This window comes from Cetorhinus maximus, chromosome X, assembly GCF_964194155.1.
Source record: "Cetorhinus maximus chromosome X, sCetMax3.hap1.1, whole genome shotgun sequence".
NCBI lineage: Eukaryota > Metazoa > Chordata > Chondrichthyes > Lamniformes > Cetorhinidae > Cetorhinus > Cetorhinus maximus.
The window spans coordinates 9963343-10107521 of NC_135917.1; the positions used below are offsets into that span (position 1 = coordinate 9963343).

The 144179-nt window shown below is 45.3% G+C and overlaps 1 protein-coding gene and 1 non-coding gene across 8 annotated transcripts; both read right to left on the reverse strand.

Annotated features, from left to right (window-relative positions):
• Window positions 1-34313: 34313 nt before the first annotated feature.
• LOC144672734 (nuclear receptor subfamily 4 group A member 1-like) lies at window positions 34314-100546 on the reverse strand. 7 transcript variants are annotated; one of them, XM_078534686.1, is made up of 8 exons: window positions 100361-100546; window positions 94409-94485; window positions 66730-67544; window positions 56433-56562; window positions 46549-46712; window positions 45234-45436; window positions 43242-43420; window positions 34314-38433 (listed from the first exon to the last, which is right to left on the reverse strand). In XM_078534686.1, the coding sequence occupies exons 1-8, from the start codon at window positions 100522-100524 to the stop codon at window positions 38177-38179; spliced, it is 1989 nt and encodes a 662-aa protein (XP_078390812.1). In that variant the 5' UTR covers window positions 100525-100546; the 3' UTR covers window positions 34314-38176. The 7 variants fall into 7 exon arrangements, with proteins under 7 accessions (XP_078390812.1, XP_078390813.1, XP_078390815.1 ...); XM_078534687.1 differs by having other exon boundaries at window positions 94405-94485; window positions 100361-100477; XM_078534689.1 differs by lacking the exons at window positions 94409-94485; window positions 100361-100546 and adding exons at window positions 83749-84337; window positions 86672-86912.
• A 12150-nt stretch (window positions 100547-112696) lies between these two features.
• Window positions 112697-112767, reverse strand: trnag-gcc (transfer RNA glycine (anticodon GCC)). Its single transcript has one exon. It is a non-coding gene; the product is annotated as a tRNA-Gly (tRNA).
• Between the last annotated feature and the right edge of the window lie 31412 nt (window positions 112768-144179).

A 144179-nucleotide genomic window follows, 5' to 3' on the forward strand; every position in this document is an offset into this window, starting at 1 on the left:
TAAACAGATTAACACTACTTAAAATAGAATCTGATGGAGTTGCATTAAAAGCCTGGTGGCTCCAGTGCTACACAGAATTCATACCCTCCTTTTCACTCCATGCTTAGTGTAGCCCCACAGCTCAAACTGTTGCACAGGTGACTGCCAACTAGAAGGTTATACTTAAAGCAGAGAAATATACAAGGCTATGGTGGAGTAGTTGTGGACCGCTTTGGCAAAGGACATGCAAAACGTAATGTGCTAAATGGCCTCCTTCTGTACTGTAAGCTTCACTAGTTCAAATCCAGCTGCTTTACTTCCTCTCCCTTGGTCAGCTGTTGATTGGTTTCCTGCATTAGAACAGGAACAACACTTCAAAAGTACTGAATTGGCTGTAAAGTGCTTTGGGGCATTTTGTGGTTGTAAAAGGTGCAAGAATACAAATCTTTCTTTCTCACTCTCTACTTTTTCCTTCTTTCATTCCTTGAATTCATTTTTTTTTATCAGTTCTTATCTCCACCAACCCCACCAACCCCCCACCCCACCCCTCCAGTAGGTGAACCTTGGTATAATAGTTGGTCGCCTTACCTTGCAGAATGAGGGGTGATTAGTATAAACTAGGATTTTCCCAGGTGGAGTATATGCTCAGTGTTAATGGACCATGGTGTGCACTGGTTGAGACTGCAAGTAATTCCATACCCCGGTCAGCCCACCTTCAAAGCAAGAGAAGGTCAGATGAACACAGAGGCTTTAATATTAATATCAGCATTTGGGCATTTAGTCCAAAAACTAATTGTGAATTTTTTCAGACTATTAATGTATCCTGAACCTCACTGTCTTTCCCATCATTTTTTGGCAGTTGAAAACCACAAATCTTTTTCTCCATATGGTGGTGCAACAGAGAGTGGGTGGGGCTTCAGGGTCCCAGTGATCAGGAGAGAAAATTATTGGCTCATTAATTTTAAACTACCTCATGACTAACGTACACAAAATAAAGCTTTCAGTGTCATTGTGGCAGGGCATTTACAAATCTGATGGGTTTTAAAGAAAGCCTTGCATTCCACCACAGGACGTTCACACCACAGTGCCTTTCACCAACACAGGACGTTCCAAACTGCTTTACAGCCAATGAAGTACGTTTTGAAGTGTAGTCACAGTTGTAATGTAAGAAACATGACAGCCAATTTATCCACAGCAAGTTCCCACAGACAGCAATGTAATCATCTGTTTTGAGTGATGTTGGTTTTAGGATAAATATTGGCCAGGACACTGGGGGGAACTCCCTGGAGGTTTCATCACATGAGCTACTGCCTCTGACTGCCCCACCCAGCCAAACGGCTGTTTTTCCCCAATGCCAGCATTCTTAGAATTAAAAAACAAAAGTGTTCAAAGGAAATTTTTAAGATATTGGGCAGAATCATCCCAGATTTACACAAAGTGCACTAGCGGGCAGGAAAAGGGACTTTTTACCCGCCGGCCACAATAGCGGCTTTTCGCGCCGTATTGTCCCATTCCTATTCCTCATTAATTATGCATTCATCTCGGATCGCTGACGGGCGGGCTCGGATCTACCCACCATGCCATGACCTCAGCGTTTCCTCGCTCTGGACGCCATATTTAAAGTGCACCAGAGCGCAGCCTACTTCATGTCTTCACACTAGGACTGCTCCAGGTGACAGATGGCCCCGAAAGCAAAGAAAATGGCAGCCCCCAGATTTAGTGACGCCTCTCTGGGGCGCCTGCTGGACACAGTGGAAGGTCATCGTGATGTTCTCTTCACCCGCCCTGGCTGCAGGAGGTCCACCAGAGTCACCAATCCAGCTTGGGAGGTGGTAGCATTGGCGGTCAGTGCCATCGGAGCACAGAGGAGGTCAGCCATCCAGCGCAGAAAGAGGGTGAGTGATCTCATCCATCTCGCCAGGGTAAGTCAACCACCTCATCACTCTCAACTCACGCACTCATAAACCCATCACACATCCACAGGGATCTCACACTTCAAGAGACACCACTAACTCTCACACACACCCTCACATCCCCATCAGGCTCATATCCTCTGGAGCTCATGTCCTCATCCCGTCCACGGTTCCGCTCGCCACACAAACATTCCACGCACCCTTATCACCTGCTGTGGCACACATCCTGCTCACACTCTCTCCATCTGTTTTCATGCAGGAGAAGCTGGTTCACAACAGCAGGGAGAGGTCCCAGACCAGGGGGTGGAGTGGCCCACATTAGGCCCCTCACTCACTTTGAGGAGTGAGCCATCGCGCTGACTGGTGAGGGTGTGGACCGTGCCTGCGGTGACAGTGAGGTCGGGGTGAACACCCACATGAGGATCCTGCACCACATCATCCCTCTCTCAATGTAACTGTGAGTGCTCACTCTCCTGCTTTAGACTCTGCTGCCGTGCACTAATTATCTCTACTTTGGTTCACAGGGAGCCCTGCCAAGTGACCAACACCCTCAGCCAGCCAGTCCCTCAGCTCCATCCACATCCTCACCTCCAGCCAAGAGGACTCCTCCTCCATTGAAGAGCTGGAAATAAGCAGCCTGGAAGACCCGTCACAGCGCTTACCCAGACCCTCCACCAGCGCAAAGACACACATCTCGGTGGGACCTAAACCTAGAGCAGGCTCGGGTTCACAGTCTGGTGGTCACTGCACGGAAACGTGTCCGCAGCAGGAGGAGGTAAGATCAGCCGAGCTCCCTGGCGCTTAGAGGACTGCTGGGGAAGAAGCATCTGTGAGGCCTGAGTCAGATGACGAGCCTCTAGATTTGGCCTTCCAACTCATCCTGTAGAGTCAGCAGAAGGTGGGGGAACAGCACACAGAACTGTTGGAAGCCCTCAGCAGAGTGGCACGCGAGTCAGATGAGTGCATCCACCTGCTCTCTGTAGTGGTGCCCACATGTGTGCGCATGGAGGTCTCCATGGGAAAGATAGTGGACACCATGGAGACCCTGGTCCAGCAGAACGCGGAGGTGTGTGCAGACCTGCACTCCATCGCAGTAGCCATGGGTGAGTTCCTGCAGTGGCAATGCGAGGGAGAGGTGGGGCATCTTGATGTCCCTCCAGGTGCTCTTTCCCCTCAAGGTGCCAGGCTGGGACCCCCACGTACCCGAAGGGAGAAGGAGCGGCAGCTGGACACCCCTGGATCATTCACTCAGGAATCTCAGAGGCTGTCCTCTCCCTCCGAGTCCCCTTTGCCTGTGACCCCACCCCAACCTTGTCCTCTGTCACTACAGAGGGAGCAGCTGGCCCACAGGAGGACAGCCAAAGCAAGTCAGGGCCCTCAAGGCCTCGGCTCTCCAGAGGACCCACGCCGAAGTCATCAGAGGCAACAGGGCCAACCATTGCACAGGCTGTCTCCACCCCTGCTGCGGATGTCAGGGCAGCACCTAGAAGAAGTGGTAGGCCTAGAAAAGTTAAGAATTTCTGATCACAAGTGGTTACTCGGGTGAACACATTTTGTCACTTTATAATCTGAAAATATATTCACTTTCACGGAATAATGTGTAATGGTGTCTTTCAGCTTCATTGACAGGCTCTGCGAGTCCTCCCCCTGCATGCTCCCCCACCACCTCCTCGCCCACTAGCAGTTCAGCTGCACGCAGCTGGACCGCCAGTGAGTATGGAGGGAGAAGTGTGTGTGTGGCAGGGCCTTTCGGAGTCTCGTGTAAGCCTCTCCCACACACGTGGAGCCTTCCTCCATCACACTCATCTCACTGTCCCGAGCATTTTCAATGCTGCCTGCTGGGATTCCCTTTCAGTGTCCATCTGAGCTGCCCTACATCTCTGCCCACCCACTGACCACACTCCCATGCAGCACCTGTTCCCGTCCAACACGAGGCTCCGCCCACTTTCGATTTGAGAAAAATGGTCGTTGTCACATTTCTGCTCAGCTCCCCCATCCTTTCCCCTCCTCCAGTCGCCCATGTCCTTTCCCCCATCACTTTCAACCACGCCCCTCCCCCCCCTCCGGCATCACCTTCCAACTCCCCACTGTCACCTACCAGCCAGAACCCTTGTCATTCCGGGATGTCCAGGTGAACGGACACATTCCCTACCTCTCTGAGAATCCCACCCCCATTGACATCCCCAACCTCCTCCTTCCCAACCCCAGGGTCTGTGTCTGCCTCCAAGTGCCCACCAGCCACCCTCACTGTCCCTTCTACCACTACCATCGTGCCCTCAGCCTCCCACCCTTCTGGTTCACTCTGCCCCCTCTCACACTCACCATTCCCTCCTATCACGCACACACTCAGTTCGCTCCCCAAGAGGCAGGTTCACCTGGATATCCCCTTACTCCCTCCTCCACCTTTACTCCTTCCGCCCTCCAAACTCTTTCCTCCCTCCGGACTCCTTCCTCCTCACCCCAGTCTCCTCCCCACCTCTGAACTCCTTCTTACCCCCAGACTCCTTCCTCCCCCTGAACTCCTTCGCCCCTCCGAACTCCTTCCCTTACACCTTCCTCCTCCCTTACAACTACCTCCCTAGTTGCCGCATTCTCCCCCATTACACCCTACTCTCCCGTACTTCATCCTCCTCCCTCCCAACCTCACTCCCCTGATACCTTCATTCCCCCCTCCCAACCTCACCCCCCAACAACTGAGTTCCTCCTCCCAACCTCACCCCCCCAACACCTTTGTTCTCCCCACCTCCAACCTCAATGCCTCCCTCCCCCAGTACACCTTCCCCTTCCAGTTAAACCTAGACCTTCCTCTCCCTCCCCTATCATCTTTAGCAGCTGATGGCCAAGACCATGATAGTCCGAAGCAGGCCCGAGACATCGGCAGGGACCTCCCACCTCCCATGAGCTGCTTTGTGGCGGAGCCCATGTCCATAAGCATCCACCCAGCATGCGATACACGTGTTCCTCCAGGGTCTGGTAGCTGTAGGGCTCCAGCATCTTCTGCTCCTCGGGTGTCCCCCCCACCATGGCTTTTCTGTCTGACTTTTCTCACAGGATGTGTAGTGGATTCACCTTTGAATCTGAAGACTCCAATTAGACAACCTTGAAGACTTCAAGGCAAGCAACCCTAAATGTCAGTCACAGGAATCAGTACTGGCAATCTCTGTAAAGGAATCCTTGTGAAACAGTATGAAAGGAAATCAAAGAGGCACTTTAACCAGTGTGATCAAAGGTTGTTACTGTCTTATTCCTGATAGTGTGGGTGGAGTTGAAATGAGCTTATCATCATATTAGTGACAGGCAGTTTATGTTAACTGGCTTAATGCCACTGCTAAAATAGCAGGTGGTAGGGTGTCACACAAATTCATATGGATCGCTCATAAGTTTTTACTGTTTTAAACCTTGTGCCAAGTGTCTCCATTTACCCTTACCACTGAAAGGAAACCCAATTGCAGTAAAATGTCCAACTTTCACATTGAAGTGACTGCAAGGTGGTAATGTCTCATTCAGTAATAGTTTAGGTGAGCTCCATTTGAGCAAGAAGTCACTTGGAGTCTGCAGTACGTCTTTTAGGACTGCATAGCATCTGATTAGACTGGTGTTACTGAGCACTGCCGTCCAAATGATTTACAACGCAGAGAGACCATTAAAGACAAATGTATTACACTGTCATCATCTCAATTTTATTGCTGTAACATTATCAGATTCCAGCCCAGCAAACTTTGTGGATAGAACATACAGTTCTTGCATAAGACAGATGCTGATAGAGCAACTTGTAATGAAATATAGACCAGCATTAAAGGAATCATGTGGCTACTATGATTCCTCAGTGCATTATGTATTGCCAATGGTAATGGTCTGGGGCAAATGCACATTTTAAGGGTTGATAAAGTTGTTGAGGAATTTATAAAACTGTTTTCAGGGGCAAACGTTCTGCACCATTATGTACAGGGTGAATAATGTTCTCATGTATTGATAGTTCATTGGGAAGATCAGCGAAGTCCATGTATAAATGTGTAACATATTTGTATTACATTCCTGTCTACTCTACATTTAGGCAAGTATTACCCAGTTTAAAATATTCCAGGTTAACAACTAAAAATGGCATTTTGTATCATTTCATGAACCCAAGTTATACTGATTGAACTGCATCCGATCAGAAACTGTTGCTCTGCGTATTCGCTTGCTGCCTGTTGAATAAAGCTGGTGTCATCTTACCAACTGTTTTCTTGGTCTGCCTTCGAGACAGTTGGAGAGGTGCACATGCAAAAGGCACAAATAGCCAGTCCAGATCACAAGGAGGTTCCTATACACCCTAGGGCAGTGGTGGGCAACCTGCAGCCCATGGGCAGCATGCGGCCCATCTGGGTCTGAGTGCAGCCTGCGAGACATTTTGACAACCGTTACCCACGTGCAGGGTGATGCTGCTATGGTTCAATCAGCACACCTGCGAATTGTGGGTATGCGTGCGCAGTTAGAAAAATTACCCTATCCCGGGAGACCGTCGTGGTTACGACACTGGTGGATGTGGGACGTTGTACTTCTTGATGTTACTTTTGGCAGTAACCCAGAGTCAGAAGATGAAAACTGGATTTTGGATGTAGCTTTTCTTGCCGACATCACTGGTCACCTGAACGCATTGAATGAGTCATTGAGGGGGAAAAAAATCACCTCGCGCCCACACTAGTTGCTACTGTCAGAAAATTCATACCACACCTGCAGTTAATCCACAATGCAGAGTCCACTCAGTTACCTTCATGTGACTACACTTACTTCCCAAATTAGAAAAAAATGCAGGAAAAACACTCTGATCAAGGAAATAAATATGATCCATCAGTTCACATACAAGCATTGTCTACACTGGCAGAGTTTTGAGAGCAGTTATTCTTCTCTGAGTGATCTGAAGCCCGAGCTCTAATTGCTCTCAAATCCATTTGAATCTGATTGTAGCAAATATGGCATAGTATGTCAAAGGCTTGGAGTTGATAATAGGAAGTTTGAGGAGGAATTAATTCATGTTCGTGCCCTGGATGAACACAAAATTAACCAGCTAAAGAGGAAAGGTATACAAGAACTTTGGTTGAATATCCCCGGTTCAGTTCTCCGGCATTGCATTGCAAAGCTGATATCAATCTTTGGATCAACATACAGATGCGAGCAGACTTTTTCTGCTATCGGACACATCAAATGCAAGAAGCATGACAGATTAACGGATGGAAACCTCAGTACTGAATTGTGAAGCATCTGCACATCCCCGAGTCCTAATCTAAGAAAGCCTGTGGAGGACAGATCCAAGCAGATGTCGCACGGAGTGTAAGTAAGGTAAGCGTAAATATTTCTTTTGTTTTTACCATTTGAAGTTGATGACAGTTCTATTAATATGAATAATTAAGCATTTTCTATAACTTGTTATGAAATATTCGATGTGTATTAAATCTATTTAATCTTATTCTTGGAGTCAAGGTTAGTGCACATGCCCGACTTCAATCTTGCGGCCAACTCAGATGAAACAGGGCCATTTTTGTGGCCCACTCACTAGCCTCGGTTGCCCATAACTGTCCTAGTGTTATGCTATTGTAGAGCTAGATATTTGCCAGCTGTGGCTTAGTTGCATGTGCTTCTTAGTCATAAGATCCACTTGAAAACTTGAGCACAAAAATCAAGGCTAATGCTCCAGTGCAGAGGGAGTGCTGGAACTGTCAGAGGTGCTGTCTTTTGGATGAGGTGTTAAATCTAGGCTTTGTCTGCCCTCTCAGGTGGATGTATAAGATCCTATGGCACTACTTTGAAGAAGGAGTTCCCCCTGGTGTCCTGGCCAATATTTATCCCTCAATCAACATCACAAAAACAGATAATCTGGTCATTGTCACATTACTGTTTGTGGGAGCTTGCTGTGCGCAAATTGGCTGTTGTGTTTCCTACATTTCACAGTGACTACACTACTGTAATACTTCATTGGCTGTAAAGTGCTTTGAGATGTCTGGTGGTCGTATAAAATTCTATATAAATGCAAGTCTTTCTTTCTTATTTGCTAGTATGGGCATGCTTTTAAACACAAGACGTCCTACAGGAGTAAGTCCACCACTGCATTGGAAGTAATATCTAAGGTGAGACCAGAAAGCATCAAGTCCAAAATCGTGGTCTGAGAAGTGTCACACCTCGGGGTGTCACACATCTATAGAACCAAAAATGTGATTGGCTTAAATAATCACTTGTGACGTTACCGATCAAATATCTGATTGACTAAGTATGAGTGAATCAGAAGGAGCAAAACATACCAATGAGGAATGAGTAACCAGCAACAAACCAAGCAATCAAATCCTTTTTCTGGCAAAGTTACCATTCATGTACAGGCAAGTACACTAGAAAGGATCAATAGAATTCCTCACATTATTCTTCAGGTATTTTCAGTGGCAAAATGCTTTTTTTGCTACGGTTGGTGCGTAAACCTATCAAAAATATTTTTGGCATTACAAGGACATCAAAAATTATACCATTCTGATAAAAGCTCACTGAATTCAACTTTAAAATTTAATTCAAGAAATAAATGCTTTCTAGAAGTTCCTGTCACCAGGCCCCATGTCTGCCTGAGTGAGCTTGGAAAATCCCATGCCAATTTGTGCCAAGTTGAGAGAAAGTCTGCTATGGGTGAACACCCGTTTAACCGCCAAAAATCATTAAGCTTGCGTAAGTATAAGAATTGCATCCCAATCTGTATTGGACTCAAACCCTGGTCCAGAGGTGAAATGTCGGTGTGCCAATCCAAGGTGCCCCTCTGTTCACCTCTTCAAATAATTTACTTTTTGTTGAATTATTGAGGTTTATTGGTTGAAGGTACATTGCAAATACAAGATACATTACCAATACACGCTATATTATGAATAGAAACTGGAGATAGACAGCATTTACAGATACGTACAGTGAGGATTTTGCACAGGTTGGACGCTGTGGCCGGGATTTTCCGTGGCCAGGATCTTTCGTGCCCGCTGGTGTCGGGTGTGTTCGGTGGCATGAGCAGACAATATGGCGAGAAGGCTAAAAATGTTTGCGATCGTCTGCTCAGCCCGTTGATGGCAGGCCGCGTTTCCTGCCATCAGACATCGGGAACCTCATTGTAATATATCTGCATATCGTTATAAGGCCAGCCCGCCGGGCTCATCCCGCCCCTGCTGGATCGTCGGCGGGAAAACACAGCCATGTCTTCTTTGCTGCAGTCCTGGGCTGGAAGCACTGAGCGTGGCTGCACTTTAAATGTGGTGCCTGGCGTGACGAAGCGGCAAGGTGATGGTGTGGCAGGCAAATTGGAAATCCTGCTCGCCATGGAAAAGGCGTGTATCCCGAGAATGCATAATTAATGCGGCGAGTTTGGGACGATAATTCATGAAAAGCCACTATTGCGGCCAGTGGGTAAAATGTCGTTTTCCCGCCCACTCCTGCACTTAGTGCAAATCTGGGACGATTCCGCCCTGTGTTTTGCTCGGAGTAAGATTATTTCTTTGCAGTAAACTTTAGTTAGGTGGAAGAACTGGGTTAGAAAGCTCGTTGGGCTCTAGCTGTAGGTGAAGTTTGGTTGAAACTTGGCCTTTAGGGGTGTTTAGGTGGGCAATTAGTTCCTCCTAACCTGCTCTTAAAGTATTTTTATATGCCACTCTCATTTTAGTCATCTTTGACACATATCCAACTTTCATCATTTTTGAACCGTTGATTCATCCCCTCCTTAACTTTGTTTCTCTTTTTGCTTTAAAAGCCAAGTTGTCTGTCACTGTTTCATCAAGTGCTAAATAATGACTGACTTTTATAAAACAGTCATTACTATATGAATACTGACTGACATGAGCTGGGCTGACAATGTTCCTTTAGATGATCAGTGGAAGCATGAATAATTGAGCATTTTTGTGCTCAATGCACATCATGATCTTTGCATCTAAGTGTTGTGTGTGCATCAGAGGCTTTAGCTGGAGTGAAATGAAATATGGACTGTAGAAGCCTATAAGTTTGGCTTTTCACAATTCTCTCCAGTCCTCCTCTGAAAGTGTAGAGCCTTGCTGAAGTACAGATCCATGGGCGTTGATCATCGTCTGGTACCTCATCAAAATGTCCACGCTTCGTGTGCAAACCTGGAAAGTGATCGTCAGTAAACTATTCAACCATAGTGGGACTCACATCTGAGTCCAAAGTGTGTGTGTGTGTTCGTGTGTGCGTGCATGTGCAATCAGGAATGTGTTCCATATCTGTTTTACTCACCCTCTCAATCCTAGGGGCCCTCAGACCGCTTCCAGGACATCTACTGCTACCTAGCCTGGAAGCAGGGACTGGGGGCCTTATATCTTTCCCCGCCTGATAATCATGGATGGTCTCATTGCCACTTTCATTGCTATTTGTAAGCACTAGATAATGGATGCCGGCAGAGATATCTATACTCCTCCAAATCTGGCCTCTTGCCCGTCGCCGATTGTCATCCCTCCAAAAATGGTGGCCGTGCCTTTAGCTGCCTGGGCCCTAAGCTCTGGAATTCCCTTCCTAAACTTCTCCACTTCTCTTCATTTGAGACCCGTCTTAAAACCTACCTCCTGATCTAATATCTCCTTATGTCACTCAGTGTCAAATTTTGCTTCATAACATTCCTGGGGAGCACCTGGGGATGTTTTTAGTATGTCAAAGGCTCCATATAAATGCAACGCGTTGTTGTACTCATGAGGGGGATTCAGCACTCAAGGGGTCACTGTCGCTCGATGGTTCAATGAATACCACTGCTTGCCTACACCTATTTATAGGCAGTAATTGTTTACTCAATGCAGCAAATCCATCTGACCTGCTTAATCATAAAGCATGAAGCCAAGTATCCATGCAGCTGTTTCCTAAGCACTGACAATCACATATACAGTGGGCACCTGACAGGCAATGAATGATTGGGAGAAGATGGCATCTGTGTACTGCATCAGGTCTTTCATCGACCAAGATATCAATAACCAGCAGCCTTAACCTTTGGTACAAATAGACAACACCTTAGCTTACGGAAGAGGTTGTGGAGGAGGTTAGTATGCTACCTTTCCATATGTGGAGCATGTATTTGAATCCATTTGGACCCATTGGATAATAAGTGTCTTCTGTTTCTCGGCTTGGTATGAAATGAGTTTACACCATGGAGCTATCCAGTATGCTTGACAGCAATTGCCAATCTCCAACAGAAAAGCAAGGAAGATAACTGATGTGGCAAGATCCTTAAGGGAGGGACAGCTGCCACTCCTATCTGGGCTGGCATACATGCGACTCCAGTGAGACCTCGATTATAAAGAAATGAAAGAATAAACTTGCATTTATATAGTGCCTTTTATGACCTCAAGCTGTCTCAAAGTGCTTTACAGCTAATGATGTACTTTTGCAGCGTGCACACTGTTGTAATGTAGGAAAATGGGGCAGCAAATGTGCTCACAGCAAGCTCCCACAAACAGCAATTTGATAATGACCAATTAAGAGTTTCTCTTGAGTCATGTTAGTTGAGGGACCTAGACCAGGAAAATCCCTCTCTCTTCTTCAAAATGCTGCCAGAGGTTCTGTTTTGTCCACCTGACAGGGCAGACAAAGCCTTGGTTTAACATCTACATCCAAAAGACAGCACATCAGAAAAGTGTGGCACTCAGCAGCAGCCTAGATTACGTGCTCAAGACTCTGGAGGAGGATTTTAGCACACAAGCTTGTGACTCAGAGGTATAAGCGCTACCTGCTGAGCCAAGATGCACACATCTTACTTATGAAGAAGGCTCACCACCACCTTCCCAGAACAACTAGAGAGTGGGCAATGAATGCAGCTTTAACACCATCACCCACATCCCGAGAGCAAATAAAAAATGGAGAACTTCAGAATGGTGGGTGCCTCCTCTGAGGTTCAGGCAGAAAGGGGCATGGGTAGTAGTGTGGTTCCGTTACTGGTAATACTAGTAATCCAGTAACAATCTGTAGACACAAGTTCAAATCCTTCAATGGCAGGTGGGAAATTCAAATTCAGTTCATTAAAATAAATCTGGAATCAAAAAGCTAGCATGAAATTACTGGATTCTTGTTTAAAGACTCCTCTGCTTCACAAATACCCCTTTAGGGAAGAAAATCTGCTGTCCTTACCTGGTCTGGTTGACATGTGACTCCAGACCCACAGCAATGTGGTTGACTCTTTACTGTCCTCTGAAATGGCCTAGCAAGCCCCTCAGTTTCATTGAAAGAGACAGCTCACCACCATCTTCTCAAGGGCTGTTCTTCTTCTTCCTGCCATTTCTTCGCCAATGAAGATTTTTTGAAAGGTTGCATTTTTCCTTCTCATCAGTTGCAGGCCTGCTGTTGGCTAGTCAAGCCTATCCATGACTGGCAGATTCTCCCACAGCGGGTGCAGGACAAGGTGTAGTCGCTGCTGTGGGCAATTGGATCATTCCTTCTCCTTTCCCTTTTCATGCTGGCTCTTTGCTCAGTCTCAAATGTGGCTGTAGCACTCCCGATGTGGCATCTCCAGGCATAGGGATGGGCAATAAATGCTGGCCTAGTCAGTGATGCCCACATCCCTTCATTGAATAAAGGAAGAAAACAGGTTCAGGTTTCAATGTTGCACCTGATCTCGGAATTCCTAGTGACATATTTCACCTTTGTCGAACAGAAAATCCATTTGTCCCTCCCCTCTGAAAGAAAAAGGTCATCCGTAGTTAAGTGTGCTTGCTGCTGCTATGAGGCTGCGCAGGTTTTCCTATAAATATGCAATTGGCAAGTGGGACACTTAGGTACCATAGAGATCCAGCAACTTGTGAAACTGTTAATCTTCCCGCCACCACCGCACAGCTGTCGCACACACAAGCCAATACACGAATAGCCAGTTTCAGGCTATTGGCCTAGAAATGACTCTCGGTGCAGTTAGCACATTCACTCTATGGTTTGAACACTGGGCCAACACCTCTGTTAATAGTGGACGGATGGAATGCTATGCAAACACATTGAACATCTGTTCACTAATACAAGCCCCATCATCCTTACCTAGCTACTGGGCTCACCACAAGGATCTTACCTGGGACTTTAACTGCACATGGCATGAAGGGAAGGGGACCTCTTTGATACAGTGATTTGCCTATAGCCGAGAAGCTGTCATAATACACCTGTCGGCATCCTCATCCTCTGCTAAGTGGGGCTGAAGTTCAGTGTCCTGCGAGGGGGCAACACATATCCCCATCTTACCTGCCCAATTAGAGCTGCACCTGTTATTTGTTGGTTTGTGTCTTTAAATAGCACTGACATTGTGACCAGGCTCAATCATGGCCAAAATTATTGTAGCATGGGCACACTATCAAGCGCTTAACATATGCTTAAATATAGCTATCATTTTCTAAGATTATATTTCACTGGCTTCTTTCCACACCAAGTCATATCAATTCTGCTTAATACAAAACTCTGGACTCCACATTAACTCACAAGTCTTTCAATAAATGCCCTTGCAATGACTAGTCTGCAATAATTTCCTCCTTTTTAGGATTTTGCCTCCACGCTGGGTCCAATATTGCACTCTCCAGTGTCCTCAGAAGGAAAAAACAGTTTGGACCAATACTCATATTTCCCAGTTTTACTGGTGTCCCATTTTAAGGTTTACAAGACCAGTTCGGACCAGTACTCTTATTTCCCAGTTTTACTGGTGTCCCATTTTAAGGTATACAAGACCAGTTCAGACCAGTATTCTTATTTCCCAGTTTTTACTGGTGTTCCATTTTAAGGTTTACAAGACCAGTGCAGACCAGTATTCTTATTTCCCAGTTTTTACTGGTGTTCCATTTTAAGATATACAAGACCAGTTCAGACCAGTATTCTTATTTCCCAGTTTTACTGGTGTTCCATTTTAATGTATACAAGACCAGTTTGGACCAGTATTCTTATTTCCCAGTTTTACTGGTGTTCCATTTTAAGGTTTACAAGACCAGTTCAGACCAGTATTCTTATTTCCCAGTTTTACTGGTGTCCCATTTTAAGGTATACAAGACCAGTTCGGACCAGTATTCTTATTTCCCAGTTTTACTGGTGTTCCATTTTAAGGTTTACAAGACCAGTTTGGACCAGTATTCTTATTTCCCAGTTTTTACTGGTGTTCCATTTTAATGTATACAAGACCAGTTCAGACCAGTACTCTTATTTCCCAGTTTTTACTGGTGTTCCATTTTAAGGCTTACAAGACCAGTTCAGACCAGTATTCTTATTTCCCAGTTTTACTGGTGTCCCATTTTAAGATATACAAGACCAGTTCAGACCAGTATTTATTTCCCAGTTTTACTGGTGTTCCATTTTAATGTATACAAGACCAGTTCAAACCAGTAGTCTTATTTCCCAGTTTTACTGGTGTTCCATTTTAAGGTATACAAGACCAGTTCGGACCAGTATTCTTATTTCCCAGTTTTACTGGTGTTCCATTTTAACGTATACAAGACCAGTTCGGACCAGTATTCTTATTTCCCAGTTTTTACTATTTTTTGTTCCCGGGGCTCCCTTCATTATGCGATGCTGAGGCTGGAGGCCTACCGAGAGCACAATGGCACAACATGCAATCATATCACCTGAGGTGCTTACCAGCGCACCAGTTGTTACGAGGCTACTTAAATCTGACGCAAATTAGGGCAGATCCCATAATGTGAACAGAGCACCTGAAGAAACAAACACTGCAAGGATTTGGGGGAAAGGGTGTGGAGACACTTTCCCTTAGTTGTCCTTAAAGATATGCTGGGCCTGCAATTTCCTGTAAATTTGCAGCTAAAATACAGCGAGGTCATGCTGATTTCTATTACAAAAGATTGAGGAAGCTTGACTTGAGTTTCCTCAGTGTTTTGGGGCAGTCTTGTTGCCCAGGCCTTCTGCCGCTCATTAACATAGCTCCACCCCACTGTGAAAGGGTGGACAATGTGGATTTTCTGGCATTTGCGCCAATTCATTCAGGATTTTAGGCAAAATAAGAACAGAAAGTGCTGGAAAAAGTCAGCAGGTCTGGCAGCATTTGTGGAGAGAGAAACAGAGTTAACGGCCAGTATCATTCCATGAGGCCTGTCAGTTAAAATGACCCCGGCATCATTGTGCTTCAGGCTGGTGGGAATCGTGCTGAAACTGAAACTAGTCTCCTGTTGGCAGTTAAAATTGGCTCCAGAGGAGGTGTGAATAGTTACAACAGAATGGTGTATGGGGAGGGAATCAAGGGAAATCTGGCAAAAATAGCCTTTGGCTTGGGATTGTGGCAGTGAATAAGATAGGTCATCTTTGCTTCTTCTCTGGAAAGCACAACTTTCTGGAAACCTCTGAGTCAACTCCGCGAAACTTTGCCCCTACTTTGTACAATAGCCTTGTCACGAGAATCTAACCATCGCCCCTTGATGTTCAAAGGCATTATCATCACTGAATCCCCCACTATCAACATCCTGGGGGTTACCATTGACCAGAAATTGAACTGGACCAGCCATATAAATACCGTGGCTACAAGAGCAGGTCAGAGGCTAGGAATCCTGTGACGAGTAACTCCCTTCCTGACTCCCCAAAGTCTGTCCACCATCTACGAGGCACAAGTGAGGAGTGTGATGGAATACTCTCCACTTGTCTAGATGAGTGCAGCTCCAACAACACTCAAGAAGCTTGACACCACCCAGGAAAAAGCAACCCACTTGATTGTTTTTGGATGTGGTGCCATTCACTCCCTCCACCATCGACGCACACTAGCAGCAGTGTGTACCATCTACAAGATGCACTGCAGGAATTCACCAAGCCTCCTTAGACAGCACCTTCCAAACCCACGACCATTACCATTTAGAAGGCCAAGGGCAGCAGGTACATGGGAACACCACCATCTGAAAGTTCCCCTCCAAGCCACACACCATCCTGATTTGGAAATATATCGCTGTTCCTTCACTGTCGCTGGATCAAAATCCTGGAACTCCCTCCCTAACAGCACTGTGGGTGTACCTACACCACATGGACTGCAGCAGTTCAAGAAGGCAGCTCATCATCACTTCTCAAGGGGTAATTAGGGATGGGCAATAAATACTGGCCCAGCCAGCGAAGCCCACATCCCCTGAATTTTAAAAAGCGCTGTGACAGGCTGCCCAATCTGAATGTGCCATGTACAATCTAATACCAGACCAGGAGCAATTGTTTTCAAATCAGATCCCTATTACTGGCCCATTGCAATAGTTGGCTGGCACATCAACAACAAATCCCCACCTTCACCCCCCACATAAGTTGCACTTGTGCCACCCTAGCCAATAAGAAAGCTGCCAAAGACCTGGTAGCATAACCAAAACCCCTCAGAGAACTGATACACTAAGGGAGCACAGCAGTGCACCACTTGTTCGCTGCCACCCACTTGAATCAGTCCCCAGAGGGGTCAAAAACCTCAGCCACTCAGTAAAGCTCACACACTCACTGCACCAGTACACTGGGCACCATAAATGCTGCACATGTCAACTTGCTGTAATCAAAGGAAAATTGCATTAAAAATAAAACCTTATCAATTACAAGCATTTAATTATAGCTGTCAGCTGTGGCTCAGTGGCTAGTGTTTTCACCTCTGAGTCAGGAGGTCCCAGATATAGCCACGGCCCATCATCCCTGCTGGGCATTCCAAAATGTGCTGTATGCCCATGCATCATTTATATCCCTTCTCGACCAGATCACTGCTATCAGATGTGTCATCACCAACAGTTATGATCTGGCAGAGATGAGACTTGTGAAAAGGACTACGGCAGGTGATTGGAAAGCAGGAGAGAGCGGACTGCAAGTCCGAACTTTCAAATTGGTTCAAACCTCCAGCCCCTCCCCCTGACCTCCACCCCCCTCTCCCTAAACTCCACTTGCTCTCAAGTTTTTTGTCTGGCTATGTAACTTGATCAGAATTGAACAGCATTTATAAAACCCATTGCTCAGAACTGATTGTTTCATTCTGCAGGTGACCTCAAGGCTTTAGATGAATCTATCAACAATCATTTTGGAATCGTAACGGGTTGGCAGTAATTATTCAAGGACTATTTACAAAAAACAGGCCATCTTCCAACACACTTGAGGAAGATCCCAACTTCTTATAGTCAGTGCTTTCCAAACTTTTTCCCGGTGTGACTCCATCTTAATGCCTCAGACTTTGTGTGAAAATTTGCGGGGTTACGAGAGTTGTAGAGTAGTGGGGGGGCCGAGTGAAAGGCTTCAGTTGTTCAGTGCAGGGGGGGTGGATGAAAAGACAGGGTTTCCCCAAAAAAAGTCTTGAGTTGAATACAATTGAATGCAATTGCTTCAACTGTGACTTTCAAGGCCACTTCACCCCTATTTCCCGCCATGATTTAAAAAGTTTCTCCCCACCACAAAAGCAAACTCAGCTGAGTCCATTCAATGCGGCAGCAACACAGTTAGATAGGAAAAGTGGTACTGAATATATGTGGATAGCAGAAGTTGCGTTTTCAAGGCAGGATAGCCCTGGACTCAGGTCCTTGGGTACAGTTCCACTCTATTTTTCATTTTGCTGTCGGGGTCATTGTCATATTTTCTGTGCGCAAGAAATATCGGAGTGATTTCCCAATGCAAATTAACCCCAATTCAGCCAAAGCTTGTCTCAATTTGGACCTATCAACAGGGCACACCTTTCACCTGCAGATTTCCACGTCTTTGTACACCATCATTAGTGGTTGGGGAAAAAAACTGAGGAGTAGAAGAAGTTTTTTTTGTCTGTAATGAAGTAATATTTTCTTTGGTCATGGCCTGGCAAACAATTCATTCACCTACCTGAGATCCAAGGTGTGTTTTTTCCAAAGATCTTTCAGGCCTTAATTGAACTTATGCTGTAAGGTAGCATATTGAAAACATTCTCTATTTGGGTGGGATAGTAGTAATGTCACTGTACTGATAATCCAGAGATCTGAGGTAATGCTCTGGGGATGTGGATTCAAATCCCACCATGGTAGTAGGCAGAATTTAAATTCTATTAATAAGTCTGTAATTTAAAGCTTATGAAACCATTGTCGATTGCTGTTAAAAACCCATCTGGATCGCTAATGTCCTTTAGGGAAGGAAATTTGCCATCCCTACCTGGTCTGGCCTACATGTGACTCCAGACCCACAGTCACGTGGTTGACTCTTAACTGACCTCAGCTCAAGGGCAAATACGGATGGGCAACAAATAAGAATAAAAAAGAATACAAAATAAATTTTAGCAGATGTATTAACTCAGTGAACTTCTTCGTTGAAATAGGAGAAATTTTAGACAAATACCATGGGGGTATTTCAGGGCATTTGCTTTTGGTTTTAGAATTTTCCTGAGTTGATTCTGTCGCACACACCCACCAGTTATATTTGCAGACATTGGTAGGTTGAAGGGGTGATTCCACAATCCAACATCCCCAACGGAGAGTGCCGCATTCCGCAAGGAACATGTCTCAGGAGGTTGGCAGATCATGGACTCCAGATGTGACTTGCTGAGGTGCTTTCTCGGGGAGCTGGAAGTACCCAAATGACAAACTGGCCTTTGCGTTTGTTGGCGCTGCCCTGCACACTCTGGTGCCAGTGAACACTGGAGTGGTTCTACTCACTTTGATTGCAATTACTCTAGAAACCATCTGACAGGGAAGCATGGAATTTATGTAGTGCGCTATCATTTAAGCCCATATTTCTGAGTGGGGCCTCCTGCATTTAATACATATGGATGCAAGCTGATGTCTTAAATTCCTTGCCAGGGATCTCTATTCAACAGAGACATCAAAAAACCAAGTTATACAGAATTATGTTAAATTAAGTTAAAACTTTTATTCCCTTTTTAAGTAATTTTGTAGCCATTGGTATATTGCCTGGTTTTGCTTCTCCTGAGTAATTACGATGATTTGTCTTAATATTTCTCCCCAATGCTTTCTCCATTATCTGGCATCCTGGGCTCTTGTTTTGAGTTATGTCAGCTGTGGCTCAGGTGGTAGCACTTTTATTTCTAAGTTATCATGTTTTTGGTTCAAGTCCCACTCCAGGGCTTGAGCACAAAAAATCCAGACTGACAATCTAGTGCACTACTGAGGGTGTGCTGTACTGTTGGAGGTGCTGCCTTCTGGGTGAGATGTTAAACTGAGGCTACATCTGTCCATGCAGGCGGATGTGAAAGATCCTATGACACTATTTCAAACAAGAACATGGGAGTTCTCCCTGGCGTCCTGGTCAATATTTAGCCCTCAACCAAGTTCAGAAAAACAGATTATCTGGTCATGATAGCATTGCTGTTTGTGGGAGCTTGCTGTGTGCAAATTGGCTGCTATGCTTTCTATATTACAACAGTGACTACACTTCAAAAGTACTTCATTGGCTTTGAAAGGGCTTTGCAGCGATCATGAAAAGTGCTATATATATGTAAGTCTGCTTTTTCTTTCTATTTCCTAACCTGGAGATCAGATCAGTGCACAGAGTGGAGACATTTTTGTCTTTTAGGTTCTGGAGCTATAGCTTGGAGAATAGCTGATGGAAGCATATAAACAACACTAGATTTGTCTGGGATTAGTACTTGAGTTGGAGGCAACGAAATGGGGTTCTGAAGGTGAATTTTGGCAGCTAGCTTAAGGGACTTCACCTATCCTGGCAATACCTCGCTCATGCCAGCTTTTGCATCAATTTCTAGCAAGGCTTCCTCAGCGATCGCAATGCACCAAACTGGACCTCAGGGATATCTTCAAGTCATGGATTATTTCCATGCCGCTAGCACTACTTAAAGTCGTGACTTTAAATCCCACCATAACAAATTGTGAAGCTGAATTCAGTAAATTTGGTCACTTGTGTACGAGCAGCAGTAAAATGAACCAAGCTGTAAAAATCCAACTGGTTCACTGGTGTCCTTCACAGAGGGGAGTCTGCCACCCTTACCTGGCCGGGACTACTCGTGACCCATTGACCTTTGAGGTGGCCTGACAAATCACTCACTTGGAAGCAATCACAGGCAAGTTAAGCAAAAAATTGGCTGCACCTAGTGCTAGTGCCTTGGCATTACATCAGGGCAAAACATAGGCAATATCAGCCTGACACTGTTGTAATCACTGGATTATAACTATCAGCCAAAATCTCACACCTCTCTATTGTTATGCCTGTCACACAATTTGGGAATGCCCACCGTGAGCATGGTGAGATACAGTTGGATGGGGTTGGCTCCGAGGCATCCTCAACTGAGGGCCCCATGAAATCTTTTGGTTTCAGGTCAAGCAAAGTTTTGGAAACCTGCTGATCACCAGTTACTGCTTCTACCTTCTGAAGTTTGTGAGATTAAGTCCCAGTGCAGAAAATTGAGGATGAAATCTAGGCCAATACTTCCAGCGTAGTACTGAGGGGGTGCTGCACTGTTGTCTTTTAGATAAGATGGTAAATTTCTGTCCTCTCAGGTGGATGTAAAAGATTTCATGACATTAGTTCAAAGAAGAGCAGGGGTGTTCTTGACATGGAGCGAGTTCCTCACATCAATATGACACAATCTGAACCAACTCAGAGGGTTTAAAAGGCCACATGATGAGCTGGTTCCAAGAGGCTTGATTCTATGACTTTTCCTGTGATCATAAAGCACGTGCTTTGGTTGTGAAGTCAAGCTTGCAGCATTGCACATTGCCACCACTGGAGGTCGCCAGGGTTTGTTCTTCATATAGGTCATCTGTGTCACCTGATCGTCTCCAAAAATTATGAGGTGACAATCTTTCATATTTTTACAATAAAAATTTCCACAGGGGCTGCACTTTCATTCACAGTGCCCATGGTGGCTAGAACTCTCTTCTAAAACTTCACTGGCCTGCTAACTCCCTCCCTCCTTTCAAAAGCTTAGAAAATCCTTTTCTTGGACTGTGCCTTTAAACCCTTCCCCCTTGGATTGTGCCTTTAAACCCTTCCCTTGGACTGTGCCTTTAAACCTTTCCCTCGGACTGTGCCTTTAAACCCTTCCCTCGGACTGTGCCTTTAAACCCTTCCCTCGGACTGTGCCTTTAAACCCTTCCCTCGGACTGTGCCTTTAAACCCTTCCCTCGGACTGTGCCTTTAAACCCTTCCCTCGGACTGTGCCTTTAAACCCTTCCCTCGGAGCTGAAGTTATCCACAACACACCAGTACATAGCTTTGGATTCTTGGCACAGAATGTTGTTTGTGATTAACCACTAAAATGTTAAGTGGAGTCGAACCATCAAGACCCCTTTTCAAAAGTTCATTTTAACCCCTTGCAGCCCTTTCAGTTTCCAGACCCATTTTCCTTGCGCTTTTCGATGAATTTTCCTCCCCACCCCAACTCCTTCAATATAGCCTCCTCTTCTCCCACAGACGCTGGCTCTTGCTGGGGTTCAGTCTTTCCGGGACCAGCTCTCCTCCAGTATTTTAGTCAAATGGCCTTGCCTCACGTGCCAGCCTCAACGGTGAGTGGGCTATTGTCTCCTCACCAAAAGACTATGCGTTTTTCTAACATGAGTCACTAGTTAGTGGCCAGGGCGACACCTCATTACAAACCCACTGTGAGTTAGATATTCTCTTATTTGTTAACACAATGCCAGTAAAGTTCAACATTGCTCCAGATAGCTTTTTCTGACTTCAAATCAGCAGTATTAAAAATGATTCAATCGGGTAGATAAAGGGAAGCTGTTTCCTCTGATAGGACATAGGATTGTCAACCCTCCTGGAATGGCCAGGAGACGACCGGAATCGGCATCAATCTCCCAGTGGCCAAAGAAAGCATTCCGGGAGATTTTAAAACGATATTTTAAATAAATCAGTTGTGTAATTTGTTATCAGCAACCAAGAAGGGGAAAGAAACTCCAACTCCCATCGTCATGAGGTGTTGCCACGTGGTGACATCACATCCTGCGCAGTGCTGAACAATCAAATTCAAACCTTAAACCAAAAAAAAACCAGGAGGACTCTGGCTGGGACTGGAGTGGGCTGTGATGGGATTGGTGGGTTTTAAATTTCATTGAGGGATCGGGAATGAGCGGCGAGCGTTACTCGGGCTGTGAGCGGCGAGCGTTACTCGGGCTGTGAGCGGCGAGCGTTACTCGGGCTGTGAGCGGCGAGCGTTACTCGGGCTGTGAGCGGCGAGCGTTACTCGGGCTGTGAGCGGCGAGCGTTACTCGGGCTGTGAGCGGCGAGCGTTACTCGGGCTGTGAGCGGCGAGCGTTACTCGGGCTGTGAGCGGCGAGCGTTACTCGGGCTGTGAGCGGCGAGCGTTACTCGGGCTGTGAGCGGCGAGCGTTACTCGGGCTGTGAGCGGCGAGCGTTACTCGGGCTGTGAGCGGCGAGCGTTACTCGGGCTGTGAGCGGCGAGCGTTACTCGGGCTGTGAGCGGCGAGCGTTACTCGGGCTGTGAGCGGCGAGCGTTACTCGGGCTGTGAGCGGCGAGCGTTACTCGGGCTGTGAGCGGCGAGCGTTACTCGGGCTGTGAGCGGCGAGCGTTACTCGGGCTGTGAGCGGCGAGCGTTACTCCGGCCGTGACGGGCTGTGAGCGGCGAGCGTTACTCCGGCCGTGACGGGCGTGAGCGGCGAGCGTTACTCCGGCCGTGACGGGCGTGAGCGGCGAGCGTTACTCCGGCCGTGACGGGCGTGAGCGGCGAGCGTTGCTCCGGCCGTGACGGGCGTGAGCGGCGAGCGTTGCTCCGGTGTGACAGGAATGAGCGGCGAGCGTTACTCCGACTGTGACGGGCGTGAGCGGCGAGAGTTACTCCGGTGTGACAGGAATGAGCGGCGAACGTTACTCCGGCTGCGACGGGCGTGAGTGGCGAGCGTTGCTCCGGTGTGACAGGAATGAGCGGCGAGCGTTACTCCGGTGTGACAGGAATGAGCGGCGAGCGTTACTCCGACTGTGACGGGCGTGAGCGGCGAGAGTTACTCTGGTGTGACAGGAATGAGCGGCGAACGTTGCTCCGGCTGCGACGGGCGCGAGCGGCGCTCCGGCTGCGAGCGGCGCTCCGGCTGCGAGCGGCGCTCCGGCTGCGACGGGCGCGAGCGGCGCTCCGGCTGCGACGGGCGCGAGCGGCGCTCCGGCTGCGACGGGCGCGAGCGGCGCTCCGGCTGCGACGGGCGCGAGCGGCGCTCCGGCTGCGACGGGCGCGAGCGGCGCTCCGGCTGTGACGGGCGCGAGCAGCGAGCGTTGCTCCGGCTGTGATGGGCATGAGCAGGGGTTTGGATCATCTCATTTCATTAGAAACAGAGACAGAGAGAGAGAAATTAATTTTATCCTCAGTTTTAGCAGCTTTTAATATCCCTGTTTGCAAGATTTGCACCATGATTTCATCGAACCCCTTAAGAGCGAGTAGAGCGTTCTTTTCCCTCTAAATTTTAATCATCATTCACCCTTGCTGCAAATTCATACCCTCTGTCGAATTAAAGTTGGGTTGTTTTCCCCTCTTGTGCTTCCTTTGAACCCGTTCATGCCACACCTCTGGCTATCCGTGATGTCTCTTCTACCAACATCTCGTGGGGTATGTCCAGCCAGAGTTGGCAACCCTCATAGGGCATTAACTTAAAATTAGAGCTAGGTGGAAATCTGGAACTCTCTCCCCCTTTAAAAACTATGGACACTGGGGGATAATCAGAGCTTTGGAGAACAAGGTGGATCGATTTTTATGAGTTAAGGTTATCAAGGGATATGGAGCTAAGGCAGGTAGATAGAGTTGGGCTACCGATCAGATTGAAGGGTTGAACAGGTTTGAGGGGCTGACTGGCCTCCTCTTGTTCCTGTGTTACGACCTGAGGAGGAAATCAGAAACAGCTTTCAGTAATTTGGCTGAGGTACGTGATGGTTAACTAAATCGAAAGTTTGCTGCCAGAAATAGTATGCATGATGCCCTTGCGTAATTCTTTATGGTAAATGGAGAGAAGGAAAAGAAGAACCTGAAAAACCAGCTTCGCTGCAGAGGCTCACTCTGTCCCCACCAATGTCTTCTCGGGCGAGAGAGGCAGGGAGATCCAGTGTTCCAGCAGCAGCTGAATGGGCCAATGTCATACCTCAGAATCTTTACCGTGCAGAAGGAGGCCATTTGGCCCATCAATCTGCACTAGCTCTCTGAAAGAGCATTCCACCTAGTCTCACTCCCCTGCCTTATCCCTGTAACCTTGCACATTCAGGTAGCAACTCAATTCCCTTTTGAATACCTCAATTGAACCTGCCTCCACCACCCTCTCAGGAAGTTCATTCCAGACTCCAGCCACCCTCTGAGTGAAAAAAAAATCCTCACATCACATTTACTCCTTTTGCCAATTATTTTGAATCTGTGCCCTCTAGTTCTTGATGCTCTCTTGAGTGGGAACAGTTTCTCACTATTTACTCTGTCTATACCCCTCAGGATCTTTACCTCTCTCAAGTCTCCTCTCAGCCATCTTTTCAGTAGCAACGTGGCTCATTGGAATCCCTGGGGCTTGCGCTTTTTCAGGGAGATTTACAGACCCTTTGGTCGAGGTGTTACTGTCTGTCATCTAACAAAAGAAGTAAAGAAGGGCTTGCATTCATGTAGCACCTTCCACAACCTCAGGACATCCCAATGTATTTTACCGCTGATGAAGTCTACTTTTTGGAGTGTAATCATGATTACAATGTAGGAAAGGTGGCAGCCAATTTATGCACAGAAAGCTCCCACGGACAGGAATACAACAGTGGTCAAATAATCTGCTTCAGTGATGTCGGTTGTAGGCTAAATATTGGCCAGGACACTGGGGAGAACTCCCCTGCTCTTCTTCAAAATAGTGCCATGGGGTCTTTTAAATCTAACTGAGGGCAGACAGGGCCTTGGTTTAACATCTCACCCGAAAGACGGTACCTCTGGCAGTGCCTCCCTCAGTACTGCACTCAAGATGGATGCCGTTTTTGTGACCCTGAGGGGAGGAGGGCCATGAAGGGTATGATCCAAACCTCATAGAAGGAAGTCTTGGCAGTGACTGCCACGTCCAGTAGGCTCCAACACTCAAGGCTGGATGAAGTTTAGTGACCGCTCCAGAGCAGCCAAGGTAACAGGAGACAGTCACGCTATGGAGGTAATTTAGACTGTACAGTGGGGGTAGTAGCGAATCCGCAGCCTGTATTACATCCCCCAATTCTTATTTCTATTGAAAGTCAAAAGGCCATACCTTGTGACAATGTACTGGAGTGACCATCTTTTCCCAGTTGCACCCATCTTGCTACATCAAACGCTCTCCTTCACAACTCCTTCCTTCTGCAAATATTCCGTTACTCATAGCAGAACATTGGGGGGAGGTGATGGGGGGCGCGTGCGCTGAGGAGCAGTCACGAGAAGTATTTCATTACCAACACCTGTTCTCACTCCGACCCTCAGCAGGGCGGGAAATTCCCGCCACTTTTAGCTGCCTCGCCAGCTTTTCTCCCGCTTCCCGGCCAGTCCCCCTCCCCCCTCCACACGACGGCAAACCATCAAGTCACCTCACAACCTCCTGCTGCTGATCGGGAAATAAGAGGTTCAGGTGCGGAGACACAACGCTCTCTAAATTGTAGTAAGGTTGTCAGATTTGTTACCTCACGAGATGCTTTTTATTTTGTTGACTTTGCGTGGAATGGTTTTGGGAGAAGACGAATGTGGTTTGGAGCGGCAGAACCCTCTCCGGGGTTGGTCGCTGTGGAGGAGAACGGCAATGCCAGCAAGCGACGGAGTTGAATTGGCTCTCAAATTGCGACAGAACGACTCATTTGGATGGTGAGACAAAAGCAGAAAGAAAATGCTGGAAAATCTCAGTAGGTCTGGCAGCATCTGTGGAGAGAGAAACAGAGTTAATGTTTCGAGTCCCTATGACTGTTCTTCAGAGCTGAAGAGAAGTAGAAATGTGATGAAATTTATACTGTTTAAGGGGGGGGTGAAGCTGGATAGAAGGCCAGCGATAGGTGGGGACAAAGGAGGGATTGACAAAGATGTCATGAACTAAAGGACAAAGGGAGTGTTAATGGTAGTGGTTAGTGCTAAAGGAGGTGCTGATAGTGGCATAAAGGTAAGAAAGCAGAATGTGATAATAGCACACAGACTCGAAACATTAACTCTGTTTCTCTCTTCACAGATGCTGCCAGACCTGCTGAGCTTTTCCAGCATTTTCTGTTTTTGTTTCAGATTTCCAGCATCCGCAGTATTTTGCTTTTATCATTCGGATGGTGCCCTCGGATCTTGGTTGGCTGACAGCTATCTGGCAGGCAGTTGAACTTGGGTTCCTGCTGTGAAGGAGGTGCAGCCTTCTCGAGCATGGCAGAGGGATCGTTGTGAAGTGGCCCTAACTGGGTCTGCAGACAGGGAGGCCTTGCTCAGCCTGGCATCTGTGCCAATGCATAGGAATCATGGTGGTGGGGATGGGGGAGAAGGGGCCCAAGGGGACCTCAGTGGTCCTGAAGGCCATGTGTGAACATTAAACTTAAAAACACTTGAAGAAACTGCAAGCTTAAAAAAGATAATGTAAGATTTTGCAGGCTTCAGAGATCCTAGGGGTTTGATTTTCAGATGTATCATCTAGGTATAAAGTGGGCTGCATACAGTGATGCCACTATTGCCAGCCAGAATGGAGATGATTGGGCAATTGCCCTTCCATCCTGTCTGGAGTGCCCCCCCCCCCCCCAACCCCTCCCCAGCTGTTAAAATTGGGATTGATTTTACCTATATGATTGGTATTATGTGACTATTCACCAACCCCCCTGCATTTTGCTGAAGAAATCACCCTGCTTTTACGGGCAGACATAATTACTCTGCTTCATGCATGAGTTCTGTTTTCTGTAGTTCGTGGAGACCCTGTTTAAATAGACGTTGTAGACTGTTTGCTGCTGTGCGCCGTTTAAATAGACTCCATTTGCTGCTTACCTAAATATTCGGATTTGGGTAACATCATCACTTTTGGTCATTTTCAGCCAATGACCCTAGTTTTATGATTTGGGGCTGAATTAACGAGAGATTTTTATGTAGACCAACCAGACCAGAGGGAACATTTTTTTTTGAGGAATAAATGCTAGCTCGTTCAACTCACTGTCAGCAGTTTCCCACTGACCACAGATGATGTGTGCCACCAAACGTGATATTGCCAGTTAAAGCAATGCAGAAGAGGCAAGGCACTGTGCAAAATTGTCCACTTTTTGATTATGCATTGCATCTTGGCAACAGTGAGGCTTATTTGAAGTGAGTCCAAACTCTGCCAGAACACTATAAAGCCACCTTCTGAAGCACAGCAGTTACTGTGATCGCAGAAGTGCCCTTAGGAGATGCATGAATCATTTTGGCAGCGGCAACTGGAAAACAGAAGTAGATCGAGTACCCACCCTGATAGGATTCACTGGGCAATGGCCATTAATATGGTTCTTTGTGAAGATCAGCCCTGAATATGAAAAGGGATTCACAGATGAATTCTAAACTGCTCTATATTCGGAACGACAGAATAACCTTGAAAGCCTATCCATAATTGCTACTTCGTCTGTTTTGATAATTGCGAGGATGAGAGTGACCATTAACCATCTTGCTGCCAGATTCTCCGAGGCATTCAGTGGAGATTTTTACAGACATCGATCAGTCAGCAATGCCCCCCCACATACCCCAAGTTATAGGAAACTTATGGCAGACAGCACATCAGTATGTAGGGGTTTCTCTAAGCAAGCCGCAACCACTCTTAAGTGTTTCATCAGTACTGCACTAGGAGTGTCAACCCAGATGTTTGTGCTCCAACAACTTTTATTTATGTAGCACCTTTGACATAATGAAACGTCCCAAGGTGCTTCACAGGAGCATTGTAAAACAAAGTATGACCCCGAGCCACATAAGGAGATAATAGATCAGGTGACCAAAAGTTTGGTCAAAGAGGCCGATTTTAAGGAGTGTCTTACAGGAGGAAAGTGAGGCGGAGAGGTGTAGGGAGGGAATTCCAGAGCTTGAGGCCAGGCAGCTGAAGGCACAACCACCAATGGTGGAGCGATTATGATTGGGGATACTCAAGAGGCCAGAATTAAAGGAGCACAGAGATCTCAGAGGGTTGTGGGGCTGGAGGAGATTACAGAGATAGGGAGGGGCGAGGACATGGAGGGATTTGAAAACAAGGATGAGAATTTTAAAATCAAGACGTTGCTTGGCCGGGAGCCAATGTAGGTCAGTGAGCACAGGGGTGATAGGGGAACGGGACTTGGTGTGAGTTAGGACACGGGCAGCAGAGGTTTCGATGACCTCAAGTTTACAGGGGGTAGAATGTGGGAGAGCGGCCAGGAGTGTGTTGGAATAGTTGAGTCTAGAGGTAACAAAGGGAAAAGTGAGGGTTTCAGCAGCAGATAATCTGAGACAGGGGTGAAGTTGGGAGATGTCATGGAAGTGAAAAAAAGGTGGTCTTAGTGACGGCATGAGTGTGAGGTCAGAAACTCCTCTGGGGATCAAATGTGACACCAAAGCCAGGGTTTTCTAGTCCTGTCCTCGGCAAATGGACCTTTTTCTGGGCCGCAACAGTGGTGGGACCGGAAAATCCCGGCCCAAGGTTGCGAATGGACTGGCTTAATCTCAGTCCTGGGCTGGAACTTGAACGCACAACCTTCTGACTCAGAAAAAATGTCGGGAGCAAAATTGCAACCAAGGACTCCCACCAGTGCTTGGGGTACTGCACCCCTGTGAAATCTTCCCTGACTCAGTTCAATCAGGCAGTGTAACGGGATTAATTGTTTCCTTCTGTTTCACAAAAACATTTTCCTTGCTAGATTTGAGAGTGGTAACCTGGTGCAGTTTTATCGGTGCCACTGAAAATGGGCTTCTCAGCAAAAATAAGCATTTAATAATAGTGTCTAGCCCTCTTCCTGTGAGCAACCTGATTTAAAAATCACTGAAAATGATTTCAAAGAAATGGCGCCAAAGCATTTTCACTGGTGTACACTGGGGTTGGTTTCTTTGTAAATTCAACGTTTTCAATCTGAATTGTAGAAAGACAGATTTGTAAATCACCCACTAGATCTCCGGGCTTCATAGACAATGAATTACTTCACAGTTCAATTGCTATGGTTATGTAGGCAATTTGGGCAGTCATTTTGTACAGAGCAAGATCCCATATACAACAACATGCTGAATGGCCATTCTTTTTGTGATGTTGGTCGAGGCACCGATGTTGGTAGGGCCTCAGTTTAACATCTCACGCATAAGACAGCGCCTCCGACAGTGCAGCTCTTCCTTAGTAGTGCAGTGGAATGTCAAGCCAGATTGTGTAGGGACTAGGCTTGAGTCAAGCACTTTCTGGCTCAGAGGTGAGAGGGTTACCAACTGAACAAAAGGAACGATGTATAACTTTGCTGTCTTCACAACAAAATTAGACAGAACAAAATTAGACAGTGGCAGCTAATGAATTGACATTTGAATTGATTCTTTAGCTAGGGAGTTCCATGGTGCCATTGTTTTATTTTTCTGCTTATTTAATAGAGTGTACGGGATGTTATTTGTGTTGCATTTGTGTTGTGCTGCCAGATTTGTCCAGATTCGCACACTTATCTGACATCTGTTTTCCTCTGGTTCGTGATATGGAAACACTTAAATCACTTCACATACACAACTGGCCTCCTACCATGCGTGCCTTGCTGTACGAGTAATGGTAATATTGGCACAGTCTGTCGACCCCAGCTTCCCACACAGCCACTCATGCATGCCCAGGAATCAGGAAAATGAGCTCCAAGCAAGGATCAGTTTCTTCAGAAAATTGGCCGGATGTTCCACTCCCAATTCTCCCCACACACACACCCCCCCCCCCCCCCCCCGGCCTGCCCCTGCCCCCGGCCTACATTGGTACAAGTTGTCATCTCCGAGTTAAGGGCACTCAATGACAAGGAGAACCACCATGAGCATCATACTAATGAGCCCCCTCCACTTCTCAGCGAAAATCTCATTCCCTGTTAGCACCAGTGCACAGCAACAAATTACGATTAATTAACACCAACTGGGCTGCCTGTCTCAGAGGGAAGATAAATGGTGCATGCGATCAATTTACTGTGATGATGTAGTGAGGAGCTTGATCCTTTCACTCATTCTCTTTTGGAAAGCAATATAATTTGGGGATGAGTTACACTCTAATAACAGCGAGTGCATTAAACTCCCTGTTAGGTTCCCAGCAAATTCTGGGCCATTAAGCAAATTAAAAAGGGATAACATTTATGACATTTATCATGTGCTTGTAAGCTAAATCCAAGCATATTAAGAAAAAATACAAATAACGCTTTTAGGTCGTCTCAGCCTTTATGTTGACAAAGTCCATGAGCTCCTCGCACTTGTTGGGGATGAAAGTGGAGGGGGCAGGGGATAAGAATTTAAACGGCTGGATTTTATGTGCCCCCCTCCCATGCGTGTTTTCAGTGGGGAGGGCATGTAAAATAGGGTGGGTGCCCACCTCACCACCTTCCTGCCCACCCCCCATAACACGGTAGGTGGGCGGGTGCTGAAATTGGCAGCCCACCCACCATATTTAAAGAAATAACCAAGGGTCAATTGAGCTTGTTAACAGGCCATAATATGGCTGGCGTAGGCAGTCAGGCTAATGTGGGTTAAAAAGTTTTTTAAAGGGCAGGAAGGATGGGGGGTACTATCTTTGGGGGGGTTCCCTTTGCACATCAAGAGGGCAGCCCCCTTAAGATTGTACCCACCCCCCTTTATTCCTACCCGCCTGCTCTCCACCCCCTATCCATCCGCCCCCTTCCGTCAGCTGGCCAAACCCTCCCCACCCAGCAACCCGGACTTGGCTCGCTCCGGGATTCGTCGGGCTTTCTTCTTGGGGCTGGTTGCAGTCCCAGCAGCGCCCACTACTGAGCTCTTGGTGCTTTTGGGACCCCTGGATTGGCTGGCAGCCCCGAGGATGGGACTTCCTCCTCAGTGAGGAGTGGAAGTCCCACTGTCAAGCAATTTAGCCCGCCCACAGTCCGGTATGGCTGTGGAAAAGGCTGGTATGGTGAGAGTGGGCTTCATGCTGACTTTCCTTTCATGGGTAGGGGTGGGGGGTACAAGCCATCCGTCCCCGTGTAATATGAAGCCCAAGAAGATGATTAGTAGTGGCTTTGCTCTCCAGGTTAATCCTGGAGCACTGTGTGCTTTTGGCAGAGGAGAATGAGGCCCAATGGCACTTGATATGGACCAGACAAATTAGGTGGTGGATGGCTAAACCTGTGCGCAGCAGATATATTCAAGTCTGAAGGTGGGGGTCATACCAGGGGACTGACTGGGGCGGGGAGACTGGTTTTGCTGGATCCAAGGGTAACACTAGCGCGGAGGAAGCCCTGTGTTGTAGCTTCACTGGGTCAGAAGCACATTCTAAAGTATGCCTGCTGCAGCTTTATGCATGTGGGGTGGTCTTTCCCTTGGCTGGATGAGCAACAACACTAAAGAAGCTCAACACTATCCAAGACAAAGCAGCCCGCTTGATTGGCACCCCATCCACCACCTTCAACATTCACTCCCTCCACCACTGCAGTGGCTGTAGTGTATGCCATCTACAAGTTGCACTGCAGGAACTCACCAAGTCTACTTTGACAGCACTGCTCCCTAACACCCATGTTGGTAAGGAATTATATGCAATGGCTAGGAGTACACAATGGTTACACTGAAGATTGGCAATTCTACATTGCAAACTGCTACAAATACCTTGCAGGCCATTTCAGATCAAATACTAGGTATGCAGGAAAACAGAAATGTCTCCCTTGAAAATAACCAAATCTTGTTTCAGTTAAGACATCCTCTTGGTGTATTTTTATTATATTTGTTCTTCGGATGTGACAATGTTGGCAGTGCCGTATTTATTTCCCATCCCTAGCTGCCCAGGGAAAGCGGCATGATTTCACCTTAAACCACGGCAGTCCTTGTGGGGATGGTTTTCCCACAATGCTGTTAGCCAGGGAATTTCAGCATCTTCACCCAACAGCGATGAAGGAATGGCAATGTATGTGTGTGGCTTGGAGGGATACCTGGAGGTGATGGTGCTCACCTGATATCGTTGTCCTTGTCCTTCTAGGTGGTAGAGGTTGCGGGTTTGGGAAGTGCTGTCAAAGTAACCTACATGAGTTGCTACAGTACATCCTGTAGATCGCACATAATGGGATGCTGGATTTTGAATATGGTGGTAGGGCAACCAATCAATGTCTGTCCTGCATGGTGTCAGCTTTCTTGAGTGTTATTGCAGCTCTCCACCCACCTATGCGAGTGGTGAGTGTTCCATCAAACTCCTGATTTGAGTTTCATAGGTTTTGGAAAGCCTTTGCACAGTCAAGGAGTGAGCCATTGTATCTACCCTATGCCCTTGTATCCATGGTGTTGATATGGCTGGCCCAGTTAAGCTTCTGGTCAATGGTGACCTGACAAAATGGTTACAGTAGGTGACCCAGCAATGGTGGTGATGTCAAAGGTCAAGGGGTGATAGCTGGCCTTCCTCCTGTCCAAGATGATTGCTAGCCAACATTTGTGTGCAACAAATGTTACCTGTTGCTTGTCAACCCAGACGTGGATGCCACCCAGGACAAAGCAACACGGCCTGCTTCATTATCAAGAGAATTGTCAATGCGACTGAACACTGTGCAATCATCAACGAACATTCCCACTTCTGACCTTATGATGGAGGGAAGGACATTGATGAAGCAACTGAAGATGGTTAGCCCTAGGACATGACCGTGAGGAACTCTTGCAGCTATTGAGGGCTGCAACAGCACCGCAACTTCCGGCAATCACACCAAAAACCAGAAGTTGCAGTGCTCCTCAATGAGCGCATGCTGATGGTCCAGCCATGATGCTCTGTAAAGTGGCAGGAACCTGTTATTCGGGAATTGGAGTTGATTGTCCACCAGTTACAATCAATTTCATGCCTGTTTCCTTAGAGCTGGTATTAACAGGCATCGAACTTGCTCAGGAGACTCTTCATAATTAAGCAATGAAAGTAACAGACTTCTTTTTGTTTTATGTGGTAATAAAAATGCAGAGAAAGCATGAGGGGAGATAGTAGAGAAACTAGAGAAAGATAGAAGTTCAGGCCTAGGGCAGGGAAGAGTATAAGAGGACGTTTGGCCAGGTGGGCTAGTGGAAGGGAGAGGCACAGCAGAGGCAACTGATCAGATTGTTGCAAACTTGCTTCTCGCACTTATTGCTGGAGGTGAGGGTGGAGGAGACAGGAGAGGGGTTTAAGAAGACGGTTTGCAGTCGAGAAAAGAAGCAGGGGGGTTATCTTTACATTCCAGGATGATCCTGGAATAGCGAGCAGTTTTAGCAGATGAGAGCAGGACCCTATAGAGCTTTATGTGATCCAGCCAGATCTGGTGGTGAATGGCTAAACCAGTTGTCCACCATACCCTCCAAGCCTGTGTCCCTTAGACTTAAGGGAGCAGAGATGAGGGCCATACCAGGGGTAATAGCCAGGGTGACAGAGAGAGTAATGGTTTAATTGGCAACTAGAGCATCAAAGGTGAGGATGGGGTCGAGCAAATCAGTAGCTGCAGAAATGTTGTGGCAAACGGACGGTCAAAAGCTAGCTAGCTGGGATTTTGAAAGTGCTGTTGTAAGTGAATTGGGTTAGTTTATTCTAAGGGTGAATACAGAAGGAGGTAGGGTTGGGGTGTGGAAGGGGGGATGTGGGTGGTGAGTGATACAAGAGATGGCCTTATTTGTAATCAATATGATGGGACTAGCAAGACCATGTGAGATGGCAAGGTCAAGGCGGGGAGGGGTGGCCTTGAATATGGGTTGAGGAGGTTACATGGAGGGAGAGATTTAGGGAGGTTAAGAGGACAGTGAACACGAGAGAGGATAATGAGTTGAGATGGAGGTTGAAATCACCGAAAATGCATGTGAAGCCAAAGAGAGCACTCCACATTAAAGATCATGCCCCGCCCATCCTCCCCCCTTACTGTGGATACTGACTGCCACCCTCCACCCTTGGATACAGATTGCTCCCTCCTGATACCGTTACCTCACACCAGGCCACCACTATCTCCCAGCCTAATTCACCTCCATTTCATAAAAGCACAGCTTGCTGTGCAAATTATATTATACCATTTAGAATTTTATAGAGACTAAATTCTCAGTGTAAATGTATACTGCAATCTGTGCAGAAGTAGTTGATACTCAATAAGTCCAACTGGCTGCAAACTGATGGTGGTGCCTGATGTACCAGAGTCCTTATGCGTTTAGAAACTGCAATAAGTTACAGTATTGGCAATGCAGCCTTTAGGGTAATAAAAACAGAAAGTGCTAGAAAAACTCATGAGGTCTGGCAGCATCTGTGGAGAGAGAAATTGAGTTAACATTTCGAGTTCAATATGACTCTTCTTCAGACTCTTTCCCTTGGCATGGGAAAGTTCTGTGTAGTTGAGAATTCTCACTGGCCCCTGGCTTTGTCTGCTGGGATCTGTCCCACTGTCACCTGGTTCCTCTCCCCACCATCCCCCACCCCCAAACATTGACCACATTCACTGCATTCACTACTAAAATGAAAATAATGCACTTCACTTGTATGCTGCAGTCAGTTCTTTTAATGTACTCATCAGAAAGACATGCAACAGAACTAAGAATGATAATACAACATATACAGATGGCAGGGCAAACCGGGTATGGCGAAAGCAGATAGGAGGTCTGGGTGAGCAAACCTACTAGCACAACTGTTGTGAGGGTTCATTTGCAGGGCTTGAAAGATGAGGTCAGCCATGAGCCCTGATTCATCAGTCTCCCTGTCCTGGCTGTTGCTGCTGGATCTCCGGGGCCCCTCAACAATTCCATAGCGAAGTCTCTATCCAAAGCAATATTGTGTACTCCCGCTTGAATTCAACAAACCCTCTCGGAGCCATTTTGTAACCTCCATCCCTGTTTGTAGCGCCCTCCAACTATCCACTCCATTAGATTCCTGATCTACCCACCTGCCTCATGGCTGCGCTTCACTGGGGATTGGAAGTGCTGTCGGGAATTGCTGCTTTTGGGTAATGAATGTTCCCCACTGCCCCCACCCCCTCACCCACGGAGTCAAACATCTTTCCCTTTTAAAGAGCTGGGGGCATGCATGATTATCTGAGAATCAAGCCAGATGAGCATTCACCAGGAACAGTGTGCTCGAGAGCACTGGCTCACATACTTAGAGGCCCTTCCTATTGAGGTATGCAATTGCATTGTGTTAAGATCTGCAAATGGGTACTTGCACATAATCTCTGATGCCCAATGCCTCGTAAAAGGCAGAACTGCTGGAAAATTGTATTTGCCAGTCCTGTGCTGAGGCAGTTCAATGTTGAAACTGTGCTGAGGCTTGGTGGTGCACTAGGGAAAGAAATAGGGACACACATGATTGTCTGAAAAATCAGTGTAGCCATGCATTGCAAATTGACTGACCCCAGAGATGACTGCCATGGGTAACTGAAAACATCCTTTGCATAATCATTGAGGACCATGATGACTTTCATTGCTGCTGATGGGTGCAGTGTAGATGGTGGTCTGCATCTGGAGGATGGAGGCGGTGGGAGGGTCTTGTTCTATCACATGCCAACTGACCTGATGTTTCCTCTGGCACTGATCCATTCTAAGGCCCAGCCCTCACATTCTGCTCATTGCACAGGTTACTGGTCAACCATCCATGTCCCCTGACTCTTCTTGGTTGGCATCTCCTGCAGTCTGTGCTTCTCTGGCGAGACCTTTGCCAACACAACACTGTACCCATGCTGCCCTGCAGCCAAAAATCAGATGCATTTCTGCTGGCACCCTCAGCTGCTCGAGCACCAGTCCTTTCTGATGCATGTTATATGTGATGTGTGTGAGGAGTTCAAGACAACATTCCTTTTTCCTCAATTGGACCTTTTATCGGGTTACGAAAGAGACTTAATGCTGTGACTGTTTGTGAATGTGCTCAACACCAGGGAGGACGTTTTGGAGCAGTGCGGGATCAGACAAAACCTTTATTAGCGCAAACTCCATAAATGACCCCATGTGTGATTTGTGCATGGAATAGATGTTACAACAAGAAGAATTTCTTCTCAAGTGGACAGTTTTTTACATTGAACTAGACATCTTGACTTCATACCCTAACATTGAAAAAAATTGGTTTAAAAATATATATTAACAATAGAAAAGTATATGCATTTTGCAACAACATCTTACAGATTTTCCTAGATTGCAGGATCTCATTAACATGGGCAGGTGAACCTCAAGAGGGGCCAGCTTCAATGGCATGGGGGCAGGGGGACTTTGGTTATAAAAACAGAAAATGCTGGAAATCCTCAGCAGGTCAGGCAGCATCCGTGGAGAGAGAAAAAGAGTTCACGTTTCAGGCCAATGACCTTTCATCAGGGTCACATTAACCCTGTTTCTCTCTCCAAAGACACTGCCTGACCTGCTGAGTATTTCCAGCATTTTCTGCCTTTATTTCAGATTTCCAGCATCTGCAGGATTTTGCTTTTGTGACGTTGGCAGTGCCATTTTTTCCAGGGGGGTTTCCAAAGCTTCTCCGTCAAAAGTTGTGGCAAACAAATGGAATATCTCACTCGGAACCCCAACCCCTATAGTTGGTTGCAAATACAATCTAAATTAGAAGCCTGGTTGAAGTCTCGAAGTGCAGGTATCACTCAGTGCTTGAGCTGCCCCACTGTGGGATTCAAGTACAGAAGCAGAGGAGACGAGTTTTGCAAACCTAGAAGCAAGCCTTAAGAAGTTACAGATGAGGATTCAATTGCATGACAACACAATGTGCAATGTGTTACACCATTTCCTGGCAACATCGGAATCAAGCACCTTCTGTACATAATGACTGGTAAGGCACTGTAAATATAGTCTATGGTTTTTAACCAATATAAAATATACACATTTCCATTATGGCATCAGACATGTTAAGAACTACAATTTATTCAGTGCTCCCCATATGAGATTAAAGCATGTTATTCCCAGTCATAATGCTCTCTATATAGAATAAAAACAGACAATTATTCCCAGCCATAACAGTACAATATATCTTCTTCACCCTTGCTCCCTCACAAGGTCAACCAGTCAATAGACCAATTGATTTGAACCTTTTGTCATGTGGGTGACCATAAGCTGAAGCCAGGAATAATCACTGGAAAATGCTCGTAGTCCACATAAGTAACCATAGGAGTAATTGGTGGATGTTACCAATACAATTTGGTGCTGTAGCTAAGGAGCCACTGATAGTGAATTCATGAAAGGAGTCGTAGACCACACTTGCCCCCACCTCCCCTCCACCTCACCCCATAAAGTGCCTGTTTCCATTGGGACAATAGGCCTTACTCTATCATACACAAGTCTCAAAACCTTTCTGTAAAGCGGGTACTACAAATTCAAGTTGATCCACTCTTGGTTCCAGAACTATTAATAAACCTTAGCAAAAAGAACCTTTTAAAACATCCAAGCTAGTACCAATAATTTGTGCCATATTGCATGAGCATAATCTTCACAGCTGAAGAGATTTGGCTTCACAGCTTCCAGTTAGGGCTGTGGTCATCTTCAGTATTGACTTATTTAGTTACTAAACCACAGCGTCAAATATTCATGCAGAATATGTCAGTGACATAGTTCAAGGTTTAGTCTGTCACACTTCAGGCTTCTGAGTCCTGACTGTCCAGAACTGGCCTTGAAAGAACCTTTTTGAAGATTGAATTATTACAGTGTTAACAAATGTTGTCCTTTCAAAATCCATCTAAGATAGACAAGTTGAAGCTTTATTCTTTCCAATGATGGCTGGATTGGACACTGTTTTCCTACCTCTGGCATATGCGATTACAAATCCAGTCCAGACAGATAAAGTACGTATCCATTTTCTTAGATATCTGATCACTGAAATAAACTCAGTCCTGATCTTATACTTTTTTTATATTAAAAAAATCACATTTGGCCCAATGATGATGATTCTTGATTCTCATTTATAACTCTTTTGATGTAAGAGATGACAGTGATTGAGAGTGTACAACACTGAAGAGTCACATTCCATTAGGTCGTTCTTAAGTTGAGATTCAGGGCCATGACAACATAGGGACAGAGGGAGAGAGTAGCTCTAACCAGTGCTATTATCTTCTCCGAGAACATCGGATCTGTCAAGTTTGTCAAAGCTCAGAGTTGCTTTACGGTTAGATTGTATTGCAGAAGCTGCAATGTAGCAAAGGGACTTTTTTTTTTCTCCAACAATCTGTAATGCTGAATAAAATGAAAACAGCATTTTGAAAAACAGCAAACCCAATTAGCGCATAGCATATTTGTCCAGCTCCTGAAGCCATCCCATTTTGAACTGGTTCCAATGTACGTTTAACTCCCTGCTCATACTGCAACATCAAATATGAAGGCTGGGGTCCAGTTCAACAGTCACGTAACTTGGTGACTTCTCTAGAAAGGCAAAGTGTCCAGGAATAGTTTGTCGACAATGGCAGGTGGAGGAACCAGGTCAGCGAGCTTCAGGTAGAAAATACGCTGGAGTCCTTGTGTGCAGAGGGTACAGAGTTCAGGTAGCTTGCCCAGAAGCTTGGACAAGTAATTTGGCCGCATCTGCTCACCTCCACTGGATGTGACGTGGTCTTTCAGACAAGTTATAATCTTGGTCTGCAGATCTTCAACTTTCTTGGGTTCTTTTAAGCCATGCCGGTCTGAAACATCACAAAAACCAACACAGGCCATGCATGAAATTAATTTTCAGAAATAGACGCAAAATGATAGACAATAATTCAAAAGCTTAAAGCCAAGGATCATTCGAGCAAATAAGGCCCATTTGAAAGAAATTATTCCCACTCTTGCATGAAGCTATGTTTTTTTTTGGTCAAACCGATAGAAAGAGAAAGAACGGATAGCAGGTTGCTTGGAAGGACGCCCACTCACTACCCACTCTCTCAAGGCCCCCTCATTCACCAGGGAGAGCTTTGGGTACAGTCTTCCCTCTGGTTGCTATCTATGCAGTTCCCTAATAGGTAGAAGCCTAAGTGAATAGGTCTGGAAGGCCTGTCCTCATATTTGGAGAACAGTACCAGGCCTAGGGAAACAGAAAATAGTAAGAAAACTAAAGAGTGAGCAAATCCTTACTTACCCCAAAATTGTTTTTTCCTAAGATAAAAGCAAAATACTGTGGATGCTGGAAATCTGAAACAAAAACAAAAATAGCTGGACAAACTCAGCAGGTCTGACAGCATCTGTGGAGAGGAATACAGTTAACGTTTCAAGTCCGAATGATTCTTCATCAGAACTAAAGAGAAATAGAAATGTGGTGAAATATAAGCTGTTTAAGGGGGGGTGGGACAGGTGAAGCTGGGTAGAAGGCCAGTGATAGGTGGAGGCAAAGGAGAGATTGCCAAAGATGTCATAAACAAAAGGTCAAAGGAGTGTTGACGGTGGTGATATTAGCTAAAGGATGTGCTAATGGTGACATTAAGGGTAGAAATCAGGATGAGCAAGTGACAGATAGCCCTTGTGGGGGTGGGGTAGGGGGAAGGGATCGAAATAGGCTAAAAGGTGGAGATAAAACAATGGATGGAAATAAATTTTTAAAATAATAATAGAAATAGGTGGGGAAAGAAAACTATATATACATAAAATATATAATAATTATTAAATAATTAAACAACTTATATTTCACCACATTTCCATTTCTCTTTAGTTCTGATAAAGAGTCACACGGACTTGAAACGTTAACTCTGTCTTCCTCTCCACAGATGCTGTCAGACCTGCTGAGTTTTTCCAGCTAGTTTTGTTTTTTCCTATGTCACTTTAGGGAGCAGAGCTTATTGAGAAAAAATCATATAGAGTGGAGCTGGAGTAACATATAGGCCAAACCGTGTTGGAGGGTTCTCAACGCTCCCGCTTTGGCACAAGAATCTCACAAAATCAGTGCTTTGTCTCCCGGGTGCTGCCGGTGGCAACCCTGGGAGAAAAGTTGGCTTGGAGATGACCTCTTCATTATCGTGTGTTATTTCTGGAGTTCCAAAAGTTTCTGTTAGAGGGAGCTGCTGTCTGGGTGGGCCAAGTGCGCGAGCCAGGAGCAGTTGCAGCACATGATGGAACATTATTTCTTCTTTCATGGCACGTGGGCATCGCTGGCAATGTCAGCATTTGTTGCCCATCCCTAATTACTCTTTGAGGGCAGTTAAGAGTCAACCACATTGTTGTGGGTCTGGAGTCACATGTAGGCTGGACCAGGTAAGGACAGCAGATTTCCTTCCCTAAGAACATTAGTGAACCAGATGGGTTTTCACGACAATTAATGATGGTTTCATGGCCACTACTATTCATGTTGCAATCCTGAATGAAGCGCGTGGTCTAGTTGTAAGTGAGAGCAGCTATTACTAACTGGAGAAAGGTTAGGGCAGTATTCTTAAGATAAGAACCGGTTTACATCTGTGTGGGGGTAGGAAAAGGGAGTCTGGGCCTGTGTTCTCGGGGTTATTTGAGGACCCGGAGACAGTAATCACCACCTAGAGGAGCGAGAGGACCCGGAGACAGTGACCCCCCCACCTGGAAGAGCGAGAGGACCAGTCAGTGACCCCCTCACCTAGAGGAGCAAGAGGACCCAGAGACAGTGACCCCCCCAACCTAGAAGAGTGAGAGGACCCTGAAGACAGTGACCCCCCCGCCTCGAAGAGCGAGAGGACCCGAAGACAGTAACCCCCACCTAGAAGAGTGAGAGGACCCAGAGACAGTGACCCCCCCCCACCTAGAAGAGTGAGAAGACCTAGAGGAGTGAGAAGACCCAGAGACAGTGACCCCCCCCCCACCTAGAGGAGTGAGAGGACCCGGAGACAGTAAACCCCACCTAGAAGAGTGAGTGAAAAGAAGACCCAGAGACTCAGCTCGTCCCTTTGTTTAACACATATAAATTCATACATTCTCCGTGCGACCAGCACTAAGTGTGCAACCTCAACGGAGTGCAAGAGTTTGGTGACCTGAGGGAATTCGGTGAGGAGGGGAGGGAAGTGCTCCTTTGCTCTTTCTAACTCTTTCACCTAGTAGGAACTGGTTCTTGCTCTGCTACAGAGGAAGAAACTAACTGTTTGGTGAGTATCTGCTAAGTGGTCAAGGTCTATTCTATTCCTAAGGTTTAAAATAGTACAGGAATTTGTGATAAGATTAATAAATATATAAAAGAAAATAAAGAATAAAATCATTAAGTAATTAATTAAAGCATATTAGTATGGTAGGACAGGTGATGTGTCATGGCTGCAGCATGTGGGAGCTTCCCGTATATCAGTGTTATCGAGGGCAAACGTGTCTGCAATAAGTGTCTGCGGCTTGAGGAGCTTTGGCTCAGAGTGACTGAGCTGGAGGTGGAGCTGCATACACTGCAACACATCAGGGAGGGGGAAAGTTACCTGAACTCTCTGTACCAGGAGGTGGTCAGACCCATTAGGATAGGGTCTTCTGATTTGGAAGGTGGTCAGGGACAGGAGGGTGTAGCTGTAGCTGTGGCAGGTAAGAGGACCCAGAGGGCAAGAGTGTAGGAGTGTGAGTCTCTCCAATTGTCCAATAGGTTTGAGGTTCTTTCAGCTTGCTTGGATGAGAGTGGGGGCTGCAGGGTGGATGAGCTGACTGACAATGGCACTGTGGTACAAAAAAACCATTCAAGTGAGGGGAGCACAAAGGAATGTAGTTGTAGAAGGGGACAGTATAGTGAAGGAGGTTGACACTGTTCTCTGTAGCAAGGAGGGAGAGTCCAGACGGCTGTGTTGCCTGCCCAGTGCCAGGGTTCGGGACATCTGCTCAGGGCTGGAGAGGAACTTGCAGTGGGAGGGGGAGGATCCAGTGGTCACGGTCCATGTAGGTACCAATGACATAGGCAGGATGAAGAAGGAAGCTCTGCAAAGTCAGTATGAGGAGTTAGGCACCAAATTAAGAAACAGAAGCTCAAAGGTAATAATTTCTGGATTATTACCTGAGCCACATGCAAATTGGCATAGGACAAATAAGATTAGAGAAATGAATGCGCGGCTCAAAGGCTGGTGTGGGAGAAGTGGGTTCCAGTTTGTGGGGCACTGGCACCAGTACTGGGGAAAGTGGGATCTGTACTGCTGGAATGGTCTACACCTGAACAATGCTGGTAAGCTGCATAGCTAGGGAAGTAGAGAGGATTTTAAACTGAATAGTGAAGCAAGGGATCAAATTTGGGAAGATGTGGTAAATCAAAGAGTAGAGACAAGGCAAGAGAGAATGGTATTAATATGGGAAATGATAAACAGATCGTGACAGGAATGGACAGAGTGTACAAATCTTTAAGAGTAAATCAGCAGATAAGGCTAGATGCTACAAAAATAATAAAAGGACAAAACTAAAGGCTCTGTATCTAAACACATGTAACATTCAAAATAAAACAGATGAACTGATAGTGCAAATAGAAATAAATAAATATGATCTGATAGTCATTACAGAGACATAACTGCAGAATGACATAAATTGGGACCTGAATATTAAAGGTACATGACATTTAGGAAGGACAGGATGTTAGGAAAAGATGGAGGGGTGGCCCTGTTAATTAATCATGGTATTAGCACATTAGAGAGGGATGATCTAAGTTCAAGAAACCAGGATGTGGAAGAGGTTTGGATTGAGCTGAGAAATGATAAAGGCAAGGAGTCACTTGTGGGAGTGGTGTACAGGCCCCCTAATTGTAACTACATGGTAGGACAAGGTATAAAAGAAGAGGTAATGGGAGCTTGTCAGAAAGGTACAGCAATAATCAAGGGGGATTTTAATCTACATACAGACTGGAAAAATCAGATGGGCAAAGGTAGCCCAGATGAGGAGTTCATAGAATGTTTTCAGGATAGTTTCTGAGAACAGCACGTTCTGGAGCCAACCAGAGAGCATTCTACACTAGACCTGGTATTGAGCAACGAGATGGGATTAACTGATAACCTCATAGTGAAGGCACCCCTAGGTAGCAACGATCGTAATATGATTGAACTTTACATTCATTTTGAGGGAGAAATGAGTGCATTCAAGACTAGTATTTTAAACTTAAATGAGGGCAATTATGAAGGCATGAAAGTGGAGCTAGCTAAAGTGAAATGGCAAATGAGGTTAAGGGATATGTCAACAGAGGTTCAGTGACAGACATTTAAAGGGATATTTCAGAAAACACGGAATATATACATTCCAATGGGAAAGAAAATTCCCAAGGGGAGGGCCCACCATTCACAGCTTCTCATGGTATCAAGAGAGTATTACAGGACAACCAGTGATGTGAAAGCCTATTGATCATGTTCAAAAGGGAGAACATATGTGGGTTAAACGGCAGAAACTTCTGACAACAGGAACCCTTTCAGGTTTCCAAGTGAAATGACAGCAGTGAGAAGATTTGTGGATTGGAGCTTGTTCTTACTCTCCATTGGGCTGGAGCACAGTGAACCCCACTAGGATCCACATGGTAAAGATGTCATGGAGAAGGGAAGTCTGAACAAGAGGAAGAACTCACCTGTAATGACCACCAATGCTGCAAGGCAGGAGAAGCTAGACATGTCGATCTTCATCCGTTGCAGGGTGGTGGAGAAATCGATGATCGAGTCAATCCATTCACCAAAGCCGCGCACACACTGCTGGCGGTGGAGGACGACGCCACTGCAGAAGATAAGCTTGCCTTCTTCAGGGTTGGACCTGCAAGCAACACAACACAAAGTTCCACTAGGTTCAAAGAAACCAACCTTTCTGTCTGGCTTGAACTGAATAGTAAGGAAGAGAAAATAAATCAAACTGATTACTTTGCTTGAATCCAGAATTAATTCCACACTGACAGAGGCGACTTCAGGATAGCTTTAATTTTACTGCCAGCTCAACATATTGCTGTTTGAAGGAATTTTGTTGACTATTTACTCTAAACTGGGACTTCTCAGCCAAATAATGGTATATTATTCATTCCCCTGTAATTTTGAGGACTGGTCCATTGAGGTTGCCAAGATTGATCACTTATGCTTCATGCATCTCTTAGCCAGGACATATTTCATTGGGATAGTTGATAGAAAAAAAAGAGTGAAGTCAAACAATTCCCATTCCTGATTGTTATCCCATGGCTAGAAGGGTGTGTGTAAACATGTTGGTAGAGGATTGGACTGAGATCAGCTTTAATGATCCCTAGCATTAGACATCCTGCAAACCGATTATCTGGTCATTATCACATTGCTGTTTGTGGGTGCTTGCTGTGCATAAACAGGTCACTGTGTTTCCTACATTTCAACAGTGATGACACTTAAGTCATAATTCCTTGGCTGTGAACTTCTTTGGGATGTCTAGTGTTCATGAAAGGTGCTATATAAATGCAAGTTCTTTCTTTAACCCTCACTAGAAACAGCGGGGATGACATTACCATGGACCAACATACCATATATTCTTGTGTAAAAGTCGAATTTTTGAGACCAGTTTTTTAGGCAATAAGCTAAGGGGTCGACTTTTACACAGGTAGTGTTTTTGAGGCCCAGAATGAAAAACCACTAAAAACTGGGAATTTAGCATACTGGTCTGAACAGGTCTCGTATACCCTAAAATGGGACACCAGTAAAACTAGGAATTTAGCATATTGGTCCAAACTGTTTTCCCTCCTCGGGGGTGAGGGTGGGAGAGTGGGTGCTTACTTTCAACATACACCCACCCAGCACACCTAACATGGCTCCGAAAAGCATCCACACGGTAATGGGAGAATCATGCCCAACTAGCCATTAATCGTATCTCTCACTCTCTGTGTTTATTAAGGGGCCCCCTCTACCACTGCGCCCCTCCCCCACCCCACCACCGGGAAAGGGAGCCTCGGCATCAACTAGGCCTGCAGTTCCAATACTGCTTGAGAACCAGGGGAAAGAGAAGAGGGAAGGGCCGCGCTGTTAGAAAATGTCACGCTGACTGCTCCCGGCCTTTGACCTCGGCCTTGGTGCGGAGGGGAATTGCACCGAGTCGGCACTCGCAAGGGCCCTATTGGCAAGACCTGAGCCTCCCCTCCCCTCCCCAGGAAGGCTGAGGGCAATGACTGAGGACACAAGACTTGGGCATTCACTTATTTAAAATTCGCTCTGGATAGTTGGTCCCTACATCTGTTTCCACGTGCGCCATTTAATACTCTTCTCCGATAGTTTCTCCCCCCAAAAATCAAAATCTCCATTCTTCCTACCTTAATTGACAAGTAGGAACTGAAAGAAATACGGTAAGTGAAACTTTTTTTTTATTGAACAATGAATTGAGGTTTTTGAAGTGATTGTAGAGATTTGGTTCTGAAAGGTTTGGGCTTTGATTCCTGAAGAGTAGGGTCAACTTTTCCATGAGGTATATGAAAAAGTACATTTTTTCAGGCCAAAAGTCATGGGGTCGGCTTTTACAAGAGATCAGCTTTTACATGGGTATATATGGTAATTCATGGTCTTCGGGAGAGGAGAGGAGAATAATGGTGGCAAAAATGGACTAACAGATGGGTTCAGGTACCTACCTGTAGGCCAGCCTGAGGATGAAGAGCTCTAAGAAGGCAGATTCCAGCAGTAGGTCCTGATCTTCTTTGGGCAAACCGTTAAAGCCTGGAATCTTCTCTGCCCACTTGCGTATCATTTCCATCGAACCTGCCAATAACTCATAAAACTGTCGGATGTCACCTGCCTCATCCTCCTCTGACTGAAAAGTGCTGGATTCCTGAAACTGTACCAGACATTGTGAATCAGTGGGGGAATGTTTCCGCCAAAGAGAACAACTATTTTCTTTTATAAATAACAAACAAAAGTAAGGAATGTCATTGTTGATTTAATACAAGTGGAGATTTCTCCGCAAAGCATATTATTTGCATACTTCAACAGAGCATTGGACTTGTAAGCGAAATTCTGACATTTCAGGCTTTGCATATTGGTCAAAATTCACCTTTAATTAGATAGAAAATGCATGTTGCTTTCTGATCGCATTCATGCCAGGATTGGACTGGCAACATAGAAGCGACCGCTCATATCATTTCTGAAGGCAAATTTTATGCTCGCACAAGTCAAGTTGGCGCCAGGCTTTTTTTGTTTCGCGCAGAGCTGCACATTTGCTGTCTTTCAATCCTTTGCGCCCGTCCACGCTATCACATGCTGAGGTGAACCTGAGTGATTCATTCACTGCCATTTCAAGTTTAGCTAATCATTTGGAGAATGTGGCCTGGAATGGAAGCAAACAGCCTCCTAGCTGGCAAGTGGTGCATTGTGAGGGAGGGAGGTGGGTGAAATTACGGGCCTACTTAAGGAAAGAGTCATTTTAAGTAGGACCATTGTGCCACCTTTTCATGGCCACTTACTGCTTCTCAAAATAGGCAAAAAAAAAAAATTGATGTACATAGAACCCTAATTGTCATTTTAGGACAAAACTCCTCTATGCCTTACACTAGCTGGCAATAGAGCTAAAGGGGCCCTGAAATAGTAAGTTTAGAATTATTTCTGCGTTTCCACAAAAATAACCTATTTTGTTGCTGCCCATGGGACTTCCCCTCCCTACCCCCACAGGACTTACCTGGTTGCTGGCTGAGTGGTCTCTGGGCCACCTGATGATGCCCACAGCTCACCGGTTCGATGAGGCCTGGGCCTAAATGGTGGCTTCAGCCTCTCTGCCTCTGGAATGGGAGGGCAGCTGGTCAGCCACCTAAGAGTTAAAATTGGCCCTGGCGATTCGTAAATAAGTCAGAAGAATTTCACTGGATTGCAAATTGGTTTATATGTTGCCTCCTTCTCCCCTGATACGAACATTTTTCTTTTTAACCTCTCAACTGATTTTCACCTCATATTTACCTTGGAATAATCTAGATTGGACATGATTGGGTTGGAATCAATATGTGCCCTGACCAGCGCTGTGATGAGACTAACTGGAACATTTGAAGGCGTTGCTTCTTGAACATTCTTTGGTTTGGATGGAAGTCGACCTCTACGACCTTTCAGGCTGTCTGTGCGGACCACTGGAAGATTAAAAAAAAGTTAGATTTTCTTTTAAGCCTGTTAGGCTTCTCGCCGTTGGAGCTAGTGGATGCACAAAATATGAGCTAACAGGAAGGAATTTTGAGAGTTTGTGCAAGCGAAGTGTTTGTCCACTTCCAGTGACTTGTCAATTCTCTCATGTATACAGATTGGTGTTACAAACACTTGTACACAGACTCAAAGTGAGTCCATTTTTGTTGCTTCTTAAGGCCTTGTTAACTAGCAATTCTTTGGTTTCACTTTCTGCGCCTGGTACATTTGTTACATTCAATAAAGGCTGCTGCTATACCAACAGAGGGGTGCCGGGAACAGCATTACCACTGATACTCTGCTCCTCAAACAGCTCCTGTATTTGCTCCATCTTCACAACTGTCCCTGAACCTGGACATTAGAATCTGACTCCAAACTGTCTACAAGTCAACTACATCCCACCACTGGGCCTCAGAATCTAACATTGGGCACTCCCATATTGTAACCTCTCTACCGTGTATTTACAACCAGGACAGGTCCCTCCTAATTCCCGACATCCCTGTGTAATCTGATTTCCCTCTATGTCCACTCAAGTGCACATTTTGGTACTTCTCTTAACCTGAGCCTATGTCCATCTCTCTTTTTTATCTCTTGGTCCCTCAATTGTCCAATCTCCTCCCCTCCCTGTCGCCTACTCATGCCACCTTTCATATCTCCCCCCTTGGGTACTTTGCCTTGCCCTCACCGCCTCATAATCTCTAACCCAATCCATCACAACTCTTCTGCCTTTCTATTCATTTTCCAGCTGCCCAAGGCTTGAAGCTCCTTTGGATAAGTCCATAGCTTCCCTCTGTCTTCTCGTGATACTCTCCAAAGAGCCCATTGAGGCACTACTCCTTACAAGCAGCAACCCCAATTGCCTGATCCTCCTTACTTGCAGACTTTCACAAGAGTTTAAGAAATAGGAGCAGGAGTAGACCATATGGCCTGTTGAGCCTGCGCCACCATTCAATATGATCTTGGCTGATATTCTGCCTCAACTCTACTTTCCTGCCTGCTCCCCATATCCCCTGATTCCCTGAGAGATCAAAAATCTGTCTATCCCAGCCTTGAATATATTCAATGATGGAGCATCCACAATCATCTGAGGTAGAGAATTCCAAAGGTTCCCAGCCCTTTGAGTGAATAAATTTCTCCTCCTCTCAGTCCTAAATGATCGGCCCCTTATCCTGAGACTGTGCCCCCATGTTCTAGATTCCCAGCCAGGGGAAACAACCTCTCAGTATCTATCCTATCAAACCCCTTCAGTATCTTGTATGTTACAATGAGATCACCTCTCATTCTTCTAAACCCCAGAGAATATAGACCCAATTTACTCAGCCTCTCATCATAGGACATCCCCCTCATCCCAGGGGCCAATCTAGTGAACCTTTGCTGTACTATCTCCAATGCAAATATATCCTTCCTTAAATATGGAGACCAAAACTGCACAAAATATACCAGGTGTAGTCTCTGCAAAACCTTGTACAATTGTAGCAAGACTTCTTTATTGTTGTACTCCAATCCCCTTACAATAAAGGCCAACATGCCATCTGCCTTCTTAATTGCTTGCTCTACCTGCATGCCAACTTCCTTCCTCACCAAATGCACCTGCTGAGGGTATATCTCAGCAACCGCATTCCCATCCCACTTATCTTGCCCACCATTACCGACTATGCCTCTGCCAAAGGACCAACAATTACCAGGCCTCTCTGTATTTCCCTTCACCCAAATTTCCAATCAGGTTTCCACCCTGCTACAGGAATGAAATGATTCAAATCAAAGTCCTATTTGCAGCCTTTGATATGATTGGCCAACCCATTCTCCTCCAACACCTTTCATCACCTGTCCAACTAAGTGGAACTGTCGCTGTTTGGTTCCATTCTTATTCTCATCCAGACGTAGCCACAGCATCTCCAACAATACTTTCTCTTTCTGCCCCATCCCCAGAGAAGGGGGCTATTCAGCCACTTGAGCCTGTTCCACCATTCAGTTCAATCATGGCTGATCTGTACCTTAACTCCATCTACCCGCCTTGGTTCCACAACCCAAAATACCCTTGCCCAACAAAAATCTATCAATCATATTTTTGAAATTTTCAATTGACCCCTGCCCACAGTCTCAACAGCCTTTTGGGAGAGGGTGTTCCAGGTTTTGTGTGAGGAATTGCTTCCTGACATCATCCATGAACCGCCTGGCTCGAATTTTAAGGTTCTGACCCCTTGTTTTGGACTCTCCCACCAGAAGAAATAGTGTCTGTCTGCTTACCCTATCAAATCCTTTAGTCATCTTAAGTACCTCAATTAGATCTTAATTTTCAATACTCAAGAGAATACAATAACTTGCCTGCGCAACCTGCGTTCATAATTTAACCCTTTTAGCCCTGTTATCAATCTGGTGACCTTGTCCGAGGCCAACATATCCGTCGTAAGGAGCAATGCCCAGACCTAAACAGAGTATTCTTGACAGGATCTAACCAGAGCTTTATACACCATAGTATAACTTCCACCCCTTTGTAGTCCAGCCCCTTGAGATAAAGAGCCCCCACCAAAGATATATCCTTGCCCCACCACACGCTCCCCCTTCATCTTCATCTACATGCTGCTGTTTGGCAGCACCTCCCAAAGACATGGGTCAGCTTCCACATATACTCAACTCTTATCTCTCCACTGTTTCTCTCGACGCCTCTGCAGCCTCTGTATTGTCCAGCTGCCAATCCTTCCAATATGCAATCTTGAATGAGTTGCAACACCTCCAATTCAGAGCTTTCATCCTTGCTTTCAAATCCTTCCATGGCCTCATCCCCGGCTATCTCTGTAACCTCCTCCAACCCCACAGCCCTCTGAAATCTCTGGGCTTCTCCAATTCTGGCTTCTTGTGTATCCTGCACTCCATTGGTCTCACTGTTGGCGGCCATTGCTTCAGCCGCCTCGGGCCTAAACTCTGGAATTCCCTCCCTGATTCTCTGTACCCCTCCACCTCATTCTCCACCTTTAAGATCCTCTTTAAGATGCCACTTTGACCATGTTTTTGTTTAACCTTCCCTCCTTCCTTGGCTCAACATCCACTGGTGACTGATTACGCCTCTGCGAAGCATCGTGCGATGTTTCACAAGGTTAAAGGCACTATATAAATGTAGGTTTTTGTTGTTGTCTTTCAATACAGCAGATGTACAACAAAACCTAGTGAAGGGAGAGCTCCTCTGTGATGAGGACAACATAGTTCCAGCATCTAGTGTCACACAGATAGACCCGTTGAAGCGAAAGGATCAGCAGAGTAAGGCCAGGGAAGTTAAACAGCGTATGAGGCATCCCAGCAGGACCCAGCATGTGGCAGGATTACTGTACCCAACATAACTCCACTACACTTCATAGTGCAGGAATGTGAGAGGATATGATCCCTGAACTCTGTCCTCTGAAAGAGCAAGACCTGCAGCTGCACATCAAAGTGATGATGGCCATCAACCTTTACATCACAGAGTCCTATCAGTCACCCATGGAAACTAGATTTCTGCTTATCACTGCATTAAACAGGTCACAGTTGGCCTACTTCATCACATACAGACTCGCCGAATGCAGTACCAGCAGGAGAGACAGCCCCATTTCTACCAAGATTGTTTCTTGGGTATAGGATGCCATAGACTGCACTCACACAGCCAGTAGTGCATCTGTACACAATATCATTGTTCTCATCAACAGAATTATTACTTCCTAAATATCCAAATGCTATGAGAGCACCAGCAGAGGATGCTGCATGTTTCAAGAGGAGCTTCTCACACTGCTTTAGTGTAATGATACCTTCCAAAATAGATTGAAGGCCAAAATAGGCTGCAACATTAGTTTCTGGAAGATCTGCTGCTAGCATATGGCTGATGAACCTTTGTGCCATGCCCCCAATGAGACAAGGGGGAGGTTGAACAATCAGAGTGCAGATATTGGAGCGTTGAAGTATAGAGTCGCACGGTTGGACCGTGGAGGGCTCCCCTCCCCCAGAGAAAGTTGGCAGACTAACAGCAAGATTTGCTGCACATCGCTGAATACCGCCGTGGAAGCCAGTGTGAGCACAGAGGTTGCTCAAAAGCAGCAGCAAGCCATGTAAGAGGAGGGTGATGGTAAACAGATCCATCAGCAGCAGAGCAGCTACAAGAACTCAAACCAGTGCATCAGGCTCTCATTGGCCCTTGAGGCCCTTACAAGTTAACAGTGCAAGTTTCACAGCTTGACTATCCTAGTTCTTTAGTATCCTTGCTGTTACTGTGCTATCTTTCCTGAGTGCAGTTATGTGATTTGCTCAAGGGTACAGTATAAAAAATACTGATATCAATTCTTAAGGAAAGTGTTTTTATCCCTGCAACAGCATATGTGAAGACTATGTTTAATGTACTGTTGCAGAGTCCTGTTGTGATTCATGCATTACTCCTACCTGATTCCTGAATGAAAGGCCCTGCTCACTTCTTGCAAGATGCCCTCACAGTCTCTCTCTCGCTCTATGCAATTGAAAACCAGAGGGTGATGCATGAATGTTAGAAACATTTTAGCTTTTTGAGGGTGGCTAGGGATTGCAGGGTGGAGGAGGGGTGGAAGGAGCTGCTTGCTTCAGTGAGGGCTATTTTGTCCAGAGATGCACGATGGCAAGGAATTAGCGCGACTTAAAGAGATGCCATTTGCCTCTGCTTTGCTATGTGCATGCCACTATTAGCGATCAAGACATGAGCCACCAATCTCTGTCAGCTCTGGGTTTCTATGGATTGCCCTAATTGCATCTCCCAAGCAAGTGGATGCCAGCTGTATTGTGCCTTGAGTTGTAGAGCTGAACATTAGTGGAAGCCTTTGTGAGAGATGCTCCAAAGGTCTCTATGTTTTTCCCTGTAGATGCCACTGATGTTGCTTCCTGTTCAATGGCTGTCTGCAGAATTGATAGCTGTTTCTCCATGGCAGTGTATAAATGGGAGTTATAGACACCCCCATGCAACAAGGATCAGCTTCCACCGCACTTCACAAGGAGACAAGCGGTTCATGTAAGATTCCTTGGCATGAGAGGTCCTCCATTTGCAATCTGCCCTAAAGAGCCTGCACTTAAAGCAAGGAATCAGTCACCCTGCTGCACCTCCACTTCCTAATGATCCACAACTCACTCTGTGCCTCCTCAACCTCACTACATATCTTCCAAAGTGTGGATCACTAGGCTGATGCTGGGTTCAAGTCATGCTGATGATGCAGTGTTGCACTGCGACTAGTGGACTTAAGGAGCTGGCTTACTCCTCCAGGGGTTCTGTGATGAGAGACGGCACCATGTGACGAACCTACGGCAGACCAGAGGTCTGTCTTGTTTCTAACCATGTGCATCTTTTATATTTCTGTATAAAATCTTACTTGTTGGCCAACTGATAAGTTGTTTACTGTTGGCTAGAAACAAACCATCTGAGTGGATGCCAAACATACGTTTTGTGGCACATGTTAACAAGGGGCATTCAGTCACCTCTGTCTAGGTGGAGAAGTGTTAATTGGCAAGTCTTCATAAAAGTGACAGAAATGCTTAATACTGATCATCTGGATGGGAGACAGAGACAGAGCCAAAAAGTTGTGGTGGTCCAATCCATCTGTGACTCCTGCAAAGCAAAAACTTTCACAGTTGGCTTTGTTCTGAAGAGCGTTGGTGCCTGGAAAGCAGATTCTGGGAAACCAGCCTGATGTGTTTAAATCCTACTGTGAGAGATAGCTGTGTCCAATTATGAAATGTACCTTCTCTTTGATACTTTATTGTCTCAATTTGAGCTTCAAAGCAAAGAATTGAGTACAATTGTTGTTTGCTAACTTTTGCTCTCCAGGCAACTGTGGCTGCTGGAAGTGGTGCGTGATTCGCCGCGTTCACATTTAAGTTTTGCTGCATAGAGCTGCGTTCAAAGTTTTGGGAAGTTATCGAAATTTCAGAGCATTTGTTACTTTTGAAGTGTGGTGAGGGTGCATGAGAAGACAAGCAACGTCCTTGGCCTGCTGCATTGTTCCAGTGAAGCCCAACGCAAACCGGAGGAACAGCACCTCATCTTCCGACTAGGCACTTTACAGCCTTCCGGGCTGAATATTGAGTTCAACAATTTTAGATCTTGAACTCTCTCCTCCATCCCCACCCCCTTTCCGATCCCCTTTTTTCCCAATAATTTATATAGATTTTTCTTTTCCCACCTATTTCCATTATTTTTAAATGTATTTCCATCCATTGTTTTATCTCTACCTTTTAGCCTATTTTGATCCCTTTCCCCCACCCCCACTAGGGCTATCTTTACCTTGCTCGTCCTGCTTTCTACCCTTAATGTCACCTATTAGCACATTTCTTAGCTAATATCACCACCGTCAACACCTCTTTGTCCTTTTGTCTGTGACATCTTTTGGCAATCTCCACCTATCACTGGCCCTCTATCCAGCTCTACCTGTCCCACCCACCACCTTAAACCAGCTTATATTTCACCTCTCTTCTATTTTTCCTCAGTTCTGTTGAAGAGTCATGCGAACTCGAAACGTTAACTGTGTTCCTCTCCGCAGATGCTGTCAGACCTGCTGAGTTTTTCCAGGTATTTTAATTTTTATTTTTGTTTTGGATTTCCAGCATCCGCAGTTTTTTGCAATTAAGCATGCCTTCACATTGGAATCTAGTGAAATTTGCTGTGCATGTTTTTGCTTCTAAATAATTCTATTTCTTACTAACTTGATTTACTGTGATAGTCTGTGATACCTTGTCTGTTAAGACATTGTTTGCCCATCTATCGAGGGGACCTGGTGAGTATGAGGTGGCTGGTACTAATTTTAATTAACTTATTAACAACAGAAGGGGTTCATTGCTCAGGAAGGGCAACATGATCCCAGATTATTTTGTGCCTATAAGGTCAGTCTTCAGTTCAAGGTGAGCACGGGCTTCTCTCTGGGAGCTGGCTTTTATATTGGTCAGAAGAGAAAGTAGCTGAGACAGCCCAATTATTAATAATGACCACTTGGACATTAGTTTCTATTTTATGTCACAACGTCAGTTAGATAGCCTAAATATTCTATCAACATTTTATTTCTCAAGTTATCCTTGGGTTATTTGGGTGTCGCTGGCAAGGCTGACATTGATTGCCCTGTCCAAACAGGCTGCTTCCTCAGCCACTTCAGAGAGCAGTGACGACTGGCATTAAAATAGGGCTGTCCAAAAAGCAAATCAATGCGACGGTTTTTAAAGGACGTGCTCAGGCACTGTTTTTGACCCTGAGGAATGTAAAACGTTTTGATGCAGTGTGAGAATATAACGGTACAGACCAAGAGCTTAGTTGCCTCCTCCAACCTCTGAGTCCCTTGGGTGCTCTGTGGTCACCCTGTCCTTAATGTCAATAGTGGCAGCCTCCGAGCTGGTTAGGATCTAATTTTTGTTGAGAACTATCACCAGTCACCAGTACTCTCTCCTGTCAAGGGCCACCTTCTCTTGCAAGACGACTAGTATCTGTTTTGGCCTCTTTTAGCTCAGAACGATTTCCCTTTGGGTTTTATTTCCATGCTCTAGATAATTCAGGCTAATAATTCCCTTTCTATTCAAGCAAATATCTTTCAAACTGTCTATGGGATATCCAGTTAATTCACATAACAGTTCGTACCTTACCCCTTTTCTTCAGGTTAGACACTTTCAGATTCTTCCAACTGGGTTGAGGAGCAGAGCTGACCTTTGTTGTGAATCAGCTCCAAATGCCCACAGTGTTCACTCCTTAATTGTGGCATGTCCTTTGGGCCTGCAGGGGGCCTTTTTCCTGCCCCATACAAGCCACCTGCCATAACCTGAAAGACACCTGCAAGGTTTTCTCTTTGAAGTGAGCTATTCTGTTGGACTACCTTGCCTCAACAAGCAATACAAATTATGCAATGCGCAGCCAGATTGCTGTATTATGCACTCTTTATGCGCTCAGTTAAGAAGTCACTTGGATGGCTAATACATGGCTCGGTTGTACTATTTGCAGCCGCACATTAGTTCTGACTAACCAGGTCTGACAGAAATCCCACCATGTAGGATAGAGTGTCACAACACACAGAAGAAAAATTGAGTGCCTTTATCATGTATTCTTCACAAGACAAGAAGAACCTCTTCCATGGACCTTATGCTTTCACTGTCATCAGCTCTGAGCTTTGGAATTTTACAACACCTGAACTGTCCCTGCCACCAGAAAAGACACAGGGAACAAAACAAGAGGAATCAAAGGCATGAGAGTGGGGAGGAGACTAGACATAAAAGGACCATATGAGAGGACCAATGCTTTCTCCATTTGTAAAGTAATCTTCTGTTCTCTGTATAATATATAGGCATTGATCTGGTCCTTTTTAGGTATTAGAAGGGTTCCTCAAAGGACTGAATATTGGAAGACAGACGCTGAATGTAAAGCTGAGGCCAGTTATGAAGGAGTAAATCCTAAAATGGCGATAAGCCTATGAGTTCACCAGGATTATCACAATAACAATATTCAGTTTTGAACAGTTCAAAGATTTAAGGAAGAACATTGCCAATGTGGGAACTGCAGTATAGCCATTGCACTGGTAATGCTCCTTCAAGCTTTGACAAAGTATGTTTTCTATAGGTCAGGTGTTACTTCTAAGGAGCAAGATGCATACATGTCTCCAGGTAGCTATAAGTAATCTGTAGGAAAAAATTCTAATCTAATGACTTTATTAGCCTCCATACTAATAAGCACTTAGAAATGTTATCTAATTGAGGTGTTTAAGATGATTAAAGGAACTGGCAGGGTATATAGGGATAAACAATTTTCCTCTCGTGGGAGGAGTCCAGAACAAGGGGACATAACCTTAAAATTAGAGCCAGGCCATTCATGGGGTGATGTCAGGAAGTACTTCTTCACAGAAAGGAGAGTGGAAATCTGGAATTCTCTCCTCCCAAAAAGCTGTCAAGGCTGGGAAAAATTTCAAAACTGAGATTGATAGATTTTTGTTAGGTAAACAATTTAAGGGTTTACGGAATCAAGGCGGATAGACGGAGGTAAGATACAGATAATCATGATCGAACTGAACAGCAGAACAGGCTTGAGGGGCTGAATGGCCTCCTCCTGTTCCTATGTTCATCCTCTGTTTTAACTGGAATGGATGTTCTTTACATACCCTACCTGCTACATACTTATCTTCATGGCGCCCAGCTCAATGTTTTGGCTTTACCAGTGCTTTTCTGGTTATCACTACCAAATCCATCTGCTGAAATTTCACCCCCTTGTAGCCTTTTCCCTATTCCTACTAACATGGTTATGGTGACCCTGGGCTTTGAATAGCTTTGTCTTAATTGTTATCATTATAAGTACCATTATTATTGAAAGCAAACCACCAAAGCATAGATCAGTAACTTACCACAGAAGTATGTGGAACAAACCCTAACATAACAGATAAGGGGTGGGAGGGAGCAGATTCTGAAACTGTTACTTCCCCATTGCAAGAATACCTCAAGGGAATATGTAAAGAAGTGACTTGCATTCTCAAGGGCAAAAAATACTTATTTTTGTATTATATTTGTATTAAATTATATTTTGCATTATAATAAAATGCATCGTACTAGATGATTAGAATTAGATTATTAATGAGAGGCAGATGTGACAAATGAAATAGTGGTTGACCAACAACGCCATGTATAAATATGTGTGTGTGTGTGTGTGTATCTAGAATTGTCCAAATGCTTACCTTCTTTTACCATACCCACGGCAAGGCATTTCTGAAAGCGGCAAAACTGGCATCGATTCCGTCGCCGTTTGTCCACGGGACAGTCTTTGTTTGCGAGGCAGACATACTTGGCATTTTTCTGAACTGTACGCTGTGGAGACAAATGAAAATTATCAGTGAAGAGAGGAGGTTACCAAGGAGGTCCTGGTTGACAGATGTACCTCGACAACCAGATGCTGTAATGCAGAGGTAGAAATCCGCCAACGTATAGCATTCTCTGCATGCATCCACATTTTCATATCAGAAGGTTGTATGTCCAAGCATCAATCGGGTGCAGTGTTACAAATCTGCCTCCCTGGGTGTCTCAGTTGATAAATGCATTGCCCTTTCTGGAAATGAGCCAAACCAACCAAGTAACAGGTCCAGTTCCCGGTCTGGGCTGTGTTGGCTGATGTTAACCAGAGTGGAGCAGAGACACTAAAGTTGGCTCAGTGCCACCTGTTTGGGGAGGGGCAAATAATAAAGTACCAGCCACAGCTTCCGTTCCACATAACAACAGCGAGATTCATAGCGGAAAGCACAAGTATGTCAATATTACATTAGGGCAGGAGCAAGCTCGCTGGGTGAAGCTGGAATGGTCTGCCAAGGCTCACTGTCCAAGCTCAGGCTTGAAGAATGGGCAGTTGGACAAAACATATCGGAGGGCTTCAAGCACCCATGGGAAATGTCCTGCAGTATGAGGTACCACTTTCATGAGACTGGTGGGGGGAAGAGGGAGAAAACTGGGGTCTTGAACAGCATTCTAAACAGGTAAAACAGGATACCACCTTCAACACATTACATGTGCGGCAGACCATCGTTATTTTGTTGGGTAAACAGATAGTACCACAAAAAGTAGATCTTATGGCAAACTCTCATGTTAGAGCCTATGGTTGGATTCAGTCAAACCTAGGTTTGCCAATGAGCAATGGTAGAAGATGACTCCAGCTTGGGGAAAAAATTGCATAGGTGATGGGTGGGGATGGGGGAGTTTTTGAAGGTGATAGTGATGGTAATAAAGTTCTTGACGTCATAAGGGTTGTACCTACCTTGATAACAGAGAAGTAACTGGAAAAGCAGTGGGGATATAATGGGATAAGCAGAGATACAGTGATAGCCCTATCAATCAATCAGTGGGTTACAGTCTTGTCCTAAATAGCAGCTAATACCAATGTTGAACTAGTCTCAACTGGTATTCAGTGTGCCAAACTAGAACTGTCAGCATTGGTCCAAGTACAGGGTTTCAATTCCTAATCACTTCCGTTTAATCTGCCTGGCCAAGCTGGTGAAATACCTAAACCCAGTTCAGGGATTATGACAAATTCAACTGAATCTGAACATTGGATTGCACCTTTGAATTCTCTCCAATGTTCATGGGGCAGGACCCACCTAGGAGAGCAGATTAAATGAATCAAGAGATATTGGTTAAGTGACATCAAAATTTGGCTTTAAAAGCTTGTGGGTTGCAGGATGAGAAGGCTGAGGGAGGTGAGGAAATCCAATGTTTTGAGGTTAAGAATGAGTTAGATGAGTTTTGATTTCAGGACAGTGAGGAAGCCAGGAGGAGGAATACATAGGATGGTGGATTCGAAGCTAAGGACCAACAGGACAATTCAGAGAATTGGCCAAAGCAGTGCCGTTTGTACAATCATTTGTAATGGAACATTATAGCATTGTGTGAGAGGTCAAATAGTGAAGATCTCTTTACTGTGAAATATTTTCCAATTCAAAACCCACTTTATTCGGAGAGGCATCTTGCCCTAGTTTCCAACACACTTTAGCACCATCTGATGAGATGTACTTGCATTACAGGGTGGGGAACTGAAGGATTAAAGCCCAAAAACGAGCAATCCAGCTCAATCAAACTGTCTTTATAAACTAAAAGGCTGGAATAGATGAGTTCTTGAGATAAGTGTTGTGGGTGCTGGAAGGCAATAAGTTTTTCCACATGAAGCATCAGCGCAGGCATGTCAAGCACTCACACATCAGGTTTTAGCACTAATAAAATATCTCTCCTTTGCCCTAACAACTCAACCTTACTCTCAGAGGAGGTAAACCAATGTGACTTTTCCAATTCCCACACTCTTAAGAGTGAGCACAACAGTGTAAAAGAATGGATATTTACATGCTGTGCGCTTCTGTCTACTGGAAACTGGATTCAGATTCCTTTGCATAGTCCCCTCCCTCAGAACAAAGAAAAAACTTGCACCTATCTATGCCAGATTTGACCTCAGAGCCCAGCAGTGAAAGGACAATGTGCTGAGACTCAGTCCTCAGAAGGTGCACAAAAAATAGGAAGAGGTGTATCATAGAGAGGATGCTTTTTTTATGCCTTTTTTATTCATTAGAGGTCCATGAATACTATGCCATGATCAAACACTATAGTATAACAGTGACCATTATGCAAAGATATTAGTCCATTATGAACTGGCTGACTTTTTAAATATATCATTTACAATATTCTCCACCTGAGCAAAAAATGCTCATCTGACAAAGAGGGGACGATATACCGTTACCAAGAAACTGACCCATTAGTAGGATGCCAGAACATCTGCAAAACAATTATCTTGGGTCCCTCTGCCCACCCCCACCCCACCCCTCCCTAAGATCCAGTGTCACAGCTGTACTGAATATCTGTGTTGTCGATGTTATGTGATGAAAAACAGATTTGTTTTTGGCAATGTGCCAGGAAAATTCAGTATTTAAAGGGCGTATTGTGTTGTGCAATCGCTCACTGGCAAGTTGGTCATGTTTGCGGTTGTCACTTCTTTCTTTTAAGACCCACTCCGAATTCCTGCTGCACACTATCAAAGTGTTTTCCCATTTAAAGGAATGGTATATCCTTTGAATTGCCTCCCCCTGTTATGCAGCAACAATGCATGAAAAAAGTTGCAGTGCTGGCAAATGCTTTATTGAAAATACAAGATGATTGAAGAATAACTTGCTTGGTTTAAAAAGCAGTCATCTGTCCTGTAAAATTCAGCCTTGTGGCTTCCCGTGGTGTGTGGTCCAGGATCCCTGATCTGCTAACTGATCTCACCCTGCGTTGGCAGTCAGGATGCTACAATTGGCCTCATCCATGCTCAGGGAGGGAAAGACATACTGGCCTTTGCTCTTGGTCACTAGCTTGTTGGAAAGTGCTTGTGCCTAGGTGAGTACCAACTCAGGCTCGCCTCCACAGTCAAATAGCACACAAGCACTCACTGCCTAGACTCACGGCACAAGTCCCTCGGAGGTCAAAGGTCAGCTGACAAGCATTATGAATAGCATGTTAGAAGTGACCAATGAGAAAACAATTAACGCATGAACAGGACATCATTTTAATAGACATTTTAACCCATTGGAAATAAATGGATTGGTGCCTGCGCTGAAGCAATGGACAGGGGAATGCCATACGAGGGCACTAAGGAGCCTATTGGTCAAATTCCTTTTCTAGCCTAGTTAGTCTGACTAATTTTTGTTAGGGTAAAAAATATATATTTATGAGTCATTTTTCATTGCAACTTTAGATGTCACTTTAACTATATATTACATATAATACAACTTTTCTCCACACACACAGGGTGCCCTTGTGCAACTTTAAACTTTAAGAACTTTTGATGTGCCCATGGTAGAAGCAAACTGTAAGCAACACATGAAAACATAATTCATATCGTTTCTTTAATGCTAATTCCTTAATGTTGTTACTAATGATGCTAAAACTGATCGAAAATTGCGATAGTGGAAGAAACTGTTGGAAACTCATCTTAAACAATGTAGCATAAAATATATAGGTTATACTGAAGCCTAGAAATCTGAATGGTATTCTGTTAAAATTTTATGAATTATATTTTCATATGTCTTTACAGTTTGCTTAGTTTAAAGTTGTACAAGGACTATGTAAACACCCTGTATGTTATAAAACATACATTTATATATATAAAGAGAGCCTTGCATTCCAAAGTGCCCTTCATGACTTCAGAACATCCCAAAGCACTTTACAGCCAATGAAGCACTTTGTGCTGTAATGTAGGAAATGTGGCAGTCAATTTGTGCACAGCAAGCTCCCACAAACAGCAATGTGATCATGACCAGATAATCTGTTTTTGTGATGTTGGTCGAGGGAAGAACATTGACCAAGCCATCAGGGATAACTGCACTGCTCTTCAAAATAGTGCCATAAAATCTTTTACATCCACCTGAGGGGCATTGGTTCAACATCTCATTCGAAAGACTAGATATTTATACCCACTGTATCGTGAAGTCCCTGCTGGCAGGGGGCACTGTGTGGTCACCTCTTCAAATACCAGCTGACCTGCCTACTGTGAATTCCTCATAAATTGATAGTATGGTTTTGACCCATATTTAACTTTTGGTCTTCTGTTATTCTTAATCGTACAACACAATTTCACACCTGTTTGAAGTCCAATGATTATAAAACACATGTGAATGAAATTTGACATGAACGCAAAACAGAATGCAGTCAGTCAAAGAATAAGAGAAAAGCTTAAAAGTGGCTTCGCTTAAGGGCGAGGGGCTCTCTGGTAAAATGGCAGTGAAGGAGCTAAATAGAGGATACCCAAGAATGGTGGGTACAGTGCAGTGGAGCTAAAAGAGTTAAATTATGAGGACAGGTTGCATAGACTAGGCTTATATTTTCTTGAGTATCGAAGATTAAGGGCTGATCTAATTGAGGTGCTTAAGATGATTAAAGCATTCACTAGGATAGACAGAAAGAAACTATTTCCTCTGATAACAAGGGGGACATAAGATTAAAATTGGAGTTAGGCTGTTCAGGGGTGATGTCAGGAAGAATTCCTTCACATAAATGGTAGTGGAAATCTGGAACTCCTTCACGCAGGGTCAACTAAAAATTTCAAAACTGAGATTGATAGATTTTTGTTGGTTAAGGGTATTAATGGTTATGGAGCCAAGGCGGGTAGATGGAGTTAAGATACAGATCAACCATGATCTAATTGAATGACGGAACAGGCTCGAGGAGCCAAATGGCCTCCTCCTGTTCCCAAGTTCTCGAAAGCTTGTAACTCCTGTCGGGTGTTTTGTTGGCCAATACAGTATGATAAAGAGTTGAAAAGAGAGTGAGGAGTGTCAAATCAAAGCACTGCAAACGGCCTGCTTCCTAAATCTTGCTGATCTTAAAATGTACTCGTGAGTAACAGATTGTGTGTGGAAGAAGAGTGGGTGGGGGAATTCTCATGCCCCTGGTTTTCAGTGAAAGCACGAGTTAGTCACAAGTGAGTCATGAGCAAGTTATAAAAGTCTCTCTTAGAAATGTAATCACCTTGGTATTCCCCTGGTCCCCAAAGCATTGTTAATCTGTACCACAGGTTAAGAAAAGGTACTTTAAGCAGTCATGTATCACTTGCACTACTTTTAAGTGTATCCAAAGTAGTCAGTAGCATATTCCTTTGCAAAAATTATTTTCATAACGGACAGCTTAGAAGATGGTATTTAATGTGGCTTTGCCCTGGTATGGGGGATAGGGAGTTATTTAAAGCATAAGGTACAACCAAATCCATTTTTAAACACTAATCTGGGAGCTGATCCAAAGCAGGAGAACATGCTGTTTGTTGGTGGCAGAGTCTGCCAAAGAGTTGTTCCAGGACAGAAGTCCCTAGCAGTGACATCATTATGGTTGGCCAGTCTCCACTGTGCCAGAATATGTTTCTTTTAAATGTAGCAAATATTTTTATCACTATATAGAATCTTACAGCACAGAAGGAAGCTGTTTGGTCTGTCTGTACTGCCTCTTTGAAAGAGTTATCCAGTTGACCCCACTTCCCTGCTCTTTTTCCATAGCCCTGCAAAATTTGCCCCTTCAAAAATTTATCCAATTCCCTTTTGACAGTTACTATTGAATCTGCTTCCACCGCCCTTTCAGGCAGCACTCTCCAGATCCAAGCAACCTGGTGTATAAAAAATTGTCTCCTCACCTCTCCTTTGGTCTTTTGTCAATTATCTGAGATCTGTGTCCTCTGGTTGCTGACCCTCCTACCAGTGGAAACAGTTTCTCACTATCTACTCTATCTAAGCTGCTTATAGTTTTGAATTCCTCTGTTAAATCTCCCCCTTAGCCTCCTCTGCTCTAAGGAGAAAAATCCCAGACTCTCCAGTGTCTCCACATTAACTAAAGTTCCTCATCCCTGGTACCATTCTAGTAAATCTCCTCCACACCCACTCCAAGGCTTTGACATCCTTCCTAAAGTGTGGTGCCCAGAATTGGACACAGTACTCCAACCAAGGTCTAACCAGTGATTTATAACAGTTTAGCATAATTTCCTTGCTTTTATACTCCATATTTTCAATATTCCTCTTAGGCTTCCCCGTTTAAACAGCTTCAGGTCTCTTATTTCATACTATTAACGGGCGTATAGTAGTGGAACCTCTGAGTTGTAGCCATGGCCTTGCCCTTTGCTATCTGTGTAACCTCCTCCTGACCCTACAACCCTCCCCTATCCCTGTAACCTCCTCCAGCCCCTACACCCGTCCCTATCCCTATAACCTCCTCCAGCCCCTACAACCCTCCCTATCTCTATAACCTCCTCCAGCCCCCTCAACCCTCCCTATCTCTGAAACCTCCTCCAGCCCCTGCAACCCTCCCTATCTCTATAACCTCCTCCAGCCCCCTGCAACCCTCCCTATCTCTGTAACCTCCTCCAGCCCCTACACCCCTCCCTATCTCTGTAACCTCCTCCAGCCCCTGCAACCCTCCCTATCTCTGTAGCCTCCTCCAGCCCCCTGCAACCCTCCCTATCTCTGTAGCCTCCTCCAGTTCTATTATCCTCCAAGATCTCTGCATTCTTCCAATTCTGGCCTCCTCAATTTCCTTTGTTCCGCCATTGACAGCTGCATCTTCACTACCAATGTCCTAAGCTGTACAATTCCCTCCCCAAGTCTCTCCATTACTCTCTGCTTCTTTACAACACTTTTTGACCAAGCTTTTGGTTCCCCTGTCCTGATATCTCCTTATCTGGCTCGATGTCAAATTTTTGATTGATAACACTCCTGTGAAACACCTTGAGATGGTTTGCCACATTAAAGGTGCTACATAAATGCGAGTCGGTGTTGTTGTAACACTTGAGTTAATTCCAGAGTTGGAACCAGAATTTGGCATGTGGAGAGGATATGACCTATGCTATAGATTCTGTGCAGGGATAACATATGCCTCCCATTCATAATGCCCCCACCACCCTCAATGGGTGAGTTGCAACTGAGGATGAAAGCTTTTTCCTTAAGTCACTCAAGAGGAAAAAGTGTTTTAAAGAATTTGTTTTAACAGCTACCTTCACACCGAGGAGGTACTTCCTCTTCCCACCTTATCTCATTGGCTTGATAGCTGTCTCTTTTGTGCGTTCCTCTCCCATTTTTTCCCTCAATCAGTGCCACACCAACGAAAGGCACTTGACTGCTGTGATTATGCATTAGATGACCCTGGCATGCATTTTCCCAGAGAACTACAAGCTGAGACTGAGAAGGCACACACAGCATTAGCCTTGGGGCTAATTTCAAATTATTTTATACTTAGCAGCTATGAATGAACCATTGAAAAAAAAGGAAGCCTTATTGCAGTTTTTAAACACAAATAAACTCCATTTTCCATTATATCCCACTGGAAGGTCAAACCCCCAAAAAAACAATGAGACATTTGAAAGGGCCACTATTTTATGGTGGGTTTTTTTCCTTGCCATATACTTGATAAAGCTTGTACACAGAGCATTACTGTGTCACAACCTATATATTTCCAGAATATAAACTGTACATCCAAAATCTTTTTTTTTTTTCAACACTCCCCTGTTGCTGGTGATGTAGAGAAACTCATCATTGACGCCAGCTTCATTCCAGCACTTCAGCACATAACCTAGGATAACAGTACTAAAGGGAGTGCTACACTGATAGAGGCACCATCTTACAGATGAGACGTTAAACCAAGACCTCATCTGCCTTAGGTGACCATCAAAGATCCCACAGCACCTATTTGAAGGAGAATTCTCCCCGGTGTCCAGGCTAATATCTGTCCCTTGATGATTATTAAAAACAGATTATTTTTTACTTTACATCTCGTTCATGGGACGTGGGTGTCACTGTCTAGGCCAGCATTTATTGCCCATCCCTAATTGCCCTTGAGAAGGTGGTGGTGAGCTGCCTTCTTGAACTGCTGCAGTCCATGTGGTGTAGGTACACCCACAGTGCTGTTAGGGAGGGAGTTCCAGGATTTTGACACAGCGACAGCGAAGGAACAGTGATATATTTCCAAGTCAGGATGGTGAGTGGCACGGAGGGGAACTTCTAGGTTATCTGGTCATTGATCACATTTCTGTTTGCGGAATCCTAAAGTGAGCAACTTGGTCCATATTTGCCAAAACAGTGACTACACTTTGAAAAGTATGGAATTGGCTGTATCAAGCACTTTGAAAGGTGCTATATAAATAGAAGTCTTTTATTTCATTTTTTAAGGTTTTCAATGAACTGGCATCAGTAGCAAAACAAACATCAGAACTCATCCCTTGATCTCGCCCTCTGCCCCATACCTAACCTACTTGGGGAAAGAGAAGGGATGCTAATCACAAGCAGTGAATGATCTGGTACTATAAAGATTTTAAGTATACAATTCCCAAAACAACCCACCCAAAAGATGGAATTCAATATTTCATGCTGCAAAATATATGTGTCTGTCAATCATACAATCTTAGAACAGACACAAAGGCCATTCAGTCCATCGTGCCTGTTCTGGCTCTTTGAAAGAATGAGCCAATTAGTTCCGCTCCACGGTTTCTTCCCCTTGGCTCTGCAGATTTTTTCAAGTAGATATATCGAATTCCCTTTTGAAAGTTCAACATTCATCACTGGACTAGTAATCCAGAGGCCCAGACTAATGCTCTGGGGGCAAGGGTCCAAATCCCATCATGGCAGCAGGTGGAATTTAAATTCAATGAATTTTTTAAAAATTGGAATTGAAAGCTCTGTGACTGTGAAACTATCATCGATTATTGTTAAAAACCCATCTGGTTCACTAATGCCCCTTTAGGGAAGGAAATCTGCCATCCTTACCTCGTCTAGTCTGCAAGTGCCTCCACATCCAAATGTGGTTGGCTCTGAAATGGCCGAGCAAGGCAATTAAGGATGGGCAACAAATGCTTGCCTTGCCAGGAAAACCCACATCTCATGAAAGAATAAATAAAAAACTTGCTGCAATAGGTGTCCTCAAAAATGACAAGAGGTTTTAATCTTGAGGCAGTCTTAACATAGAATACAGTAGTGTTTCTGTCCCCTTGTTCCGTCAACTCTCAGTGGGTTTTAGAATGGGTCACAGCTGGGAAAATGTGACGTGTCTCAAAGCTGAGATGCTGGAGCTGTGTATAGAAAAACCTGAGTGGGAGGGTGGCAAAGAGAAGATAGCTCCCAGAGCCAGCAGATAGGAGAGCGTAGTCACCATGATTTGTAGCACTGGTAGCCTGGTTATAGCAACTGATTCTTCATACTCTAAGCTGTAACATTACAAAATGTACTCCTCCAAACCATGGTGTGTGTAACTGATTGCAATGAAGATACTTTTGTACAAATTACCAATTTCCAAGTAACAACTGTCATTCTGCTTAGAAACTGCCATAGCGCATACAAGATTCATATCTTTAACTTGCTGAATGACCAACAAATGAAAGGACTCGCTGGAAAGAAAGACTTGCCTTTTTGCAGCACCTCTCATGACCACAGGATAGCCCCAAAGCACTTTACAGTCAATGAAGTCCTTTTCAAGCACAGTCACTGTTGTAATGTAGGAAGCAATTTGTGAACAGCAAGACCCACAACAGCAGTGTGATAATGATCAGATTATCTGTTTTTAGATTGAGGGATAAATATTGGCCAGGACACCAGGAGAACGCTCCTGCTCTTCTTTGAAATAGTGTCATGGGTCCCTCTGCATCCACGTGAGGGGGCCTCAGTTTAATGTCTCAGCCAAAAAAAACCATCATTGCTGCCAGCGCTTCCTCAGTACTAAGCTGGAGTGCCAGCCTAGACTTTTATGCTGAAGTCCTAGAATGGGACTTGAACCCAAACACTTCCTAACCTAGAGGTAAGAGTGCTACCCACTGAGCCACACAGCAACTTTGCATGATAATCTAAAACAGCTGAGAGAAATAGAATGGGTGATACCAATGGAAATATAAACTGGAAGAGATTTGCGATCGTTCATTTGACATTACCACACATTATACCACCCACCACCACCACCCCCGCCCACCCCAACCCATTGCTAAGGTTCAAGAAACTCATCAAATACCTTAAAGAAACCTTTGCATCCTTCACAGGTTCGTACACCGTAATGTTGGCAGGAAGCATTATCTCCACACACAGCACACTGGCCCTCACTGGAAGGGGGATTACGAACCGGTGGAGAGGGGATGGGATTGTCTATTACAATGGGACTGTCCAAGAGCCGCGGTCCACGGTCCATGGGTAGAACAGGAAAATTCATGGAGGCTTGGTTGGTGGCATCATAAGACATGGTATCAACTAGTTGGTGGACAGTATTAGGTCCATGGGAACTTGCATCAAGCCTCATGTGGCAATGCGACACAGGTGATTCTGAAGGTACCTGTTTAAAGGAAAAGAATGAAAGCTGGGACACATTTTTTTGTTGATCTAATAAGTGATCCACCTCACCATACTGGAGTGAGTGCTGAGGAAAAGAATCATCCCATATGGACACTTGCTGCATTTGAAAAGCAGGGGTTGAAGGTGATGGGATGGAGCAAGATCCATTGTAATATTGAGAAGATCCACACTGGGGTAGCACCTCTTCTAAATGCATGTTGATCGAGGCTGGGTAACAGCCAAACATTTGAACGTCCTCCACTTTAAATGGAGACTGCTGGTTGGAAAGCATCAGTTGGTACAAATAGGCGTCAAAGTCTCCGTTGTTGCTGTCGATGAAAGTGTTGAAACTGGGCAGTGAGGTGGTGGCAGCGATCTCTGTGGCGCTGAGGTCCATTCCAAACTTGACAAACTCAGGAGTCAAGAAGTCAGAACTGTAGTCCTCATATGGTCCTCCACCTTGTGGCAAGGTCCCATACTGTGCCTGAAGACAAGGCATTTCTGAAAAAGAAACATATTAAAACCTATTCAAGTTAGAGGGCATTTTGGTCTTCCTTTGTTTGTCTTACATCGTGTACTATTTACTAAAAACAGGCTATACACAAGATGGATGTCTACTGATGTATTGTAATGGTTTTATTTCACCTCTGAGGTCAATTTTCCGAGATAGCCAAATGTATTTATGCATCAATACTACTCTAAATTTGATAACAGATTATTCAAACTGCCAAGTTCACTGGACATGGAATTTTGCACCCAGTGATAGCACCAAGCCAATGTGGTACAGGCCAGATTTGACAATCAGATGCGACCCTCAGGCCTCTTATTCCATTTAATCGCGATTATTAAGATCTCAGTTTCCAAAGGTTTGCATCGAGTCTGTTGAACCGAAGCTAGCCATTTTTTTTTGAGTCTGCACCCAAGACCTCATGCATTGGAAAATGGGCTACTGAATAATAACTTACTGATCGGCAATGCTGTCTTTTTTTTTATAGTGACTTGATTCATGTTATGCACGTAGCTGCAAATAAATTGAATGTAACAAAAGACGAGACTGCAATCCAAGCAGTTGTGGTGGCCTTATGACAGCAGACATTCTAAGGACATATAACTGGCCATTTGTCATCGCTGAGGTAGATATATATATAAAAATTGAGCCCTCTACCATGTCCCTCCAGAAAACTGAGCCATCTTGAGATTCTTTTCATATTTTTATCAAACAAAATTGGAAAATGTTTTATCTTTTAACTTGCCACGACATTGTCTCATGCTAAACAGTTTTTTTTGTAAAAAGGGAGCTTAAACATAGGAACATAGAAACAGGAGGCCATTCAGCCCCTCGAGTTGCTTCTGCCATTCAATTATATCATGCCTGACCCATATCTTAACTCCATCCACCTGCCTTGAGTCCATAACCCTTAATGCCCTTGCCTAACAAAAACTTCTCAACCTCGGTTTGAAGTTTCCAGTTGACCTCCAGCCTCAACAGTTTTTTGGGACAGAGAGTTCCAGATTTTCACTACTCTTAAAGCAGGCTTCTTCTCTGGATGTTATTCAGATTGGCATCCATCAATTGCGTGTCGAGTCATAGTCACGGTGTGTGGGAGTGGGAGAGAAGAATGTGATTCTACACAGAGAATGCAGGACTGTGAATTACTTAATTATTGTTGAAGAAGAAAATTAAATAAAATTTGTTCCCTTAGAATGCATATGGGGACATTTCCAAATAACAGTTAAGGCACTTCACTTCCATTTGACAGCTGTTTTTTTGCTCTTCATTAATCATTCTACACATTTTTTAACCATCTGACTTGAGAGCATCTTCAGTTCTTTCCAGTTTAAAAAAAAAATCTCTCAGGTTATTAAGTCCAGTGACAAACTCCCCTGGTGCTGTTACTGTATATACATAGATACAGAACTAGCTTTGTGTACGTTAATACATTGAGCTCTCTATCAATATAAAGCTAATAGTCCGGGGAACATCTAAAATGGCTGCCGGCTCCATTGTGTTAAGATTTCCGGAAGGACGTTATTTACTTCCAGTTCCAAGCAATATGAAAGTGTTCATTCAGCCAGGAGGACTTTGCTTGGTCGATGTGACCAAACACCCTCCTATGGATCATTTAAACTGGAAATGGGACTATCTGTGAGGAACCAGGACCGGATGAGGCCTGTAATGTTAATATTCATCTGATGTCTACCTAGAATTCACTGGGCCTGCATGGCAGTTCAAAGACAACAAGGGATAGCCAGAGAATGATTGAACTATGAAAGTGTGGGAGATGAGAACCAAGATAGCCCTTGGTGAAACTTAAACCACCAAATGTGAGTCCTGCTGAGTGTTACAGACTACTCATAAAGAGACTCTGGGGGTGAATTTCCTGGTGTATAAATTGGAGTTGTGCCAAAGTTACACTGGAAGAATGGGAGAAACACCAAAGAAATTCATCCCGTCTGACTAGATTCACTGCTGACAGAAGCAATAGACTTAAAACATCAGGGCATCTAATGGTCTCTTGATACATAGGCTTGTGCTGTTCTGTATGTGTCTGGCTTGCTTAATTTCTATAAATAAACCTAGTTAGCTCACTTGAAATATGAGCCTAGCTGGCATGTGATGTGTGTCTTCTGGACTGGCATGGAGTGAAGTGCAGTGAGCATCAGTGATCTAGGATTGCATGCGTCTGTAAGGGTATGAGAGGGGCAGGAAACCACAAGGCTGCACCTCCTGGATCATAAGGTCATTTGACAGGAAGGTCAGGAAGGTATGGCTGATTAAAGTACCCCAAACAATGGTGACAGAGAGTTGTGAGACACCCAATCCTGTCACAAACCCATTAACTGCCTCTCTGTGACAGGAATCAGCACACCTGCCCCATGACTTTCACCCATATGGGGGTCAGCTTCAACTTTTAGCTGTGCCAAGGGCAGAGCGCGCTGACCAAATGCCCATTCCAACGCCCAACAGGCCCACCCTCACAATTTTGCAACCCTGGCCTCATGTAAATCTTGCAGGCAAGCTATAGGGTGCCAAACAGGTGCAGATTGTGAACTCAAGATCGGATAGGGGCAGGGTGAGGTGGGCAGAGAGGGTGGGGGACCCAGGGCGTCAGCTGCCCAGATTCCATCTGTGCCCCTCCACCCCCCCAACCCCCACCCCACAACCCATCCCTGCAGAAATGCACCTCTGGTGCCTATGAGAATAACTTGGAATTATCTTTAGTGGCCTCTTCTGACATTTACTCAGGGTATGAGGAGACCAGCCTATCCAACCTTATTTCTCAAATCTCCCATTGCAAATATGCAAAACAATATGAGACAGGAAAAGACTAATGTGTCCTTCTGGTCTGTGCCATATAGTACTGTGCCTTATGCCTCAGCTCAAGTGGCCTCTGGTGCCCTAGGGGGAGGTGAAAAACAGATCGAAAACCAAAAGACCAACTAGGGGAAAAAAGATCTGAAAAATTACTCTCCACGTTCTCTAAACAATCAAAACCAGCCTAGGAATACACATTGAATTTGACTTATATTAGTTGCTGCCTGTCTCCTATATGATGTGATCCCCACCCTAGTCAGAAATTAGTCCAGTTTTCTCTTGTAGGTGCACAGTGTATCAATCAGCGCTCACTGCACAAGCCTGTCCTACAGCTTCCCTAGGAGAAGCACTACTACTGAATATCTAACCTAGTTCTTCTCTTATTCTTCTTATCATGAGCCCTGGTCCCCACTCGCAGAAATCTTTGTATCGTCAGCAAACTTGTAGATCATTCCCCCGGCACCTTCCTCTGGATATTATTCCCTGGCAATATTGATTCAATCAAATCAAAAAAAGTCATACGGCTCGAACAAGCAGACATCGATGCTAAGAACACAATGGAATGGAGAGGATACTTCGTTTCTACTGTGCGTGGACCTTCTGGAGTTGGACTACCAGCCAGCAACAATGCATTCTCTTCCCCATTCTCTCGGGCAATCAATGCATACGTCAACAGCAAACGCTTACTTAGACCAAAAAGAGAACAACGTAAGCCACCTGAGGGTAAGGTTGTTTCATCAGCTTGCCAATATCAAGAAGAACATCCTTCTAGTCTCACTGATCAAAGCCATTTGCGTTATCTTTTGACCAAACTGTGTCAGTGTGGCTCAGTTGCCAACAGGATGTTGACAACAGCTGGCACTCCAGCAACATGCTGTATTGTTTAGAGGACCTTTCTTTCGGATGAGACCACACTTCCTTGTTCAGGTAGGCATTTAAGAAACCCCTCACCCCTGCCCGCCAATCCTGGCAGTATTGGAAGAAGAGCAGGAACCTAAGAACACAAGATATAGGAACAGGAGTAGACCATGCCTGCCATTCAATACGATAATTGATCTTCTGTCTCAACTCCACTTTGCTGCCCGCTCCCTGTATTCCTTGATTTGCTGAGAGACCAGGAGAGGTCTTCTGGTGTTCTGACCAACGCTCATTGCTCAGTTGACACCACAAACAGATTAACCGATTAATCATCTCATTGCTGTTCCCAAGAGCTTGCTGCGCAAACGAAATGGCTGCTCTGCTTCAACGTAATGCACTACTTTACCATGTATTTAGGTTGTGATAAGGCACGATATATATGTAACTGTTAAGTACAAATGCAAGGATTATCCACTTTGTTCAAAAAAAGCAATCTGCTTTTCTGGTACCTCCAGTCCCTCCCAGAACGAAAAAACAGTAAAAACTGGGAAATAAGAATACTGGTCCGAACTGGTCTTGTTTATCTTAAAATGGAACACCAGTCAAAACTGGGAAATAAGAATACTGGTCCGAACTGGTCTTGTTTATCTTAAAATGGAACACCAGTAAAACTGGGAAATAAGAATACTGGTCCGAACTGGTCTTGTATACCTTAAAATGGGACACCAGTAAAAACTGGGAAATAAGAGTACTGGTCCGAACTGGTCTTGTATACGTTAAAATGGAACACCAGTAAAAACTGGGGAATAAGAATACTGGTCTGAACTGGTCTTGTATACCTTAAAATGGAACACCAGTAAAAACTGGGAAATAAGAGTACTGGTCCGAACTGGTCTTGTATATCTTAAAATGGAACACCAGTAAAACTGGGAAATAAGAATACTGGTCCGAACTGGCCTTGTATACCTTAAAATGGAACACCAGTAAAACTGGGAAATAAGAATACTGGTCTGAACTGGTCTTGTATACCTTAAAATGGAACACCAGTAAAACTGGGAAATAAGAATACTGGTCCGAACTGGTCTTGTATATCTTAAAATGGGACACCAGTAAAACTGGGAAATAAGAGTACTGGTCTGAACTGGTCTTGTATACCTTAAAATGGAACACCAGTAAAACTGGGAAATAAGAATACTGGTCTGAACTGGTCTTGTATATCTTAAAATGGAACACCAGTAAAACTGGGAAATAAGAATACTGGTCTGAACTGGTCTTGTATACCTTAAAATGGGACACCAGTAAAAACTGGGAAATAAGAATACTGGTCTGAACTGGTCTTGTATACCTTAAAATGGGACACCAGTAAAACTGGGAAATAAGAATACTGGTCTGAACTGGTCTTGTAAACCTTAAAATGGAACACCAGTAAAAACTGGGAAATAAGAATACTGGTCCAAACTGGTCTTGTAAACCTTAAAATGGAACACCAGTAAAAACTGGGAAATAAGAATACTGGTCTGAACTGTTTTTTCCAGCTGCTCCCCCCCCCCCCGCCCAACCCCACTCCAGCTGATGGGACAAAGAGTTTGCTCCCCAAGGTCATGTTTCCGACTTCTGCTGTGCCAGTGTGGGGGAGGTAGAAAACAGGGGAACTGCAGCAAAAGTGAAGAAGAAAATAATCAGAGAGCCAGATTTTGCGGAAAAAAACTGAAGCGTTTTCAATCTAAGTGCAACATCTGGCATCTCTTACTACACAATACACGAGCAAGGGCTTCCATCCCATGCAACAAACTCCCTCTCTGACAGGGCCTGAAATGCAATATGTTGATCCAAGTTGCAGCGAGTTCTGACAAAGCCTGAACTAATCTGTCGTAAAAATCCTCTGTTTGCCCAAGGATTTCAATAAATGGACGAGAAAATAAGCAACGCTGCCAGATCACACCTTAAGCAGCCAGCCTTCAACCCAAAAAGATATTTTGCACAAATCTGCTTCTCTTTCTCAATGCGCTCCAGGTGAGGTTTAACAGTGGCTTGCCTTTTTTAGCAAAGCATTGAAGAACAGTTAGTTGTAAGAGATTTCTGTGGTTAAACCACAACCGTTATTCTGTACAAGGGCACATTGGAATTTTAAAGTGGAATTAGACATATGCATCTGGCTGGGGGGCCACCTGGTGGTATCTCTAAGCTTCTGCAGCATAATCTTTAAGGGAAGTTCCCTAACTGCTATGCCATCCAGCAACTGATGGTCCAGCTGGTCATATCTGTTTGAGGGGGACATTTGCTCCTACAGCGATCTACAGTTTTTAGTGCAATGTTTGTCAACAGAAATAGCTGCATAAAAGGGACCTTTGACCCAGAATTAATGAACTGTTAACCCAGGGAGGTCTCTGGACACTTAATGTGCCTCGGTTGTTGCTTGCTCCTGTCTGTTTAACTCTAAAGCCTCTGGTAGTAAATATTCTAGCAACAGACACCCTTCTGTAGAACCCACTCCTAGGACAATGATCAGTTCTTCCCCAGTCTCACTGTCTGATTCCCCTGGAAACTTCAGATCTCAAAATTATGGTTGGTCCCCTTGTAATTTTCTTTTTTGTACAGGACAGGTTTTTCATTTCATTTCACAACTGCAAATACTATTGAGGTTTTTTTTTCTTAAATAAAAGATGGAGCAGGCACGGCTTTTAAAAAATAAATAAAGCCACGGAATGTAATGTGCCATCTGTGTCATTCTGAATTTTGGGCTACCCCTTTAAGATGATACCTAGTTATCTAAGCCATCTGCAAAAGTGGAAGAAGAGGCAGTAGGAAAAGTAAATAGTAAATGTTTTATTGCATTAACAACCAAAATATCACCTTAGATATGTACAAAGTGATGTGAAGGGCATGCACTGTGCCCTCCAAAATAAAGGACACCATAAACTTGGCATCCTAAACTGACACATACTAAATCTCTCCTATCTAAAAAAAGCAATCAGATTACAAGGACTTCTTGCTTGGTGCAACATTCATTAACGAGCAAGTTACTAGATAGACAGAAACAGCGGTGAGCCATTAGCTGTGAGCGGCTTTTACTGTGGTTTCTTAGAATATGTCACCCTGACTCATAGATTCATCGAGTCATATGCGGCACAGAAGTAGGCCATTTGGCCCATCGTGTTGGCTCTCCACAGAGCAATCCAGTCAATCCCACTCCCCTGCCTGATCCCCATAGCAATAATGATTGACAGACCCTCTTCTACTGCCACTGGGGAGTTCTGCAGCTTTCGGCATGAAATTGTTTACATGTATTCTTACTACACCATGTTAAAACACTGATCTGCCTCCTTGCATGCTCCCTGGGTTGAAATGAAAGCTCCTTGCACTGTAATTGCTTGGGAAGACAGTGGTGTAGCGGTAATGTCATTGGGCTAGTCATCCAGAGACCCAGGCTGATGCTCTGGTTTAAATCCCACCAAAGAATTTAAATTCAATTAATAAAATCTGGAATTATAAACCTAGTCTCAATAATAGCACCCACTGATTGTCATAAAACTCCATCTGTTTCACTAGTGTCCTTTAGGGAAGGAAATCTGTCCTTACCTGGTCTGGCCTACATGTGACTCCAGACCCACATCAATGTGGTTAACTCTTAACTGCCCTCTGAAATGGCTGAGCAAGCCATGCAGTTCAAGGGGCAATTAGGGATGGGTGACAAATGCTGGCCTTGCCAGTGACGCCCACATCACATGAAAGGGAAAAAAAAATCAGCACTTTTTCTGTTCTCAATACTCTGGGATTCCTTATACTTTACTCAGCTTTTGCTTCAGCCTGCAACCAGGCTGGCTTCTACTATGCTAATCACAACTTTTTCTACCCTGTTCAACATTAGCAGTCTCCTGCACTGTGATTTTGACCCTTCCTCTGGGTAAGAAGAAAACAAATCTAGGGGCTACAGAGGAAACTCACGGATGGACAGCTGAGCATAAGCCACGGAGCCAATCATGAGTGATATTTCTGAATTGTGTGGCTTGTAATTTGCTGTCCATCAGATCAATGGCACTCCCCTCACTCAGTAGGTGGAGGAAACATGTTTTCTGGTATTTCTAGCACACCCTGAGAAAATCCTGAAGCATAGTACTTCTAAAGCCAGTTAGCCACACCAGCTGCGCCCCCCACCTGACCTAGCCACCATCAATACCACCACCCGCCCCTCACACCACCCCCCCCCTCACCCCACCACCAGCTGATTTTCTCCTCTTCTCTCCTTCTGCAACACTATACATGTGTGGACACTGGATGAAGACAGGACTGGGCTTAGCCATGATGCCCCTCACAGTTGAATGTCCTGCCGCCATTTACTGCCCAGTCACACCGTGAGGAATGGTTGCTTGGGTACAGTTCACTGGGAAGAGTCGGCACCTCACTGAGGGGGGAGGTGGGAAATAGAAACAAGCCATCTTTGTATGTACGGAGACTATGCCAGCTATGCCAACCTGCTTATCAACACCAAAAGTATAGTCCCTCGAAGTATTTCGGTGCTCCCAGGAATTGCCTGCTGGGGTTGAGTTTGCGAAATGGTATCACACTTCAAACCTGCTTTGAATGCAGACCAATGGTCTGCTACTGGATATCACCACGGTTACCTTCACTAGGTCACTTCTTGCCATGCCAACAAGAAGCTGAAAGGGTAAATAACTAAATACCACGCCAGTTAAGGAGGTTGGAAAACAATGTTAATTTGAGCAGGTGGAATGAAAAGGGTTAACATATTTTAGATATTCTTCACTGAACCACCTTGGCTGAGGGTCTCTAATAATGGTTATATACAAGTTCACACATGATCTATCTCCTTAATGCAGGAAGGTGACTTTTATATTGATGCAACTTTTACGTCAGAGTTTATGACACCATTCATTCAAAATGCTTCGGAATACCTCACACACAAAACGACGTGGTATCAGGTGGTTAACGAAAGCACATCACTCATGGCCCTGATCTGGTAACTCATGAGTGATCAATGCGTTATGTAGGTCAGGTCAAATGTGAGATGGTTTCTCTTCAAGCAATCTACTAATGCAATCAAAAAAATGCTTGTTAGCATTTCAATCATTAAAAAATATGTGGATAGATAAACAAAGTCTGACTCTGCTGACCATACCCTAATTCCCATTCACCTCCTGTACTCTCTGACCTATATTGGCTCCCGGTCCAGAAAGGCCTCAATTTTAAAATACTCATATAAAAGCAAAAATTTTGTCTCAATTTCTCTGCTCCTCTCACCCATTCTAACCCGTCTCTCTCTGAACTTGCTGCACTCCGTTCTCTCAGGTCCAACCCTGACACTGTCATCAAACCCACTGACAAGGGTGGTGCTGTTGTTGTCTGGCGCACTGACCTCTACCTCGCAGAGGCTGAGCGTCAACTCGCAGACACTTCCCCATACCTCTCCCTGGACCATGACCCCACTACTGAACATCAAGCCATTGTTTCCAGGACTGTTACTGACCTCATCTCCTCTGGAGATCTTCCTTCCACAGCTTCCAACCTGATAGTCTCCCAACCTCGGACGGCCCGCTTCTACCTCCTACCCAAAATCCACAAACAGGACTGTCCCGGCAGACTGATTGTGTCAGCCTGTTCCTGACCCACGGAACTCATTTCTTGCTATCTTGACTCCCTTCTCTCTCCCCTTGTCCAGTCCCTTCCCACCTACATCCGTGATTCCTCTGACACCCTACATCATATCAACAATTTCCAGTTCCCTGGCCCCAACTGCCTCCTCTTCACCATGGACGTCCAATCCCTCTACACCTCCATCCCCCACCGGGATGGTCTGAGGGCTCTCCACTTTTTCCTTGAACAGAGGCCCGAACAATCCCCATCCACCACTACTCTCCTCCGTCTGGCTGAACTTGTTCTCACACTGAACAATTTCTCCTTAAACTCTTCTCACTTCCTCCAAATAAAAGGTGTGGCTATGGGTACCTGCATGGGCCCCAGCTATGCCTGTCTCTTTATGGGGTATGTGGAACATTCCTTGTTCCAGTCCTACTCCAGCCCCCTCCCACAACTCTTTCTACGGTACATCGATGATTACTTCGGTGCAGCTTCATGCTCTCGTCTGGACCTGGAAAATTTTGTTAATTTTGCTTCCAATTTCCACCCTCCATCATTTTCACATGGTCCATCTCCGACACTTCTCTTCCCTTCTTGACCTCTCTGTCTCAATTTCTGGTGATAGACTGTCCACCAATATCCATTACAAGCCTACCGACTCCCACAGCTACCTCGACTACAGCTCCTCACACCCCGCTTCCTGTAAGGACTCCATCCCATTCTCTCAGTTCCTTCGCCTCCGTCGCATCTGTTCTGATGATGCCACTTTCAAAAACAGTTCCTCTGACATGTCTTCCTTCTTCCTTAACCGAGGTTTTCTACCCACTTTGGTTGACAGGGCCCTCAACCGTGTCCGGCCCATCTCCCGCGCATCCGCCCTCACATCTTCTTCTCCCTCCTAGAAACATGATAGGGTCCCCCTTGTCCTCACTTAACACCCCACCAGCCTCCGCATTCAAAGGATCATCCTCCGCCATTTCCGCCAACTCCAGCATGATGCCACCACCAAACACATCTTCCCTTCACCCCCACTGGCGGCATTCCGTAGGGATCGTTCCCTCCGTGACACCCTGGTCCACTCCTCCATCACCCCCTACTCCTCAACCCCCTCCCACGGCACCTTCCCATGCAACCGCAGAAGGTGCAACACCTGCCCCTTTACTTCCCCTCTCCTCACCGTCCAAGGGCCCAAACACTCCTTTCAAGTGAAGCAGCATTTCACCTGTACTTCCCTCAACTTAGTCTACTGCATTCGTTGCTCCCAATGCGGTTTCCTCTACATTGGAGAGACCAAATGCAGACTGGGTGACCGCTTTGCAGAACACCTTCGTTCTGTCCGCAAGCATTACCCAGACCTCCCTGTCGCTTGCCATTTCAACACTCCACCCTGCTCTCATACCCACATGTCTGTCCTTGGCCTGCTGCATTGTTCCAGTGAAGCCCAACGCAGACTGGAGGAACAGCACCTCATCTTCCGACTAGGCACTTTACAGCCTTCGGACTTAATATTGAGTTCAACAATTTTAGATCATGAACTCTCTCCTCCATCCCCACCCCCTTTCTGATTTTTTCCCCCTCCTTCTTGTTTTTTCCAATAACTTATATAGATTTTTCTTTTCCCACCTATTTCCATTATTTTTAAATGTATTTCCATCCATTGTTTTATCTCTACCTTTTAGCCTTTTTTGATTCCTTCACCCCACCCCCACTAGGGCTATCTGTACCTTGCTCGTCCTGCTTTCTACCCTTAATTAGCACATTCCTTTAGATATTATCACCACCTTCAACACCTCTTTTTCCTTTTGTCTGTGACATCTTTTGGTTATCTCCACCTATCACTGGCCCTCTATCCAGCTCTCTTGTCCCAACCCCGCCCCCCCCTTAAACCAGCTTATATTTCATCCCTTTTCTATTTTTCCTTAGTTCTGTTGAAGAGTCTTGTGGACTCGAAACGTTAACTGTGCTCCTCTCCACCGATACTGCCAGACCTGCTGAGTTTTTCCAGGTATTTTTATTTTTATTTTTGTTTTAAAATACTCATCCCTGTTTAGAAATCCCTCCGTGGCCTCACCCCTCCCCTCCCTATCTCTGTAATCTCCTCGAGCCCCCACAACCCTCTAAGATCTCTGTGCTCCTCCAATTCTGGCCTCTTGCACTTCCTTAATTTTAATTATTCCTCCATAGGAAGCATTGCCTTCAGCTGCCTAGGCCCTAAGCTCTAGAATTCCATCCCTAAATTCTCCATCCCTCTCTACTCTCTCCCCCTTTAAGATGCTCCATAAAATCCATCGGTGGGATTTTCTGCACCCGCCCTCTGCAGGGATCTTCCGGTCCCACCACAAATCAATGGACTTTTGGCTGAGGCGCTGCCTCACCCGCGGCGGGTCCCGCCCTTGACGGGGCCAGAAAATCCCGGCCTATGTCTTTGGCCACCAGCACTAATATCTCCTTATGTGGCTCAGTGTCACAAAATTTTACTTGATAATTGCTCCTGGGACACTATTACTATGTTAAAGGCACTATATAAATGTAAGTTGTTTGATCACACACATCAGTGATTGGTTGGTTCCTCTTTCAGATTTTCCCATTGTACATGGGGTCGCCACCATGCTGGTTAATCACCTTACATATCATTTGGATTTGGCAGGTGGTTTTACAGCCAGATGCCCTTCCTGCCACTAGCCCTCCCCATTTATCCAGGCTGGAGACTGGCACTGATATACACTGGCCTGTCTGCACCAGTGGCTGGGCTCCTTTGTAGCTAAAAGGTGGGACTCAAACCCTGGGCCTTCCAGCTCAGAGGCAGGACAACCATCCACTGAGCCACTCCAGCTTCCTTTGTAACATACATCAGTATTGTGTGATAATTACAGACTCATTACATTGTGAGCTTGAAGGCAGCATAGTTGTGAAGTTCTCCATGAGGGTTATACAGTGCACAAGGACACAGACATAGGCAGAGGCATTGGCTGAATTCCCAGCCTGTCCCACATGAGGCTCAAGGAAGGGAGAAGTCAAGTTTCCGGTCAGCCCTGAACTGCTCTCACAGTCCTCCTCATGGCTGCACCAGCTGGTGATGAATATAGAGCAGGGTTCTAACTGGCGTTTTAGCTTGGAAATGGGCTGGGGGCAGGGGGGAAAGTTGGAGGGGCTGGGCTGTTGGCAAAGGGATTTGAGACTGCGAGGGAAACAGGCGAACTAAGAAATGCGAATCCCTCCTGTGCCTCAAGATTGTGTAACAAGAAATTAAACGTTTGTGCTTCGGGGCATTGGGCATGTTTCAGATTTTGTTACGGGTGCCAAACAATCTTTTAAAGAAGGTATTGAAAAGGAAACTACTTATTCCTGCTGGTGTATCTGTCCTTGCGGAGGGTCATTCGCAATCTATTGAGAAACAATTAGCTTTAATTGACATCAAAATGTGCCAGTTACAGCTTGTGGCTTTAAAGGGACATGCAGCACTTTAGCAGCAGAGTGTGTCACATAGAATATTCCTCCCCTCCTTACCTTCCAACTAAGCATGATGGGTGGTCGGCTGGCATCTTAACATTGTTTTGTAAAAAGCAGCTCAATGAAATGCACAGATCAGAAAAGGCCCAAGTCCTGGCCCGCAAGCCTATGCTTTGTCAGCCGACCTCAGCCCAGGGGTTACACGTGTGGTGGCCGAGGTGGGCTGGAGTTGATTCTTCCATGAGAAACAGCCTCTTGGGTTTGGTACAGGAGGACTACTGGCACCCAGGAAACTATACTCCAGTAAGGGTCAATAGCTTTCGGGTGGAGAGGGCAGTCTGTCTGTGGCAGAGGAATTTGGCAAGATTCAAAAAAAAAAGTATTTTCAAAATGAAGGGAGCCCTCCCTCAGTACCGCACCAGAATGTCAGCCTCGATCATGATCATGAGGGGCTGAACCCACAACTTTCTGACTCAGAGATGAGAGTGCAAGCCAGTGAGCCATGGCTGACTGCAAAGGGGAAGCATTTTCACACAAAGGCTTATTAAACTGTGGAATGTATTCCTACAGGTTAGGCTGGGCTGGTCGCAACATTTAACAGAGAATTAGACAAGAACTTGAAAAGGAAAGTCACTGAGAAATGGTAGATAGCATCAATAAGGAGCAGGTGTGGGCGAGATGGGCTGAATAGTCCCCAATCCTGTGCTGAAATAGAATTACATCGACTGTACAGCACAGAGCCAGGCCATTTGGCCTAACTGGTCTATGCCAGTGTTTATGCTCCACAAGAGCCTCCTCCCGCCCTACTTGATGTAACACTGTCAACAAACCTTTCTATTTCTTTCTCCCTCATGTGTTCATCTAGCTTTCCCTTAAATGCATCTATGCTATTCATCTCAACTATGCCACGTGGTAGCAAATTCCACATTCTAACCACTTGCTGGGTAACAAAGTTTCTCCCGAATTCTCTATTTGACTCATTAATGACCATCTTATATTGATAGCCCCTATAGTTCTGGACTACCCCACAAGTGGAAACTTCTCCTCCATATCCACCCTATCAAACCCCTTCCTAATCTTAAAGATCTCTATCAGATCACCCCTCAGTCTTCTCTTTTCTAGAGGAAAAAGGCCTAGTCTGTTCAGCCTTTCCTGATCAGAAGAACTACACAGTTCTCGTATCATTCTAGTATTTTTTTTTGCACCTTCTCCAGTAGCTCTTTATAATTTTTTTCTATAATATGGAAACCAGAGCTCTTAACAGTAGTCTGAGTTCATCCAAGCCAGATGTATAAATCACACGGCACGCAGTGTCTGCTGGTACACTTGAATGTATACTGGGCACTAAAAATAATATTTTTATTTAATTTTATAAGTTTCCTTTGTTTTACGGGTTAGTGTTTCATTAGTTGTGCCCCTCTAAAAAGGCGGTACTTTTGCCTGTTTTTTGCTGATAACCCCGATGCAACCCAGTGACTCCTTGTTGGTTTATTTAGAATAGACATATGAATCTCTTTTTAAACTGGGGTATTTAGATCCTTGTGGTTAAGTTGACTCAACAGCAACCTGGGTGTTATCAATGACACACTAACACCCACTACCAGTGTGTACAAAAATAGGTCCAAAAAAAAGTATCACCATTCTGTCCGCGTGTGATATTATTAAATGGCACAACGCTTTCCCACTTCTTACACCCCGGGTCATCGCCAACAAGACACGTCAGTTAAAAATGGGGACCGAAGCTGGGACCATCCCGCTCCAAACATTTCAGCCTTAAAACCTGCTGAACTACATTCAGGATGAAGTGCTTCATAAAACAGAGTTCAAACACTGAATACGATAAAGGAACATCAATAGTGATTTGAAGTAAATAAGAACAGAAAGTGCTGGGAAAACTCAGCAGGTCTGGCATCAAATGCGGAGAAAGAAACAGAGTTAATGCTTCGAGTCAATTCCTTCACAGAACTCATCATGGACCTGAAACGAGAACTCTGTTTCTCTTCACAGATGCTGCTTAACTTGAGCATTTCCAGCATTGTCGGTTTTTATTTCAGATTTCCAGCACCTGCAGTATTGTGCACTTGTATTAGAACAATTTAAAGTATTAGTATAACACTGCACACAACATAACACTGATGTGATACACAATATAGCTTGAAATATGTTTAAGTATAAATAGTTACTATATGATAAAGTCAAAGTGAAGCCAACATTAAAAAGGGGGCAAACCTCACCCATGGGGCTACCTATAAAAGTTACAGCTACCTCAACAACTTGCATACATATAGTAAAGCACCCAAAGCACTTCACAGGAGCATTATCAAATACATTTTTACACTAAGTCACATGAGAAGATATTAGGGCAGGTGACCAAAAGCTTGGTCAAAGAGGTAGGTTTAAGGACCATCTTAGAGGAGGAAAGAGGCAGTGAAGTCTAGGAAAGGAATCCTGGAGCTTAGGCCTGAGCAGTTGAAGGCATGGAGCAATTAAAACCAGTCCACCTCTGTTCAGTTCCATCTATCTAGTGAATGAGGCATGTTAAAGTTGAGCTGATAGCCAGTGTCATGTTAGGAGGGATCCTGTCATTGAAACGCCCTTCTCTAGATGTTTATTCCTGGCTTCTTTCTCCTCACCTCAGCCAAAGCTTGCTTCATCCAGGTTTGTATTAACAACCTGCTGCAAGAAACCAATACGGCTGTTAACCAAAACAGAAAACAAGAGACGTGGCTTCACGGAGAGCTTTCCCAGTGCTCCTGATCTGACCCGCCAGAAACACCGCGTCGGTGGATGTAATTGGACATGGATGGAAGTCGCAAAACAGGCGGAATGGTAGAAATCGCCCATTATATGTTTGCTCACTGTCCATTTTCACTGACTTCGATACAGCTGAATACCAGCAGTGGCTGCCCTCCCACCCCCGCCCATGTCCACTCTCACCCTCACCATGTTTAAAATGAGCGATGGGTTAAATCGCTACAAACAATTAATTACAAATCTCACGTTGTTCCACAGCATTCCTCTTTCACCATCTGACGGGCTGGAGAAATATGTCTCAAGCCCAATTTCCTCATCTGACATTCGCTACAACACATTGACTATCGGGGTGGGGGGGTGCGTTTGTGAAGAGGCTTCAGTCATTTCAAACCTACGGATATGACACGATCACACGCTAAGCTTTAAATCAGAATCCTTCTCATTAGGATCCATTTATATTTTCTGTACACACTATGATGGAGTCATTGAGATTTTTGTTTTAAACAAATGCTCGTTCTGTTTCAAATTCAAACTTAAGTCTTTAGTAGTTCCCTCCACATTAATCATTCTTACCAGACATCTTTACATCTTCCCCTCCCCACTCCCCAACTTTTCTAAAATGCTCTGAGGCGTTTCCCAGTCGTGGGGTGGTGGGGGGGGGGGGGGTGGGGTGTGCAAGCTGTTTTGTTGCAATGTTATAGGCTATGGAAAAAAACAAATAAACAATCATACCCAATGAGATCTTTTCACGTTTTGGGTGGAGGTTTTTTTCTCTGACACAGGGTACCTATGCAAAGCATTCATATTCAGGTGCCCAAGCGCCCTGATGTGCACTCCCAGCATTTTCGAGTTTTATTTCAGGTTTCCAAGATCAGCAGTTACGTGTTTTTTCATCTTGGGTAATACCCAATAAATCGAGCCCAATGGACCAAGAAAGCAGGAAAAGTCCTTTGCATTGGTTAAAATGGCACTGTGGGGGCGGCATGGCACACTGGTGTGCCAACCAAATGTGCCAGCATGCCAGGGGTGTGCAGATTTGCGCCTGAGGCCTCCCCACGCGTTGCAGTGCCACTTCCATGTTGCGATCAACAGTGCCTCCCTGCCTCCTAGCACAGCAGTATAGTTACTGGGACAAGGGGAGCCTCCCTGCACCCCATGACGGTGCATGTTGTAACAAAGCGGCAGAGTTGGGGAGGTGCTGGGGCTGTGGTGGTGGCAAGCACATCAAAAAAAAACCACCAAATGGCCCAGAGCTGGATGGAGCAGGGCATCTCGTGGTGTTAGTTAAACGTTCTCCCTCGCCCTTCGACTCGAAAAGCTTCTGCGGCACAAATGGTTGGACGTGTGAGTTGTTAACGGCAGCAACTTGAAACTTCCAATTCCAAGCAATTCAGAACTTAAGTCCAACCCCTCCCTCGCCTTGCTGAAAGTATTACAGAGATTAATAAGGCTCGAAACTCGGTGTCGCCTTGGTGACAAATCCTGGGCCAATGCATTTTGCAAGTGGCATCTTTTTAATGACTCAACACTTTTAAATCAAATCGTGCTTTTGTTGTCAACAAAACCTTTTAAAAATAAATGTCATTGCCATAGCAGGCACAGATCAAAGTGGCAATGGGGTATCATGTTATTAACTTTAAAGGCACCCGTTAATCTGCTTTAGATTTACACTTGTCAGTAGCCTTTTCCCCTAGCATTCTGCATATCACATACCCTGGATTTCATAATTAATAAATATTTCCTCTCATATTTAGTTACCTTAAGGATATTTGTATTTTGAAATATGTTTTATATATCAAGATTAGACATACGGAAATGTCCTTCTGATTTTTTTTTACTTTTAATCAGTTATATGGGTTGGAATAACAAAATTCCACCACAGTCACATTCACAATCCTAAACAAAAATATTCATGGTCACCTTCTATTCTTTCAACTGGTGTAGCATTTTATTAGCTGATTTATTGCGATGTTGCAAATACAATTATTAAGTTGCTCTCTCTCTCTTTTTCTCTTTTCCATACCGGAATTGGAGATGCTGTTCAAGGTGGTTTAATGGCGCAGTGCCCAAAGCAAATGCACCAACTATTGCGATACTAAGCTCGACAGACCAGGTTAGATCCCCAGTCTGTACTGAGTTACTTGATCTCAACTGGATGGATTGGAAACAGGGATGTCAGAATTGGTCTCAACACTCCTGAGTGAAAGAGGGAGACCAGCCAGGGTTCTCACAAATTCTCATGAAATAAAATAAGGGACACTTCGACTTGGGGACCGTTGGGTGAGGACATTCCACATGAGAGGGGGTGAGGAGGAATGGGCCTTGAGACAATAATAGCAAGGTTGGGGAGGGGCGGGGGGGGGTGTTAAAATCAACTAAAACTTATCTTGTTGAGTCAACATTATCATCTCTCTGCTGGCTGATTCACTCACTTGTAGTCCTGCTTGAATTGCTGAAACTCACCTCGGGTCTCCCACAGGTTGTCCTAGAAATATGGGGACAAAAGGCGTCCCCAAAGGGGCAATCCTTTAAAATAAGGGGCTATCCCTTAAAATATGGGGCAGTTGGTCACCTCGGTTCCCACCCCTGCCGTTCCCTGCATGGGTGGAAACCAAGTAAGAACAGAATTGGGCTTATGGTGTGATGCCACCTCTGCTTGAATGGCCGGCTACACACTGCTTGGGCTCACAAATAGGCACTTGGGTGAGGTATACAGGAGGACGACCAGTCCCTAGCGAACAGTTAACACAGTGTGAGCCACTGCCTTCAGGAGAAAGCAGCTGGAAGAAATCTTTTGCAAAGGACCGAGTCTAAAAATAAGACCACTGCTGCACCTCTGGCACATCTCAATGATTTCTGACCAGTCCCACAGCCGTTCTAGAAGCCACTTCACTGAAGATGTCAATGCTTTTCAAAGTTGTGATTTATGCACTACTTTTCGGTTTTGGAGTAAAAATTCTAGCAATGCATTTCCACAGCTTTTAAGAGCATAAAAATTAACAGTTGTTCCTACCCTATTACAGCCAGAGGAGTAGGCACAGGAATAAGCCCGCCATGACCCAACATTTGAATGCAATTGAGATGCAGAATGTGACAGCTTTGCTATTCCCAAAACAGGGCTGCAGCCACTGTCGGCGTTACTACCTCTGCTGACCCTATCTCTTGTACGGGTCAATCCTATTTTCACTAACATTGCCTGCAAGAATCCTACCCCCGCCGGCTGACAGGGAGCGCGTCTGCACAACCTTCTGAACTCAAATCCGGAGTTTTACAGTTGTTCGGTTAACCCACATTCGCTTCTGAAGCAACAGATGAAATCTTGCTTCTCTAATTACATCTACAGTTGAATGAAATGGTGTGCACAAAACGCATACATCTACAAAACATTAGCAAATTAAACCTCTTATGCAATACACATAACATAGTTTAAAATATGCCAAGAATACAGTAGAGTGCATGTTCGATTCGTTATTTTTGACTACAACAGTTACAAACAACAAAAAGCAGAATAGACACGTTTACAGAGCAAAACAGAAGAGATCGAAACAAGTGTTCCTTGGAGTGAAATAAAAACTGATTTATGTACCCCAAGATGCAAATTTATAATAGTTTTTAAAAAAGCAATCCGAAAGCAAGTTATATTTGCAATACATACCTGATTGTAATATATGTATAATATATCTTTTGTTTTTTTAAAGAATCCAGATAAAAATGATGTATAGAAATAGTTTTTTTTTTAAACAAAAAAAAAACCCAGCGGATGATTTCAGATGCACAGCTATGCAGCAGTTAGCATCAGGTTGGAGACACCTGCTGAGCTGCCGCGGATCCCAGGTACTTTTTTTGCAGGCTCCCTCACTGACTGACAACCTCCCAGCTTCTGGGAATCACTCTTGTCAATGTCACTGTAATGAACTATCCATTGCGTCTTGGCGTGAGGGGAGGGGGGCGCGGCTGGCGGCGGGTGGGGGAGGTGGACCTGCTCCTATTGGCCAGCCGCCCGACCTGTGGGCGGCACCCGCCTGGGAATTGGGCCAATGGCTGGCGGTGCCCGCTCGCTGACGTATGTGGAGCTCCATTGACGCACAGGAGGTGGCTAAATATAGCGGCAGGTGAGCTGCTGGAATCTGTGGGAAAAGGATGTCCCCACCTGCACACAAACATGGCAAGTAGCTATATTTATACCCAGCGCAGAGAAAGCCATCACCCTGACGTTTGTACATCTTTTATCTGCTGTGGCAGAAAGAAATGTAAACATCATTTAGGGCGGGGGTTGCCTTTGTTCAGAAAAAAAAACAAGAAGGCTGGATATACGGAAACAAGTCTAACAGAGTTAACATTTCAGTGCGGTGACTCTTTTATTCATTCATGGGATGTGGGCGTCTCTATCTCTCCAGTTCTGAAGAAGAGTCATATTGGACTTGAAACCAGCCAGACCTACTGAGTTTATCAAGCACTTTCTGTTTTTACTCTTTTTGAGCAACCAATTAAACTATAGGGACAATATACTTTCTGTTTTTATTCCAGTATTTTTATTGCCCATCCCTAATTGTCCTTGAGAAGTTGGTGGTGAGCTGCCTTCTTGAACCGCTGCAGTCCATGTAGTGTAGGTACACCCACAGTGCTGTTAGGGAGGGAGTTCCAGGATTTTGACACAGTGACAGTGAAGGAATGGCGATATGTTTCCAAGTCAGGATGGTGAGTGGCTTGGAGGGGAACTTGCAGGTGGTGGTGTTCCCATGTGTCTGCTGCCCTTGTTCTTCTAGGTGGCAGAGGTTGCAGATTTGGAAGGTGCTGTCAAAGAAGCCTTGATGAGTTTCTGCAGTGCATCTTGTAGATGGTACACACTGCTGCTACTGTGCATTGGTGGTGGAGGGAGTGAATGTTTGTGGATGGGGTGCCAATCAAGCGGGGCTGCTTTGTCCTGGACAGTGTCAAGCCTCTTGAGTGTTGTGGGAGCTGCACTCATCCAGGCAAGTGACTTTCAGGCAACACAAAACTTTGCAAGAATTTCTATTACAAGTGCTCGGCCCTGAAACAGTAAGTCTGTTTTTTACTTCCCACAGATGCTGACTGACCTGCTGACCATTTTCTGCTGTTATATATATTTCAGACTTCCAGCATCCACAGTATTTTACTTTTGTCTTTATTGCAACCTTTTTTGTTTCCAGAACTGCTGGCTTTACTGGCGCCAAAAAAGGAAGAACTTGTATTCATACAGTGTCTTTCACCACCCGAGGACCCGCAAGTTCCAAAGTGCTTTACAGGCAATGAGGTGCTGCTATAATGTAGGAAACATGGAAGCCAATTTGCACACAGCAAGCTCCCACAAACAGCAATGTAATCAGATAATCTGTTCTTTCCAATGCTGGTGTTTGAGGGGTAAATATTAGCCAGGGCATCAGGGAAGAACATCCTTGCTCTTACTTTGAATAATACTGTGGGATCTTTAAGTTCCACCAGAGAGAACAAGTAGGATCATAGCTTAATGAGTCAACTGAAGGACATTTACGTCTGACAGTGGAGCACTCCCTCAGTGCTGGAATCATAGAATTGTTACAACACAGGAGGCCATTCAGTCCATTGTGTCTATGCTGGGTCCCTGAAGGAGCAATTCACCTAGTGCCACTCCCCCACCTTCTCCCCATAACCCTGCACATTCTTCCTTTTCAGATAATAATCCATTTCCCTTTTGAAAGCCACAATTGACCCTGCCTCCACCACACTCTCAGGTAGTGCATTCCAGATCTTAACCACTGGCTGGTTAGAAAAATTTTTCCTCATGTCACCATTGCTTCTTTTGCCAATCACTTTAAATCTGTGCCCTCTGGTTCTCGATCCTTCCACCAGTGGGAACAGTTTCTCCCAATCTACTCGGTCCAGACCCCTCATGATTTTGAATACCTCTATCAAATCTTACCTCAACCTTCTCCACTCTAAGGGGAACAGTTCCAGCTTCTCCAGTCTATCCACGTAACTGAAGTCCCTCATCCCTGGAACCATTCTCGTGAATCTTTTCTGCACCCTCTCTAAAGCCTTCACATCCTTCCTAAAGTGTGGTGCCCAGAACTGGACATAATACTCCAGTTGAGGCCAAACCAGTGTATTACACAGGTTTAACATAACTTCCTTGCTTTTGTACTCTATGCCTCTATTTATAAAGCCCAGGATGCCATACGCATTATTAACTGCTCTCTCAACCTGTCCTGCCACTTTCAATGATTTATGTACATATACCCCCAGGTCCCTCTGCTTCTGCACCCCCTGTATCCTTTATTTTATATTGTCTCTCCACGTTCTTCCTACCAAAAGGAATCACTTTGCAATTCTCTGCATGAAATTACATCTGCCTTTTTTCTGCCCATTCCACCAACCTACCTCTGTCCTTTTGAAGTTCTGCACTATCCTCCTCACAGATAACAATACTTCCAAGTTTTGCATCATCTGCAAATTTTGTGGCCTGCACACCCAGGTCTAGGTCATTAATATAGATCAGTAATGAAGTGTCAACCTAGATTTTGTGCTAAAGTTTCTTAAGGCAAACTTGAACCCATGATCTTTTCACTCAGACCTGAGATTGGTACCAACTGAGTCATAGCTGGCACCGAAAGAATTACTGGCAGGCAGAGATGATGAGGAAGATAGGTTTGTAATCCTTGTTGGACCTTGCAGCATTAGCTTCTATAGCCTTTCAAAATATGGTCCATAGATTATAGCAGTCCACAATGAGATCCTTTAAACTTATAGTATCCCATTCCTGTTGCACAATGAATCTTCAGGAGGTGCACATTTGCTTGTGTTCTTGCCATACTCCAGCTCACATATCAACTTCTGGCTATAGTTTGGACTGCAGCAGACAGTGTACCAAGCAAGTATCAGACATGATCAGCACGTTTTCAGAATTTGTCATCAAACGTTGACACGTTCCCCAGTCTTCATCGGGAAAGGTCACTGAAATAACCCACGGCCATCACAATTTCCAGTGACCCACAACCATGCAATCAATCAATGGCAAATGTAACAGATATTACGTAGAGTTTACAACGGTGATCATGTAGATAGCACCAATGCAGAGCAGATAGATGAGATGGGCCGAGCAGCCCCCTTCTGTGCTAAGATAGAATTGCATCAAGTCTACACCAATAGAAACAGGCCATTTGATCCAAATGGTCCCAAGCTGGTGTTTATGCTCCACAAGAGCCTCTTCCACCCTATCTGATCCATGCTCACCAGCATAACCTTCTATTCCTTTCCCCCTCATATGTTTATCAAGTTCTCCCTTAAAGACAGTTATAGTATTCACTTCAACCACTTCTTGTTGGAGTGAGTTCCATATTCTCACCATTCTCTGGGTAAAGAAGGTTCTCCTGAATTCGCTATTGGATTTATTAGTGACTATCTTATATTGATGACTCCTGATTCTGGTCTCCCCCGTAAGTGGAAACATCTCCACATCTATCCGATTGAATTCTTCCATAAGTTTAAAGATCTTTATCAGGTCACCCCTCAGTCTTCTACAACTTGGCATGAATTGGATCATATCTAGTGATTGAAGTATGTTTTTCCCTTGAAACAATAGTAGTCAAGGTCCAATGAAAGCACCTGTTTTACCGCTTGGCTGCTTTTCAGCTGAACTCTATACCCCTGCTCTAATAACTGACACAGTAAACGTGTAACATGCAGTCACCTTGAGAACTGAACCACATTTGATACTTAAAATAAAACGACACGTGATCTGGGGACTTCGAATCTACCCTTTGCTTGTAACACTTGTTGCTGATGAGGCATGACGTTGCTTTGGTTTTTTTTAAAATAGCCTGTCACCCGTGATCGGGCTGCACCGCCACCCTTGTAACTGATTCCCCGCAGACTGGCACAGCTGGTGAGCTAGCTAGTTGGTGCAGCAGGGCACTGCACACATTTTGTTACACAGGAACTCGCGTCCACTATTCACCACAGTGGTGCGACCCCGCAGAGTGCAACAGGGAGGGAGGAGAATATTTAAAAAGACAATTTACCAAACAACTACTCTCACAGACCTGCCAGCAATGTTTTTTTATTCTTTCATGGGATGTGAGCATCACTGGCAAAGACAGCTTTTGTTGCCCATCCCTAATTATCCTTGAACTCAACATTCCAGAGGGCAGTTAAGAGTCAACCACATTGCTGTGGGTCTGGAGCCACATGTAGGCCAGACCAGGTAAGGATGGCAGATTTCCTTTCCTAAAGGGCCTTAGTGAACCCGATGGGTCTTTACAACAATTGACAATAGCCTTGTGGTCACCATTACTAAGATTAGCTTTATATTCCAAGCTTTTATAAATTGAATTGGAATTCTGCCAGCTGCTATGGTGGGATTTGAACCTATGTCCCCTGAGCATTAGCCTGGGCCTCTGGTTTATTGGCATAGTACATTGCCACCATCTGCCCTTAACCAGTGAAGGAAGGGGCTCAGTTTACATGCCGGTACTCTCCATCCCAATATGGGTGGCTAGCATGAAAAGACTTAGGCCAGGATTTTCTGGCCCTGTCGTGGGTGGGACCCCCCGTGGGCAAGGCGGCACCCCAGCCAGAAGTCCATTGACTTGTGGCAGGACCGGAAGATCCCGGCAGTGGGCGGGTGCGGAAAAGCCCGCCCTTAGAGCGGAATCATCCCAGATTTGCACAAAGTGCGGTAGTGGGTGGGAAAAAAGTCATTTTACCCACCGGCTGCAATGGCGTGTTTTTGCATTGTATTGTCCCATTTCCACCTTGTTAATTATGCAGGTGCAGGAAACACGCCATCTTGCTGGCAGGCAGCACACGATCTCTCCGTGGTGCCGTTACCTTGTCGCCTCCTCACGCAGGGCGCCATATTTAAACTGTAGCCGTATGCACACTTTTCAATGCTTGCAGCCCAGGATTGCTCCGGTGAAGACATGGCCCCAAAAGCCAAGAAGAGTGAAGCCTCCAGATTCAGTGACGCATCCCTGAGATGCCTTCTGGACACTGTGAAGGCCTGCCGTGATGTCCTCTACCCCCATTCTGGCCCCAGGAGGCCCATCAGTGTCACCACTCTGGCATGGGAGGCAGTGGCAGAGGTGTCAGTGCCCATGCTGCACAGAAGAGGTCGGCCATCCAGTGCAGAAAACAGATGAATGATCTCATCCATGCCACTGGGTAAGACAACCATCTTATCACTCTAAACTCACACACTCAAAAGCCCATCACACACTCACTGGCATCTCACTCACTGCCAGCTCAAGGGACATCACCACTCACTCTCTCACACACACCCTCACATCTCCATCTGGCCTCATCTCCTCTGGAGACTGCCTCCTCAACCCTCACCATCTTGAGGCCACTTGCACAGATCAACATGTGCCTCACACACACCCTGGGATACCCTCCTTCCTCAGTACAGCTCTAGCCCCACAGCCTCGTCCCTTGCCTGAGGCCACTTCTCCCCCTTCCCCATGCAAGCCCTAGACCCGCAGCTGTTGAAAATCCACCCCTGCCTTACGGTTGGACTGGTATGTACAGACCTGCCCGTGAGCCCCCTAAAAGTGATGTGGTGCTGCCTGTGAAGCCTGGCGCTGATGACTGTGAGTGCTGCCCGAAGCAAGGTAGGCAAACAAACCTCGAAGTCCCGAGCGAAGTGCAGCTCACCAGGTGCACGTACAGTTGTGAAACATTGCATGTCGATGTGCCCGGATCCCCACAGCTCAAGCAAGATTTTCCTTTTTAAATATTTATCTAATTCCCTTTTGAAAGTTACTATTGAACCTGCTTCCACCACCCTTTCAGTCCATGCATTCCAGATCACAACAACTTGCTGTGTAAAATATGCTTGTTATCTTCCCCTTTGGTTCTTCTGCCAATTGCTTTAAATCTGTCCATTGGTTACTGATCCCCCTGCCACTGGAAACAATTTCTCCTTATTTACTCTCACCAGAATCCCTCGTTATTTGGAATGTGTAATATTTGCAAACTATGATACGTACACACTTTTGTTTTTCAATCTTATACACAGTGTCTTCCCTTCATTATAATGTGTTAGCTAACTTCCAAGTAGCACACGAGAAGAAGAATGGGCGAGCCCAGCAATCAGTGCAATAGATAAGGTTGAAGCATTTGCAACCACCTTCAGCCAGAAGTGCCAAATGGATGATCTGTCTCGGCCTTCTCCTGAGGTCCCCAGCATCACAGATGCCAGTCTTCAGCCAATTTGATTCACTCCATGTGATATCCAGAAACTGATAAAGCAAAGGTTATGGATCCTGATAACATCTGCCCCTAGCCAAGCTGTTCTAGTACAGCTACAACACTGGTATCTACTCAGCTATGTGGAAAATTGTCCAGGTATGTCCTGTCCACAAAAAGCAGGACAAATCTAACCCGGCCAATTACCGCCCCATCGGTCTACTCTCAACCGTGAGCAAAGTGATTGAAGGTGCCATCGACAGTGCTATCAAGCAGCACTTACTCAGCAATAACCTGCTCACTGATGTTTAGTTTGGGTTTTGCCAAGGCCACTCAACTCCCCAAACTCCCTAACAGCACTCTGGGTGTACCTACACATGGACTGTAGCGGTTCAAGAAGGCAGTTCACCACCACCTTCTCAAGAGCAATTAGGGATGGGCAATAAATGCTGACCTAGCCAGTGATACATGCATCCCATGAACAAATAAAAAAAAGAAAAAAAAGAGTTCATTTCACAAATAAATCATTATTTAATAACTTTTATGCACATTAATAGGATATACTAAAGCTGCTAAAATAAATGTGGACAATGATCCAATTGTGAAGGAGGCAAAACTCCCATCAAAAAATACTTTTCTTCCCAAAAGCTTTTCTCACTTGTTTACCAACACATGGATACTGATACAAATTATGTTGTAAATAATATAAGGGCACACTCCAGAGACTGGAGCACATCATTTCAGCTGACACTTTAATGCAGTACAGAGGGAGTGCTGCACTGACAGAGGTGCTGTCATTCCAACAGGATGTTAAACGAGGCCCCATCTACCCTTTTAGGTGGACACAAAAGATCCCATGGCACTATTTCAAAGAAGAGCTGGGGAGTTCTTCCCAGTGTCAATGTTTATCCCTCAACCAACATCAAGAAAAATATACGATCTGATCATTATCATATTGCTGTTTGTGAGGTCTTGCTGTGCGCAAATTGGTTGTCGCGTTTCCTGCATTACAACAGGGACGACACTTGATTGCCTGTAGCATGCTTTGGGAAGTCCTGAGACATGTAAAGTGCTATATCAATTCAAGTCCTTCTCATTTTCTATTAACCTGTCACTTGCAACACCATAGTGACACAGTTCTTTTGAGATAAGCTGATGAATGGACTCCATCCAAAACATGTCAACTTGTTTTTAACAGATGCTAACCAACCTGCTGTGTATTTCCAGTGTTTCCTGTTTTCTGTACTGACATCCAACACCTCGACAAGCACAAAATAATCACCCTCCCTGCAAATAATGACACAGATGTAAAAGAAAAGGAAAATTTTATTTTGATTCCCTTTTAGTATTGAATGAACAAATGTGGACTATATATTCTTCATTTCTTCAATAGCCAAGCTATTACATTTACTAATAGGATTAGGGCAACAAAATAAAGGGAAATTATTCCCACACGTTGTGGCGAGATTGTTAATTTGGTACTAATACAATTGCTGCCCCAGACAATGCATGAGGCCACAGTAACAGCACATGGACCTTACTGTGGTCTGGCCCTAGTCCCACACTTTGCTGGCAAAGTTTACTTTTCACCAGTGGCTAGTTGCCATATTTCCATTTGTAAATAACATTGGTGCATAATTAATGTGGCCGTTAGTGCAGTCTTATCCATTGTGTGTCTCTAATGTTTAATAATTTAAATAATTCTGCAGTTAACAAGAGGCATTTATCTTTATCTCTTCCTCTTGGAACCAGAAATGAGACTGTGCCATATTATACTGAATGCATTCATCTGAAACTATTTTCTCTGCTATTTTTATTGGAGTTGTTAACCCAGGTTAATGCTTCCATTGAAATGGTGAGCAAAGTTATTTTAAATGAATGTTTTAAGCATTCTAGGCGTTATGAAGGCTAAGGTAATTATAGAGCAAATGATTGTTAATCAAGCATCCGGACCATCCCTGTAAAATTAGCAAAATAAAGTCCAAGATAGGTGTTGCGTTAGAAGGAAAAACCAGTTCAAAATTGTCAAGTCCCAGCAAAAATCAGTAATACTAGCACCAGTAATACTGGAGTTACATTTTAAGGTCTACAAGGCCAGTTCAGACAGGTTTTACTGGTACCCTTCATTTCCAAGTTTTTCTGGTTTTTCCTTTTGATAACTGGGCTCAACATCCAGTCCAGGCTAATATGGTAATAGTCTCTTCTGCCTGCTGGCTATAAGGGTCACATAAGATCAGTTCAGGTAATGTCAATTACTATCAGCACCAATAGGCAACCTCATTCTGGGAAATGGAGAAGTGGTCACCATAGCTGGGTGATGCTCTTCTGAAGTTTGAGTTAGGCATGTTGTTGGGGCAGCGTGGAACATTTACTGTACATCTAGCTGTTTTGTAACTGTTATGACACAGCAGTTGGTAAATGCTGAGCTGTTCGAATCCCAGAGGGAAACTTGAAACAACTGTCACAACTAATTTTCAGTTTGTATAAATTTCGAGATGCGTGCCTTGAATTCAGTAGTAATAAGACCACCAAGTCTTATAGGTTTTTATAAAACTAGATTAAACATTTATTAATAAGAGAAATTATTTCAAATACATACATAGATCTACAAATTACTACTATGATAACTTCTAAGTGCCCTACTCAATCTAACTCCCGGTTACACTTTCGTTAAGGCAACACCACCATTTTCTCAAGGGCAACTAGGGATGGGCAATAAACACAGGCCCAGCCAGCGAAGCCCACATCCCGTGAATGAATAAAAAAAACCAGTAAAACACATAAATTTTAAAAGACCCAGGCAAAGAAACATGATACCCTGAACAAGTCGACTTCAGTCCTTTGAAGACAACAGCTTGAGGCATAGATGCTGAAGGCTTTGCATACTTGTAAGATCTTAAAAATGCCTTCCCTTACAAAACAGTCTTCTCTTCTTTATATATACCTTCCTCTTTGAATGCAAATACCCATTGTTTCATTATGTCTTTGGACTTTATCTCCCTGATAATAAAACCCTCTCATAGCACTAAGTTTTACCAGTCATCTTTGGGAAAAATAAACATACTGTTTCTAAACTTCACCTGGCTAGGTGACACATTTCACCCCTCTTTTGAAAACAATCTAGTCTGGTTTATTTCAAAATGCAAATGTTCCCTTGACATCTATGTTTCTAAACTTCCCCATGTTTATCTATTTAATGTTTCAAACCTACCCTCTCTTAGATCAAAGCACTCAGACGAGATGCCTCTAATTCAATTAAATCTGACACAATCACACACACACACACACACATATAGACACAGATACATCCCACTATTACTCTATTTTAGAATAAATCCCAATAACATTATGAGAATTATTATATCTTCTTCACAGTAACTGACCTGTGAGTGCTTGCTGTTGACATAGGTAACCTGAAATGGGAAGGGTATCACTCCCCAGTGCGAACATCCCTCAACTTTATGAAGAGGAAACAAAAGAATTTGCAAAGCAAATCGTTCTGTACTCATCTCAGTTGTGTTGAGTCAGTTAGTTTGTCCCATCTTTGCCAGCTTCGTGTTAGGATTAGCATTGCCAGCCAATTGGTTCCATCTCACTGGCTTCTTTCTTTTTGCAATGGAATAAAGTATTGACTTTCGGCTTCCCTGTAGATATAGATGGAGTAATTCCCTTTCCTCTTCCTTCTCCACTCTTGACGTCATTTGCTGGAGCTTTATTCACAGCTTTCTTGGCGTCCTTCTTGGGAACTGTTTTCTTCTCTTCAGACATTTTCAGACACAGAAATCATCACTTCTTGACCTCCTGTGAAATTTTGTATTTTAGGAATGTCTTTTTTTTAAATGGCCCTCTTTTTTTTAGCCTTTTCTTGTCCAACTGAAGTCTTGAAAACGCTTCAGTTAAAGTCAGCTTTCTGGTAATTTTGCAGACAAAATCTCTGCCACCCATAGCCAATCCCAAATCCTGCTTGTCATTCACCTCCATTCTCAGCTAATCTGCATTGGCTCCCAGTCTCCCAGTGTTCAAATTTCGAAGTCTTAGGCCTGGATTTCGTTGCGTGAGGGAATGGAAAATTTGGAGAGCCAGTCAAAAGTCCATTGACTTTCAGTGGCACCGGAAAATCCCAGCCGCGGGCGGGACCAGAAAATCCAGCTCTGAGTCATTTGTTTAAAACTGTCCATGGCTTCACTGCTCCATTTAATCTCCTTTAGTAAATTCTCGCCCCTATCCTCCCGCTCCCATCCCGCTGACTGGTCCCCTGTACATGCCCGCATCCCTTCACCACACCATTGACAGCTGTGTCTTCAGCCAGAGTTTGTACTCTCAAAGCCCCTCCCTAAATCCCTTTATCTCTTCATGTCCCTCCCCTCCTCAAAGATGCTCCTTAAAACCCACCTCTTTAACAAGCTTTTGGCTCACCTCCAACTAATACCTCCTATGGTTTGGTGTCCATTTTACCACTGTGAAGCACCTTACAATGTTTCTCCACATTAAAGACGTAACACCAATGCAGGTTCTTGTTATTGTATCATTTAAGTTTAGAGAGATTTGTGATAAACTTCACCTGAAAGAGGTATTGTACCATTTTTTGGAGCATATCTACCTTAAAATGAGGTATTAAATTCAGCCCTACCAGGCGAAGTATCTGGGGGATGAGAAAGCAGGTGACACAGGGGGCAGAGGGACAGGCTCACAGTACAACCATGACAACTATTTAGGGGTGCACCTAACTCACTGCCTACACATCGAAACATAAGAAATAGGAGCTGGAGTGGGCCATCCGGTCCCTCGAGCCTGCTCCGCCAATCAATAAGATCATGGCTGATCTGCTATCTCAGCTACACCTTCTTGCCCTATCCCCATTTCTGTATTTCCTCAGTGTAAAATCTCTCGATCTCAGTCTTGAACATACTCAATGGCTGAGCATCCCCAGCTCCCCGCGGAGGATGCACACTGTCCCACAAATTGTGCTATGTGTGTCTCCCAATCAGCTCCACATGGTCCTAACAGGGGCTCAGCTCTCTTATGCCCGGAATGCTTCCCTCCAGCCACCTGCCTTTCACAGTGTTCTCCTGTAACAAGACTGAGTCATTAATTTTTGGCTGGCATTTGAGGGAAGTCTCCTGGGGGGCACCAGACGGCTGAAGTAATAGATCAGCTGGTTCCATCCTATTAAAGTAGGTGAGGGAGCCTTTAAAGTTTTGCAGGCAAGCAATTGCTATTAGGAGAGGTATGATGGCACCGACTGTAAGACTTTGAGCTAGCATCACTCACACGTCACAACACTGTGGCGCGGAGGACTACTTGTGTAGCCAGAGGGAGAATGGTGGGTTGGTGCAATGTAAGAAAAGAGATCACCAGCTGGTCTGTTGCCTTGCCTGCCCTCATCAGGCCATTAGACTTGGCAGCAGTCCTGGGGGTGGGGGTTGTTGAGAGAGGTGGCACTCGGTGCCGTTGCCAGCTCCCTCCACATGGTATACCAAAAGGCTCTTCTGAGGTTTCCTGCCATGGGTGCCCAGGAGTCTTTTTCTCCTTTGGTACGTTTCTATGCAGGAGGTCGGAAGGTCATTAAAATTGCAGGCCCTTCTTTTCTGTCTCCTTTGGTTCCCCTGGCTAGGTGCTCCACTTAAAAACATGCTTTGAAAATGCCACAAGGTCTCACATGAGCTATCCATGCAGCTAGTTACACCCAGTGATCCAAACACTTGCCTATTTACCAGCCGCGCCACCAGGCCACTACTGCAATCTTTAGCCATCCTCGGATTTCCCCATCCTTATTTTCCAATCCCTCTGTGACTTCACTCCTCCCTATCTCTGTGACCTTTTTCCAAGATCTCCTCCAATACTGGCCTCTTGCGCCAATTTTAATCGCTCCACCATTGCCGGCCGTGCCTTCAGCTCACTTAAGAGGAGTTTTCGGCATGCCAACTTGAACCATTCATTTCAAAGTTCTGCTGCATTTCTGCCGTTCCTTCATTGTTGCTGGGTCAAAGTCCTGGAACTCCCTCCCTAACAGCACTGTGGGTGTACCTACACCACATGGACTGCAGCGGTTCAAGAAGGCAGCTCACCACCACCTTCTCAAGCACAATTAGGGATGGGTAATAAAAATGCTGGCTTTGCCAGCAATGCCCACACCCCATGAAAGAATTTAAAAACACAACACGCAGAGCAGAATGGATCAATAATGCAATATTCCAACTTTCTCACAGAGCACTGGTGACTTTGTTTTTGACTTGCAATTCTACCTCTTTGATGTAAAATATCTGCTTCCATTTCACTTTTATACATTCTGTGTATATGCTGGAGCTGCAGTTTGCCAGCAGGGTGACTGTGTAACACTTTGAAACAAAACAAGTTTCAGGCTGGAGTTTGGTCATCTCGTGTTATGTTTGTTGCTTTTGGGGTTTCTTTATGCTATTTTTCTGACCTTTTCGCCCAACGGACACACACACACACACACTTTGAGCTGCCTTGGGTCTGGGATGTGCAGACGTCCCCATCGATTGGGGATTGAGATTGGGTGACTGGCTCTCTGCCTGCAGAGCTCAGTTCCACATCATTTATCTGCTAAATCACTGGGGGAACTTGGGCACAGCTAACACAAAGAGGTTACATACTGCATGAAAGAGCAGCAACCACTGCCTTCCCCAAGAGAACCAGCAGAAAATGCATATGATTTATGGTCTGTCCAAACGATTTGCTTGGAGATCATTCCCCAGTACAGTTTCTCATGACTGTGTTAAGTTTCACAATAGTCCAACCCACATTCCTCCAACAGTTTAACAAGCCTAATTACCTCACATTCTTTCATGCAATTAAAGAGGCACTGGCTTCATGAAAACGTATGGCAAAGCCACTTTTCGTTTGGGAGGGAAAAGTTCAGTGAGTGCAAATCCTGTGATGATACTCTTCAGTGTGATTTATGCCATTTAATCATCTTGTTTATCCCCTTGCAACTCCTTTCTCCACCCCTCCCCAGCAAGACAATGCTCCTTTAAGCGAGCTCAGAAAATCAGGAACCGTCACCATATATGGAGACAGTCAAAACTGATGGGAGAGCATTGCAAATAAAGACAATACATTGGTCATATTAAAATGCATAATCCCTCCAATATAAAACAAAATTTAACAGACGAGCAGCTTGGGTGGTGTTCGTACTTACAATTTTGATTTTCCATTATTGCTCGATTGCCAGGGGGAAAAAAATAGCTTGTGACAGTGCACAATGAAATCTGCAGCGTAATTAAATCTAGGCTTTCTTCTGTTCTTCATGCCACAGTAGTCCCTCTGTTTGAGCAAGCAGCGGTCTATGCAGTACCAGGCCATAGCTAGCTGAATGCTGTTGGACTGGATTGTAATACTACACTGCATTGTGCAGTAATACTACACTTCCTTTGTGTCCTTGCCAAAAAATGCAGCTTTGTGCAGCCAAACCCTGCTCAGAAGGACGTCAATTCAGGCTTCCATTGACGTCGATGGAATTCCCATCTCTTGCGTCATTCCAATAAAAATAGAATCCACAAAAGAAAGAATTTGAAATTGTACATGGTCTGGGTGATGGATACCAAGGTATCTATTTTACCCATCTGCACCACTATTATTAGGATTGATTCCCAGAATGTTGTTATTCTGCATTGTGTCTCAGTGCTGCTTGGTATCTTTAAAAGGGTCATTTTGGGAGGTAAAGCTTCTGGCATGGCGCCTAGCTAGGCAAGAGTGTGAGTTTACAATAGAGCTAGAACACTGCAGGGCTGATTCTGCCAATTTCATGCCGAGTGAAGTGTAGGTGTGAGGTCACTTGAGGATTCCTTCTCTCCTACTAGCTTTTCTACCAGCTGCGGCTCAGTAGGTAGCACTCTCACCTCTGAGTCAGAAGGTTGTGGGTTCACATCCCACTCGACAGACTTGAGTGCATATTCCATGCTGACTCAGAGAGTGCTGCACTGTTAGAGGTGCCAGTCTTTTTGGGTGGGATGTTAAACAGAGGCCCCTGTCTGCCCTCTCGGGCAGATTTTCTTCTAGGTCATTGATCCTTTTGCCATTCAAAACCGTTTCACTGTGTTTCCGATTTTACAATTTTAGACACCTCTATCAAATTTCCCCTTAGGCTTCTCTGCTCTAGGGAGAACAATCCCAGCTTCTCCAGTCTATCCATGTAACTGTCATCCCTCATCCCTAGAGCCATTCTAGTAAATCTCTTTAGTACCCTCTCCAAAGTCTTCACATTCTTCCTAAGGTGTGGTGCCCAGAATTGGACACAATACTCCAGACTGGGGCCAAACTAGTGTTCTATATACATAAGAACACAAGAGACAGGAGCAGGAGTAGACCATACAGCCTGTCAGCCTACTCTGCCATTCAACATGATTATGGCTGATTTTGGGCTTCAATTCCACTTTCCCGCCCGTTCCCCATATCCCTTGATTCCCCAAGAGACCAAAAATCTGTCTATCCCAGCCTTAAATGTATTCAACAATGGAGCATCCACAACCCTCTGAGGTAGAGAATTCCAAAGATTCCCAACCCTTTGAGTGAAGTGATTTCTCCGTATCTCAGTCCTAAATGATCGGCCCCTTATCCTGAGACTGTGCCCCCATGTTCTAGATTCCCCAGCCAGGGGAAACAACCTCTCAGTATCTACCCTGTCGAACCCCTTCAGTATCATGTATGTTTCAATGAGATCGCCTCTCATTCTTCTAAACTCCAGAGAATATTGGCCCAGTTTACTCAGCCTCTCATCATAGGACAGCCCTCTCATCCCAGGGACCAATTTAGTGAACCTTTGCTGTACTGTCTCCAATGCAAGTATGTCTTTTCCTAAATGTACTCCAGTAACAGTACTCCAGATACGGTCTCACCAAAACACTGTACAACTGTAGCAAGACTTCTTTATTCCTGTACTCCAATCCCCTTGCAATAAAGGCCAACATGCCATTTACCTTCCTAACTTCTTGCTGTACCTGTATGCTAACTTTCTGCGTTCCTTGTACAAGAGCACCCAAGTCCCTCTGAATATCATACAGGTAATTATTAAGCCATTTCATCTACAACTATAATATACAAAATATCTTATTTATGGGTGGTTTTTTTCTTGTTCACACTACTCTTACTTTATATATCATAATTTTTGATACTTTTGTGTCAACGCAGAAAAATCCCCATGTCAACATTTGCTGTAGTAACAGGCTTCTGACCATCAGATGGCACTGCTGCATGTCACTACTGCAACTGTCAGATATTCCCGCCTACCCCCAAGAACCTTTCACCCCCTTGCTTACCAAGAATCTATCCGCCTCTGCCTTAAAAATATTCAAAGATTCTGCTTCCACCGCCTTTTCAGGAAGAGAGTTCCAAAGACTCACGACCCTCTGAGAGAAAAAAAATTCGCCAAATCTTCATTTTAAATGGGAGACCCCTTATTTTTTAGCCAGTGACCCCTAGATCTAGATTCTCCCACAAGAGGAAATATAATCTCCACATCCACCTTGTAAAGTCCCCTCAGGATCTTATATGTTTCAATCAAGTCACCTCCTACTCTTCTAAACTCCAGCGGATACAAGCTTAGCCTGTTCAACCTTTCCTCATAAGACAACCCGCCCATTCCAGGCATTAGTCTGGTAGACCTTCTCTGAACTGCTTCCAACGCATTTATATCCTTCCTTAAATAAGGTGACCAGTACTATGCACAGTAATTTTTAAAAATTCATTCACGGGATGTGGGCTTCGCTGGCTGGGCCAGCATTTATTGCCCATTCCTAGTTGCCCTCAAGAAGGTGATGGTGAGCTGCCTACTCCAGATGTGGGCTCACTATTGCTCTGTGTAACTGAAGCACAACCTCCCTACTTTTGTATTTAATTCCCCTCACAATAAACAATAACATTCTATTAGCATATTTGCATATTCTGTTAGCATATTAGCATAGGGGATGCATATTCTTGAGATTCCAATAAAATAAGCTTTGAAAGAAACAAAACCTTTTGCATTTTTGAGTACCTTCATCAAAATCTTTTCTCAGAGTCAACTCTGTAAATCTAAGGTTTTATTGATATTTTTCACAGAGCGAGGAGCTGAAGCCAGTTAACACCTATACATGTGCCTGCAATTCCCAGCATGCCACAGTTTGAACATGTGCACTGTGGGAAATCTCCCAGCATACATCAGTATTCTTTCCTTTATTAACTAAAATCAAAATTACCTATACTAAAATCACATACAATTCAAACCATAAAACTATACAACTATTAAAAATCCATAAAATTTCTTAATATATCTAATGATAATAAAACAGAAGGCAGCTCACCACCACCTTCTCAAGAGCAACCAGGGATGGACGATAAATGCTGGCCTAGCCAATGAAGCCCACATTGCATGGATGAATAAAAAAAAGTCAATTTTGATTTGAAACCTGGCTGACGAAAGTCTTGAAATTCGTAATTTTTAAGTCAGTCAACAGGGTATTGTTATGATTCAACCATTTACCCCTTCCTATTACAAAGCCAAAATATTTGATGTTCTTGCCATTAGTCATTTCCAAGATCTGGGATCTGAGATGTTGATACCTCTGGACTTTTTCATTCAATGCTTGTTCCAACGACGAATTAACACCCTCAAATCTAAAAGTAACGTCAACCACGGCCACTTCACCATCCTTGACGAATATCAGGTCGGATTTCCAGGGTTTACTATCATCGCTCCTGAAACGTGGTTCAATGTAAGCCGTCCATCTGTGTTTGACCACTTTCTCTTCTGATAAGTCCAGGATTTTATTATGTCTGTGGATCCTTGGATGTTTAACAAAATGACAACTTTCCAGTATATGTGGGAGTGTCTCATTAGGAGCACCACACCATCGGCAGCCCTTTTCCTGTTCAGTTCTCCCCACCGACACTGAATATCTAGTGGGGAATGTATTTGATCAAAGCTGGAGTGATTTTATGAAACAAGATTGCTTCAAAGTATTATACTGCAGCCACTTATTCGAAAGTGGATCATTATAAAAATGTAAAATACCGACTCCTTGAAAATTTTAATTCAACCATTTATAGAACTTGGCCTCCCTCCATTTCGCTTATGTCTCTTTTGTTCCATGGATTTTCCTGTCACAGATTCTGTCACCATAACTCTAGCTGGGTTCAGATTCTTTTCTTCCTTCACTCCATTGACCATTCCATTCGTCTTTTCTGGGACCTCACGCAGAAACTTTAAATTCTTCAAATGTTCAATCTTTTCTTCCAAATTCACTCTATATATAAATGAATCTTTAATCACAGGGCCCATCGAGTCACTCGTGGTTTTGAATTTTTTAATCACTGTAGCCAGTATTTGAATCTCTCACCTAGGAAGTCCTAAATCACCATCTCTACTTTTAGCATATAATAGACCATCTGCAATTCCAGTTGGGAGATGCAACATATATTTATCAGCTTTTTGAATTATATCATCTAACCTTATCAAAATATTTGTGACACCTCATTAAGAATCAAATGATAATTGGTATCATATGCACCTTTCAAATTCCTAATTGTGGAGCTGATTTTAATTTCGTTACCATCAGACTATCAATCCATTTCTGTAGTTTGAAATCCCAGTCTTCCTCTTTTGCCCCGGTCCAAGGTATTTCTCAACTTTTCCTGGATTAATAAAGTCTAACCCAAACCCATTTAAAACCCATTTCATTTCATTATAATGAGGGCCAGGATTTTACATACGGCGGGCAGGCTGGGTGGGAGCGGGCATGGAGCTGATTGCCGCCCGCGATCGGCTGCACGCTACCATTTGACGCGGGCAGGCCAATTAAGGCCCGGCCAGTGTAACGCGTGGCCGGTAACGCTCAGCGCTCCCTGTGTGGGTGGGAGGAGGAGGGAGAGTCAGGGCATGCGCTCTTTTGTGCATGCGCACGACAGAGCGCAGCAATCTCCATGAGGCACGGAGCTGCCTAGGGGAGACTGAATAGGGAATGAAACATTTCAATAAATGATGTAAAAATTGACTTAAACATGTCCCCTCCTGTGACAGTGTCACTTGAGGTGGGACATGTTTGTGAAGGTGGGAAAATTCATTTATTGGTTTTATAAAAGCTTCAGGAAACCTCATCCCGCCCGTGGGATGAAGGCCGCTTGGGCTTTTCGGCTGCCTGCCAACCTTAAGGTTGGACGGGCAGCATTCTTAACTAGTTTAATTACTTTCTTAATGGCCTTAATAGGCTGTTGACATTTCAGCCGGCATGCAGCCGCCTCTGGCGCGCGCCCGCCGAACAAAATATTGAGATGACATGCAATGATGTCAGGACGCACGCCCGACGTTATTGCGCGTCATTTTATGAGTTGGGCCCGCCCCCGCACATCGACTGGAAGATTCTGCCCGAGATGTTTTATTTTTTACTGATCATATAAAAACCAGCAGTTTTCTTCAAATTCATCTCCAATCCTGTCTTCTTGCAAAAATTTGGTTCATTCCCACATACAAAGCACTCATAAGAGCCACATCATCCACAAATGCTAGAGCTGTACAATTAATTGCTCTGTCTTTATTCCCCAATCTGATACCAATGCCATTATCACCCAATGTGCATAACAAAATGTCCATAACACAATTAAATAATATTGGTGACAATGGATCGCCTTCTTTAACACCCCTTCTGATTAAAATTGGCAGTTTTACCCGCATCACATTGAACTACGGTTGTAATATTAGTGTACAAATTCTCAACAAATTTAATAAATTTAAGACAAACACCCAACCTCTGCAGGTTTTCAAAATCAATTTTTGGCCCACAGAGCCGAAAACCTTCACTAAGTCAACAAATACAACAAGTTTTTTTTAGCTTTCTTAACACCTTTCAGACAGTTTTGGAAAATTTTAATATTCTCATTACATACAGATGTTCCTTTTACAAATCCTTTCGGCCTTGGGTCAATATAAATCGTATTTGTTAACGGCTTGGCAATAATTTTAGTAAACAGCCTCAGTAAAACAGAGCCAATTGTAATCGGCGTCCAGTTGTCAATATTTCTGAGGATCACAGGATCCTCAGATTTGGGAAGTAACAGTTCGACATGCTTTAAATTTCTCCGTGATAATAGATGTTTTCATCCAAACACTGAGGAACTGGGCTAACACAGTAGGATTAGAGGTTAATAAAAATTTTAAATCCAATACACTTAATTTATCAGGGCCTGAATCTGTATTATTTTAAAATTCTTCTACCCCTTCTCTAATTTCAGTTTCTGTAATGTCGTCCTTTAACCCCTCACTATACGCCTCCTTTCTGCATTTCGAAAATTTATTGTTGTAGGGTGGCCGAGTTGTGCTATTAATGATAGAGTTGATCTGCAGATGCTTCTTGGGTGGAAATTTTTTAAGTTTATTTACAACATACTGAGCAGCAACTACACATGTGCTTTCAACTTCTACTCTATCTCTGCTGAGGTAGCCCTTGCTACTCTCCTATTGGTTACTACAGACCATGTGATCTTGCCTAACACGTATTATTCTTAAAGGTACATAACACACTACATAAAACCATAATTACTACATTCCTCTCCCTTTAACTTGGGTATACATATATTTACAAGTACATATTTTTCAAGACAACATAATATTTACACTGGGTAAGAATTTACAAGTTCAGTCTTTCAGGTGGTTTCCTGGTACGTGTGGAATGTCGCAGCTCCACAACTTCAGATTCTTTGTCAGGAACCTCCCCTCCGGAGTTCCCCGAACATCAGGTGCTTTAGTGGTCGCTCGCAGTTCTGTATCCTCAACTCTTACAGGAACATCAGACATGTCAGTCCTGGGTTGATTATCCTCAACAGGAAACACAGACCTGGTCATGATCATTGGTGGAACCAAATCTTGGTGATTTATCTCTCTCTTCCTTAAATGGTCCACATGTTTATGGATGATCCGGCCTTCCACCTCCACATGGTAAGATAGAGGTCCAGTCACTGCACTTATTTCACCCGGTAACCACTTTGGTCCTTCCCCAAAGATTTTCACGTATTCCGGCTCTCCCACGGCAAATTTCCTCTCGCGACTATGCCAGTCATGTCTAGTTTTCTGGCTTCCCTGACTCCTTTCCACCTTCCTCTCTAAATTCGGCATTATTAAGCTGAATCTCATCCTGAGACAGCGTTTCAACAATAACTCCACAGGTGTGACACCTGTTGTTGTGTGAGGGGCAGCCCTGTAATGAAAAAGAAAGTGAGCTAGCTTGGTTGCCAAGGAATCTCCAGTTAGATTTTTCATGCCTGTCTTGAATGTCTGAACCGCCCTATCGGCCAGTCTGTTTGAGGAAGGGTGGTACGGTGCAGTTTTCACATGGGTGATACCATTGTGGCTGATAAAGCGTTAAAACTCAGCACTCGTAAATGCTGTGCCATTATCAGAAACAACTACTTCTGGTAGTCCATGAATGTCAAAACTCTGACATAGTTTCTCAATTGTAGCGGCCGATGTCGGTGACTTCACCTCATATACATCCAACCATTTTGAATGGGCATCAACAATGAGCAGAAACATTGTTCCCAGGAAAGGTCCAACGTAGTCAATGTGTAACTGCACCCAGGGTCTACCTGGCCACTCCCAAGTGTGTAATGGAGCTGTCACTGGCAACTTTTGCAGTTGCTCACATTGCACACAGTGCTTTACTAAACTCTCTAGTTCGCCATCCATCCCAGGCCACCACAGATAGCTGTCTTCATCAGTGGTGCATTCTCCAGGGCAACGCCACTTGCCAATCAATCAGCACCCTCTTCACATACAGTATAAATTGTTGTTTTCGCCTTATATTGGAATTCTTGCGAGTGTCCTGATTAGTGTAAGACGAAAAACTTAGACATGACTCTTTTTTCAGCAATATCCGCTTTATTATTCCTACTGGATAATTAAGATTTAAAATTTTGTTCCAATTTCTCAATATTCAATGGACAGGCAATTTGTTCTGGCTCTCCCATAATCTTCCTTGCCAATGCCTTTCTATCTTGTTTGTACAGGGTTTGTATTATCTTAAACTCAGATTTCTTACAGGTATATCTCTTCCTATCCCCAGAAGGGCTTCTGTTTCTTTTTACCTTTCACTCTCTTCTTTTGCTCTACTTTCTTAGTCATAGTTGGTTTGCCTCTAATTATTAATTCTCCCAATCTATTCATTTTAATATTAAGATCTGTTTTTATTCCTACGCTGAGCTAGGAATTCTATACTTTCAATTAATTGAATAATAATTTCATCCTTTTCCTCATTATACTTCATACTATTGCCTATTTTCTCCTCATCACTATCTGATTCGTCACTACCTTTCAATAAATTATCTTCAATCTCTTCATCATCCTTAGACTCATCATCTTCTTCAATTACTAATGGGGTTGGTATAATTAAAATAATTAAATTTCTAAGTTTACCAAATTTAACCATCCTTCTTGTATCCGTTATCTGTTTATTTGTTTTGGTAGTTAAAACTTTAGCTAAAATTTTAGATCATAATATTAATATTCTTATGCCCACTATATTCTTTCTCTAGTTTTAGAAGAGGAGAAATCTCTTCCTCTGATCAGCCTAATTCCCTATCACCCTTACAAGCTGAACTTTTACCTTTCTCAATTCTTTTAATATTCCGAATTTCAGCGTGTCTCTGTCTTCCATGTTGACCTAATCCACTTTTAGTCTTAAACTTTATTCCATTTAAACTCTCCATCTAGCTTCTTTGGGTTCCTACATTTCCCATAATGACAAGCTGTAGCATAATATTGATCTTCCTTCTTACACTTATTACAAATAGCAATAATTTCTCAAATAAAATGTTTTTCTGTAACATACTTTTTGAAAATCCCCATTAAACTATAAATTTCGTGACGAATCCCATAGACAAACCTATCATTCAGATAATTAACTTTAATGACATCCATCTCATTAATCTCAACTTGATTTCTTTTTGGGTGCACAACTATCCCCTTTCCAAAAATCTCCGGTTCCTCTTCCACTAATCGTTTATTATTAATCACACCTTGCTTTATTGGATTTGACACTAAATTTACAGAGGTCTCAGATAAAACTCATAACTTTGAATTATAAAAAGTCAAATTAGCCTCTTTTGGAGTAGCCAACAAACTGCTGGATTCCTCACAGTCATTTAGCTTAGATTTATCCACTCCCATAATTTTAATGGCTCTATTAAATGGTGTTATGATATCATCCTTGTTAGTTTGAGTACTAACACACTTTAGCAATCCCTCAGCTAAGTTCTTAGATATAGCTCCATTTCTTTGTTGTCAAGAACATCTACAATATTGAGGTTTTCATCAGCTGAATTATAACAAAAACAGGGATATTCCTGACTAAGTTCCATCCATATGGACTAGGCCTTGAAAGACCATCCATCATTATTTTTAATACCCTAGTTGTCCCCGCAGACACGCCATCCAGTATCGATTTCTCTCAAACCTATTCGCCGGCAGGATTGGAATGGTTGGAGACGTGCTCAAATCACCAAAAGGCCAGATATGAGTGTGTAAACGTGCCACACCCAGCCATTTTCAGTGAGACCACGAAGGTCCACTATGACTCAAAATTGCCAAACAGTCATAGTTACTCCCATCCTGGGAGACCTGCGTCATAAAGTGTGTTACCCTTAGCTCACATATCATTCATAAAATGGAAACACATCACAACTACAATCTCGAGAAAGACCAACATTGAAGGGAGGAAGAATGCCATTCATTATCTGCTGGGCTGTCTTGAACAACTTGGCATCAAGGAGCCCGAGCAAAACTGGAGTCAGTGGGAATCAGGGGGAAAACTCTCCACTGGTTGGAGTCATACCTAGCACAAAGGAAGATGGTTGTGGTTGTTGGAGGTCAATTATCTCAGTTCCAGGACATCGCTGCAGGAGTTCCTCAGGGTAGTGTCCTTGGCCCAACCATCTTCAGCTGCTTCATCAATGACCTTCCTTCCATCATAAGGTCAAAAGTGGGGATGTTCGCTGATGACTGCACAATGTTCAGCACCATTCACAGCTCCTCAGATACTGAAGCAGTCCATGTCCAAATGCAGCAAGATGTGGGCAATATTCAGGCTTGGGCTGATAAGTGGCAAGTAACATTCACACCACACAAGTGCCAGGCAATGACAATATCCTACCAGAGAGGATCCAACCATTTCCCCTTGGCATTCAATGGCATTACCATTGCTGAATCCCCCACTATCAACATCCTGGGGGTTACCATTGACAGAAACTGAACTGGACCAGCCATATAAATACTGTGGCTACAAAAGCAGGTCAGAGGCTAGGGATTCTGTGGCGAGTAACTCACCTTCTAACTCCCCAAAGCCTGTCCACCACCTACAAGGCATCAGTCAGGAGTGTGATGGAATACTCTCCACTTGCCTGGATGAGTGCAGTTCCATCAACACTCAAGAAGCTCAACACCATCCAGGATAAAGCAGCCCGTTTGATCAGCATCCCATCCAACACCTTAACTTCCTCCACCACCGACGCATAGTGGCAGCAGTGTGTCATGATCAGAAGACAGGAAGGAAAAAATATATATCTATATCATCCTGGCTACTTTATAAACTTATTACTTTTTGTGAAATGGACAAATGGCTGGACTGATAAAATGGCCACAGCTGACCACATGATGGTAGTTCTGGAAGTTTTTGAGTGGTTTAAAAATGGACAAAGGCTAACTCATCAAACTCCTAGAATGTAACATTCCTTGCATTATATAAACCTTCCAGCCAAGCCAACACAAAGGACTAGCAGAAGAGGTGTCTGCACCAGCCAGCGCTGGACAAAGGCAGAGCTATTGGGACTCCTCATCTCCAAAGTTATGCTAATGGTTCTACAGTCACCTGCTCAAAACACAATGGGCTTTAACAAGGGGCCTCGTTAGCCGAATGGCTAGACCCAAAACCACCCTGTCACATGACCGAGCCTTGAGCTGTTTGAATTGCTTTAATTATACTATTTTGGATTCCACCTTCAGTCACTATTTAGCTGCAGAAGATAAGCAGAACTCTAGGCTAGCAGCCTGCCTCTCTCTACCATTTACCACCTAACAGGTAGCAACAAAAAGAGCTCAGCCCATGTTTAAGTTGCCTGGCCCTCTTCTACACTGTATTCTACTTGAACATTTGAACTTCTGTATCTGTGCCTACAGGGCTAATTCATCTCTACATGCCTTCTTCCATCATGGAAGTCATCATATCAGGAAAAATGGATCACCCTGCAACAGTTTCAGCCTTCTAACTTCTGAAGGAATACACCATGGCACTTTTTTTATTTTGGACTCTGGACTCATGTGAAACCATAATTCTTATTTTTTTTGTCTGTGGGCTTTGCCTTGAACCCCTTTCTTTCCCTTAGCCCTCTTTTATTTTATGAATGGAAAAGGGGATGGACATTGCGAACCCCCTTCTCGTGTTTTCAGTGTGTGTAACATAAACCAACCCTCTGATTTCACCCTATCTCGAGTTTGATGTGCAGTTATTAATAGAAGATTGGATCACTCCAAAACTGAGGGAAAATACACCACCAATTGTAAAGAAGGAAATCAAAAATATAAAAAACACCTTTCTCTTTACGGACGGTTGGTGAGAGGAGATATCAGGGTTGTTCTAAATTAGACCCCCTCCTGTCCGAAACAAGTGTGTACCATCTACAAGATGTACTGCAGCAACTCACCAAGGCTCCTTCCACAGCATCTTCCAAACCCACGACCTCTACCACCTAGAAGGACTGGGGCAGCAGACACACGGCAACACCACCACCTGGAAGTTCCCCCTCCAGTCACTCACCATCCTGACTTGGAAATATATCACCGTTCCTTCACTGTTGCTGGGTCAAAATTCTGGAACTCCCTCCCTAACAGCACTGTGGGTGTACCTACACCACATGGACTGGAGTGGTTCAAGAAGGCAGCTCACCACCACCTTCTCAAGGGCAACTAGGGATGGGCAATAAATGCTGGCCTAGCCAGCGATGCCCACATCCCATGAATGAATCTAAAAAAAAAATCCCTCTTTAAATGTCTTCACCTCTCCAACTCTGTTCTCCTTTAAGACCCTTCTTAAAACTTACTGCTATTAGTCTTTTGGTTTGGTAAGAATTTCTCTCTGATTAGACTTCTGTGAAGTTTCTCGACAGTCTATGCAATCTTTAAATAATTAATGACTAACGAAACTGGCAAAAAAAACAATTTTAATGGACAACATTTGTGTTCATTAACTCCAAGTCCCTCTCCTGACTTCTCCATGAATTAAACTCTCCTAAAAGTCACTGCTCTGAAGTTTCTATTATTTGAAACAGTTTGAGAAAAATCGAACCCATCAAGCCTGCGTTGTAAATGAAAAACGAACAGCTGATGTTTTCACATTCAATTATACTTTCCCTTCGTGCACCGCCTAAATTTTACAGTCAACATACTATATATATTTGCTTTTATACTATATATGTTACACGATGAGATGAGTGATACTTTTAAGTAGTTTCGTAAAACTAATGCATCGGCCGGGAATCGAACCCGGGCCTCCCGCGTGGCAGGCGAGAATTCTACCACTGAACCACCGATGCCTACTGAAAGAGTGCGTTCAAAAATGATCTTATATCTAAGCCAGCCCTCTGATTTTTTTTCCCCCAAAATTTTGTATATTTTTTATATGAGAAACTTCCAAAACAAAAGAATCCAAAAATTCATCTTGCATTTCATCAGAGAAATCAAACTTCAAGAACTTAGAAGAAACATGGTTACAGCTTCTGTTGTCTTAACAGTGGCCTCTAAGGGACAGTTGTCCTCTAAAGTCTCTTCGCACACAATCCTGTACCAAGTCTGGTGCTTCCCATCTGGCTTCCAAATTTGCAGACTGCAGGATGGCAGATGGTGGTGTTCCCCAAGGGTCACTGCTAGGGTCACTGCTATTTATAATATATATCTGACTTGGATTTTGAAATGCAGAGTAAAATTTCACAACTTTCCAATGATGCCAAACTGGGAGTTGTGACAGTGAGGATGAATCGACTACAACGGGACACGGATAGCCTAGCAGAATGGGCAGACACAATGGCAGGTGGAATTTAATACAGAGAAGTGTGAGGTGAAGCATTTTGGCAGAAGGGATAGGGCGAGAGAATAGACTCTTCACATTCTAAAGAATGTACAGGGACAGAGGGTCCTGGGGGTTAATGTGCAAAGATCTTTGAAGGTGGCAGAACATACTGCGAGAGCAGTTAGCAAAGCATATGGGATCCTGGGCTTCAACTAGAGGTATTGAGTACAAAAGCAGGGAAGTTATGCTGTTGGCCAGGACAACTCCCCTGCTCTAAATAATGCTATGGGATCTTTTACACCCGTTTTCCCACCCCACCCTGTCCCACCGCCATGACCAATAGTTAAGATCTCAGTTGAACATCTTGTCCAAAGGAGGTCACCTCTGACAATGCAGCACCGATTCAGTACTGCCCTGAACTGTAAGCTCAAATCGACTTGAACCTTCTGACTTGGAGGAACTATTTTTTTTTAGGAGGTTTTCCTGAAAGATACATTTTCCAAATGAATCAGTGTTTATTTGACTGTCACAGGACTGGCCAGTCTTGACAGACAGTCATTGACTAGATCTATCCATCTTCTCGGGGTTAAACAATGATATAAATTATTTATGAGGTTCAAGGATAAACACATGTAGAGGTGGCAAAATATTCTTGAGACCTCAGGTGATTCCTGTACTTTTGGGATTGTGGCAAATAACTGGTGAGGTTAGAATAATGGACGTAGAAGGGAAGGTGGATTGTGTATACAGCACCCCTGGGTTGGTATAAATATACTGCTGGTGTATTCTGAGCTGTACGGGTCAGGAAAGACCCAGGCCTGATCCCTGGTCTATGCTGACTGAACTGATCTTAATGTGGGCAAAGAGGGGTAATCATAGGCAACTACAAATTAACTCACTGCTCCCATGCTAGAGAGGGGGAAATAAACCAGTGTTCTTGATCTGGGGTACTATCCAGGAACACCTGCTGTAAAGTGTGTGTGTTTACATTATGGAAGAAGGTCAGATTTGGCTTTGTTGTACATCATGGTAGACAGCTTGCCAACACTCATTGTCAGGTAGAAAATAGCCAGTTGGATGAGATAACAAGAGAGCTGACACTACCTGTGGAACAGTCCAGCAAAAGTCAACACCTTCATGAAAGGAGGAGAGGCAACTGGAGGGGAAAAAGAAAACAAAGTAAAATCAGGTACCTGTATGAAAGGATTCAATATTTCCCAACGGGACAAAGTTGTTTCATTTGAAGTTACAGGTGTAGCAGTTCCGAGCAACTCAACCTTACGTTTCCACTGCTCCAACACAGGTACTTAGTGAGTACTCAGTTACTAAATGACTGATGGTTCAAAGACTCAGTGATGAAAACTGTGCCTGATGGTAGCCGGACTGTTGTAGCAGGAGAGTGCAATGAGTCTTGATTTCAATACAGTGGTGAGAAGAAATGGTATGTTAAATGGTTTTTTCGGCATATGGGTGGAAGAAGAGAGGAAAGAAAGAGAAGGACTGACTATGTAGCAGAAAGAGAGAGGCAAGAAAGGTTCCAATGGAGGGATAGGAGTTGGATCTCCAGATACAAAGTAGGATGATGGTAGGATATGGATTGGAGATGAGTGGAGTATAACTGAGATATAGGGGTTGAAAAAGATCATAGAGAATTCGACGAATTCGAGGCCAGAAAGTATAATAGAAGATAGTGGTTAAAGACAAGAGAAGGACAATAGAGAAATACAGGTTGGAAACGAGAAAAAAGCAATGGAGAGATAGGGATTATAAACTAGAGAGGGACAATGGAGAGATAGAGTTTAGAGATTAGAGAGGGGCAATGGAGAGATAGAGGTTATAAACTAGAGAGGGACAATGGAGAGATAGGGATCAGGGACTCGAGACGGCCAATGGAGAGATAAGGATTAGAGATTTAGAGGGGCAATGGAGAGTGGGGTTAGAGACTAGAGAGGGGCAATGGAGAGATAGGGGTTATAGACTAGAGAGGGGCAATGGAGAGATAGGGATTAGCAGCTAGAGAGGGGTAATGGAGAGATAGGGATTAGCAGCTAGAGAGGGGTAATGGAGAGATAGGGATTAGCAGCTAGAGAGGGGTAATGGAGAGATAGGGATTATAGACTAGAGAGGGGCAGTGGAGAGATATAGGGATTGGAGATTAAAAAAGGGTGATGGAGAGAGTAGGGACATACAATGGAGAGCTCGGGAGGGCAATGGAGAGATAGGGATTGGAGACTAGAGAAGGACCATTTATTAGATGGCAAGTTTTTTCTGGCAGCATTACCTCTTGACTACTGCTTTATTTTACTCTTTCAAACTTGGAGATATCATTCGTTGTGAACCTCTACCTTAGTTGAAAGAAGTACGAATGATCCACTGGAGGAACCTCTCCCGCACATCAGACTGAACATAAAATAAAAAGAATGAAAGAACATCAATGAATACCATATCCATCAAAACTGGGAATGCTTACTGTAAAGGGAACAGAATGAATGGGTCAACTCTTAGCACAGGCTCCAGCCAAACTTGTACAGCACATAGGACACGGCCTAGAACACGTAACATAGATTTTACCGCATGACCAAAGTATTAAAATTTTTTTTTTAATTTGAATTTTATCTCTAACCTTCTACAATTTTTCAACTTAAAACCTGACGTAGCAATATTACTTCATTCCTCAAATATCAAGAGGACCTATTTTGCAATAATGTTGGATTTAATGGGAAATTCTATTGCATAGAATTATATCGAATATACAGCACAGAAACAGGCCATTTGGTCCATCCAGGCCAAGCTAGTGTTTATGTTCCACTCAAGCCTCCTCCCATCCTTCCTCATCTAAATCTCCCATCATAACCCTCTATTCCCTTCTCCCTCATATACTTGTCTAGTTTCCCCTTAAATACATCTACACTATTCTCTTCGACCACTCCCTGTGATAGTGAGTTCCGTATTCTCACCACTCTCTGGATAAAGATGTTTCTTCTGAATTCCCTATTGGGTTTCTTGGTGACTATCTTATATTGATGGCCTCTAGTTCTGCTCTTCCCCACAACATTCTCTCTGTATCTACTTGATCAAAACCTTTCAGACCTCTATTAGGTCACTTTTTTCAAGAGAAAAGAGACCCAGCCTGTCAATCCTTTCCTGCTATGTAAACCCACACATTTCTGGTATCATCATTGTAAATCTACTCTGCACCCTCTCCAGTGCCTATATATCCTTTTCATAATATAGTGACCAGAACTGCACACAGTACTCCATGTGTGGTCTAACCAAGGTTCAATACAGGTTTAACATAACTTCCCTGCTTTTCAGTTCTATCCCTCGAGAAATAAAGCCTAGTGCTCGGTTTGTATTTGTCATGGTCTTATTAACCTGCATCAGAATATTAATGGCCTTGTTTGGTCCTTGTCCCATTTCTAACCACTAACAAACTGGTAGCAGGGCTTGGAGTTGACACATGGGTTCCAGTATGAGGAACTGCAGTGGCATACCACACACTAGTGGTGGGATAGGGAGAAGCAGCTTCATTGACTTGGTAAGCACAGTGATAAATAGTGCTGTCACAGCACAAGATCAGTTTGGATGCAAAAGGCTGTTTTGGCCTTTCAGAATACTTAACCCACAGCATTCAGCTATTTCCCAAATAAGTCCATTGTCTTGGTTTTAACCCTGTTCCACCTGTCACTCACCGTCTGTAAAGTCCAGTTTGATGATTTCTTCTTTAAGTAGCACATGGTGTTTGACGGAGAATGTGGGACAGATTTTAAACTTGCCATCGAGCCAAAAAACTGACATTGCTGATTGGCCATGGGTTATAGAAACTGCCCGATTGTTATTGACTTCATAGACTATGGCATTATTTTTAAAAATTCATTTACGGGTTGTGGGCGTCGCTGGCTAGGCCAGCATTTATCGCCCATCCCTAATTGCCCTTGAGAAGGATAGGCCTCTGTGGTGCAGTAGTAAATGGACAGTGAAGTAAGTGGGCAAGTGAGTGGTGCGTACATGTGAGGTGATGCCAGGACAACCCAGCTTTTTAAATACCTGCAGACTGCATGAGGAAGGGAAAACTGAGGGAGTTATTGAGTCCTGCAATGTCCAGTCTTGGTATCAATGTGGTGACAATACAAGGAGGAGGAAGACCAAGATTTCAAAGCAACAAGAGAATGAAGTTCAAAGGGGCAATGATCAGAACGTGAACCCCGTAACAGTAAGTGTCAGGCTACAGCCTTGAAGACTGACACTTCTTCAGTCTTCAAGCTACACTCAATCTTGCATTTATCACAGTGGGGGACTTGATCAGGAGGAGGAAGCTTGATTGAGTTTTCTTCTGATTACTTCAGGGCCACTAAGGCTAATTGTAGTGCTTTACTCCATCAGTGCTCAGCGCCATCAAGCTGCCTTCAACAGCTATCTTCAGTTTTTTTTTATCCATTCATGGGATGTGGCTGGCTGGGCCAACATTTATTGCCTATCCCTAATTACCCTTGAGAAGGTGAGCTGCCTTCTTGAAACGCTGCAGTCCATGTGGTGTAGGTACACCCACAGTGCCGTTAGGAAGGGAGTTCCAGGATTTTGACCCAGCGACAGTGAAGGAACAGTGATATATTTCCAAGTCAGGATGGTGAGTGACTTGGAGGGGAACTTGCAGGTGGTGGTGTTCCCATGTGCCTGCTGCACTTGTCCTTCTGGATGGTAGTGGCCATTAGTTTGGAAGGTGCTGTCGAAGGAGCCTTGGTGAGTTCATTACACATTGGAGTGATTACTTAGAAGCAGAATGAGAACAAAATCCCAGTTAACATAAGACCTTCAATATGTCTTGAGCCTGGACATTACATAAGTTATGGCACATATACTCAATGTCTTATAACTAGTATTTATAGCTTGACATGACTTTGCAATGGCATCTTAGTCTTTTGTGGGACCTTGCCAAAGGAAAGCAATCTATAGTGCATGGCAACTTGCAGCGATACAAGATGGAATTACAGTTTCCCTGTCGCACACCAGCAAGTGATAAACTGTTCTTGAGCTTGTGAGGATCGAGCTACATGCCTTTCACTTATAACCCTGGCAGTGACTCCTGGCATTTTACAAGTATTGTGAGCACCCATCCATCTGTACATTTATGGTGAGGTCATTTTACATAACTATTTCCAGACAAGGGCATGTCCAATTCAACTGGTGCTTTATTATTGTAGCGTTTGTGCACACTTTAGCAATGAGTTAATAGAGACAATGTTCACCCCCAAATTGCAGCCAAAACTAGGTGCAATTCAAAAGAAAAATGGACACTAATTATTTACTCCTGTTTTGCTCCTGTGTAGCATTGCACACAAACTTCCTCTGTGGCTTTTCTGGTGCCTGCACCTGCAAATGGTGTGAATTTCATGTTAATTAATGTCAAAAGACTTCTGCACTTGGAATCCCTGTAATTGCATAGTTCTGGAGCAAGGAAAGCCTAGAGCTGGTGTTTAGGTGCTAACTGCCCGGCAGGAACAGGCTGATATTGTACGGAAAGATTATTCATTTTGGCCCAGTACACAATTTATGATAATGTGCAATGAGACAGGATTAATTCATGACCTCCTGGTAAAGGAGCCTCTGGGTAGCAGTGATCACAGCAATGATTTAATTTTGCATTCAGTTTAAGGGAGAGGAGAGTGGGTCTAAAACTAGTGTTTTAAACTTAAATAAAGGCAATTATTTGGGTATGAAGACAGAGCTGGCTAAAGTGAACCTGGAAATTAGGTTAAGGATTAGGTCAGTAGAGATGCAGCGTAAGAGTTTCTACAGGTATTTAAAAAGGAAAAGAGTAACTAGAGTGAGTGTTGGCCCTCTAGAGAATGAGTCTGGGGAATTAATAATACGTCCTGGTGCATGAATCACAAATAGTATGCAAGTACAGCAAATGATTAGGAAGGCAAATGGAATGTTGCTGTTTATTGCAAAAGGAATGGAATATAAAAGTAGGGAAGTTTTGCTACAGTTGGTGAGTCTACATCTGGAGCACTGTGTACAGTTTTGGTCTCCTTATTTAAGAAAAGCTAGAATTGCAATAGAAGAAGTGCAAGGAAGGTTCACTTGGCTGATTCCTGGGATGAAGGGGTTATCTTATGAAAGGTGATCTTGTTAAAACATATAAGATTCTGAGGGGACTTGACAGGGTGAATGCTGAAAGGATATTTCCCCTTGTGGGAGAGACTAGAACTATGGGACACAGTTTAAAAATAAGGGGCCTCCCATTTAAAATGGAGGTGAGGAGAAATGTTTTCTCTCAGAGGGCCGTTAATCTGTGAAATTCTCTTTCCCATGGAACAGTGGAGGTAGGCTCAATGAATATTTTTACAGCTGAGTTAAATAGGTTCTGATTGACAAGGCAGTCAAAGGGTATAGGGGGTAAAAGCACAAAAATAGAGGTCACAATCAGATCAGCCATGATCTTATAAGACCATAAGACATGGGAGCAGAAATTAGGCCATTTGGCCCATCGAGTCTGCTCCGCCATTCAATCATGGCTGATAAGTTTCTCAACCCCATTCTCCCGCTTTCTCCCCGTAACCTTTGATCCCCTTACCAATCAAGAACCTATCTATCTCGGTCTTAAATACACTCAATGACCTGGCCTCCACAGCCCTCTGTGGCAATGAATTCCATAGATTCACCACTCTCTGGCTAAAGAAGTTTCTCCTCAGCTCTGTTCTAAAAGGTCTTCCCTTTACTCTGAGGCTGTGCCCTCGGGTCCTAGTCTCTCCTACTAATGGAAACATCTTCCCCACGTCCACTCTATCCAGGTCTTTCAGTATTCTGTAAGTTTCAATCAGATCCCCCCCTCATCCTTTTAAACTCCATCGAGTATAGACCCAGAGTCCTCAAACGTTCCTCATATGTTAAGCCTTTCATTCCTGGGATCATTTTCGTGAACCTCCTCTGGACCCTCTCCAGGGCCAGAACATCCTTCCTGAGATACGGGGCCCAAAATTGCTCACAATATTCTAAATGTGGTCTGACCAGAGCCTTATAAAGCCTCAGCAGCACATCCCTGCTTTTATATTCTAGTCCTCTCGAAATAAATGCCAACATTGCATTTGCCTTCCTAACTACCGACCCAACCTGCAAGTTAACCTTAACAGAATCCTGGACTAGGACTCCCAAGTCCCTTTGCACTCCAGATTTCTGAATTCTCTCCCCATTTAGAAAATAGTCTATGCATCTATTCTTCCTACCAAAGTACATGACCTCACACTTCCCCACGTTGTATTCCATCTGCCACTTCTTTGCCCATTCTCCTAACCTGTCCAAATCCTTCTGCAGCCTCCCCGCCTCCTCAATACTACCTGTCCCTCCACCTATCTATGTATCATCTGCAAACTTAGCCAGGATGCCCTCAGTTCCTTCATCTAGATCATTAATGTATTAAGTGAAAAGTTGTGGTCCCAATACTGACCCCTGCAGAACTCCACTAGTCACCGGCCGCCATCCTGAGAAGGACCCCCTTATCCCCACTCTCTGCCTCCTGCCAGACAGCCAATCTCTATCCATGCTAGTACCTTGCCTCTAACACCATGGGCTCTTATCTTACTGAGCAGCCTCCTGTGCGGCACCTTGTCAAAGGCCTTCTGGAAGTCCAAGTAGATAACATCCATTGGCTCTCCTTTGTCTAACCTACTCGTTACCTCCTCAAAGAATTCTAACAGATTTGTCAGGCATGACCTCCCCTTGATGAAACCATGCTGACTTTTCCCGATTTTACCATGCACTTCCAAGTATTCTGAAATCTCATCCTTAATAATGGACTCTAAAATCTTACCAACGACCGAGGTCAGGCTAATCGGCTTGTAATTTCCTGTCTTTTGCCTCACTCCCTTCTTAAACAGGGGGGTTACATTAGCAATTTTCCAGTCTTCTGGGACCCTCCCTGACTCCAGTGATTCTTCAAAGATCACCACTAACGCCTCCACTATCTCTTCAGCTATCTCTTTCAGAACTCTAGGGTGTAATCCATCTGGTCCAGGTGATTTATCCACCTTCAGACCTTTCAGTTTTCCTAGCACCTTCTCCTTGGTAATGGCCACCATACTCACCTCTGCCCCCCGACTCTCTTGAACTTTGGGGATGTTACTCGTGTCTTCCACCGTGAAGACTGATGCAAAGTACCTATTCAGTTCCTCTGCCATTTCTTTGTTCCTCACTACTGCTTCTCCAGTGTCATTTTTCAGCGGCCCAATGTCCACTTTTGCCTCTCTCTTACCCTTTATATATCTAAAAAAGCTCTTGCAATCTTCTTTTATATTACTGGCTAGTTTACCCTCATATTTAATCTTCTCCCTCCTTATTTCTTTTTTAGTTGTCCTCTGTTGGTCTTTGTAGGCTTCCCAATCCCCTGGTTTCCCACTGCTCTTCGCCGCATTGTATGCTTTCTCTTTAGCTTTTATGCTGTCCCTGACTTCCCTTGTCAGCCATGGTTGCCTCGTCCTCCCTTTAGTATGCTTCTTCTTCCTAGGGATGAATTTTTGCTGTGTCTCCCAAATTACTCCCAGAAACTCCTGCCATTGCTGTTCCACTGTCTTTCCTGCTAGGCTCATCTCCCAGTCAATTCTGGCCAGCTCCTCCCTCATGCCTCTGTAGTTGCCTTTATTCAACTGTAATACCGTTACATCTGATTCCAGCTTTTTCCTCTCAAATTGCAGGGTAAATTCTATCATATTATGGTCACTTCCTCCTAAGGGTTCCTTCACCTTAAGCTCCCTTATCAAAGCCATCTCGTAGACATTCCACAAATTCCTTTTCTTGGGATCCACTACCAACCTGATTTTCCCAGTCTACCTGCATATTGAAATCCCCCATGATCACTGTAACCTTGCCTTTCTTACACGCCTTTTCTATCTCCTGGTGTATCTTGTGCCCCACATCCTGACTACTGTTCGAAGACCTGTACATAACTCTCATTATGGTTTTTTGACCTTTGCGGTTCCTCAACTGTACCCAAACAGATTCTACATCATCTGACCCTACGTCATTTCTTGCTATCAATTTAATTTCATTTCTTACTAACAAAGCAACCCCACCCCCTCTGCCAACCTGCCTATCTTTTCGATAGGACGTATATCCTTGGATATTTAGCACCCAGTCCTGATCCCCTTGCAGCCATGTCTCCGTGATGCCCACCACATCATACCTGCCAATTTCAATCTGCGCCACAAGCTCATTTACCTTATTTCGTATACTGCGTGCATTCAGATACAACACCTTCAGTCCTGTATTTCCAGTCCCCTTTCTCATTGTCGTCCCTTTATCTGATGTGCTTGAAGTTAGATTCCTAGCCCTTTCCAAACACTCTGTCCTATTTTGTGTTTTGGGGACTTTAATAGCCTCTCCTGGGCTCTCCTTTTCAGTTTTTTCATAATTTTCCATGAAGTCGAATCCACCCCCCACACGCTAACCTGCTGCTTTGTTTCCCATTAGTCATACTTCTTGGAGTTTTACCCTTCCCCCCCCCCCCCCCACTTTCTAGTTTAAAGTCCTGTTGACCACCCTATTTACCCTTTTCGCTAGAACATTGGTCCCAGATCGGTTCAGGTGGAGACCGTCCCAAAGGTACAGATCCCTCTTGTTCCAATACTGATGCCAGTGTCGCATAAAATGGAACCTCTCTTTCCCGCACCACTCCTTTAGCCACGTGTTTATTTGCCTTATTCTCGCGTCCCTATGTCAATTTGCACGTGGCTTGGGTAGTAATCCGGAGATTATAACCCTTGAGGACCTGTTCTTTAATTTAGTTCCTAGTTCTTGATAATCCCCAAACAGGTCCTCTTTCCTAGTCTTACCTATGTTATTTGTCCCGACGTGGACCACAACAACTGGATCCTCCCCCTCCCTCTCCAATATCCTTTCAAGCCGGCCAGAGATGTCCCTCACCCTGGCACCGGGCAGGCAACATACCATGCGGGACTCTCGATCCTGCTTACAAAGGATGTTATTAATTCCCCTAATTATAGAATCCCCTACAACTACCACTTGCCTTTTTGCTCCCCCTTCTTGAATGGCCTCCTGTGCCAGGGTGCCGTGGTCAGCTGGCTCATCCTCCCTACAGCCCTGTTCGTCATCCACACAGGGAGCAAATACCTCATACCTGTTGGACAAGGTCAAGAGCTGAGGCTCTTCTGTTCCTGAACACAGGATCCCTCTACCTGCCTCACTTGCAGTCACACCCTGCTGACCCTGACCACTGACCGAACTTGAGGTACTTAATCTACCGGGTGTGACCGCCTCCTGAAACAAAGCGTCCAGGTAACTCTCCCCCTCCCGGATGTGCTGCAGCGTCTGGAGCTCGGACTCCAGCTCATCAATTCTGAGCCGGAATTCCTCCAGCAACCAACACTTGCTGCAGATGTGGTCACTGCGGCTTGCAATGGGATCTGCCAGCTCCCACATCATACAGCTACAGCACATCACCTGCCCAGCTATATCGACTTAGTTAATTAATTTATTAATTAGCTTTGCAGTGTTTTTTTTTTCAAATTTGGTGCCGATTTCCTACCAACCAATCAGGTCACAGTTTTCCTGTGATGTCACTTTTTCAGTTTTGGCTTCAGTTACTCTGTGCCCCGAGGTCACCGCTCCGGTGCTCCTGCCTCCGAGTCTGCTCCCTGGAGACAAGGCCGCGAATCCCCGAGGTAAGCTAGATTTATACTCACCGCTCCAGTGCTCCTCACTCCGTGTCTGCTCCATGGAGACAAGGCCGTGAATCCCCGAGGTAAGCTAGATTTATACTCACCGCTCCGGTGCTCCTCCCTCCGAGTCTGCTCCCAGGATTTACTCACCAATCAGCTGCTTTTTCTTTAAAATCCACTTTTAGAAGAGTGTCCCTCACAGGTCTGGTGCACTCCTGAAGGCACTGCCTCTTCCTCTCATTTTTTTTTTTAGGTATGAGGAAGAGGGAGGGATGGAAACACTACAGCAATGTAATGTTTGGGGCTATTCTGTTCTTTGACAGTGGGTCCTCCTCGATTCCCTCCTGAGTCACAGTGTCTGCGGTGACTTCTCCCAGAATGCTTCAGTCACTTCTCACCAGTGCCATCTGTTGGATGCTCTTCCTCCTGTTGAGTGCAAGAGTCCTTCTCCTCGATTCCCTCCTGAGTCGCGATGTCTGCGGTGACTTCTCCTAGTAGCAAATGGTGGAGCAGGTGCGATGGGCTGAATGGCCTACCCCCCCCACCCCCCCCTCCGCCAAATTCGTATGCTCGTATATTTATGGTGCTCCTGAACCTGCTGTGGAATGCTATTATTCCTGCAGGCTGAGTGCTAGAAGCTACATTCTGTACTTTTTGCAATTACTTGGAGACAGTCAAGTGGAAACAACCACAGAACTCTTTGAGAGCTGCTGAAACTATTTGCCTGAACCCTCTCCTGAACCACAAACACCGTTTCCCTACAAAGGAGTAGGCCAGACCAGGTAAGGACAGCAGATTTCCCTTCCCCTAAAGGACATTAGTGAACCTCAATGGCTGCAATCAGACTTTTAATTCCAGATTTTTATTGAATTCAAATTCCACCATCTGCAATGGTGGGATTCGAGCCCAGGTCATGATGACATAACAGTCATTGAAAACACTGTTGGAAAAGAGCAGGAAAGATCGCTCTCTCCCTCTCTCTCTGGAAACTAAGCCTGTGTCTTCAACAGAGTGCAGACCTGAACAAAGTCTACTCCAGAATTCTACAAGAAACCACCTAACTTCAAACGGCCACAATATTCAACAATCTATGCCTCAAAGACAAGCAATGGATTTAATCATTATTCTTAACAAAACCATACTGAATGTCCTTGATTAATTCCTGCCTCTCTAAGTGTAGATTAATTCTGTCCCTCAGAATTGCTTCCAATAGTTTCCCCACCACTGAGGTTAGACTGATTGGCCTGTAGTTCTCTGGTTTATCCCTTCCTCCCTTCTTGAATAACGGTACCACATTGGCTGTCCTCCAGTCCTCTGGCACCTCTCCTGTGGCCAGAGAGGTATTGAAAATTATTGCCAGCGCCCCTGCTATCTCCTCCCTTGCCTCACTCAACAGCCTGGGATACATTTCATCTGGGCCTGGAGATTTATCTACTTTTAAGCCCGCCAGACCACTTAGAAACTCCTCTATTTCTATGCTAATTTCTTTAATTATATCACAGTCCTTCTGCCTGATTTCCATACCCACGTCGTCCCTCTCACTTGTGAACACTGACACAAAGTATTCATTTAGAACCCTACCTACGTCTTCCGGCTCCACACACAAATTACCACTATGGTCCTTAATGGGCCCTACTCTTTCCCTAGTTATCCTCTTACTCTTAATGTACTTGTAAAATAACTTTGGATTTTCCTTTATTTTACCCACCAATGCTTTTTCATGCCCCCATTTTACTCTCCTAATTTCCTTTTTAAGTTCCCCCTACACATTCTATGCTCCTCTAGGGCTTCTGCTGTTTTGAGCCCTCGGTATTTGCCATAAGCGTCCCTTTTTCTCTTTTTCCAATCCTGTATATCCCTCTACATCCAGGGTTCCCTGGATTTGTTGGTCCCATCCCTTGTCTTTACTGGAATATGTTGGCCCTGTACTCTCCCTATTTCCTTCTTGAATGAATCCCACTGCTCTGACGCAGATTTACCTAAAAGTAGCTGCTCCCAGTCCACTCTGGCCAAATCATATCTGATCTTATTAAAACCGGCCTTCACCCAATTTAGAACTCTGATTTCTGGTCCATCCTTGTCCTTTTCCATAACAACCTTGAATCTAACAGAGTTATGATAACTATCTGCAAAATGCTCCCCCACTAATACCTTTTACCACTTGCCCGGCTTCATTCCCTAAAATTAGATCCAGGACCGCCCCGTCTCTTCTACGTACTGGCTTAAAAAGCTCTCCTGGATGCATTTTAAGAATTCCGCTCCCTCTAAATCAATCACACTATGACTAACCCAGTTAATGTTGGGGAAGTTGAAATCCCCCACTATTACTACCCTATTATCCCATGAAAGAATAAAGAAAGGAACTGTTGTGTGGATAATTATAGAATAGTGTAAGAATATTTAGCTGTGAATACTACATGGCTGGCATAACTGCAAAAATGTAGTTGTGTTGAGACCTTCCCCTATGTGGTGGGCAGTACCAGCCTCCATTGCAAATTGCAAATAAATTTATAAAGGGATTGTGCCGTGTTGCAGGAGAGAGAGCACTCATAGACTTGAATCAAGGCTCTTATTGGCACAGTCTATCATGCTTGTGTTGCTGTGTACTCAGCAGCAGAATATAGAATCCCCTAGATGGACAGATATTGTTTGGTAGCTACAGCCAAGGGCTCCAGTAGATTTCTAGCTATTTGGTGTCTCAGAGTGGACAATGGCCTCTTCAGTGGAAGGAGGAGACCTGAAGGAAGTGGACAGTTTGTATCTGGGCGGCAAAGGGACAATGTGCAACCTGTTACTGATGAATGTACATTCGATGGAACTGGAGACAGGTGATGCACTAGGGTTGCCAGGTGCTGTAGTAGGGTTGCCCAGCAAAATAGCAAGAAATGCCAGGTGAGCTGGTAGTGCCAAGGAAGAAATCAAGGAGAAATCAAATGCAGTTGGATGCTAAGCTGGGCGAATTAAGATTGCTCATGGGCTCAGCAGTGATGGGAATAATCTATTCTCATTCTTGGCTTTTCTTCTGTTCTTATACTTGCATGGGCGCAGTTAAGTGGAGGAACATCCTGCCACATACCAATCACAAGGACCTTCAAGCCAGTAAATCATACCCAATACCATTGGCCCAGATATATATTCCAAATAAGAGCAGAGAGGCTGAAGAGAGCTGCAGGCTGGAATACATTCTCAAAACTCTAATGGCAAGATTGAAATGTTTCATGGCTTGTGATGCTGCCTGCAGATTTGATTGCAACCCCACCTTTCTGTACAATGCTCTGTCGACATTCCTAGGATCCCTCTACAAATGTTCTGGGGAAGTGCAATCAATACGTAGTATATATGAATTATGCCCCTGTGTTTGTGCTATGTTTACACAGGAGTTAACCCTGTTGCTTGGTTAGAGCCTGTGGAACAAGAGCACACATAAGGATATCATATGAGTGCATTAAGATGTGAACTTTTGCTCACATGCCTTTAACATATCAGTGCTGCCATCAGACTCATTCAATTACTGTTTCCAAAACGCTTCATGCTCCTTTTATAGTTGTCTTAATTTTTCAACTCAAATTGACCTCCCTATAACCACAACAAGTGACAGTTCTGCGCCCACCAGTGCTTCTTCCCAGTGTTGCACAGTTCAAAACGCTCCCCGCAAGAAACACCTGGAGGATACAATCTATGATAATGCTGCCGGCTATTTTTTCACAGCTCATGTATCAGCCGAGCCCACTTGAGGCGCTTGAGTCAGAAGGTCAATAGGTTCATGACCCATTCCAGAGATATGAGCGCATAATCTGATTTTACACTTCCTGTGCCGTACTGACTGAGTGCTAGGTTCATTGGCCAACCAAACTCTAACTGCACGCCTTCCTATGTTCTCCTCAATTGCTGCTTGCAATCAATAACGGGGAGAGACTGGGGATTTCTCCGCCGTGTCCTGGGCACTATTTATCTCTCAGCCAAGCTCACTAAATCAGATGACCTGGTCGTTTATGTTACAGTTTGTGGGAGCTTGCTGTGCACAAATTAATTGGTGTGTTTCCTACATTACAACAGTGACTGGACCTCAAAAAAGCTACGTTGGTTGTAAAGTGCTTTAGGATGCCCTGAGGTCATAAAAGGTGCCACGTAAATTCAAGTTCTCCTTTCTCTCATGCTTTGGGATCTTTTTCTGTCTTGTGCTGTAGAAATGGGAGGTTGCATTACGTAGAAGACAATATAATCTGTTTTTAGCGATAGCTCAGAATTCTTTCCATGAACATTCATGCATTTTAATGTGATATTTAAGAGTAAAAGGGCAAATCCTCATCAGTACAAGGGGACACCCTTCAGCCAGATTTGAGAATTTACAAATGCCCTTCAGTTTAGTTCAGCCGCACATTCCTGTAGCTTGTTAGCTGAGTATCCTATTCCTCCAATACCTGTGGCAGTTGAGTAAGCCTGCAAGATTCCCAGTCTATTTTTAGGCGCAAACTGCTTGACGAGTAAAACCGACAGTGATGAATGTGGGGGGGGGGCCAGTGATTCGCAGCCAATTACTTACAGCCCCTGTTATGACACATCAGACAACTGGGGACCTTGTAGGGTGGCTTTCCTGTGAGCAGACTGGATTGCCCTAGTGGCTCAGCTCCTAAATGGCCATGTATACAGGCAGGAGGCTCCGAGGCTCAATTGCTGGATGACGCTGAGTGAGCTGTGCTCTCCTTTATATGGGCCTTAATCTCAATGATTTTACTGCCCTGTACATGGTCTGAATATCTTATATTGAGATATACAGATATGAAAGCCTTTTCCTAATGGCAGAAATGACCGTCTAAGTAGATTGTAAACCTCCACTCATGCACACTAGAATAGTTTCACAAAATGGTATTGTTGGTCTGAATGAAATCATTGACTGACCCGAAATGAAACACCAGAGGCAGGTATTCAGGATACTTAAGTATTAAAATACACTAGATAAAAAGCAGACGTGCTCCCAGACAACTGAACAACACGGTGTACAAATTGAGTTCAGTACACAAACATCCTCACGAGAGACAGCTTTAACTTTCAGTAGGAGAGCAACAGGGTGGTAGGGAATCGGTTGCCTCCCACACTCCCTGTCACGCTCTCTCGATCACACTCCCCATCGCACTCTCTCTGTCACACTCTGTGTCCAAGTCTCTCTCACTCTCTGTCACACCCCCTGTCATACTCTCTCGATCACACTCTCTGTCACACTCTGTGTCCAAGTCTCTCTCACACTCTGTCACACCCCCTGTCACACTCTCTCGGTCACACTCTCGGTCACACCCCCGTCACACTCTCGATCACACTCTGTAACACTCTGTGTCACGCTCTCTCGATCACACTCTCTGTCACACTCCCTGTCACGCTCTCTCAATCACACACTCTGTCACACTCCCTATCACGCTCTCTCTCTCACACTCTGTGTCACGCTCTCTCGATCACACTCTCTGTCACACTCCCTGTCACACTCTCTCGATCACGCTCTCTGTCACACCCCCTGACACACTCTCTCGATCACACTCTCTGTCACACCCCCTGTCACACTCTCTCAATCACACTCTGTCACACTCTCTGTCACGCTGCCTTGATCACACTCTCTGTCACACTCCCTGTCACGCTATCTCGATCACACTCTCTGTCACACCCCCGTCACACTCTCCCGATCACACTCTCTGTCACAACCCCTGTCACACTCTCTCGATCACACTCTCTGTCACACTCTGTGTCCAAGTCTCTCTCACACTCTGCCACACCGCCTGTCACACTCTCTCGATCACACTCTCTGTCACACCCCCTGTCACGCTCTCTCAATCACACTCTCTGTCACACCCCCGTCACACTCTCTCGATCACACTCTCTGTCACACTCTGTGTCCAAGTCTCTCTCACACTCTGCCACAACGCCTGTCACACTCTCTCGATCACACTCTCTGTCACACCCCCTGTCACGCTCTCTCGATCATGCTCTCTGTCCCACCCCATCACACTCTCTCGATCACACTCACTGTCACACTCCCTGTCAAGCCCTCTCGATCACACTCTCTGCTACACTCCCTGTCACGCTCTCTCGATCAAACTCTCTGTCACACTCCCTGTCACACTTTCTCGATCACACTCTCTGTCAATCTCCCTGTCACACTCTCTCGATCACACTCTCTGTCACACCCCCGACACACTCTCTCGATCACACACTCTGTCACACTCCCTGTCATGCCCTCTCGATCACACTCACTGTCACACTCCCTGTCACGCTCCCTCAATCACACTTTCTATCACACTCTGTGTCCAGGTCTCTCTCACACTCTGCCACACCGCCTGTCACACTCTCTCGATCACACTATCTGCTACACTCCCTGTCACGCTCTCTCGATCAAACTCTCTGTCACACTCCCTGTCATGCTCTCTCAATCACACTCTCTGTCACACCCCCTGGCACACTCTCTTGATCACACGCTCTGTCACACTCTGTGTCACATTCTCTCAATCACACTCTCTGTCACACCCCCTGGCACGCTCTCTCGATCACACTCTCTGTCACACTCTGTGTCACACTCTCTCAATCACACTCTGTCACACTCTGTGTCACGCTCTCTTGATCACACTCACTGTCACACCTCGTCACACTCTCTCGATCACACTCACTGTCACACTCCCTGTCAAGCTCTCTCGATCACACTCTCTGCTACACTCCCTGTCACGCTCTCTCGATCAAACTCTCTGTCACACCCCCTGACACACTCTCTCGATCACACTCTCTGTCACACCCCCGTCACACTCTCTCAATCACACTCTGTCACACTCTGTGTCACGCTCTCTCGATCACACTCTCTGTCACACTCCCTGTCACGCTCTCTCGATCACACTCTCTGTCACACCCCCTGTCACACTCTCTCGATCACACTCTCTGTCACACTCTGTGTCACACTCTCTCAATCACACTCTGTCACACTCTGTGTCACGTTCTCTCGATCACACTCTCTGTCACACTCCCTGTCACGATCTCTCAATCACACTCTCTGTCACACACCCTGACACGCTCTCGATCAAACTCTCTGTCACATTCCCTGTCACGCTCTCTCAATCACACTCTCTGTCACACCCCCTGTCACACTCTCCCAATCTCACTCTGTCACACTCTGTGTCACGCTCTCTCGATCACACTCTCTGTCACACTCCCTGTCACGCTCTCTCGATCACACTCTCTGTCACACTCCCGGTCACGCTCTCTCGATCACACTCTCTGTCACACTCCCTGTCACGCTCTCTCGATCACACTCTCACTGTCAAACTCCCAGTCAAACTCCCTGTCAAATACGCCTCACAGTCTCTCTATCACACTCTCCCTGTCACACTCCCTGTAACACTCCCTGTCACATTCCCCCTCACACTCTCTTTATCACACTCTCCCTGTAACACTCCCCGTCACGTTCCCCCTCACACTCTCTATCACACTTTCTGTATCACACTCCCTGTCACACTCACCGTCACATTCCCCCTCACACTCTCGCTGTCACACTCCCTGTCACACTCCCTGTCACATTCCCCCTCACACTCTCGCTATCACACTCTCTGTATCACACTCCCTGTCAAACTCCGTCACATTCCCCCTCACACTCTCTCTATCACACTCTCACTGTCACACTCTCACTTTCACACTCCCCGTCACATTCCCCCTCACACTCTCTCTATCACACTCTCTGTATCACACTCCCTGTCAAACTCCGTCACATTCCCCCTCACACTCTCTTTATCACACTCTCAATGTCACACTCCCTGTCACGCTCACCGTCACGTTCCCCCTCACACTCTATCACACTCTCACTGTCACACTCCCTGTCACATTCCCCCTCACAGTTTCTCTATCACACTCTGACTGTCACACTCCCTGTCACATTCCCCCTCACAGTCTCTCTATCACACTCTCACTGTCACATTCCCCCTCACACTCTCTTTATCACACTCTCACTATCACACTCCCTGTCACATTCCCCCTCACAATCTCTCTATCACACTCTCACTGTTACATTCCCCCTCACAATCTCTCTATCACAATCCTTGTCAAACTCCCTGTCAGATTCCCCCTCACACTCTTCCTATCACACTCTCACTGTCACAGTCTCTCTATCACACTCTCACTGTCACATTCCCCCTCACAGTCTCACTGTCACACTCCCTGTCACATTCCCCCTCACACTCTTCCTATCACACTCTCACTGTCACAGTCTCTCTATCACACTCTCACTGTCACATTCCCCCTCACAGTCTCACTGTCACACTCCCTGTCACATTCCCCCTCTCACTCCCTCTATCACACTCTCACTGTCACACTCCCTGTCAAACTCCCTGTCACATTCACCCTCACACTCTCTCTATCACACACTCCCTGTCACACTCCCCGTCACATTCCCCCTCACACTCTCTCTATCACACGCTCCCTGTCACACTCCCCGTCACATTCCCCCTCACACTCTCTCTATCACACTCTCACTGTCACACTCCCTGTCACACTCCCCATCACACTCTCTCTATCACACTCTCACTGTCACACTCCCTGTCAAACTCCCTGTCACATTCACCCTCACACTCTCTCTATCACACTCTCACTGTCACACTCCCTGTCACACTCCCCATCACACTCTCTCTATCATACTCCCTGTCACATTCCCCCTCACAGTCTCTCTATCACACACTCCCCATCACATTCCCCCTCACACTCTCTCTATCACACTCTCTCTATCACACCCCCTGTCACATTCCCCCTCACAGTCTCTCTATCACACACTCCCCCTCACAGTCTCTCTATCACACTCTCACTGTCACACTCCCTGTCACATTCCCCCTCACACTCTCACTGTCACACTCCCTGTCAAACTCCCTGTCACATTCCCCCTCACACTCTCTGTCACACCCCCGACACACTCTCTCGATCACACTCTCTGTCACACTCCCTGTCACGCCCTCTCGATCACACTCACTGTCACACTCCCTGTCACGCTCCCTCAATCACACTCTCTATCACACTCTGTGTCCAGGTCTCTCTCACACTCTGCCACACCGCCTGTCACACTCTCTCGATCACACTCTCTGCTAAACTCCCTGTCACGCTCTCTCGATCAAACTCTCTGTCACACTCCCTGTCATGCTCTCTCAATCACACTCTCTGTCACACCCCCTGGCACACTCTCTCGATCACACTCTCTGTCACACTCTGTGTCACACTCTCTCAATCACACTCTGTCACACTCTGTGTCACGCTCTCTTGATCACACTCACTGTCACACCTCGTCACACTCTCTCGATCACACTCACTGTCACACTCCCTGTCAAGCTCTCTCGATCACACTCTCTGCTACACTCCCTGTCACGCTCTCTCGATCAAACTCTCTGTCACACCCCCTGACACACTCTCTCGATCACACTCTCTGTCACACCCCCGTCACACTCTCTCAATCACACTCTGTCACACTCTGTGTCACGCTCTCTCGATCACACTCTCTGTCACACTCCCTGTCACGCTCTCTCGATCACACTCTCTGTCACACCCCCTGTCACACTCTCTCGATCACACTCTCTGTCACACTCTGTGTCACACTCTCTCAATCACACTCTGTCACACTCTGTGTCACGTTCTCTCGATCACACTCTCTGTCACACTCCCTGTCACGATCTCTCAATCACACTCTCTGTCACACACCCTGACACGCTCTCGATCAAACTCTCTGTCACATTCCCTGTCACGCTCTCTCAATCACACTCTCTGTCACACCCCCTGTCACACTCTCCCAATCTCACTCTGTCACACTCTGTGTCACGCTCTCTCGATCACACTCTCTGTCACACTCCCTGTCACGCTCTCTCGATCACACTCTCTGTCACACTCCCGGTCACGCTCTCTCGATCACACTCTCTGTCACACTCCCTGTCACGCTCTCTCGATCACACTCTCACTGTCAAACTCCCAGTCAAACTCCCTGTCAAATACGCCTCACAGTCTCTCTATCACACTCTCCCTGTCACACTCCCTGTAACACTCCCTGTCACATTCCCCCTCACACTCTCTTTATCACACTCTCCCTGTAACACTCCCCGTCACGTTCCCCCTCACACTCTCTATCACACTTTCTGTATCACACTCCCTGTCACACTCACCGTCACATTCCCCCTCACACTCTCGCTGTCACACTCCCTGTCACACTCCCTGTCACATTCCCCCTCACACTCTCGCTATCACACTCTCTGTATCACACTCCCTGTCAAACTCCGTCACATTCCCCCTCACACTCTCTCTATCACACTCTCACTGTCACACTCTCACTTTCACACTCCCCGTCACATTCCCCCTCACACTCTCTCTATCACACTCTCTGTATCACACTCCCTGTCAAACTCCGTCACATTCCCCCTCACACTCTCTTTATCACACTCTCAATGTCACACTCCCTGTCACGCTCACCGTCACGTTCCCCCTCACACTCTATCACACTCTCACTGTCACACTCCCTGTCACATTCCCCCTCACAGTTTCTCTATCACACTCTGACTGTCACACTCCCTGTCACATTCCCCCTCACAGTCTCTCTATCACACTCTCACTGTCACATTCCCCCTCACACTCTCTTTATCACACTCTCACTATCACACTCCCTGTCACATTCCCCCTCACAATCTCTCTATCACACTCTCACTGTTACATTCCCCCTCACAATCTCTCTATCACAATCCTTGTCAAACTCCCTGTCAGATTCCCCCTCACACTCTTCCTATCACACTCTCACTGTCACAGTCTCTCTATCACACTCTCACTGTCACATTCCCCCTCACAGTCTCACTGTCACACTCCCTGTCACATTCCCCCTCACACTCTTCCTATCACACTCTCACTGTCACAGTCTCTCTATCACACTCTCACTGTCACATTCCCCCTCACAGTCTCACTGTCACACTCCCTGTCACATTCCCCCTCTCACTCCCTCTATCACACTCTCACTGTCACACTCCCTGTCAAACTCCCTGTCACATTCACCCTCACACTCTCTCTATCACACACTCCCTGTCACACTCCCCGTCACATTCCCCCTCACACTCTCTCTATCACACGCTCCCTGTCACACTCCCCGTCACATTCCCCCTCACACTCTCTCTATCACACTCTCACTGTCACACTCCCTGTCACACTCCCCATCACACTCTCTCTATCACACTCTCACTGTCACACTCCCTGTCAAACTCCCTGTCACATTCACCCTCACACTCTCTCTATCACACTCTCACTGTCACACTCCCTGTCACACTCCCCATCACACTCTCTCTATCATACTCCCTGTCACATTCCCCCTCACAGTCTCTCTATCACACACTCCCCATCACATTCCCCCTCACACTCTCTCTATCACACTCTCTCTATCACACCCCCTGTCACATTCCCCCTCACAGTCTCTCTATCACACACTCCCCCTCACAGTCTCTCTATCACACTCTCACTGTCACACTCCCTGTCACATTCCCCCTCACACTCTCACTGTCACACTCCCTGTCAAACTCCCTGTCACATTCCCCCTCACACTCTCTGTCACACCCCCGACACACTCTCTCGATCACACTCTCTGTCACACTCCCTGTCACGCCCTCTCGATCACACTCACTGTCACACTCCCTGTCACGCTCCCTCAATCACACTCTCTATCACACTCTGTGTCCAGGTCTCTCTCACACTCTGCCACACCGCCTGTCACACTCTCTCGATCACACTCTCTGCTAAACTCCCTGTCACGCTCTCTCGATCAAACTCTCTGTCACACTCCCTGTCATGCTCTCTCAATCACACTCTCTGTCACACCCCCTGGCACACTCTCTCGATCACACTCTCTGTCACACTCTGTGTCACACGTTCTCAATCACACTCTGTCACACTCTGTGTCACGCTCTCTCGATCACACTCTCTGTCACACTCTGTGTCACACTCTCTCAATCACACTCTGTCACACTCTGTGTCACGCTCTCTCGATCACACTCACTGTCACACCTCATCACAATCTCTCGATCACACTCTCTGTCACACTCCCTGTCACGCTCTATCGATCACACTCTCTGTCACACCCCCTGTCACACTCTCTCGATCACACTCACTGTCACACTCCCTGTCAAGCTCTCTCGATCACACTCTCTGCTACACTCCCTGTCACGCTCTCTCGATCAAACTCTCTGTCGCACCCCCTGTCACACTCTCTCAATCACACTCTGTCACACTCCCTGTCAAGCTCTCTCGATTACACTCTCTGCTACACTCCCTGTCACGCTCTCTCGATCAAACTCTCTGTCACACTCCCTGTCATGCTCTCTCAATCACACTCTCTGTCACACCCCCTGGCACACTCTCCCAATCTCATTCTGTCACACTCTGTGTCACGCTCTCTCGATCACACTCTCTGTCACACTCCCTGTCACGCTCTCTCGATCACACTCTCTGTCACACTCCCGGTCACACTCTCTCGATCACACTCACTGTCACACTCTGTGTCACACTCTCTCAATCACACTCTGTCACACTCTGTGTCACGCTCTCTCGATCACACTCTCTGTCACAATCCCTGTCATGCTCTCTCGATCACACTCTCTGTCACACCCCGTCACACTCTCTCGATCACACTCACTGTCACACCTCGTCACAATCTCTCGATCACACTCTCTGTCACACCCACTGTCACACTCTCTCGATCACACTCTGTCACACTCCCTGTCACGCTTTATCGATCACACTCTCTGTCACACACCCTGTCGCGATCTCTCAATCACACTCTCTGTTACTCTCCCTGTCACACTCTCTCTATCACACTCTCACTGTCACATTCCCTGTCACATTCCCCCTCACTCTCTCCCTATCACACTCTCACTGTCACACTCCCTGTCACATTCCCCCTCACACTCTCTCTATCACACTCCCTGTCACATTCCCCCTCATACTCTCTCTATCACACTCTCACTGTCACACTTCCTGTCACATTCCCCCTCACTCTCTCCCTATCACACTCTCACTGTCACACTTCCTGTCACATTCCCCCTCACACACTCTCTATCACACTCTCACTGTCACACTCCCTGTCACATTCCCTCTCACACTCTCTCTATCACACTCTTACTGTCACACTCCCTGTCAAACTCCCTGTCACATTCACCCTCACACTCTCTCTATCACACTCTCACTGTCGAACTCCCTGTCACATTCCCCCTCACACTCTCTCTATCACACACTCTCTGTCACACTCCCTGTCACGCCCTCTCGATCACACTCACTGTCACACTCCCTGTCACGCTCCCTCAATCACACTCTCTATCACACTCTGTGTCCAGGTCTCTCTCACACTCTGCCACACCGCCTGTCACACTCTCTCGATCACACTCTCTGCTAAACTCCCTGTCACGCTCTCTCGATCAAACTCTCTGTCACACTCCCTGTCATGCTCTCTCAATCACACTCTCTGTCACACCCCCTGGCACACTCTCTCGATCACACTCTCTGTCACACTCTGTGTCACACGTTCTCAATCACACTCTGTCACACTCTGTGTCACGCTCTCTCGATCACACTCTCTGTCACACTCTGTGTCACACTCTCTCAATCACACTCTGTCACACTCTGTGTCACGCTCTCTCGATCACACTCACTGTCACACCTCATCACAATCTCTCGATCACACTCTCTGTCACACTCCCTGTCACGCTCTATCGATCACACTCTCTGTCACACCCCCTGTCACACTCTCTCGATCACACTCACTGTCACACTCCCTGTCAAGCTCTCTCGATCACACTCTCTGCTACACTCCCTGTCACGCTCTCTCGATCAAACTCTCTGTCGCACCCCCTGTCACACTCTCTCAATCACACTCTGTCACACTCCCTGTCAAGCTCTCTCGATTACACTCTCTGCTACACTCCCTGTCACGCTCTCTCGATCAAACTCTCTGTCACACTCCCTGTCATGCTCTCTCAATCACACTCTCTGTCACACCCCCTGGCACACTCTCCCAATCTCATTCTGTCACACTCTGTGTCACGCTCTCTCGATCACACTCTCTGTCACACTCCCTGTCACGCTCTCTCGATCACACTCTCTGTCACACTCCCGGTCACACTCTCTCGATCACACTCACTGTCACACTCTGTGTCACACTCTCTCAATCACACTCTGTCACACTCTGTGTCACGCTCTCTCGATCACACTCTCTGTCACAATCCCTGTCATGCTCTCTCGATCACACTCTCTGTCACACCCCGTCACACTCTCTCGATCACACTCACTGTCACACCTCGTCACAATCTCTCGATCACACTCTCTGTCACACCCACTGTCACACTCTCTCGATCACACTCTGTCACACTCCCTGTCACGCTTTATCGATCACACTCTCTGTCACACACCCTGTCGCGATCTCTCAATCACACTCTCTGTTACTCTCCCTGTCACACTCTATCACACTCTCACTGTCACATTCCCTGTCACATTCCCCCTCACTCTCTCCCTATCACACTCTCACTGTCACACTCCCTGTCACATTCCCCCTCACACTCTCTCTATCACACTCCCTGTCACATTCCCCCTCATACTCTCTCTATCACACTCTCACTGTCACACTTCCTGTCACATTCCCCCTCACTCTCTCCCTATCACACTCTCACTGTCACACTTCCTGTCACATTCCCCCTCACACACTCTCTATCACACTCTCACTGTCACACTCCCTGTCACATTCCCTCTCACACTCTCTCTATCACACTCTTACTGTCACACTCCCTGTCAAACTCCCTGTCACATTCACCCTCACACTCTCTCTATCACACTCTCACTGTCGAACTCCCTGTCACATTCCCCCTCACACTCTCTCTATCACACACTCCCTGTCACACTCCCCGTCACATTCCCCCTCACACTCTATCACACTCTCACTGTCACACTCCCTGTCACACTCCCCATCAGATTCCCCCCCACACTCTCTCTATCACACTCTCTGTATCACACTCCCTGTCAAACTCCCTGTCACGCTCACCGTCACATTCCCCCTCACACTTTCTCTATCACATTCTCTGTATCACACTCCCTGTCAAACTCCCTGTCACATTCCCTCACACTCTCTCTATCACACTCTCACTGTCACACTCCCTGTCACGCTCACCGTCACATTCCCCCTCACACTCTCTCTATCACACTCTCTGTATCACACTCCCTGTCAAACTCCCTGTCACATTCCCCCTCACACTCTCTCTATCACTCTCACTGTCACACACCATTTCACAATCCGTCACATTCCCCCTCACACTCTCTCTATCACACTCTCACTGTCAAACTCCCTGTCACATTCCCCCTCACACTCTCTCTATCACACTCTGTCTGTCACACGCTCCCTGTCACACTCCCCATCACATTCCCCCTCACACTCTCTCTATCAGACTCTCACTGTCACATTCCCCCTCACACTCTCTTTATCACACTCTCACTGTCACACTCCCTGTCACATTCCCCCTCACAATCTCTCTATCACACTCTCACTGTTACATTCCCCCTCACAATCTCTCTATCACACTCCTTGTCAAACTCCCTGTCAGATTCCCCCTCACACTCTTCCTATCACACTCTCACTGTCACACTCCCTGTCACGCTCACCGTCACGTTCCCCCTCACACTCTCTCTATCACATTCTCGCTGTCACACTCCCTGTCACGCTCACCATAACATTCCCCCTCGCGCTCTCTCTATCACACTCTCACTGTCACATTCCCTGTCAAACTCTGTCACATTCCCCCTCACACTCTCTCTATCACACTCCCTGTCACGCTCTTCCTATCACACTCTCACTGTCACAGTCTCTCTATCACACTCTCACTGTCACATTCCCCCTCACAGTCTCACTGTCACACTCCCTGTCACATTCCCCCTCACACTCTTCCTATCACACTCTCACTGTCACAGTCTCTCTATCACACTCTCACTGTCACATTCCCCCTCACAGTCTCACTGTCACACTCCCTGACACATTCCCCCTCTCACTCTCTCTATCACACTCTCACTGTCACACTCCCTGTCAAACTCCCTGTCACATTCCCCCTCACACTCTCTCTATCACACACTCCCTGTCACACTCCCTGTCACATTCCCCCTCACACTCTTTCTATCACACGCTCCCTGTCACACTCCCCGTCACATTCCCCCTCACACTCTCTCTATCACACTCTCACTGTCACACTCCCTGTCACATTCCCCCTCACACTCTCTCTATCACACGCTCCCTGTCACACTCCCTGTCAAACTCCCTGTCACATTCACCCTCACACTCTCTCTATCACACTCTCACTGTCACACTCCCCATCACACTCTCTCTATCATACTCCCTGTCACATTCCCCCTCACAGTCTCTCTATCACACACTCCCCGTCACATTCCCCCTCACACTCTCTCTATCACACTCTCTCTATCACACCCCCTGTCACATTCCCCCTCACAGTCTCTCTATCACACACTCCCCCTCACAGTCTCTCTATCACACTCTCACTGTCACACTCCCTGTCACATTCCCCCTCACACTCTCACTGTCACACTCCCTGTCAAACTCCCTGTCACATTCCCCCTCACACTCTCTGTCACACCCCCGACACACTCTCTCGATCACACTCTCTGTCACACTCCCTGTCACGCCCTCTCGATCACACTCACTGTCACACTCCCTGTCACGCTCCCTCAATCACACTCTCTATCACACTCTGTGTCCAGGTCTCTCTCACACTCTGCCACACCGCCTGTCACACTCTCTCGATCACACTCTCTGCTAAACTCCCTGTCACGCTCTCTCGATCAAACTCTCTGTCACACTCCCTGTCATGCTCTCTCAATCACACTCTCTGTCACACCCCCTGACACACTCTCTCGATCACACTCTCTGTCACACTCTGTGTTACGCTCTCTCGATCACACTCTCTGTCACACTCTGTGTCACACTCTCTCAATCACACTCTATCACACTCTGTGTCACGCTCTCTCGATCACACTCACTGTCACACCTCGTCACAATCTCTCGATCACACTCACTGTCACACTCCCTGACAAGCTCTCTCGATCACACTCTCTGCTACACTCCCTGTCACGCTCTCTCGATCAAACTCTCTGTCACACTCCCTGTCACGCTCTCTCAATCACACTCTCTGTCACACCCCCTGACACACTCTCTCGATCACATTCTCTGTCACACCCCCTGTTACACTCTCTCAATCACACTCTGTCACACTCTGTGTCACGCTCTCTGGATCACACTCTCTGTCACACTCTGTGTCACACTCTCTCGATCACACTCTCTGTCACACCCCGTCACACTCTCTCGATCACACTCACTGTCACACCTCGTCACAATCTCTCGATCACACTCTCTGTCACTCTCCCTGTCACGCTCTCTCGATCACACTCTCTGTCACACTCCCTGTCACGCTCTCTCGATCATGCTCTCTGTCACACCCCATCACACTCTCTCAATCACACTCTCTGTCACACTCTGTGTCCAAGTCTCTCTCACACTCTGCCACACCGCCTGTCACACTCTCCCAATCACACTCTGTCACAACCCCTGTCACACTCTCTTGATCACACTCACTGTCACACTCCCTGTCAAGCCCTCTCGATCACACTCTCTGCTACACTCCCTGTCACACTCTCTCGAACAAACTCTCTGTCACACTCACTGTCACGATCTCTCAATCACACTCTCTGTCACACCCCCTGTCACACTCTCCCAATCTCACTCTGTCACACTCTGTGTCACGCTCTCTCGATCACACTCTCTGTCACACTCCCTGTCACGCTCTCTCGATCACACTCTCTGTCACACTCCCGGTCACGCTCTCTCGATCACACTCTCTGCTACACTCCCTGTCACACTCTCTCGAACAAACTCTCTGTCACACTCACTGTCACGATCTCTCAATCACACTCTCTGTCACACCTCCTGTCACACTCTCCCAATCTCACTCTGTCACACTCCCTGTCAAGCTCTCTCGATCACACTCTCTGCTACACTCCCTGTCACGCTCTCTCGATCAAACTCTCTGTCACACTCCCTGTCACGCTCTCTCAATCACGCTCTCTGTCACACCCCCTGACACACTCTCTCGATCACACTCTCTGTCACACCCCCTGTCACACTCTCTCAATCACACTCTGTCACACTCTGTGTCACGCTCTCTGGATCACACTCTCTGTCACACTCCCTGTCACGTTCTCTCGATCACACTCTCTGTCACACCCCGTCACACTCTCTCGATCACACTCACTGTCACACCTCGTCACAATCTCTCGATCACACTCTCTGTCACACTCCCTGTCACGCTCTCTCGATCACACTTTCTGTCACACTCCCTGTCACGCTCTCTCGATCATGCTCTCTGTCACACCCCATCACACTCTCTCAATCACACTCTCTGTCACACTCTGTGTCCAAGTCTCTCTCACACTCTGCCACACCGCCTGTCACACTCTCCCAATCACACTCTGTCACAACCCCTGTCACACTCTCTTGATCACACTCACTGTCACACTCCCTGTCAAGCCCTCTCGATCACACTCTCTGCTACACTCCCTGTCACGATCTCTCTATCAAACTCTCTGTCACACTCACTGTCACGATCTCTCAATCACACTCTCTGTCACACCCCCTGACACGCTCTCGATCAAACTGTCTGTCACATTCCCTGTCACGCTCTCTCAATCACACTCTCTGTCACACCCCCTGTCACACTCTCCCAATCTCACTCTGTCACACTCTGTGTCACGTTCTCTCGATCACACTCTCTGTCACACTCCCTGTCACGCTCTCTCGATCACACTCTCTGTCACACTCCCGGTCACGCTCTCTCGATCACACTCTCTATCACACACCCGGTCACGCTCTCTCGATCACACTCTCTGTCACACCCACTGTCACACTCTCTCGATCACACTCTGTCACACTCCCTGTCACGCTTTCTCGATCACACTCTCTGTCACACACCCTGTCGCGATCTCTCAATCACACTCTCTGTTACTCTCCCTGTCACACTCTCTCTATCACACTCTCACTGTCACATTCCCTGTCACATTCCCCCTCACTCTCTCCCTATCACACTCTCACTGTCACATTCCCTGTCACATTCCCCCTCACACTCTCTCTATCACACTCCCTGTCACATTCCCCCTCACACTCTCTCTATCACACTCTCACTGTCACACTTCCTGTCACATTCCCCCTCACTCTCTCCCTATCACACTCTCACTGTCACACTTCCTGTCACATTCCCCCTCACACACTCTCTATCACACTCTCACTGTCACACTCCCTGTCACATTCCCCCTCACAGTCTCTCTATCAGACTCTAGCTGTCACGCTCCCTGTCACACTCCCTGTCACATTCCCCCTCACACTCTCTCTATCACACTCTTACTGTCACACTCCCCGTCAAACTCCCTGTCACATTCACCCTCACACTCTCTCTATCACACTCTCACTGTCGAACTCCCTGTCACATTCCCCCTCACACTCTATCACACTCTGACTGTCACACTCCCTGTCACATTCCCCCTCACAGTCTCTCTATCACACTCTCACTGTCACATTCCCCCTCACACTCTCTTTATCACACTCTCACTGTCACACTCCCTGTCACATTCCCCCTCACAATCTCTCTAGCACACTCTCACTGTTACATTCCCCCTCACAATCTCTCTATCACACTCCCTGTCAAACTCCCTGTCACATTCCCCCTCACACTCTTCCTATCACACTCTCACTGTCACAGTCTCTTTATCACACTCTCACTGTCACACTCCCTGTCACATTCCCCCTCACAATCTCTCTATCACACTCTCACTGTTACATTCCCCCTCACAATCTCTCTATCACACTCCCTGTCAAACTCCCTGTCACATTCCCCCTCCACTCTCTCTATCACACACTCACTGTCAAACTCCCTGTCACATTCCCCCTCACACTCTCTCTATCACACTCCCTGTATCACACTCCTTGTCAAACTCCCTGTCACATTCCCCCTCACACTCTCCCCATCACACTCTCACTGTCACACTCCCTGCCACATTCCCCCTCACACTCTCACTGTCACACTCCCTGCCACATTCCCCTCACACTCTCTCTATCACACTCTCCCTATCACACTCTCACTGTCACACTCCCTGCCACATACCCCCTCACACTCTCTCTATCACACTCTCTTTATCACACTCTCACTGC

Bases quoted from the DNA above. Each gene is read 5' to 3' on its own strand.
- LOC144672734 (XM_078534686.1), bottom strand. From the start codon at position 100,524: ATGGCCTGGTACTGCATAGACCGCTGCTTGCTCAAACAGAGGGACTAC. The intron at 94,486-100,360 runs GTAAGTACGAAC...CATTATTTGCAG, and splicing joins AATAATGGAAAATCAAAATT to GGAGGGTGATTATTTTGTGC. The intron at 56,563-66,729 runs GTATTTGATGAG...TTGTCTCCACAG, and splicing joins GATGCAAAGGTTTCTTTAAG to CGTACAGTTCAGAAAAATGC.